This window comes from Pomacea canaliculata, linkage group LG13 (genome assembly GCF_003073045.1).
Source record: "Pomacea canaliculata isolate SZHN2017 linkage group LG13, ASM307304v1, whole genome shotgun sequence".
NCBI classification, from domain to species: domain Eukaryota; kingdom Metazoa; phylum Mollusca; class Gastropoda; order Architaenioglossa; family Ampullariidae; genus Pomacea; species Pomacea canaliculata.
In genome coordinates, this window is record NC_037602.1 from 366,770 (window position 1) to 470,972 (window position 104,203).

Consider the following 104,203-nt stretch of genomic DNA (forward strand, 5'->3'; position numbering starts at 1 on the left):
CGGTCGCTGACACATGAAGCGTGACGACATCTCAACATGGCGCAGCCGCCCTCGCACGTGCAGCAGCAAATTGATGAAATGAGCCTTAATTAACCACTTCTCCTGCACAGGTCGCTGGACTCGCACTGGCGGCGCTGACCCTCGGCACACAGCGACTGTCAAACCCTCTGATCGCCGCCGTCCGCCTCGTCTCATCCTCAGTCACGCAGATCGGTGATCAGCATCGACCGTAGTTTCCCTTCACCAGGACAACGGCGACGTGAGCGCTGAAACAGACAGACAGACATGCAGACACACAGACCAACACACGTGAAGTAGACAGCCGTTCATTAATTCATCCAGATACAATCTGTCTTTCTTTCTCTCTCCGTGCGTGCGTGCGTGTGTGTTGATGGGTGTGTTTGTGTAGGTATATGTGTGTGTACGTGTCTATGTGTGTCTGTGCGTCTGTCTGTGTGTGTGTCTGTGTGTGTGTCTGTGTGTGTACGTGTCTATGTGTGTCTGTGTGTCTGTGTGTGTATGTGTCTCTGTGTGTGTCTGTCTGTCTGTGTGTGTCTGTGTGTTTCTGTGTGTATGCGTGTGTCTGTCTGTGCGTGTGTGTAAATATTGCGTCAGGGTGAGTTGGATTTACGACTGCCTGCTGATGGAGGAAAGAGCTGAGAGGGTGAGAGGGTGCAGACAGAAGGGAGGGGTACAAGAGAGGAAGGATGGAAAGGTTTTAGCTCATCCTTCCCTTCCCCCTTCCCGAGGATGTGAGGGATGGCACGTTGCGGGGGTCCTTGCAGCTGAAGCAGCACGTGGTCACGTGGTGTGTGTCGTGGGGCCGCTCATAGCTTCTTCACGCGCCATCTCTCGTGCGTCTTGACTTCTGAAAGCTTTTCTGATTTCCAAATTCTAATTAACTCATTAATCGCCACAACCCATAACTGTCGCGTTGCCAGTCTCCTGGGGTGGGCGGCGGTGGCGGGGCGACCCCACAGTTAATCACTCCATTTGCTGCGCGGGCTTGATCGCTCTCAAGGGAGACCACTGACCCGGCGTCGGAAGCGGCTTCAGATTGTTCCGGTGTAGAAATCCCGCCGCTCGCCTCCCTGACATCACTGCCGGCCGGCATTATGGGTAAAATGGTGGGCGACCCACGTCTGGCTCTCTCTCTCAGACAACATCCCATGGCGATGCCTGCTACCTACAAACCGTTACACTACCGTTGTCATTGCTTCTCAAGCTCAAAACATTTGTTGACAACCTGCTGACGTACTCGGCAGACGGGGGCAGCTGTGACGTCACTGCTACACCTGGAGTGACTGTCACGACAACGTGCAGCTTGTGACGAAAGAGTGTTACAAGTTTACAACTGGAGGTCCATCACCACACACTGGTGTTGCCGAAGCTGCCGTCGCTGCTGTTGGTGACACAACTTCGGGTAGAAGGAGACGCCTGTCAATCAAAAGGACCCAAGCCCGTTGACGCCCCCACCCCACCCCCACTCCATACCCTACAAAGCCAACCGTATCGACACAAAAGATCTGGGGAGTCGGCCATCATCGGCTATCTGATGATCCACCCGGCACCCGCTTTTACTGCGCGGCGGGAGCTGGACGTGCACGCGACACACGCTAACGGGTGGCCGCACGTGCGCTGCAGTGGGGTGCGAGCAGTACTGTTTGGAGGCGGACACCACCCGGGGTCGCGCACGTAAGAGATAAACACGAGTACAGCATGCACACCATGTAGCGAAACAAGAGGCGACTAACGGCAGGTAATTATGGCGCAGCGTGACGTGGCACACCCTCAATGGCGGCACCGCCGAGAGATGTCGAGGTCTGTCGACCCCAAGCCATTAGGTCCACAACAATCACACATCGCGCGCCTCCCATCAGTGTACGAACTGTCGGGTGGCTTGGCAGGAGTGGAGCGAGCACCTGCAATGCCTGAGTAGCCAGACTACGAGGTGACATAAAGTGAGGTGGCACAGTGACATGTCATGTGACTTTGGACTTTCAGTGTGAAACATGACATAGTCACTTTATAGTTTATGTTACTGTTACTCGCTGCTATAGTCACTGCTGCTCGTTAACAGACCGCTGATGATGACCCCTACTTTACATTTTCCCCCAACCCACGCAGTTCCCACAGAAACCCCACAGCCACACTCAGTCCCCGCAGGAAGTCGAAAGCCTGTCAAAGTAATAAACAGTAAACAGGGTGTTACACAGCATTGTGTGGTGTATCTCGGGTAACAAACAGTAAACAGGGTGTTACACAGCATTGTGTGGTGTATCTCGGGTAATAAACAGTAAACAAGGTGTTACACAGCATTGTGTGGTGTATCTCGGGTAATAAACAGTAAACAGGGTGTTACATAGCACTGTGTGGTGTATCTCGGGTAACAAGTGACTGGTGGTGTGGCGGTTACAAGTTCTCCTCCCACTTCTTACAACAACACATCCCACACCCTCAGCGCCAGTGTCGTTTTCTACAACAAAAGGTTTTGAACCCTTTGGTCAGCGTAGGAAGGTCGGCGTTGGAAAGGTGGACACTAGTGCTGTAGGCCTGCTTGTAGTGCTGCTTGTAGTGCTGCTTCTAGTGCTCTAGGCCTGCTTGTAGTGCTCCAGGCCTGCTTGTAGTGCTGTAGGCCTGCTTCTAGTGCTGCTTGTAATGCTCCATGGCTGCTTCTAGTGCTGCTTGTAGTGCTGCTTGTAGTGCTGTAGGCCTGCTTCTAGTGCTGCTTGTAGTGCTGCTTGTAGTGCTCCAGGCCTGTTGGACTTTCATCACGGGCCACCAGAAGGAGGCGATGACTTTTGCCCAAATTTAAATAGGTTTAGTGACGAGAGCAAAATATCAGACCTGTGTTCTAGAAGCAGCAATCAATCCACAGATGAGTATTTGAATTCCGACATCCTGCCTCCACTTTGGAGTGTGTAGCTGTGAACTAATGATGCTTGAAAGCAAATAAAATGTTATCCACGTGTCGCATACTTGGCTGGCTGTAAACAAATCAACAAAGAAATGGTCCCAGTAAAACATTACAGTTGTACATCTCGGTGACGTGTACAAAAGATGCAGGAGCTGCTACTACAACCGATGGCTTCTGTCATCCGTGTCCATCCATACTGCGCAGTAGGACTTCGAAAACCGATTGAGTGTTTGTCTGTCTGATTAACGGGTACCTGCCAATGTCGCTTCAGCGAAATAATTGCAGTTTCCCAGCTTTGAAAAAAAAAAAAACGGTTTTGGGATCAGCACTGAACATGGGGTTGTGTCCTGTGCTTTGTCATCCACACTGTCGTCCTCCTTGATCACGAGGAGTAGTAGAGATGAGAGCAACGAGTATCACGTGTTGTTATGTGTTATTTGTTACATGTTATGTGTTGTGTGTTATGTGTTACATGTTATGTGTTGTGTGTTATGTGTTATTTGTTACATGTTATCTGTTTGTGTGTTATGTGTTATGTTTACATGTTATGTGTTGTGTGTTATGTGTTATTTGTTACATGTTATGTGTTGTGTGTTATGTGTTACATGTTATGTGTTGTGTGTTACATGTTATGTGTTATGTTGTGTGTTACATGTTATGTGTTGTATGTTATTTGTTAATGTAGATGTTGTGCAATTCGTTTCTGCAGCGTCTCTCACAGGTCCGTTGCGATCCGGGTACCAGGTCGGGTTTACTGTACCACCCTGTTTTCTTGACACCCATTTGCTCGGCCCCATAATGTTGCGAGGGTCGGCAGTAATGATGTCTGTGTACCCTGTAATAACTCAGTGTGTAGATGCTGGCGAGTGAGCAAAAGCGGGTAGTCGATATTACGGGTGGTCGATATTACGGGTGGTCGATATTTAGCTTTTCTACCGACGTTAGCTTAGCCTGGGGACATCTCGCTCGTTCTAATACCGAGATTGGGATTACGAGAGGGCCAAGGGCTGAAGATTTACAGGAAGTGTTGGCATGGAAATCTGGTACAGTGCTAATGGCGAGTAGTGGAGTACAAGGGGTGAGTAGCGAGTAAGTGAGTGACGAGGTGAGTAGTGGAGGTGAGTGACGGGGTGAGTAGTGGAGTACAGTGAGTGACGGAGTGAGGGGAGTACTAGTGGTGAGTAGTGCGCGAGACAGAGTAGCATGTGACTGAAGTCGTCTCGAGGACTCACTGGTCACTGTTGCTGTGGTTACAGGCCGGTGGTACTTTTAGACCTGTTGAGGAGGAGCTGTTGTTTTTTCTTATCTGTCATGAGAATGGTGTGGTGAGGATGCTGTCTTGTTTTGTGAGAGGGTGAGATGTCTGGGTCTGGGTCAGCAGTGAGTTGCAGGTTGTCAGGTGTGCGAGCAGTTGATCTCGTCTACCTGTCTAGCTCTTGCTTTCTTCACAATGAGTTTCTTCTTTCCCGCACCTCCTGACAGCTTTAATAGCGACGGCCATGGACTCTTTGACAAGTCCTTGACATCTGTAGTAGACTGGGTCACAAGGACAAGACAAGACAAGGACAAGGGCTTGTGTGTCACGGGGCTAACATGTTTGTACAGGAGAGTCACAGACCCTCCTGGAACTTCTTCTAAAAAGCAGCTCAAACGGCGAAAAGGTGATACTTGGGTGTCACATCACCTTTGTGCCAAGATGACCATTGCACAGGTGTGGCTACAGGGTATTGCAGGCTAGAGGATACTGCAGGCTACAGGATACTGCAGGCTACAGATTGCAGGCTACAGGGTACGGTCCGTCACAACAGCCTGCAGGTTAAATTAACCTTTGTGGTGGCTGTACACGGCATCGCACACAGGTTTCCCCTGGTCGCCACTATCAAGCGAGCAAAGTCCCCGATTTATTTATTTATTGTTGCGACACGCGAGTTCCGGTATTTACGCACACACGCGGCGGCCGTGCACGTGCAGTACACGTGGGGTGGTTACCTGGGTACACAGCCTACCCGCGGCCTGAGGGCCAGAGCACAACATGTTTGGAAGCCTGACACCTGCTCGTAGAAACACGCTGACAAACTGCTTGTCATCACCTGGGACTCGTGTGCACAAGTTGCAAGGACGATGTGAAAGTGGTTTACTGTTCCAAGTTTTCTTCAGCTCGGAGCGGTTGTAACGTGGTTCAAACAGTTTTAGAAGTGCGAGTGAGCTTATCACAACCATCGTCGACAATGAAAGGCCAACTAAAGACTAGGATGACATGAAACGATGATATTTTGTTTCAGCCCTTGCACTTCAACAAGACGCCATCACCACAAACACTGAACAACGACGACCACTGATGACGACACATGTCCGCTGTCGTTGCAGACTCTTTGAATGTTTGTCGGTTAATGACTGACCCCGGGTCGAGTCTTAGCGATGGTCGAGTTAGCCTGGTGTGTTGGTCTGTTTACACGCTGCACCACTCACATCGCCACCACACTTACTGTCCTCACCACAGCCACCACACCTGCACTTTTACTTGCTGGTGGTGAGTGGGGTGAGGTGGGTATCACTGTGTGTCAGCAGTCTTTTCTGTGGCTGCTCATCCACCAGCCGCCATGTTTGCGTTGTCACGTGCAGATGACAGCTAAACTTTGGCCCAAACACCTTTAGGCTACTTAAAACGACTAGGAAAATAAAGTGTGTTGTGAAAAGGTGTTTGACGTGTAGTGATGACAGTGGACACAGATGATCTGTCACTGTCACGATGTGTAGTGATGACAGTGTGACACAGATGTCTGTCACTGTCACGATGTGTAGTGATGACAGTGTGACACAGATGATCTGTCACTGTCACGATGTGTAGTGATGACAGTGCCATGGAAGTCTACAGATGACGGTGTGAGTGTGTGCTACTCGTGTGCGGACGTTTCGCCGCATTATGTCAGAGAGAGAGAGAGAGCTTACTTACTTCTCAAAGAATGAAAGTAACTACTAGATTACACAATAATTCTTTATTTCAAACAAATTTTACACACAGACTTCACAGACAGTTCACTTTGATTGTCACAGATTATGCGCAACAGCTTTGAAAAAAACATTGATACAATGGCGAGAGAAATGTGTGAGCTAACGGTTCACATGAGAGGATGTGAGAGAGAGTTCACTGATGACATTGATACAATGGCGAGAGAAATGTGTCAGCTAAGGGGCGTCACACACTTGACTTCGGCTAAAGGTCCGTGTGAAATGCCGAAATGAAGTGCCCCGCGCCGAAACGTCCGACTCCGAAACGTCCGGCGGCGAAACGTCCGTGTACCGTGCTACTAGATGTTGTATTGTCGTCACCTCACCAGTCGCCTCGCATCAGGAAAATGAGATCGATGGTGCTCTTGCCTGATCGATCACGTGACTTCTTTCATGGTCTGTCTGTCAGGGAGGTCTGTCACTCGATACAATGGCGGGTGTGATGTTCGCTTGCAATACCTACAGACAGCAGGGACTATTTTCTGTACAATGAGCGCAATGTTTGTGACACGGACAACAGACTCTTCCCTACAGGAAGAACGGAATTTTCAAACAAGCAGTATGGACTATTTTCTACAAGAAAAATAGAGTTTTCTATTGGGAAATATTAAAATTGTTTATAAACATACAAGAAAGAAGAAGAGAGGACTATTTTCTTCAGAAATAATAGACTGTTTGCTGCAGACAGGAAGAACTATTAGTTACAGAGAGAAAGAGTTATTTCTTATTAGAGAGTTGACTACTTCCTACAGGAAGAAACGACCACTTCTAATAAAAAAAAAAAAAAAAAAAACACACAAAAAAAACCAACCAAACAAACAAAAAAACAGACTATTGCTTACAACAAGGGACTATTTCCTGGGAAAAACATCTTTTTACTGAGAGAACGGGAGTCTGTACAGTCTGTTGGAGCAGTCTGTATGAATAGTCTGTAGTCCAGGTATTTACTAAGCTTGTAAGTAGTTGTCACAAGGTATTTAGGAAAGAGGGTACGTAGCTCGTTGTCGCGGTTTATGATGTGGAGCTCTAGCCAAGTGTTTAGTAGTCAAACAGGGGTCGTGACCTCGAGGTCTCAATGAAGCTAATTAACCTTGTTTTCTAACCACAAGCCGTGTGGTAGTTGAAGTAACAACGTGTGACCTGACTTGTGGTCATCAGTTGAGTGTAGCCAGGTAAGTGGATGTTTGTAATCAGACAACTGAATGTTGTCACCACTACAGATGTAGAATACTGTGACAGCCATGACGCTTTGACTCCGGCACAGGTAGACCTTTTGTCCCGCTAACCACTCGCATGACAATAGTACACACTCTCGCCCCACCCCTCACCCCTACCCGTCCTCCTGTATCCTCTCTCTCTAACAATCCTTCACAGCCTCCGTGTGCAGGCCGCGCCAGACAAAGTAGCTTTTTAGACGCCATTGACAGGCCGGTCTATGGTGGTTTAGCACCTGACGGCCTGATAAAGAGCTCACCTGTAATAAGTCAGGTGCCACAAGTCCGCTCCCTTCTTATTGCCGCCGCCGCTGGGGCCCGTCGCCAGTATCAGGGACCTTAATCCAATTTCACCGCTCTTCCTCTCCTCCCAACAGCCTCTCCGCTTCCTCATCCGCCTTTCGTTTTGGGGGCCGGGGCAGAAAGGAGAGGGGCCGGGGGAGTTTCCGGTGGCGGGCGTTTTGTGTCAGCAATAAACCCGTCGTCACTTCCGCAATCAGCCCCAGCGAGGGCTCAATGGGCCAACACGAGCTTTGAGGCGGCCTGTCCCGCGCCTGGATGAGGATAATAAACACACAGTTAATTAGAAACCATCACTGACTGTTAATAACAAAGTCGCCCAACCGGCTATCGACACAATCCTGCCGGCTTTCGGGCAAAAAAGAGAGGGAAAACGGGTGGGAAGGGGGGGGGATAAGACGAAGAGTTGTGCAGGCTGCACGTGCAGGAGGTGATGGCGCGGGGAAAGCCTGACCTTGGTGACCTCATCATTTACACGACATCTACTCAAATAGTTGTCAATACTATCGGCCCTCTGCTCACACTCACAGGTAATCGTGCGCACACACAGCGGCTCGTGTTCTACCCACAGGAACTGTGACATGACAGGAATTCCCCTTGTAGCACATGACAGGACATGACATGACATGACATGACAGGACAGGACATGACATGACAGGAATTCCCCAGCATGGATCTTAAGTGTTCCATGACATGACAGGACAGGACATGACATGACATGACAGGACAGGACAGGACATACATAATGACATGACATGACATGACAGGACATGACAGGACATGACATGACAGGAATTCCCCAGCATGGATCTTAAGTGTTCCATGACATGACAGGACTTCCCCATGACATGACATGACAGGACAGGACAGGACAGGACATGACATGACAGGATTTCCCCAACATGGATCTTAACTATGATACCATGAAATCCTTACTGACTTCAAGTATGACATCCATCATGGACTGTTGGCATTGTGACATAACACGGGGGAACCCAACCTACAGCCCGAGGGCCTCATCCTGTCGCTCATTTTAACCTGACACAACATAATTTCATGTTTAACCTCACGAGCCTGGCAGACCCGCCATGTTGTGGCCCGCGAGATGTTGCGTCATGTCCAGTGCGGCCCTCGGGCGAGTAAAGGTTGGACACCACTGACATGACAGTACTTGTCTAGCATGGAATGCGGGCATTGACATGACATGAATTTTCCAGCACTCACTTCTGGTATGCCCCTGTATCCCTGTACCCACGTACCCCCTGTACCCCTGTATCTCTGTACCCACTTACCCCTGTATCCATGTACGCCTATATCCCTGTACCCACGCAGGGCCGCCGAGAGCCAGCCCGGGCCCCGGGACAGACGACCTTCCGGGCCCTTGTACTTGTAATCGTAAATTATTTTCCCAGTATATAATGTAAAAAAAATCACTGACAAGACGGGCCCCTTGACACCGCGGCCCGGGTACACCAGACCCCCCTGTCCCCCCTCTCGTCAGCCTACCCACGTACCCCTGTATCCATGTACGCCTATATCCCTGGACCCCTTGTACCCCTCTTTTATCATTGGACAAGGCTATTCCGTTCTACTGATGACAAGATTTTTCCGTCTTACTGACAAAGTTGTGTTATCGCTAATCTGCTCGACATCACCATCGCATTGCACGACATCAGCGACATCGCCCTCAGCGTTATGTCACGTGATGCGTGGCTGAAGGTCCTCAGACTAATTTCTTGTTACTCTCGTTGTTTCTACCTGCGACTTGCCCTGCACGAAGGTGGTGTTGTTCAATGAAGAAGGTGATTGGCAATCACTAGAGTTTGACGATGAGAGGTCACGCACACTGACCAGCAGCTTGTTGACAAACTGACCAACACGTTGCCTACAGATTGACCAATGCTTTAGGTGTTGCCATGGTGACAATGGCATGTTGGTAGTGGTGACCGCTAGTCCTGTCTCATTCTGCTAACTCCTCCCTTGTATCTGTCGTGGTCTTGGTGCACTATTGGAGTGGTCTGACCCTTGACCCTCTGACAACCCCTAGTCCGTCGCTGTTTAAAATCTCATGGCCTTATCGTTTAGTAACATCTCGCCATCTTGTTTTGTAGTCTCACTGCATTCTCGCTTTGTAACGTGTCATCACTGTGTTGGTCTGTAGTCTCATACCTTGTCTCCGTCAAGTCTCACGTCCTTCTCGCTCAGTGAGATTTCATTGTCTGTCGCTTAGTGAACTCTTATCTTATCTCTTTCTACAATCTCATAGTCTGTTCACTCTTTAAGGACTCAAAGACATGTTTGTAAAATCACACAGCTTTGTCCTCTGTAAAATCTCACAGCCTTGTCTGTAAAATCTCTTAGTCTTGTCGCTCTGTAAATCCCAGTGTCCTGTCTTTGTAAAACTCACAGTCTTATCTCTGTAAAACTCACAGCCTTATCTCTGTAAAACTCACAGCCTTGTCTCTGTAAAACCCAATGTCTTCTCTCTCTGTAAAATCAAAAAGCCTTCTCTCTAAATTCCGGTGTTTTGTCTCTCTGGAAAAGGGCGTAGACTTGTCACTGGTTAAATTCTCATGTCTCCCAGTAAAATCTCATAATCTTCTCGCTCTGTAAAATCTCACAGCCTTATGTCTCTCTGTAAATCTCCTAATCTTCTCGCTCTGTAAATCTCATAGTCTTGTCTCTGTAAAATTTTACAGCCCTGTCACTCAGTAAAATTTGATAGCCTCGTCTATAAAAATCTCGTAGTCTTCTCGCTCTGTAAAATCTCATGTCTTGTTTATCTGTAAATCTCACAGCCTCGTCTCCGTAAATCCAGTGTCTTCTCGCTCTGGAAAATCAAAAAGGCTTCTCTCTCGAAAATTCCGGTGTTTTGTCTCTCTGTAAAATCTGATAGCCTTGTCTCTGTAAATCCCAGTGTCTTCTCGCTCTGTAAAATCCCACAGCTTTATGTCTCTCTGTAAATCTCATAGTCTGTAAATCCCATAGTCTTGTCTCTCTGTAAATCTGTGTCCTGTCTCCCTCTTTCAGTTGAGCATGGAGTATCATCATTTCTTGATAACGGAACATCCGAATAGTTAAACAAATAGTAATAGACTAAGAGAAGTTACAAATCCAAACAACAGACAAACCAACTGCAAGCTTCAAACGTACGAAATACGTCAGCAGCAGCTTTGACCTCCACTAACCCCGGCTCTGCTTACTTTCCTGTCTCCGCCATTTGTTTCTCCTTCTAACGACGTCCACAAGTCTGTTCGCGCCACTCGTTCCCCGCCATTGCTGCTGCCTGCACCCACCGACGACACGAGTGTCTCATCTCTCATCTCTGTTGTCTTCATCGCACAACGTGAGGACAGGGTTCATGGGCGGATGATGCAGCGCGTGCGGCGTGACGAGCTGTGACGTGCGCTGTGCCTGCATTGGTCAGCGGACTACCACACCTCGCCCGCCACTGGCTCGCCCTCCTGTCACTCCAGCGCTGCACGCCCCGCCATTGGCTGCGGCCTCGCGGCTCCCTGGCTTTTGTGGGTAGGCGTGGCTGCCGGGGAGAGGTGGCAGGGCAGGTGGGTGGGGAATGCGCTTGACCATATCATTTGCATACTTGAGGAGCTTCTCCTCCTCGTCAAGGCCTCCTCGTGCGCCAGGCGTGCAGCCAATGGGCGAGCAGCAGGCGCGTGCGGAGAGCGTGGGCAAGTTGACAAGCGTGAAAATTGCCGTCTGATAATTGGCAAGTCTGATTTTGGCCGGGCCATTCCTTGCAGGCTGATTAGGGCGGCGCGCGCTGGAGGCTGCAGGGCGATGAACGGCGAGGATTCACATTTCGCCAACATGCAGGACGATGGGCTGGTCAGCCAGGGCCAGGCGGCCTCTCAAGGTAAGTGCATGTCCACCCCGTGTGTGTGTGGTGGCTCTGGCTGGGCCACTCTCCAGGCCTCTGACCACTTGCTTGCCAGTCGCCTCACCCTCCCCTTGGCGCCGCTGGCAGCATGACAACTTCATCCATTTTCATTAGAGCAGCAGCCCGGGCCAACTTACCGCCAATTTTGCTCGTTTGCGGGGAATTATCACCCCTGGTGCTGATAGGGCCGGCGGCTGATTTAATTCATTTACCTCTTTTGCGACCTGCCGCCCGTTCGCGCCCACCGCTCTGGCCCGGGTGGCCCCGACATCTCTCCTCATGACCGGCCTGTCGTCACGACTGTCACTCTTCATCCTGCAGCCACGTGGCCCCCACCCCCTGACACCTTCATCCACCCACCCCTCGTCCATAGACACCTGTGTCGTCGTCCTCCCCACTACCTCCCACTCACCTCCTTCCTGGCTGCTGGGGGTCAGTGGCGTCAGCGGCCGGCCACCTGCACAAGGTGTGAGGGGTCCTGCACACAAGGCGACAAGTGCTGATGTGTCGCCCGTCACCGATACTGTCCCGTCATCGTCCAGCGCCGTCCCGTTGTCGCCATCTTTGGTGTCTGGGGTCGGGTCTGGGGTCCGGCTTCTGTCAACGAAGACATGGCTGGCTTTTGATCCGTCAGCGCTGACTGGCTGTAGACCTGTCTTCTGAAAACCAAAGCTTCTGTCCGTCAACTGTCTTGTGTTCCAAAAGCTTTCCACGACACAGGCTGACACTCGCGACACAGGCTGACACTCGCGACACAGCACTTTGCTATCATCAGGTGTCACCAGGTGTCCTGTCACAAACCTGTCCTGTTTGTCGCTGTCCTGGCTGTTGCTGGCCGTAACTGAACTCAAACGTCACCGATGTTGTTGTCGGTGTTAACGATGTTAATGATAAGTTGCGGCGGCGTTACACATGTTGCTACGGGTAGATATGGATGTTTAAGGCAGTCAGTGGTAGGTTAAAAAAAACAACAACAACAACAAACAAACAAAAGCCGAAAGGAGAGAAAGCTAAAGAGAAAAGCTCAAGTGTAGAGTAGCAAGTGCCCGGTGGTTGGTGGCCAGCCAGTGGGTCAGTTAGTTGCTGGTAGATGATGGGGAGCCGAGGAAGAGAATCCTCTACCTGTCTCACAGACCGCGCACCTGATATTTGGGTTTCTTTTCAAACAGGTGTCTGTGACTAGATGCTGACCTGCTAGTGATGCTGTCTATTGCCACCTGTCTCTGAATGCACACGTGACCAGCTCACAGCGGCTGGAAGGTCCTCGTGACGGTTGTCAAGGTTCTGCCAACATCTTTCTGTCCGTTGCTTTTGTCTTCTTTCGTTTGTTTCTGGTGTTTTCAACTGCCGTGTACTTTGAACATCCAGGTGGCAAGTTTACCTCCTACTCGCTATGCTGGTCTGTCGGTGTGTTAGTATATCGGTATACTGATATATTAGTGGGTTAATATATCGTATATCGGTGTGTTAATATATCGGTATGTTGATATGTTGATATATGAGTGGGTTAATATATCGTATATCGGTATGTTAATATATCGGTAGTTGGTATGTTGATGTACTGATATGTTGATATATTAGTGGGTTAATATATCGTATATCGGTGTGTTAATATATCGGTATGTTGATATGTTGATGTATTCGTAGCTTAATATCTCGGCATATCGGTGTGCTAATATATCGGTAGTTGGTATGTTGGTCGTCTTCACGTGCGGACGTATTTCCGGCATCTTTCTCATGGTCTTTCTTCTGACAAACTGCTTTGGTCTGTGAGGTAGTGTACGCGCGTGCGTTTGTATGACGACGGACGGACGGACGGACGGACGGACGGCCGGTGGAAGCAGTGGGAGGGGCAGTCAATGAACAGTGGAAGCAAGAGACAAAACTTTGCGCGGCTCGTGGTGTCAGTCGCTAGTCTCTGTCACACACTTTGCTGTGAATCCTGGCTATATCTTGGCAAAAGGGATGTGGAGTGTTTGTGACTCGCGATGTCTCACGTGTAAAGAGACTGGAAGTTTGTGTTGTGCCGACAAGTCAGCGCATTATCTACAGTCGGTGTGGTATTCACAATTAATATTTACATCAGCAACATCTGCAAGTCATGTTGAGCATGTAGCAACATGAAAAAGGCAATATATATACACACACACAGATGGACTTGAGTGCGCGCACCCTTTGTCCCACTAATTACTGTTGACAGAAATGTGAAACATTTAAATAGTTTATTATTGTACATGTCGAGAAAGTCCGTATACACTTTTTCTTTTTTTTCTTTTTTAAAAAAAATATAGAATTTATAATTGAATGTGTCGGGAACTGTTTAGTTTTGTTTAGCGAGGATTTGAACTGTCTGCGAGCCTCGCTTTCAGCAGATGGCATTGTATCCACCATCACTAACCGACTCCTGTAACTGAAATGCTCGCGTTCACAGCCCGAGGCCAAAATGATTTTTACAAACTTAAATAAACACAGAGATAAATTCAAAGCAAAGAAAGAAAGCTCAGCAGTAGGTTTTGTTTACATAAGTAACTTCTGTTAATATTCTTGTCTCCTCTCCATTTTTACCACCAACAAAAATTCAACCACAGCTTACTTATTTACTTTCTAAATTAATCCAAAATACGAATCTGGAAACAAGAAAAAAGATCAACAGTGTTTTCTAAAATTCACAGACTGTCAGCATAAAAATGTATAAATGATTTAGGAAAAAATATGTACCGTTCTACAAAAGTTTATATTTTTATAAATAATGTGACATAATATTCTCGAAAATCACATAAAAAATATTGAACTGTTTTTTTTTTTTATTATTATTTCACACAATTCATTTTCTTAAAAAAAGGGAAGCAACATAATGGATGACTTCTTTGTTTCTTCATAAACACAGCACTGACACTGCAGTTTTAAATGTTTGTGATTTTACTGTAAAGACAACATTCACAGTAAATAAGATCACACTAGAAAATAAACAAAACTTGAAAGTGAGAGTTTGAAATGATTTGTAATTAATGCACATCATTAACACATTCTATTCCCACCATGTCCAGGAGTGTGTGGGTGGATGACAGATGACAGGCTTTGTTCAAGTCACCCACTCGCAGCACCATCCATCATTTTGTGATTAATGTCGGATTTCTGCTGACGAAAAATTCATTTCTGCGCGTCTCGCAACAAAAATGTAATTTTCAAAGTTTATAAAATGTGGAAAGAACCGAGCACACGTGTAGCTGGCAAAACGGGGAGGAGAGGATAAATAGGATGGACTGAAGCTACATAGGACCAAGACTACAGCTGTTAATAAGCGGGGAATGCTCATTCATATATTTTTTTATTTTATTTAAAGAAATCTTAATATTGACACTCACTGTGGCCTTGTGCGATGCTCTGAACTCTTTATAACGAATAGCAATTTCTTCATTCATAATTCTTTCAAATCTCTGTCAGCCAAACCTCCTTTGTCATCCAGTTGTATTTTTGTTGTGCAACAGATCACTACTGTGTGTGTGTGTTTGTGTGAGTGTTGAGTGAGTGTGTGTGAGTGTGTGTGTGTGAGTGTGTGTGAGTGTGTTTGTGTGAGTGTGTGTGTTTGTGTGTGAGTGTGTGTGTTTGTGTGTGAGTGTGTGTGTGTGTTTGTGTGAGTGTGTGTGTGTGTGAGAGAGAGAGTGTGTGTGAGTATGTTTGTGTGAGTGTGTGTGTGTGAGTATCTTGTGTGAGTGTGTGTGAGTGTGTGTGTGTGTGAGTGTGTGAGTGTGTGTGAGTGGTTTGTGGAGCTAGTACACATCCGTTCTGTACGAATCGTCCCTACACACTTGGCTACATGTTTTTATCTGAATTATGAAAGTATTGTTTATCATAGAAAATGCTGTTGGTACAAGGTACAAATGCGCATCTTGATTTGAGACAAAAAAAAAAAAATAATCTTCATTGTGGGAAGAAACTCACGGTTACGAATTTACACAATTTAATCATATACGCACACACGCACGCACGCGCACACGCGCACGCATAGCCGGGTGTGCAGTCCTCCCGAGGAGAGAAAGGTGCGATTGCTTGCAGTGGAATGTCAGGTAGGTGTACGCACTGTGCACGTGATGTCACACATCTGAGTTGTTACAACACAAGAACAGTAATCTGCAAATAGCAGTTCGCGCTCGGCAAGTGTGACGAACACATCAAACACAGGGTACAAGCCACGCCTCCCCACCCTCAACCCCCACAGCGCGTGCTGACGTGGGTGGACTTACACCTGCCTGTGGTGCTGGTGTTGTGTAAATGTTTAAAATGATGGAGATGTTGTAATCGTATGAAACCTGGATACATACTACCTACATGTATTCCTGGACAGTCCACTCGGTGTCCTTTCTGTCCTCGCAGGGCGCACTTTTACTGGTGAAAATATACAGTTCTTGTACTTAATAATAATAATAATAATAATAATAATAATAATAATAATAATAATAATAATAATAATAATAATAATAATAATAATAATAATAAATAATAATTTTTTCACAGATCACAATTGAAACGATTGCTCTGAGAGTAAAAGATTGAAAGTAATCATTGAATACTGAACAATTACAGTTAAGAGAAACAAAGCAAGGACAAGAGCTAACCCATGGATAAATAAAAGAACGAGCAAACAGAATCCACAAGACATCATCGAACAACTACAATCAGATATAGAGCCAGACAGCAACAAGCAGGAACAGTTCATCCGGGTACATAAAATGAAAACAAAAATGAGGCGGCGAGCTGTGAGTGTTGCAAGTGAGTTGAGGATGTCACGTGTCGACAGGTGGAGCTTCACGTCATCGGCCCACACCTGCCGGCAATAGTAAGATAGTAAGATAGTAGGATAGTAAGATAGTAAGATAGTAGGATAGTAGGATAGATAGTAGGATAGTAGGAAGATAGTAGGATAGTAAGATAGTAAGATAGTAGGATAGTAAGATAGTAGGATAGTAAGATAGTAGGATAGTAAGCAGCCCGCGGCTTGAAACTTGAAGCTTGAAATCTATTCTAGACCTCAGTACCCGAGTTTGTTTCTGTTGGTGGGTAGTGTTAGGAGGGATGTTAGAATAAGTGCGACAGTGCGGGCAGCGACAGCAGACGGAAGCCAGCCTCTCGCCATGTCCGTCAGTGAAGTGTTTACAGCAACAGGGTGGTCAAGATGGCGAGGCCGACACAAACAATGCGAGCAGCACGATTCTGACTTGTCTGAAGTCTGGTGGACTTATCAGCAGGTGATTCCACCCGAATGGCGCTTTATACAGATGACGTCACGATTTAGCCACGCAAGGGCTTCTGGGAATGCAACGCGGACAAATATATTCCTGACATGTACTACACCAGCGTTTGCAGCAAATGCGTTGCTGTGTAGTTTATTGTTCAAAAAACAAACAAACCGTGAACGTGTAAAAATGCGGTTTTTATTTTTTATTTTTCACTTTGTTTACTATGAAGCAGAACAGCACTTGTAACCTATAATATTAATTACTATACAGATTTATTTACAATACTTTTCTGTCATATGCCCCTGAATGAATTGATAGGTTGACCATCAGTTTAACACCAAAAATTCTGTTCAGTCTGTTTTTGGTAAAAATACTCCCATATTTCTGTCTTTGACCAATCTATGTGGTACATTAGCATTTCATTTGCTTTTAAATACATAAGCTACTCTGAAAATTTAACAAACAGCATCCAACAAAATCCATTTGGGAGGCAACACAACTGAGGCTTAGGGGGATAGTTCTACTGAGAAGCATGAACTTTTTCAGTCTTTCATTAAAGCGTTCTACATGAATTCGTGCCTTGGTTACCCTCCTTGTATCCATCTCCTGTTCTGCAGACAGGCTAGCTCGCTTACCTAGAAATGCAGGGATTTTTATAGTAGCCGGTCTCGACAAAAGCAAATTCTACACTTTAAACCCTTTGTCCACAAGCAAAACATCTTGTTCAATGTGTTGTAGAATGCCACATTTGTCAAATATATCAACAAAACAAGCAGCACCTTTAGGGGGGGACTACAATCAGTCCTTTCATTGTGGTATGGTGCTTGTAAGAGGAATACACATTGCCTTGCTACCCATAATCCTGGGTGTCCTACAAAAGAATTGTGTGCAGTCTACAAAGTATCTGACATTTGTAAACTGTCTAAACACTCTTGGCAAAGATGTTTTATCTATATCCTTTGTTGGGAACATAGGGACATTCATAGACTTCAAGTGTAGGAACATAAACTGATAGAAATTCGCTCTCAAACGATTTAGATGTGTCAAACATGTAGGCAATCATTTTCAGTGAAAGTCCTTTTCGCAGCCTCAGAAGTGTAATGAACAGTTCCTCTTTTGGGGTAAAACGCCTAGAATGCCCTAGATGGACCAGTTTTCTTCTCATTTGTCCCGTTGATAATGTGCAGGTTGGTCGCCATGTTGAACTGGAGCCTCCCAGTTTTTTTTTTTTTTTTTTTTTTTAAATAACCCACCTTTTGAGATTCTCTCTATTAAATAAAAAAGTAAGAGACAGTTATTAGCGCATTTAAATTCTAAACTGCACGAATTCTTACTACTTAGAATCGAATGTGCGTTCTTTCCCCCCGCCCATGTACTCGCATAAAGAAAAAGTACGCAGCCGTAAATAAAGGTAGCGCTTATGCACAGCAAAAAGCTCACCGACGTAAACATAGATGCACAGCGGGACTTTTATGTCATCCCTTTCTGTAACAAATATGCATCATCGACATCAAACATCGGTGAATACCGCTCATGCAAAATGCTGTGGCCTTGCTGCGCCACCGTGCCACCTCTTTTTGTTTTTTACCTTTGCTTATGTCCTTGTTACTTTTCTTTCGCTCTTTTGTACTGTGTCTACTTCTGTCCACATGTGTCATACCTAGTTTTGCTTTTTGACACCAAATGCATTGTTCTTTTTTACAGTTAATAGTCAGACCAAGAGTAGAGAGACTGTTAGCAATAAAATGGTTATAATATGACAACTGTATTTCTGCCTAGAAACAAAAATTAAAAAATGACAAGCATCTAAGATTTGCTCAGTAAATTGTCAGGGACTGGCGTAACCTACAGAAAGAAGAAAAGATGTATTTAGGCTAACTATATTAGACAAAAAATATTCAATATATTCCTACAAAGATACACACTTTGACCCTAAACAAGAAAAGGTATATTAGAATCTGAATGGGGGTACACCTGCCTTTTGCATCCAACAATACCTCATCTAGAGGTGTTGGAATTTTATATTTAAAAATAATTTTGAATTTAAAGTAAATAAAGTGCTATAAAAGATGAAAAAGGAGATTATATTTTGACGCAATGATAGAGAACTATGGGAGAGAACCTATTATTAGTCAACATTTATGGACCAAATAAAGATAAACCTTTTATGTGAAACTAGAACACTTAATTCAAGATACGCAGATTAGTAAAGTATTAATAGGGGGTGATTGGAATCTAGTTATGGACCCTAACATAGATTACCATAATTACAAACATAAAAATAGAAGTTAAAGTGTTAACCTCAGTGTACTGTTAACCCTCAGTGTACGGTTAACCCTCAGTGTACTGCTAACCTCAGTGTACTGTTAACGTCAGTGTACGGTTAACCCTCAGTGTACTTGCCGATGACACTACATTAGTTCCACAGGTGCAGTTGGCCATCTCTTGCAATTACAAAATGCACCTGGCTTCACATGTTTACCCAAGATTCTGAGAACACAGGCCTCCTTCACACATTTACTGCAGATTCCGCAAAGAGCAGAAGAGAAAAAGCCTCCATCATGTACATCATCTGTACTCATGCCCTCCCCATCACCACCACACCTGTCAGCGAGAGGCAGTCTGTGGCGATACACATTCCCTGCAGCATCACGAGGTATCCTCCGTGGAGGAAATCTCGACCTCATGACTGTTGAGGACCCCGCCACCTGGTGTTCTTACTGCTAGAACTCGGCTATTTGTCAGTTGTTGTTGTTGTTGTTGTTGTTGTTGTTGTTGTTGTTATTATTATTATTATTATTCTTGTGTGTGTTTTCCATTTTAGTAAATATGCTTTAAGGCCGCCTTTAGTGGTGTGGAAAACCACTATATAAACATAGTAGTAGTAGTAGTAGTAGTAGTAGTAGTAGTAGTGATATGTTGTATGAAATCTCGGTAATCTAACCCTAGGGATCGTAGCCCTTAAAGGGATCTCAAGGCTTGTGATAAGGCTCTGGCGACGGTCAAACGTTTCAAACTATATTTAGTAACAGTTACAGAGCACGAGAGCGACACATGAGAAATAAATGATTCGTTTCTCACTTAATTACACTTATTAACACTATGTCGGTTGCCGATGTTTATAAACATTGAACAAATCCAGTGACATCGACCTTTGTGTCCTTCCGCCGAGTAACCACGATAGCTTCACGAGATAGTCAAGCAGAGGAGTCTCTTGTGACGTCAGTCTCCTTATGACGTCAGTCTCCTTGTGACGTCACACGCACATGAAGTGTCTGAGGTCATTGCGAAGGTTTGACGTCATTTTACTCTATGACGCACTCTGTGTGTCAGGCTCTGTCTGTCGGAAACTGATGACAAGACAATTTTAATCTTTTCCATCTTTTCGTGGCAGTCGTCTGCAGCACATTCTCGAGGGCGTGGTTGTCACTATGGAAAACCACACGTCCATAGGGTCACGTGACGGAGAACGAGACTTCGTGGAAGCAAAAAAAGAGTGCCGTGTAGTTTCTCTTATTAAACACAACATTCTACTAAAAACTTCAACGTTGTCCACATGAACACACCTATAAATAGACGAGATTCAAATGTATCCTACTCTGTACGCCATTCTAAGCAGTTTTAGTTTGTCTTTACAATCCCTGAAATCTTCTTTGCCTACTTCAAAGATGGCTGATGTATCGTCTGTTTGTAAGTCGCATAAAGTCTGAGTACAACATTTCTATTGATATGCTGTATATAGTCTATACTCTATAGTATTGCTCTGCCCTAAAGTCTAGTCAGTCTATTCTCTATGTGTTGTCACGTGACGTGTCGCTAAGCTGTTGGCTATTTCGAGGCTGTTGTCACGTGGTGTCTGATGGATGCTGTCGCAGGTTACAAACATCACCAACACAGCGATGTGGTCAGCAAGGTGAAGGACGAGGCCCACGGTGACCTGAAGGAGATGTCGGTGGGCGGGGGACTGCAGGCAGGGGGCGGTGCAGGGGGTCAGGATGGGGGGATAGCACGTGAAACAGAAACGTCATCGCACGCGCTTCACCCCTGCGCAGCTGAACGAACTGGAGAGAAGCTTCGCCAAAACCCACTACCCGGACATCTTCATGAGGGAAGAACTGGCTCTCCGCATCGGCCTCACCGAGTCACGTGTGCAGGTCAGTGACCTTCACCTCCCATCTTTGTGTCAGCAGCTCTCATCATCGCACATCTTGTACTTGTGTAGTGCTCTTTGTCTGTCCACCCCTAGAACATCTTGTAGCTGCACTAACATCACTAGTTGTAAGCAGTCAGACATTTCCTCCTTCCTTTAGCCTCAGCCTTGTCGCACGTGCAATTGTTGATGTTGTTGGCAGTCGCCATTCATTTGTTCACAAGGTGTCAAAGTATTGAGATGATACAGGTGTGGTTGTAGTGGACTAGCAAGGTGTGATGTTAGTGGACTAGACAAATGTTTAGCGGACTAGACAAATGTTATGTTAGTGGACTAGACAAATGTTATGTTAGCGGACTAGACAAATGTTATGTTAGTGGACTAGACAAATGTTATGTTAGCGGACTAGACAAATGTTATGTTAGTGGACTGCAGAAATGTTTAGCAGACTAGACAAATGCTATGTTCGCGGACTAGACAATGTGACGTTAGAAGACTAAAGAGCTGTAATGTTAGTTTGACTAAAGGGATGTGAAAGTAGACTAGACAGATGTGAAAGTAGTTGGATTAGAGAGATCTGATGATAGTTCAACTAGAAGATGTGACGTTTAGTGGACTAGAGAAGTGTGATGTTACTGGACTAACGAGGTGTGATGATAGTGGACTAGACAGGTGTGATTGTAGTCGGCGTCGCAGCTGTTGGAGAGAAGCTGTCTACGTGTAGTGCCTGACATAGACATTCTAACTTTTACTGTTTATGTCTTGTGTATAGGCTACACCTGTCTTAATGTCATATGTTTGTGCTGTACTGATGTCAGGTCTTTGTACTGTACTGATGTCATGTCCTTGTGCTGTATTGATGTCATGTCCTTGTAGTGATGTCATGTCTTTGTACTGTATTGATGTCATGTCCTTGTAGTGATGTCATGTCTTTGTACTGTAGTGATGTCATGTCTTTATACTGTAGTGATGTCATGTCTTTATACTCTACTGATATAATGTCTTTGTACTGTAGTGATGTCATGTCTTTGTACTGTAGTGATGTCAGGTCTTTGTACTGTAGTGATGTCATTTCTTTGTACTGTAGTGATGTCATGTCTTTGTACTGTAGTGATGTCAGGTCTTTGTACTGTAGTGATGTCATTTCTTTGTACTGTAGTGATGTCATGTCTTTGTACTGTAGTGATGTCATGTCTTTATACTGTAGTGATGTCATGTCTTTATACTGTAGTGATGTCATGTCCTTGTAGTGATGTCATGTCTTTGTACTGTATTGATGTCATGTCTTTATACTGTAGTGATGTCAGGTCTTTGTACTGTAGTGATGTCATGTCTTTGTACTGTAGTGATGTCATGTCTTTGTACTGTAGTGATGTCATGTCTTTATACTGTAGTGATGTCATGTCTTTGTACTGTAGTGATGTCTTTTCTTTGTACTGTAGTGATGTCAGGTCTTTGTACTGTAGTGATGTCATGTCTTTGTACTGTAGTGATGTCATGTCTTTGTACTGTAGTGATGTCATGTCTTTATACTGTAGTGATGTCATGTCTTTGTACTGTAGTGATGTCTTTTCTTTGTACTGTAGTGATGTCAGGTCTTTGTACTGTAGTGATGTCAGGTCTTTGTACTGTAGTGATGTCATGTCCTTGTACTGATGTGTAAATGTCACATCTTGTGCTGCTGTACTGCTGTCAAATCTGTACACTGCTGTGTATGTTATTGCCGTTATTGCTGTACTCATGTCATGTAGTGTAGACACTGGCGTTGTCACTGTGCACGTGCAGGATGTGTGGTGACAGTATTTGCTGTCCACTGACAGCTGCAGCATCATGTCTGTGTGGAGGAACACCAAGCTCTCAGTCGCCGTGTGCACGTGTCTCACCTTTAGTCTCTACTCGGTTCACTTTTCAGTGACATTCTTTCTGCGCTTCCTTCTAACAGCTGTCCGCTTCCATGGAAGTCACAAAAATTACTTAAATACAAATTTCGACTGAAACCGTATTCACAATGACAAAGTTCTGTTCTTGACACTGACTACAGGAGCACAACACGAGTTCTCACTCAGTCATACACTGGTGTACAGAAGAGCATCATTCAAATTCATTTTACAAAATGTCACACAATTCACAGAAAATCAGTTTTCCAGTTTACAAGCAACGTATAAAATAAACAAGGAAAGTTCCAAACATATTTGAGTCTTGCATTTACAGACGACAGACTGTGTAAACAAAGAAAATACGAGAAACTGGCATTGTTAACATCACAAGACATTGTGTAGCAGTTGTAACATAGACAGTTCAAATGATATATAACTATCTATATCTATATACATACAAAAGCCTCTCAAACTTCATTATCAATGTCTAATGACTTCAAAGTTTGGCACGCACAGTTTTTTTGCAGAACATTGTTTGCAAGAATGATGTTCTCTTTTTATTCTGCTCATCTAAGCGAAGCCCCAACACAACATCCCAGCTACAGGTCTGTGAGCCTACAGTGGACTGGCACTGGGTCTTGAGGCTAAACTATAGCTAGTAGTCAGGTAGTGCGAGTTACAGGTAGTAGTAGTCAGTTAGTGCAAGCTAGCAGTCAGTTAGTGCGAGTTAGTTGTCAGTGAGCAGCTAGTTGACAGTTAGTGCTCAGCTAGTAGTAGTCAGTTAGTGCTCAGCTAATAGTGCTCAGCTAGCAGTCAGTTAGTGCGAGTTAGTAGTCAGTGCTTAGCTAATAGTGCTCAGCTAGCAGTCAGTTAGTGCTCAGCTAGTAGTAGTCAGGTAGTGCGAGTTACAGGTAGTAGTAGTCAGTTAGTGCGAGTTAGTTGTCAGTCAGTGCTCAGCTAATAGTTAGTGCTCATTTAGCAGACAGTTAGTGTAAGTTAGTAGTCAGTTTGTAGTCAGTGCAAGTTAGTGCTGTCTACAGTGAACTACCACGTTTAAAAAGCCGGGATCAGCTCATAAATTAAAGTAAGAACAGGACCTGACTATTTAACCTGAAGACCATTTAAAGTGCAACTCACGAAGGTGTTTAAAATATTGAAACGTGACCTTTGCTCTTACAGTCGTCTTAGTGTTGGCTGACTAAAGATAAATACATTGTGAAACAGTAACACTATGTAGCAGGACCCCACACACACACTTTATCTACATGTGTCTAATATTGGAGATGAACACAGCCTTCAGAGGCCAACAGGTGGACAAGGAATTGTATAAATAAAGAGAGAGACAGAGACAGAGCACTAGTGACAACCATTGTTGTTGTACTGAGACACCGTGTGCTACACACAAGCTCAGTGCTAACTGCCTGCTAGGTGTGTAACTGTCTTGATGTGCAGCAGGCATTGACAACACATTGTCATCAGCATAGACATGAGCAGCTGCACACAGCAACACAACACGATGTACAACCACACAATATGTGTACAACCCCACAACATGATACACTAACACAGTATGATGTACAACCACACAACATGATACACTACACAATATGTGTACAACCCCACAACATGATACACTAACACAGTATGATGTACAACCACACAATATGTGTACAAGCACACAACACGATGTACACTAACACAGTATCATGTACAACCACACAACAGGATGTACAACCACACAACATGATACACTACACAGCATGATGTACAACCACACAATATGTGTACAACCACACAACATGATGTACACTAACACAGTATGATGTACAACCACACAACACTATGCACAACCACACAACATGATACACTACACAGCACGATGTACAACCACACAATATGTGTACAACCCCACAACATAATGCACAACCACACAATATGTGTACAAGCACACAACAACATGTACAACCACACTGTCAATATTCAGACTACCACAACCTATGACAAGGTGGAGCCCCAGCCACTGTGAGTCACCTGTGACATGACGAGGTGCAGGGTGGACCACCCGTCACTAAGCCATCAAAGCCTGTCGTTGGTGTAGATGACAAGAGGCCAACTGTTGGTGTCTGGCACTGAGCTGTGGGAGTCCGATTGGGACGAGCAGGAGAGAGAGGAAGAAAGTGTGAGAGAGAATGAGAGCGAGCGAGCTGCACGAGGCAGGAGGAGTGAGGGAGGCTGGGACATTAATTTCTGCAGCATATTGGCCATAATTGACAGTCAGTTTTTGTCACTGCCGCCATCAGGCGCGGCGCTGGGTTATGACAGATATTAGTCGCTACTTAGACACAGCCGCCGGCCTCACCTTTGATGACAGTTCCGAGGTACAGCTTTCAAAAGACGAGCAAAAATTGGAGAAAACAATCCGTGTCGTTTGCTGAGCGGAAGTCCGGTTGTCAAGGGGACGACGGGTGGCGCTGAGTGTCACCGGCAACATGTCTGTCGATGACGCTGTGCACGGTGAGAGACAGACATCCAGCCTGCAGGCCACACACACCTGGCACTGTGATGACGAGGGCTTCTGACTGTCATCACAGACATCCCCACACACTTCGTCCTCGTCGTCAACATGTCAACAACACTGCGGGTAGCCAGGGGTCAAGATGCCAGCCCAGCGATAGACGGAGGATGTTGGAAGCTCGATGTCCACAACCTGACTAGATGAAAAGTCGACATCGGCGATGTGTGATGGCGCCGTGCAGCCTTGTGTGCCTGTGTGTGGCTTTTACAGTAGACCTGTACACTGGAACTGTACAGTAGACCTGTACAATAAACATCTACAATAGACATGTACAATAGACCTTACAGTAGACCTGTACAATAAACATCTACAATAGACATGTACAATAGACCTTACAGTAGACCTGTACAATAAACATCTACAATAGATATGTACAGTAGACCTTACAGTAGACATGTACAATAAACATCTACAATAGACATGTACAGTAGACCTTACAGTAGACCTGTACAATAAACATCTACAATAGATATGTACAGTAGACCTTACAGTAGACCTGTACAATAAACATCTACAATAGATATGTACAGTAGACCTTACAGTAGACATGTACAATAAACATCTACAATAGACATGTACAGTAGACCTTACAGTAGACCTGTACAATAAACATCTACAATAGATATGTACAGTAGACCTTACAGTAGACCTGTACAATAAACATCTACAATAGATATGTACAGTAGACCTTACAGTAGACATGTACAATAAACATCTACAATAGACATGTACAGTAGACCTTACAGTAGACCTGTACAATAAACATCTACAATAGATATGTACAGTAGACCTTACAGCAGACCTGTACAATAAACATCTACAATAGATATGTACAGTAGACCTTACAGTAGACATGTACAATAAACATCTACAATAGATATGTACAGTAGACCTTACAGCAGACCTTACAATAAACATGTACAGCAGACCTGTACACTGGAACTGTACAGTAGACTTACAATAAACATCTACAATAAACATGTACAGTAGACCTGTACAGTAAACCTGCACAATAAACATGTACAGTAGACTTACAATAAACATCTACAATAAACATGTACAGTAGACCTGTACAGCAGGGTTCGCTTGCAAACAGTCAAGGTGCGGACAACGTAAAACTCAACTAACCAGTGGTCAAGCCTCACTTTGGACAACAGCGCTTTGCCAAGGCCGCCTGGCAACTGTTCCGCAAACCGTTTGTTTTGTTTGTTTGTGCTGCTGTCACACAGCCAGCGTCTGGCAAACTGTACAACAGCAGGTGATGACACAGTTCATGCATGCTGAGCTGCTCGTGTGTGTGTGTGCTTCTGTGTATGTCTGTGTGTGTGTGTGTTTGTCTGTATGTGTTTCTGTGTGTTTGTGTCTGTGTGTTTGTGTGTTTCTGTCTGTGTGTCTGTGTTTTTGTGTGTTCACGTGTCTGTTTGTGTCTGTATGTTTGTGTGTGTGTGTTTGTGGGTGTGTTTGTGTGTGTGTTTATGTCTGTGTGTTTGTGTGTGTGTGCTTTTGTGTGTGTTTGTGTGTGTTTTTCTGTCTGTGTGTGTTCACGTGTGTGTGTGTTTGTGTGTGTGTGTTCACGTGTGTGTGTGTGTGTTTGTGTGTGTGTTCGCACCTTAACAGGCTAAGGGTTAGGGTTACAGGCATCAAGTTATTCACTCAACTACAGACACTGTCGTGGTCACGTGGTCAACACACCGTGGAGCTGAAGGTTTATTTGCAGGTAATGTACACACACACACACCTGTGCTGCACTCTGTTGACCTCCCTCGTGTGCATGACGCCTCCTGCAGACTGACCGCGATGACGTACACGACGTGGACTGGAAGCCACCCGCATATTGACTGCGGTTACGATGGCGTCAGTACCGGGTGGACTGCAGCCTGATGCTGTGAGGACGCCAACGCACCCTGGTGAATAAGTCTGTGGTGGTGTTACAGCCAGTGGACCACAGGCGCCTCTACAGGGCTGTGGTCCCCCACCCACCGCCGTCAGCCTGCGCGTCAGTCACGCAGGAGATGACCACAAGGGAGGTAAGCGAGACGTCAGGGCGAGAGGGGAAGTAAGGGTCTAGCGAGAGAGAAATGAGACGCCCTCTACAGCCAGCAGCCAGGAAAGGGCCGCAACTCGTTCCGTCACGCGATTGTGGCGCGATTATTTGCATGACAATTAGCGGGCGGGCGCGGGCTGGCGGCGCCAGATGAGGCGTTGACGCCCTGGTAATGAAAGAGTTAAACGGGGCGTCCGCCCAGCCCCCACCCACAGGCCGCCAGAGACCGTTTCTCCGGCAGCAGGCGCCTGCCCCGCCATGATTACCCGCCCCTAACCCGCTGGCCTCTTTGCGTGCAAGGGAGGTAAGGCGGCCCCCGTGTGCCGGGAGTGCACGTCCTCCAGGGAAAGCCTGTGGCAGGCGGCACGGACTGGCTGAGACTGGCTGAGACTGGCAGAGACTGGCTGGCACTGGCTGACACTGGCGGGAAAGTGGAGCTTAAACAACTGGTCCCACCGGCCGCGGTCCGTCCCGCTCTCCTCCTTGTGGCCGACACGACGGACAACTGACTTGGACAGCCGCTAATTGTTAGTCACACACACTGCCTGACATCTATTAATTGCTAAGACATAATTAAGACTTAATAAAACTTAGCACCTCCACATGGGCTCAGCTGGTCCGTGAGTGATGGTCGATGGCGACAACTCCACAGACTCAGCGGCTGGCAAAGCTCCACTCAGGCCTGGGGAGCAGTGGTCAGCATGTCCTGCATGTAACCGTCAGTTCACTCTTTCACCTTCAGCCACTTCCTCTTCTGTCGATCATGGCGTCCACCCTACTCCAAGGTGAATCAGATGACTGTCACGACCGTTGCGAGGTGTTGCCGGTGTCCTAGGATGGGGGTCACGTGCTCCCTATCAAGTCATGGCTTGTACTCGCTGTGGCAGGCAGGGAGGAGCCTGCCACCTGGTGTCCACTGCCTGTGTTGTCCTCTCTGTTTCTCCACCCAATGTCATGTCTCGCCAGAAGGACCTTTGCACTCTGGATGTGTTTGTTCACAAGGTGTGATGGTATTGAGATGATAACCCTGCCACATCATGTCCGACTGCTGCTATCATGCGAATGGCTGCCACTTGTTTGGGATCCGTGGTTTGCAAATGTAAGCTGTTCTCTACCTCAGTCTCTACTTCACTCGTACATTCCTTGCCATCAGCATGACCTGGCTTTGTCAGTGCCGGTCTCCATTCTGTCTTCTCACTGTCCGTCTCTTGGTCAAATCTTGTCATGCGTGTACTCCTTGCACTCCCACATTGCATGCCATAGAGCACTTAGAGTATTTGCTTTGTCTTCCCGTCATGCTCCAGTGACAGCTGTGACGTGTTTAACATCAGGTTACTTTCCTTCACTCAGGCTGCCTACAGCTGTCTCACCCTCCGTGGATAACAGCATCGCACCCCAGCTGCTTTGAGCAAGGTGGGAACCATCCTGTAAACGCCCCCCTAACCTCTTTGTGTCCAAGATTCTAAAAAAGCTAATGGACACTCGTGAGGTGTGTGTATGTAATTATATACTAGTCAGAGATGTATAGATAGATGATTACACACCCGTGTATAGATAGATGATTACACACCCGTGTATAGATATCTGATTACATCCCCGAGAAGGCGTTGGGCTCGTTCAGGACCAACATCGAATTTTGTGGATCTTCACTTCTTCTCCGGAGAGAGCTTAACGTGAAACGAGCTCAGCAAATGGGAAAGTCATTCGAGAACTGAAGTGACTAAAATGTTTTGAAAACTTAAAAAAAAAATAATATGCAGCTGTGCGACTGTCATCCTCGACTGAGTCAGTCTTCCAGACACCGACAGCCAGAAGTTCACAGAAGTGTTTGTGTACCTGTAGATGCTCACCTGTTGTGAAGGTGGTAACCATAGTGACATGTAGGTGGTACCTGTCCACACAGGACTGGTCTCTGGCTGTCTGGCACAGTCCCTCTGGTGTGAAGCTTGTAACCATAGTGACATGTAGTGACATGTACCTGTCCACACAGGACTGGTCTCTCGTGGTCTGGCACTGTCCACAGTCCGTCTGGTGTGAAGCCCGTTGTCGTCTGCTGCGCACGGTGACGGCAAGAGATACTCAGGTCAGATGCAGGACATCGACCAGATTTTGAGATAAAGTGGAAGTTTTGTAAACTTAAGTAATGAGTTTGGTAGAATATTGAGACGACATATGTAGAAACATGTATTGTAGACAGAAGAGGGTGGATTTCATTATTGTGTACGCGACGAGAAGCCGATACAACAGGTCAAGAGGTCAACAGCTACAGTTTAACCATGCTGGTCATGAATGCTCCATGGTCTGGTAATGTTTACCACAACATAAACCTCTGATTATGGTATTGAGAAGTCAACATTGTGGTGGCTGTTAAACATGAACAAATTGCTGGACCTCGTGACTTTGGCTGAGTTTGTGTTTGATTGAATCCACCATGATGGCAGCTGTGGAAAACACTAACAGCTGATCCTGGACTCTGACAGGCTGGTGCTGGAACCACAAGTGCACTGAGAAGCAAGTGAAATATTTGATAATGCGTGCTGACGGAATGTTCCAACATTCATTTTCTTTCTGATTGTCTACTGTCGTTTTTTGCCGATGTCCAAACTAGAACCGAGTACTTACCGAGGCGTGTGTGTGTGTGTGTTTGTGTGGGAGTTGTGTTACCAGGTGTAGGGACACGTGGCAATAATAGTTGTTAATTTTTCTTTCAGATAAACATTTGATAGACCAAGTCTGTAAGAAAGCGATTGCTAACTGTAAGTCTTCAGATGTCTATCGAGTTTGTGACTGTAGACAGAAGTTTTCTCTGCTAATTTTTATTATTTGTTTTTATTATTTCAGTGCATACAAATGCACAGTCCGGTGGCAAATTGTGTGCTGATGAAGTGTGGGGTGAATATTATTGTCTTTGCGAGCTCAATTTTAGGTTAGAAAAATTATTATCAAGGATCATGTTAGTGGGATTTGTGACATATACAATATTCTTATGTTTTAAAAAATATCTGTTGCCTGTTTTCTTGGGATAAGAACTTCACTCTCAGATGCAGTTTCTGGACAAATACTGTGAATTGACGGGGACAGCAAGGAAAAATGGAGGGCAACCTCTGGTCAGTTGATGAGATGCTCGCTTCCACGGCTGTCTTGTGAAGCTTGTCATATCATGATTCGCACTGCTGCTGACAAATGTTTCGAAACACGAATTCAATACAGTGGAACCTCGGTTAGCGAACGCCTCGGATAGCGAATATTTCGGTTAACGAACAAAAATTTCGGATAACGAACAGCCACGTGAACCACACGTGACCGACCAGCGTGTCATCATTCGCGCTGGAGACACAGATACGATCGGTCGTTCCTTATCTATGCGCATCCTTCTTATTTAGTGATTGTTGTGCTTTATTTTAATAAGATAATCCTCAATAATGGCTCCAAAGAAGATTAAGAGTAATTAATAGTAGTGAGGTAATGACAAGGAAGCGGCCAACAAATGAATTAAAAAAGGAAATGATTTCAAAGTATGAAGGTGGCATGCGTCTGTCGGATATGTGATGTCGTATTACCGAAGAGTTTTATAAAAAAGTCAGAAGGAACAGACACTGGACAGGTTTTGTCCTTTAACCTCAAAGCTACAGAAAAGGGAAGTCACCCCCGATTTTATAATGTCACGTGCTCATGGAGGGGGGAATCAGTAATTCCACCCCTTCCTCCCCACACCTCCATCCACCCACGCCGTAAAAACGGCAAGTTTTCTGATGTTTAACTGCTTTCGTTAATGTTTTTATGTTTATTTAACTCCATTTATGTTGCATTATAACTGTTCTCATTAAAACAAATACCTATATAGCCTGCAACTTTCAAATATTAGCGAGTCAACAGAGGCTGGGAACCAATTAAATCTATGTCCTTTATTTCTTATGGAAAAAAATGTTTCGGATAACGAACAGCTTTCCAGAACGGATTAAGTTCGTTAACCGAGGTTACACTGTACACAGAAATGGTGTATCTAACACTTGGATATACGACAAAGGACATTGCTATTGACATCAGAGATGCACTTTTGCAAATACTCAAACAGAAAGCTTACTGAGTGGAAGAACAAGAGGGAAAACTTGAGATGTTGGCTATATGTGGTATTGAGAGTGAACGCCAGAGTCCAAGACAGCATCAAACTAAATGGAGAAGAGATTGAGGCAGTTGACAGGTTCACCTATCTTGGGTCCAAAATGTCAAACACCGGGGATGTGGAGGTGGAGATTCGAGCCCGACTGGCAAAAGCCAGCCAGGCCTTCGCCTCACTCAGGAGCACATGGAAGGCAACAAACATCAGCCAGAAGATCAAGCTGAGAATCTTCAAGTCAACTGTGATCAGCACCATCCTTTACGGATCAGAATCTTGGAAGATGACCAAAACCATCAGAAACAAGCTTGACGTCTTCCTCAGGCGCACACTTAACATCTTTTGGCCAAACACCATCACCAACGAAGAACTCCACCGAAGAACTGAAACCGAGTCCATCACCACGCAGGTTCAACGAAGGCGTTGGCGATGGATTGGACATGTGCTCCGCCAGCAGACAGCAGACCTCTCCACAGTCGCCCTACGATGGACTCCAGACGGCCGAAGAAGACGAGGCCGCCCAACGGAAACCTGGAGAAGAACAGTGGAAAGGGAGATGAAGGGAAAGGGCTGGACATGGGGTCACCTGGAGAGAATTTCAGTTGATCGACATCGGTGGCGGACTCTGATAGAGAAGAGGGATAGATAGATAGACCTGCCGCAGTCAACCCTATGTCCACATTATACACATTATACACAAGATACACAAGATACACAACCCTGTTGCACACAACGTACACAACCGACACGTGGCCATCATACACACACCAACACATGCACGGCAGCCATGCTTACATGTGACGTCCATTACCTACACGCAGACCTTGGCAGGTGCGTGGCCAACGTTCACACTAAGGGAGACGATCCACTGCTGGCCTTCAGTCAGTGAGTGACAAAGGGGAGGCAATGCCCGCGAGTGGTCTCCTCTCGAGCCGCCAACAATTTCTAGCGACCAGTAGGGTGTTAATGACGTCATCAGTCATGCCGTCTCAGACTGCTGGCTCGCGCTGTGCCGTCACTTCCGGTGTGGTGCTGACGCCCAGCGTGTGCACAGCTTGGCTCGTTCATCTCGCAGTCAGCCGCGCGAGCGCACGTAGGGAGGGGGGGGAGATGGACTGGTCACGTGTCTCCTCACCCTTCACAATGACATACGGGTTGAGGTGGAAGGATGTGGAGGAGAAGGTAACAATTTTCACTATGGCTGCGTCAGTATTTCTGCGTCAGCTGACCGGTGGACAGTAAGAGGTCGCCAAGTAAAGAAGTTGAATGTAAAACTTGCTTTCGTCAGGAGTCGTTGTCCCTCCTTCCCTCAGGAACTCACGTGACGACACGCGTCTTGCTGTCACCATACTTGTCTCTCGTGTGTGACTCCACCTCACAGTTCAGTCCGGTCACGTCACAGTTCAGTCCGGTCACGTCACAGTTCAGTCCGGTCACGTCACAGTCAGTCCGGTCACGTCACAGTTCAGTCCGGTCACGTCACAGTTCAGTCCGGTCACGTCACAGTTCAGTCCGGTCACGTCACATCCCACATTACAATCCGGTCACCACACAGGACACTCCGGTCACCTCATAGAACAGCCTGACGACTCCACACTCCACTGTATGCAGGATGAACCACTCACAAAACAAAGTACAGTACCTTCGTTAACCGAGAAGCTTGTTGTGGTACTAACAGTCGATTGTTCTTGTCTCATCATCATCATCATCATCATCATCATCCAGTTTTTACAAATGTGAATTTTTCTGTTGACTAGGCAACACAGTGGACTTGTTTATGTTGCTGTTGTTGTCCAATAACAAGATCTCCCGTTGTGGCGATGTCAACACAAGGCGTGACTGGGTCAGGGAAATACTGAGACAGCAAACAGCGGGTAATGTAGCGGGTAATGTAGCGGGTAATGTAACGGGTAATGTAACGGGTAATGTAGCGGGTAATGTAACGGGTAATGTAGCGGGTAATGTAGTGGTAGCCAGTCTGTCAGGCTGTCCGTCTCGCGGTCACATGGTCACACAGGGTCACCGCCATAAACAAGCTCCCCCCTCCAGCCTCAAAATACCTCCAACTGTGTACTACCCCTCCTCGTTATCACACCCCCCCCCACCCACGCCTGCTGCCGTCTATCGTCGTCGTTGTAGCTGACGAGGAATGGCGTGGGGGGGGGGGGTGGGTCTGCAGAACAGTTGGGGAGGGGGAATACGGGTGACGACAAGGGCCATCCCTTGTGGGGAAAGACAATCAGGGTGTCACGCAAGCCGCCCATACACCACTCGCCCCCCCCCCCGTCACTCCCCCTACACCCAGTGGTGCACACACCGACAGCAACATCCCCTCCCCCCACAGTGTGCTAGTGCACGTGTACACACACTGTTGTCTACAGGACAGTATGTACGCGTGTGTGCGTGGCTGCGGTCACTAGTGTATCAGGATGTTTGACCGCAGACGCCGGAGTCTTTGCTGAGACACGCACGTGCACACCACGAGACGAGGGGACAGCATTCCCAGCAAACTCCCCCTCCCCCTCAAACAACGGCACGCGCTGACAGCCTGGGGGGAAACAAATACCACGGGCATCACCATCCCCCAGCACCGGAAAACAGACCACCTCATCAAAAAAATCCTTCAATACTAAACTCAAAACAAAAATGAGAGAGAGAGAAGAGAGAAAAAAACGCAAGCAAATAAAAAGTCGGAAACGACAGGTAGGAGAGAGAGAGGGAGAAGATACACCATCACTGTCTTCACTGAACTCACCGTCGGCTGCCTTCTACACAGCATCACACGTACAGACACCAGGTGTGTAGTAGGGTACAGGAGCACGTGACACAGGGACAGGGTACAGTAGCACGTGACACAGTGACAGGATACAGTAGCACGTACATGTGACAGGATACAGTAGCACGTGACACAGTGACAGGATACAGTAGCACGTGACACAGGGACAGGATACAGTAGCACGTGACACAGTGACAGGATACAGTAGCACGTGACACAGTGACAGGATACAGTAGCACGTGACACAGTGACAGGATACAGTAGCACGTGACACAGGGACAGGATACAGTAGCATGTGACACAGGGACAGGATACAGTAGCACGTGACACACTGACAGGATACAGTAGCACGTGACACAGGGACAGGATACAGTAGCACGTGACACACTGACAGGATACAGTAGCACGTGACACAGGGACATTGTACAGTAGCACGTGACACAGGGACAGGATACAGTAGCACGTGACACACTGACAGGATACAGTAGCACGTGACACAGGGACAGGATACAGTAGCACGTGACACACTGACAGGATACAGTAGCACGTGACACAGGGACAGGGTACAGTAGCACGTGACACAGGGACAGGATACAGTAGCACGTGACACAGGGACAGGGTTACAGTAGCACGTGACACAGGGGCAGGATACAGTAGCACGTGACACAGGGACAGGATACAGTAGCATGTGACACAGTGACATGATACAGTAGCACGTGACACAGGGACAGGTAACTCAAGCACAAAGACACGACAAGCAGACATGACTGTAGTCCGCGGTCTGTCCGGTCCCATGGCGTGAAGACAGGAGCAGCTGCAGGTCAGACACGAGTCGTCAGATGCAATGTTTACTGTCTCAGGTCGTCATCAGTCATCGTTGCTGTCCTTGTTGCTACATCAATGAACTGATGACACTGACAGAAAGGTCAGCGCGGCGCTCAGCTGGGGCCTGAGTTCATTGTTTACTGAGTGCTGATGACATCCTGCTCACAGTGGTACTCCTGCTGTAGTGGGTCTGCAACATCCACTTCCTGTGTCGTGGGTCAGCAACATCCACTTCCTGTGTCGTGTCGTCTGACCCTTGTGGTTAACCATGACTCATATTATACAGGTGAGTGGGTTGGTAAACAAGTTGAAGTCGTTAATATGTGCAGCCACCCGGCTATCATGTCGAGTGTTCACTGGTTGTCTTTACGCCACCTGGTGAGGACTTTGCCTCTAGAGGTCGCTTTGGTGCCGGACATACCCTGAGGGTAGCGTGGACAGGTAATGAGCGCAGCTGAGCTCATTGTGTGGATGTTTGATTCACAAGTGTCCACGTGTCCTTATCGCTCGGAAATGTTGGGGCTGAGGGCAGATAACTGTGTCGTCAAAACAGTTCAGTCGGTTGCTATGGAAACTGTAATGTAAGGAGCACCCTGATACACGAGGGCATAGTGACTGTGGACACCAGGTGTTGTACACTGATTACTGTGTCAGGTGTGCTGTAGACTGGCTGACAGACTTCCGGTGCCACGTCAGCCATTTGCACTGTCAGCCGATGAAATGTTATTGAGTTGACATTGTGATCACCAGGTTGCTATGGTTACTACATGACGACTGCACTGTACTCACAGTTTTGTGGGGGAAATCAAGGGGCTGCCAATGTCAAACACTTCTTGAGAGAATTCAAGTTACGGTTGAGAGATTGTGTCCACAATGGCGTCAAGAAAATGTACGTCCCGGGTTCTTTCCCTTTAATTTCTGTATGTATATAAATAAATATGTATATAAATATTCCACAATACACAGTAGCTTTCTGGGAAATATCAAACCTATTGGAATTTTGTAGAGATTGATAGAGATAGAGAGAAAGAATGAGGAAGAGTACAGGTGACGAAGTGAGTTGAAGGAAGCGAGAGCAAGCTAAGATGGGGGCTGATGACGTCATGTGCTGGACACAGGGTCAGTAGGGGACAGGGTGTTATCCTGTTCAGGGAATGTCAATCACTCCTGAACAGTCTTCACGACCTCCACTGCCAGACCTTGTGCACAGTTCTCCTCTTATTTCCTCTTTCCCTCCCTCTCTCAGTCTCTCTCTTCCCCAACCTGTTGTCTGTCTCTCTGTGTGACTTTCTTTTGATCTCTTGATGCGATGGAAAGCGAACCTGTCCTCCTGCACTGTGGTCTGGTGAGCAAAGAGCCAGTGGGCGGTGGTGAGTGGCTGGTGAGTGGCTGGACTGGCTGGCGACTGGCTGGGGACCTGCAGGCTGTCGCCAGTGTGCGGATACTTACCGGACTTTATTGCTGCAGGCGTGGAGTAGCCTCCCCTGCGGGTCTGGCGTAATGGCGAGCACAAAGCCGCCAGAAGAATGTCTTGGCTGGATGGCAGCCCCGGGGGGTGGCAAGAAGCGGGTAGCTTAACGTTTCCCTTGGCCGGTCGTTAAACGTTGTCGGCCAATTACATACAAACTGTGTATCGATCTCACACATCCTCCGCACCACCCCCCAGCTCCCCTCTCCACCACCTCCCCCGGCTCCCGAGATCGAAGTGGGTCTGTGTAGTAATAAGTTTCTTCTGTCTTCTGTTTCTATTGCAAACGTCCCTGGGAGACAGCGTACTGAATACAAAAGCTTCAACTTAATGTTTTTGCTTCAAACGGTCGTCTAATGGCCAAAAAGGGAGTTAATTCCACGCTGTCCTCACAATCACACTGCGGACAGGAGGAGTGTTTGCCCGCGGAGTTGCGTCCCTTGATGATGATGGCACTTAGAGCCGCGTATTGGCAATAAGATGGAGATGTGCAGGGTTTTGTCTGACTGACGATCGTGAAATGGAAAGATGTAAATCTTGATAGTTTTATTATCGCAGTCCGGGCAGCAAGCATCCTCCACCTGACATGACCGTGGCACACGCTGGTCGGCTCTGTGATTGGCGCCATGCAGGAGTCCAGCCAGCGAACAGTCCGGCCACGTGGGTCACAGGCCGCCCACCCGGGGCTGCGATGCCTGCTGATGGTCGCGAGAACGAAAGTTTCTTGATAGACTCAACCGATTGCAACAAAGTTAAACTCAGCCGCCCTTCAGTTTGTTTGTGTGTGTGCGTGCGTGCGTGCGTGCGTGCGTGCGTGTGTGTGTGTGTGTATGTGTGTGTGTGTGTGTGTGTGTGTGTGTGCGCGTGTGCGTGTGTGTGTGTGTGTGTGTGCGCGTGCGTGCGTGCGTGCGTGTTTTCATTTAGTTGTTTTTCTCAGCCTTTTTTGTTGAGGTGGATGTTGGCTGCCTTGTACTGTGAGACGACTCCGGTGAGCTGTAGTCTGTCATGTCTGTGCCGTGCTGTGGGGAAGCTGAGTGATGCACGTGTTAATGTTGTCGCTGATAACATAAAGCCCACGGAATCATGATACCACCCACCCTAACAGCAGAACCCTTTCAGGGTGGCGGAGGTACGGGCCACTTACACCACTCGGGTGGTGCGGGCCGCCTGCTGATGTCGGCGATCATGCGGGTCACGGGGCCGCCAGTCGTGTCCGCACCAAGTGTTGAGGCACCTGAGTGAGGCACGTGCTCACCGCCATGTCCAGCAGCCTCCACACCCTGCACTTGTGTATTTGATGTCTGCTGCACAGATATAGCATCTCACAGCATCACACAGATAGGCATACTTCACATACCCACACTGTAGCAACACATGTACTCAGGTACACAACACATAAACACAGGTATACAAACACATAAACGTAGGTATACAAACACATATACACAGGTATACAAACACATAAACACAGGTATACAAAGACATAAACACAGGTATACAAAGACATAAACACAGGTATACAAACACATAGACACAGGTATACAAACACATACACTCAGCTATACCAACAATGCGCACAGGTCAAGAACACACACTTATACGAGCACACAGGTACACAAACACATGAAGAGAGACACACGAACACATGGCTAGGTACAGGAACACACAGGTAGACAAACACACCTGGGATCAGGGATTAAAGCGAAGAATGTGACCTAAACTATTTCAAGAAGATTGCATGTACACAGCGGTTTTCACATTTCTGACACCTCGCCTTCACACTTCACACCTTCCTGAGCGTAAGAGGTGAGGACGAGAGTTGTAGTCGGTGGACATCTGAACTACGTGAATGTGTGAAAGTTACATGTTGCTGTGTAATGTTACTGTGTACGTGTTACTATGTAATGCTACATGTTACTATGTACGTGTTACTATGTACGTGTTATTATGTACGTGTTACTGTGTACATACTACTGTGTACATTTTACTGTGTAATGTTAATGTGTGTACATACTACTGTGTACGTGTTACTGTGTACGTATTACTGTGTAATTTTAATGTGTACGTGTTAATGTGTGCGTGTTACTGTGCACATGTTACTCTGTGTGTTACTGTGTAATGTTACTGTGTACATGTTACTGTGTTACCTTTCCTTATTTGCTGGTATTATCTTCTGATATTTATTATCTGCTGGCATTATGTTTATTGTTGCTTGATTAGTGAGTGTCTATGAACAGTTAGTTGTGATACAACGGTGTGTTGTAACGGTTTCTGTGACGTTGAGTGTCACGTGCCTGTCACTTCCGGTGTACTCTGTTCTTGTACCGAGAGATGGCGCCAGGAGCAAATGGATGCAAGGTTAGTTTGGCTTTAGGTGGGACGGCGATCCGAGTTCTGTTGTGTCTTCAGGTCTGATAGCGACCAAGGTTTTTCTTCTGTCTTCAGGTCTGGTTCCAGAACCGCCGCGCCAAGTGGAAGAAGAGGAAGAAGGCGACGAACGTTTTCCGCTCGCCGGGGGCACTTCTGCCCTCCACAGGGTTGTCCCCCTTCATGGGGTCCATGGGCGTGGGGGACACCTTCTGCGCCTTCCCGCCGTCCCCCGCCGACCCCTCGCGCTGGCCAGGCATGACGCAGATCGCGTCACAGATGAACCATGGCAACGTCAACCCTCTGACCTTGGCAGGCTCCCTGCCGCGCCAGAACCTGTCACAGTCGCTGACGGCGCAGGGAATGGCAGGAATGACGTCACTGGCAGGCGCCGGAAACTCGGGCATGACCTTTGGCAACGGGCTGGGAGGTCTGGGAGGCATTAACGTTAACAGTCTCAACACCGCCCCCGCCCACGCCAGTCCTCCGGCCACCTACACCAGCGTCACCTACCACAACACGATGACTGCCTCCTGCTCCTCCCCCCTGGGGGGCAGTTCCCCTTCCCCCACCCTCCCGGTCTCGGCAGCCGCGGGCTCCCTGCAGTGCTCGGGGCTGGGACCGGACATGGAGGACGCGTGGAGGGGGTCCAGCATCGCCGCCCTCAGGCGCAAGGCCATGGAGCACTCCGTCAACCTGTCCGGCTACAGGTGAACGCCCAGGTCACCCCGCCACTGGCAGGTGATCAGGAACTGTCTTTAAGCGGATATTTTGTGGCTTGTAGCGGGTGGACTGGTGCCTGCAAACCCAGAATACGGGTGCACACACCTGGCTAACGTTGAAGACAAAAACAAAAGCTTGACCTCCCCGGGTCAGGAAAGGCGATCATGTCAGTCACGTGACATGTCTGGGTGGAGTACGGGTCATCCAGTACTTTCAGACGTCAGGTACCCGAACACTCGCGCTTCTGCTTCTCAACACCACGCGGCACATGGCGGACGGTGCGGTGCTGAAGGCTGAGGACTTGTCACATCTTTCTCATCCTGCGCATCCGGCAACCACAACAGTGCACTTTAGCCACCCGCCACCCGCTACCCGCTCAAGGCACTTCTTTCTTTTTTTTTTTTTTTTTTTTTTTGTGTGTGTCCTACCACCTACTTTGTTCCTGTGTCCTCCCGCAGAAAATACATACCATACTTATAGTATAAGTCATACTACAAACATTATAAGTCACACCTACACACACTGCAAAGTCATAGCTACACACTAGCAGTCATACGTACACACACGATGATCATACCTACACACACACTGTCAGTCATACCTACAGTTTATTCCACAGTGAGAGACATCCACGTGAGCACAACATACATTTAAATTATAAACACTGTTAGTTGTGTGTAAACAATTAACATTTAACAGTTGATGATGTCAGGGTGCACCGCTGTCAACAAAGAGGAAGGTAGAGTGAGACAGAGGAATAGTGAGGTAGAGAGATAAGGTAATAAGCCCAGTGACTTGTAGTGATAGAGTGAGGTAAGAGAATAGTGAGATAGAGAGAGAAGATGATGAATACAGTGACGTAGTGATAGAGTGAGGTAGAGAAAGTAAGGACTCAAGTGAGTGAGAGTGAGGCAGAGAGACAGAGCGGGGTAGAGGGATAGAATGAGCAAAACCGTTTTCGCGAAAGTTCAGCTGTAAGTTTAAGTTCTTACAACAGGTCTCTGAATCACAAGTGTCCTGTCACACAGTGCACAAAGGTTACCAGTGTCATGTCAGTGCACAAAGGTTACCAGTGTCCTGTCACACAGTGCACAAAGGCTACCAGTGTCATGTCAGTGCACAAAGGTTACCAGTATCCTGTCATACAGTGTACAAAGGTTACCAGTATCCTGTCATACAGTGTACAAAGGTTACCAGTGTCCTGTCACACATTCTACAAAGGTTACCAAGTGTGGAGGACCAGACTAATGTTTTTCTGTGCAGCTGGAGTTGGTTAGATGGAGAGTGCGGCTGAGGTGTACATCACAATGGGTCAGATGGAGAGTGGGTCAAAAGAAGTGTAGAGGTGACATTAGGGGTGTACACGAGGGGTAGGTTACACTAGGGGTAGAGTATACTGGGTGTACTGGTCAGAGAAAGGACCTTGTCATTATTACTATTATTCCCTATTTTTAGCGACGTATTCGATGTTGTCTACTTTCGGTAGAGATGGTCACAATGAAGACAATCAGTCAATCACACGAAGGTCGTTCAGTTCATTTCTGATTCACACAAGGGGAACTCCCCTCCCTCCCCCCTAACTCCTCCCGTTAGTCTGTTTGCACTGAGCGCTTGTTCTGAAGTGAACGTTGACAGGTGGACACGCCTCGTCACTCACCTGGCACTGCACTTCGTTAGGTCACAGGTCACACCTGGCGTCACCTCAGTCCTCCCTGAAATAAGCGTGTAGTTGATGGACCTTGAACTTGGCCCTTGTACAGGTGTCAAGCCTCGTGTGTTTGTGTGCTGTAGTATGTTGTAGATGTGAAGTGTGTTTCCAACATCTGCAGCCTACCTTGGTCGTCGTCGTCGTTTTGATTTTCAGAGCATAGTCTGATCTCGCGGTGTCCTCGTGCAGTAGACAACAGTCAGTCAGACTACAGTTGATGTTTAGAAACAGGAGCAAACATTGCGCAGTAGTTGGTCCAACTTGTGTTATTATTGCATCTTTTGAATAATGTAAGCATAATGATGTATTATGATGAAGATCATGTAAGCGCATAATACTGTATCATGATGACAATGTTGGCCGTGCCCCCCTGTCTCACCCCTCCCCACCCCAAATATCCTCGCCACCGGCGTTTGATTTTCTTTTGAGAGATACGGTTCTTCATTAAAGATACTACCTTGTGTTGTGGGCTTTGTAAATGAAATGATGACTGCAGAGAACAGTGAAAGCATTCTGAATGTCATTTCTTAATGATGTGTATACACGGGAGCAGATCACTCCAGGTGACCCGTTGTCTTCAACTGAAAAGCACTTTGACCCCCAATGTATAGAAGATCTCACAATCCACCCCAAGTCTCGGGGTGTCAGTGAAGAACAAACGACAGGCAAATCCTCGCAGCCTGCAACTGTCTTCAACATAAAACACGAAGCAAGGAAGGAAAATGTCACACAGTGGATGAGTAATACACGTATCGAGATTTATTTTCCTCAAACTTCACGTCGTTCTTTCCACACCAGTAGAAGGGACGAATAAAGCTTCATGGGTGGCTGATGGGCAGCGGTCTAGGAGAACCAAGAAGAACTGATAAGGCTACAGACGGGGCTACACACTGGGGCTACACAGGGGGCTACACACGGGGCTACAGACGGGGCTACACAGGGGGCTACACACGGGGGCTACAGACGGGGGCTACACACTGGGGCTACACAGGGGGCTACACACGGGGCTACAGACGGGGCTATACAGGGGGCTACACACGGGGCTACAGACGGGGCTACACAGGGGGCTACACACGGGGCTACAGACGGGGGCTACACACGGGCTACACAGGGGGCTACACACGGGGCTACAGACGGGGGCTACACACGGGGGCTACACATGGGGCTACAGACGGGGCTACAGACGGGGGCTGCAGTGTCTTGACATATTGCCCGACATGGAGCACACAAAGCTCGCAGTGTCTACACATAAACATCATAAGCTATGGAATTGTAAACAATATAAACAGGTTCTAAAACTCTCCCAGTCCTCAACCTACTCTCTACAACAGCAATGACGGGTGGATGTGTGTCAGTGACACTTTGACTTTGGCTGTGAAGAAGTCAGCTCACCACGTGACACATTTATCTACAGATAATTAATGTTATAATTAACCCTCAGTAAATCTCCTCCCTTGGGCAATCCGTCTTGTCTGGTCTCACAGGCGAAACCCTGATGTCACGTGTACAGCCTGCACTTGTGCTACCTTCTGACAGTTGTTTGTTGACATTCAGTAAGACACACCTGTGTCAGGCTCTGTCTGTGGCAAGTCACAGGCTCACCTGTGTGACTTCTGACTGGCCAAGTGACCTGACAACTGCCAGTGAGGTCAGGTTAAAGGGCGATCGAATTCTAGTGGTAAAGAATCACATATCTGTCAAATTTCTAAAATTTATTTTTTTAAAAATCTGTATTTTCCCCTTTAATAAAGTAAGCGTTGGTCCCATCTACTATTAGACCAACATCAGACACACTGTCACTGAGCACACTACACAGACACAGTCCATGAACACACTACACTGACAGACACACTACACTGACAGACACACTACACAGACAGACACAGTCACTGAACACACTACACAGACAGACACAGTCACTGAACACACTACACAGACAGACAGTCAATGAACACACTACACAGACAGACACACTAAACAGACAGACACACCACACAGACAGACACACTACACAGACAGACACACTACACAGACAGACAGTCAATGAACACACTACATGTATCAACATTCCCACAGTACAGACAGAAGGGCTTGTGCCTGTGGCACGCACGTGATCTTCTCAAGACTTCACTAGGTCAGGAAAGTGTTGGTCTGTCTGTCAATATTCCTGGCAGTCACAGACAGTCTGGCACCAGACAGACCTTTGCTGAACAAAGCTGCAGGTTGTGCAGGAGGTCTGCTGTTGTTGTCACCCAAACTCATCTATCTCACTGAACATAAGGCCGGAGGGAATTATTGAATCACTCCTGTTCTCCATTTTGCAAAGGCCTTTCTTGTCAAAGATTAAATCTCTAACAGAAAACGGGACAAAAAACCAGACAGACCGATAAACAGTGAAGCAGACAGACAGACAGACAGACAGACAGACAGACAGACAGACAGACAGACAGACAGACAGACAGACAGACAGACAGACAGACAGACAGACAACAGTTTATACGCAGATACACGTAGCAAGAAGAGACAAGGGGACAGAATAGGACAAGGGGAGAGCACTAAAGATTAGACACAAACATTTGGAGACAAAGACAACTTTGGCAGACGTGTGTTGTTTGTTTGTGCTGACTCATTGTGTACAGTGGCTGGAGCCTGGCTGGAGCCTGGCTGGCTTTGTACGAAGTGGATGTGACACTGGTCCTGACATGACCATAGTCTGGCATCGGGATGTCCTCCCACGTGTTTACCTCTTCGTCATAAACTGTGAATGTTGCGGCTGTTTGTTTTCTTGAGCTGCCTGAGTTCTTTGATTTTAAGCTGTGGAAGTAGGTGGCTGTGCGCGTGCTGTTGTTCCATGCCGGTGTGTATGTGAGTGGTCAGATGGGCAAGTGGTGTTCAGCAAGTTGTGTAACAGTGCATACAGTCTGTCCTGTCGGCTTACAGAGGTGCGACAGACAGACAGACAGACAGACGTACAGACAGACAGACAGACAATCATACACAGTCGTCAGACGCCAGGTACATCATCCATACACCAGCTTCATAAATGATACATGAACATGGTGGTCATCAATTATATATGAATGGCATAACACGCGAGAACCACACTGAGCTACTCTACAAGTGACCCTGACCTTGCTAAGGTGACACTGACTGACGACATGTTGTCATCCAACATCATCGCTTCCAAAATACACTCGGCAAACGTCTGTGACGGTGACACAGTGTCACTACAATACAGTGGGCTACCTGCATGTCACACCCACAGTTTGTCACACCAGTGTGTCCTGTCGGCGTCGTGCTTCTGTCAAATGACGAGTGACGTGACACAGCGCGTAACGCGAGTGACGTGACAGCGTGTAACGTGACCAACATGACACAAGGTGCTCCATAAACAACGTGGAACATCGTGTAACATGCTGTCACCGAGCCTTTCAAGCCTCACCCAGTGTATGACGGTGTGTGTCACAATACGTGACTGACATTCCACGGTTAATTGTTGTACACCAAGTGACCAACTTACTGACAACAACATAAACATCTTGCGCAGGTCCATGAAACTCGCTACATGTGGCAGGTGCCGTGATGTCTGCTTCACCTTCCAAAGAGTTTACTACATTATCGGCTACAAGTGTAGCAGGATCGGCACTGACACTGACACAAGTACTAGTGTGCGCTGCTGTGTCATATGTCACGTATGCTACATCACACCATGTAACTAAATCATTAGCCACGCAACAGAAATAATCATCAATCACTAAATATAATCACCAATTACACGAAGTTTCCGGATCACCAGATCACCAGATTCACCAGTTCACCAGATCATGCATTTGTGTACATCTGGACTTGTGGGCCACGTGTCACGATTGTGGGCAGAACTAAACACTAACTCAGTGCATCTCGATTGTCTGTCACGTGGCTGACCACAAGATGACAGATGTCAGCAAGTGCAGCTCTCTGCCTGACAATGCAAAGATAGCTTGTTGTAGAATGTAGATGAGCAGTTGTGAGTGAGCAGCACAGTAATGTCTGACTGACATATAAACATTACCCGAATTACTAAACATTATCTGAATTACTAAACAGTATCTGAATTACTAAACATTATCTGAATTACTAAACACGTGTTAATAACCATAGAAACATTACTGCACGAGTAGTTAAACATTTGTAAGCTCTGCACGGACTAACTAAACATTCTGTAACAGCTAGAAAATAGTTTCGCAATATTTATTTCTGAGCGTCACCAGTCCTGACGGGCGGCCGACCAGGTAAACGCATCAACAAACAACACAACAACAACCGCTATACATGGCAACAACTGCGACAGAAATGGAGTTAGTTCAATAACCACATCACGGCCTCCACAACGACACCAACACCACAGTCCATGTTCACCAGCACACGACACCGTCGTCTGTCCAGTCACCTGACGCCAGTCGTCGACGTTGTTTCAACGTAGGTGACGTCAGCTATCTGACCAGCACGTAGCGAACACGTGACAATACGAGAAAACATTGGACGTTGCTTTGCTCATATTGAAAGAAGACATGAAGAAATATTGTTGCAGGGGAAGAAAGCGAACCACAAGCCTTCACGTGACGTAGTGAATCACATGGAGGAAACACTTCCCTCCCTCTTTTTGTCTTCATTACCTCCTCCACCCTAGACACTCCCAGCAGCTACAAGTGAGTGCAACTCATTCCCCCTACAGACAGCCGCTACATCGCCCTCCACAAGGCGGCGGAGGGAGGGTTTGTCGGGGGCCACTCTATAGGGTGTTGTTACTCAGCAGGAGAGGGTACAACACCATGTTGCCCGAGTCCCAACCCAGAAGCTCGTTTTTTCTGGGGTCGTAGGCCAGCTGCGCCGTGTTGCCGTAGGGGTTGGTGAAGGCGATTTTCACGTTCTTCGCCTCATCGGTGTAGGCGTCAAAGGCGAAGCTGATGGAGGTCCGCTGGCGGTTGGCGTGGCGCACGACATACAGCGTCCCGCACACCATGAAGGCGTTGCCACGAAAGTTCAAGGGCAGACGAAGCGTCCATTTCTTGAGGACGTTGAGGCTGTCGGGGTCCAGCTTGGCCAAGAACACCACGTCCTCGTCCCAGTCTTCTGGGGGTTTCGGGCGGTAGTTGCGATTGTTGCCGTTGTCGTTGTCCCCCATGGAGGTGTCGCTATGTGAGGCCGTGGGGCGAAGGTTGGCGTACAAGACCCACAGACCGGTCTGGTCCACGGCAAAATCCACGAGACCCTCAACATCCTGGTACAGGCGCTCGCCGCCGGACAGCTGGGCTTCCCGGTGGTGCAGCTGGTGCACAGCCACGGGAGCACGCATGCGCAGGTCGTAGCGGACGATCTTCCAGGTGTCGGCCCAGTGGTAGTACAGGGAGTCGCGGAAGATGACGTGGCCCGTACCCATGTAGGGCATGCGCTCGTCCAGCTCGTACAGTGTGCGCGTGTCGTTCTGGGTCAAGGCCGCTTCGTCGTCGAACTCGTAGAGTCGCGTGCCCCTGCTGCCGTGGGTCACCCACAGTCGCGTGTCTCTTTGCCCGCTCAGGGGCGAAAGGTCTCGTAGCCACGCCCCCTGGTGGGTGGAGGAGCCCGACTTGAAGTAGGGTTTGCCTATCATCTGTACGGAGCATACTGAACAGACCAGCCAACAAACGGTTACTGTGAGAACAACAGGAAGACAACAAGTGCAGCCCTTACTCCCGCCTCCTGTTGCACGTACACCTCAACTGATTACATACACAGTTTGACATAAATCTTTTAATATATTTTATACTTATGAAACACAAACACGTTTGTTACAGACAGTTTGAGTTACAATTTCAACTCGTACAGTCAGGGCTTCTGCTAAGGCTGAATTCTTCAGATTTTTAAGGGGTCCCTGTTCTTCGCCCAAATTTGAAGGGGACCCCATTGACGAAAGTTGAAGGGGTCATCCGAACTTTCAATGCGTACTGTACGCAATTTTTTGCATAAGCAGAAGCCCTGCGGTACAAATAAGTTAAAAGTCCAATGCGCCCCGACACGCACATCACTGGGAAGGGGGGGGGGGTATTGGTGTTTTACGCCGTGTCAGCAACTATGGCTATATCACGGCAAGCAGCCAGCCCTGTAAACATGTCACGTGCAGAGAAAGAACAGCGTGCCCGAGACGAGAGCTGAACCCAGGACAGCCAATCTTCAGTGCATTGGTGACAGACGCTAACCGTAACGCCACCGGCCGCCTACATCACTGGGAAGGGAGCAGTCGTCGTTCAGTGTGGAACACTTCAAGGGAGGCTACAACAACTAGACTTGGTGAGCTAGGGAAGGCATGTGTTACTTCCCTTTATTACGAAAAAAACATTTTGTTTGTTTGCTTTTTTTTCTCTCTCTCCCTCTCACGATGAGACTGTATGTTACTTAAAGACACACAAGCTCAACTTTATAGTTCAGGACATGCAGCTGTGCCTCGGACAGTTAGTGAGGTATGGCTGAGTGTCAGCCACAGAACATGGACAGCATCACAGACATGACAGCGAACAGCCACATGTAGTGGCAAGCGATGTAGTAGCAGGTTAGTCACAAGATGTCAGTGACAAGTAGTGTTACACAAGATGTCAGTGACAAGTAGTGTTACACAAGATGTCAGTGACAAGCAGTGTTACATCAGATGTCAGTGACAAGCAAGTTACTCCAAGATGTCAGTGACAAGCAGTGCTATATCAGATGTCAGTGACAAGTAGTGTTACACAAGATGTCAGTAACAAGCAGCGCTATACCAGATGTCAGTCCCAAATGGTGTTTTAGTAGTGTCAGATGTCAGTGACGAGCAGTGTTAGATCAAGATGTTCGTGATGACCAATGGTCTACCAAGATATTTAGTGACAAGCAAGTTACTCCAAGATGTTAGTGACAAGCATCATGACAGCAAGAAAGTTAGTGCCAAGCAGTGTTATACCAAGACACATGCATGTGGAGGGCAGGCCAAGGTTCAGCAGTACAAGACACGGGTCAGCAGCAGCCCCGTGACGGGGGCGAGCAGGGAGGTGGCAGCACTAGCGAGCAGTGCAGGTGAGGTGCTGGACAGTCGCCTTGCACCTGCAAAATACCAGTGACCACAGTTTGCTGCAGGTTCGCCCAGTTTCACAAAGACAAACTCAGATTCCTAGAAATAAAGTGCCCCCGAAAAAGAGCAATGCACGCTGGGATATATAAATATATACTTAGGTTCCTAGAACTATTCTGGGCCATGAAAAGAGGAAATGTACTCTGAGAGATATACAATATATTTATTTAATTACAGAACTATAACATAGCCTGACAAGGGGAAATGTGGAATATATAATGTCCTGAGCCATGCAAATGTTAGAATTAATGAATGCAAGGCATTTTTGAAGTCAGTACATTGAAAGCATTTTTAAACAATAAATATTAGAAACATTTCTAAAAGCACCTCATTTTGTCTTTTTATACTCACTGGTTATTTATGAAATATCATAGCGTCTAAAAATACCATCAAATGAACAATAACAGATTTACTTTCACGTTTTCTGGTTTGGGCTTTCCCATTGGAATACTTTAAAGTAAAATTTATTATAGAAAGTGGAACTCTGAAAAAATACAAGTAGGTTTTAATGATTTTATGAGAGAAATCAGAAATGGCTTTGCGATAGAAGCAGGACTACAACACTGCTTGTTGATACTCCACAGTGAAAAAAAACAGACAAAAGGGATTTGAATATGAACGACTCCAGACAAAAATAAATAAATAAATAAATAATAAACTACACAAGGTCAGAAGTCATCAAAGTTTCAAACTCTCTCAAATCTAGTGTGTGGTGTAGACCCGTGACACCAGATAGCAGCACAGAACTTTTTTAACGTTTACATGACCTTGGAGGTAGCGGGAGCGACTAGTGCACCCGCTTCACCCAGCTCCACCCTGGCCAAGAGAAATGGTGGCACTGCCTTGTGGACGTCACTGAGAAGACCTCAGGTAAGGGAGAAAACCCTGACAGAAAAGGGGATGTTAGCATGACATCAGGGCGCTTTCCCCGCCGGCCATGGCACTGCAGCTCCCCCACCCCATGGCATTACTGGCCAGGGGTAGCACCAGTGTTGGCGAGCAGGCGACCTGCCGGGTGGACGGGTGTCGGCTGTGGTGGGACTTGGAGAGAAGATGGGCGACACCAAGAACCCAGCGACAGGACACGATGACGCCGTGCAGCACAGACCACACCACAGTAGTGTCAGCAGCTTTCACATTTGGCAACGACTGCGTGTCATTGTCACTGTGACTCCATGTCCGCGTCACCCATGGCCACGACCTAATGTGAGTCTACGAATCAGTCCTCGTGTGACAGTGTTGACAGTGCTGCAGCGCCCAGCGTCTCCGGACAGTTGTCGTCGTTACCTAGAGTGGTAGACAGTAACATGCGATATACGTCACATGCAAAGGTTAGAGGACAGTGACAGCGTGGCAGTGTGCGTGTCATGTCAGCGACATGACAGGTCCATGTGGATGGCAGCAACATAATGACGTGTGCTGTGCATGCCTTTGTAATGCCACTGCCAGTCGTGACGTCACACCTTACCAGCTTCACGCGGTGGCAACGTCGGTGCAGGTGTTCTGGTTGTTGTTGACGCAGTCGTGGTGGTAGTTATAGTAGTAGTGGGTGTGGTGGTTGTCTCTGGGGGCGTGACGTACACAAACCAGTGACATCATTACACATCAGCTAACGATCTTACAAACATGAACTAAAGCACTAAAGCTACGAAATCAACTAAAAGATGTTGCAAAAATGATTTCACGAACATGAACAAACAAAAAGCTGCAACGGTCAACAGAAAGTAATGAAGAATACAATCAGATTTAATACAAAGGTAATTAAGCTGACTATACATATATAGTGTCTACTGCATCATAGCATTAAGGCTTAGCCCGTCACCTACATCAATAAGCTTTTACATTCTTTTAAATTACAGCTTTAAATAGCCGTCTGACCCTAACCTATGACCTCTGGCAAAGCAAATAGTTTGGGGTCAGTGCTACAATGTTTACTCAAACACGACACAGGGTAGCTGCCATGGTACCACGTGTTTACCTGCGCTTTCGTTTTGTTTTTGTTTGTTTATTTTGTCCCAGACACGTTGTTGTTGGTATTTGTGTGTTGATTGCCGTACATTGTTACAGGTACCTGTGATTCTTGTGTTGTAGATCGTTAGAGAGACAAGAGCCGAGTGTATTTGTATGTTGATTGTGTAGATTGCTAGAGAGCTTGTGTATTTGTATTTTGTGTTGATCGTTAGAGAGCCTGTATATTTGTATGTTGGTTGTTGTACGTCAGCAAGCTGTTTGAACATGTTTATGGCAGCTGGCAGTAATATCAGCTCGTTGCATCCCACCAGGCTCCGTGTACAGGTGATGACACACCCCAGAGGAAGTGTGACAGGTGGGTTGGATGGAGTGAACTGTCACAGGAAGACAGCAGTGGCAGGTGAACTGTCTGTGTGGCCTGTCAACGTCCAGCAGAAGACAAAGACGACGGCAACTCGTGGACGAACAGGTGGCACCAGACAAGAAACTTATTAGCAATTAGCAGTCACCTGTATGAGACAGTGGTAGTCGCACACACACATGATGGACAGACAATAAGACATGAAAGGACAAAAGAACGAAGGTATGAAATGAGTGCAAATGCCAGGTGTCTAGTGGACAAGACAGACAGAGGACCTTACCTAGGGTCGTGGGGGCTGTGGTAGATGCAGGCTGCCTGGTGTCAACACACAGAGCTGCAAAAAAGTGAGTTTACACAGAACTTTAGCCCCCATCAGTACCACAGAGCCCAGACCCCACCAGCCAGCTAGGCGAAGGGACATCGCATAAAATATAGATAAACAAGTAAAACCATCATCATTATCATCATCATCCTTCTCTAGCTATATCTGAGTTGCTTCACTTGGAGGCACATAACTGGAGCTACAAACGGTTTGCACAACTTTGTCAGTATGACATTAAGTTTGATAAATACTTTTGTGTCTCTTTCCGTTCGTTATTGCACATAATCATGACAGTGTCTCAGTACATAATCATGACACTATGTCAGTACATAATCCTAACATTATGTTAGCACATTATGGAGTCAGCGCTGATATCACGCTAGGAAGGCAGAAGTCAGGAGTGACAGATGGAATGAGGATGTCACTCACTGGGGCAGTGTCCCATGTCACCCTTCTCTCCCTTCTGTCCCGCTGGTCCGACTGGCCCTGAGTACATGGTGACAAAACGAGGCTTTGTTAGTACAGCACGACTGACACAGTGACACAGTGACACACTGACACAACAGGGGCTTCACGGGGCGACATGACCTTTCTGCCCAAGGGAGGCAACACGTCCCAATATTGACGAATGTCGTCGTACAAGTTACTGTCCTTGTCTGTGTGTGTGTGTGTGTGTGTGATACGTTGTAAGTTATTGTGACATAAATAAGTAATGTATACCAGTTGCTAGCCCTGTGTATTGTGTCTAAATGTATCATAACCACTCAGTATGTAACACGACTTTACAAGAATAGAAACATATTGTAGGCAGCAATGTTCAGGCATTGAACATCCTAAGGACGAGGCGGGTCACGTGAGGTCCTGCTGCAGGGTTGTAATAAGGTCAAATGTCCTTCTCACAGGTCAAGTCGACAGTCTTACGGTCCAGATGCACTGGACAATTTACAATAAGATGCACTGTGAATAATGACCCTCAAGGCCAGGTCAAAGGTCAGAAGTCAGTGAAATAGTCGTGTGCCTGCTGCAGCATTGTCGGAACTCATCAGTTACTGACAGCTAGTGTTGTTTTTAAACTTACAGATCAAACAAAGAGAAACATGAAGCCACAGTCTTCTGTGGACATCATAGTCAGTCACATATGTATCAGCAAGTCGAGTAATAATAACATTTGTAAAGGGCTGAAGCACCATGTTAACAATACAAACATTCTTACTTCAGAGACGAAGAACCCATTACACCTTAAGCTTCAGATTTTACAAAGTATTGCAAAAGATAATCACAATTCTTGTAAACCCTTTTCTTAGTCCACATGCTTTTGACACTGTTCAGCAGCATTGTAATGCACGATTATATTTTACAGGGGCATGATGCTGGTCATATCATAAAGCTCAGTGCATGAAGGCATGCAGGTGTGACCGTTACACTCAGGTGCTCAGCAGTTACGTGAAGACAAAGCAGCGGACAAAAGGACCGGTCAAGGGGAGGGAAGGAGGTGTATGGGCAGCCAAGAGCATGTGGACGAAGTGGCTTCACGAGCGACAATATTCGTGTCAACACTCGACACATTTCGTGTCCACAGAGATATGGTACGACCTCTGTTCTTTGTCCACGCCTTACCCGACAACCCCTTATCTCCTTTGTACCCCTTTAGCCCCGGTACCCCGGGAACCCCAGCCGTGCCCCGAGGTCCGGGTGGGCCGGGTGGGCCCTCTTCGCCGCGTCTACCTCGTTTTCCATCCTCGCCGTTCACTCCGTTGAAGCCCCGTTCTCCTGGAACAAAGTGTACATCACTAGCCAAGTGCTCAAAGTGTACGTCACTAGTCAAGTGTACAAAGTGTACGTCACTAGTCGCCTACACAAAATGTACATCACTAGCCAAGTGCTCAAAGTGTACATCACTAGCCAAGTGCTCAAAGTGTACATCACTAGCCAAGTGCTCAAAGTGTACGTCACTAGTCAAGTGTACAAAGTGTACGTCACTAGTCGCCTACACAAAATGTACATCACTAGCCAAGTGCTCAAAGTGTACATCACTAGCCAAGTGCTCAAAGTGTACATCACTAGTCGCCTACACAAAGTGTACATCACTAGTCACCTACACAAAAGAGCTAAAAAATCTCTCCCTTTTTCTCTCTATCTCTCTCACACAGCCACACGCGCTCGCACATACACAGAGATGGAATTTGACTTTTATATTCAGGAATGATCGTTAACACTAAGATAATGTTTAAGACAGCAGGTGACCTTTGACACACAGATGAACTTCAAGGCACAGATTCACACACGCACGCACACAGCGTATGAAATCACCTTACCTGTAGGTCCCTGTGGGCCAGGCTCACCTGCAATAGAAAAAACTTATGACACTCTGCACTTGACAGGACACATTTGTTTCAACAACACAACAACGACGACGACGACGACAACGACGATCGTTAGAAGATGTTGGAGAGCCAGAGTTTCACTTGTTTGAGTTTGGTGTAAATATTGTAGACAATAATTATCCGAAACCCTCGGTAGTGAGATGTCTACGAGATAAGATACAGCTGTCTGAATGATCGATGTGAGTGGTGAACGTCAGGGCCTCACACTCAGTGTCCCAAACAAAATGTACACAGCAGTAAACATAAACATGTACGTCAGCAGTAAACATAAACATACACCTCAGCAGTAAACATAAACATGTACCTCAGCAGTAAACATAAACATGTACGTCAGCAGTAAACATAAACATGTACCTCAGCAGTAAACATAAACATACACCTCAGCAGTAAACATAAACATGTACGTCAGCAGTAAGCAAAGAGAACACAAGTTGTACAGTGCAAATACAAATCGCCTCAAGATGACACGTGGACAGAGCTGTCAGGTGTCGCTGTTCGTGGACTGATTGCTCCTTCCATCACTCTGTCCTTTACGGAAGATGGCGAAAGATGGTGTGAAGTGCGGAGTTCTTTTCATGTTATTTGTGTTTGTTTCAATGCTTGTCAACGTGTTCGTTCAGCAGTCAACCACGCAGAGCCAACGACCAAAGCCCGCAGGTGATTATCCCAAACTGCGCTACCTGAGACAGGTGACTAGACTGTGACTGCAAGAGGAAGCAGGTAAGTCTGGAAACAATAGAAATGGGAGACAATCCCACCCTGTGGGCAAAACCCTTTACACTTCGCTACACAGAAAGCCGATTACCTCCCTTTGTTCTCTCCATCACCGCTGGTGGCAGCGGCGGCTGGTAATAACGGTACCTGACGACAGCTGGTCGACAACTAACGGTACCTGCTGACAGCTGGAGAGATTGCAGTCCAGGAGTATGACGACTGACATACAAGCAACAACAACAAGATTTATCTCCAGATAAGCAACACCGCCTATACACACACCAAACGACATTTATGTTGGTGTTTACTTGTGTGTTGTCTCGTCACTTGGGTTGTTTGTATGCTAGCAGTAGTTTGTTTGTTGTTTGTTGTTTGTATGCTAGCAGTAGTTTGTTTGTTGTTTGTTGTTTGTAGGCTAGCAGTAGTGTGTTTGTTGTTTGTTGTTTGTATGCTAGCAGTAGTTTGTTTGATGTTGTGTTGACGGCGGTGTTTACCTTGTTTATATTTTGACCGCTGGCCGCCGTCTGTTGCTCTTGTCTGTTGGCGGGGCTGTTGTAGTAGACGTGGTGCTGACTGAGCATTTTATGTCATGGATGTGTCGTGACATTGTACAATGTGTCGTGACACTGTACAGTGTGTGTCGTACTGTGTCGTGACATTGTACAATGTGTGGTGACACTGTAGTCTGTGTGTCGTACTGTGTCGTGACATTGTACAATGTGTCGTGACACTGTAGAGTGTGTGTCGTACTGTGTCGTGACATCGTACAATGTGTCGTGACACTGTAGTGTGTGTGTTGTGTCATGTACATGTGTGTGTGTGTCGTGTGTACAATGTGTGGTGACACTGTAGTGTGTGTGTCGTACTGTGTCGTGACATCGTACAATGTGTCGTGACACTGTACAGTGTGTGTCGTACTGTGTCGTGACATCGTACAATGTGTCGTGACACTGTAGAGTGTGTGTCGTACTGTGTCGTGACATCGTACAATGTGTCGTGACACTGTAGAGTGTGTGTCGTACTGTGTCGTGACATCGTACAATGTGTCGTGACTAGCTGTTTCCATTATTTTCTCAGATGTCACCACAGCTCACACTAACATTGTAGTAGTAGTCAAGCCTTCTTGATGTCGCTACTGTCTGATGTTTACTGTCGTCTACCTCTGTCAACGCGTGACCACCACAACCACAACATCAAAGACACGGCTGTGACGATGACAGGAGAGGGAGGGTCGCCGTCTGTCATCGACGTGAGCTCAAAAGAACAAAAGCGATGGAGAAAGTGGAAATACAAGGAAGGGGAGAGAACACGCCACGATAATAGCAAAACTCATTTATCTCCCGTGAAACAAAACTTCAGCACATGGTCATCAGAGGGCGCTCTGCTTAACCTGTGCTTTCGTAACCTGTCTTCTTCAAACCCACGTAATTAGTCGATCGCAGCGACACCGGGGGGCAAGGGGAGACAACATCAGCACGCCCATCGAGACAACACGACATCAAAAGCATCATCAAGGTAAAACATAAGACAGCGACTGACGACACAACGGCAAAGCTCGCCTTTGACGCCCGGGAACCCAATCAGTCCTCTCATTCCCTTCTCTCCAGGCTCACCTGTGTCACCTTTGTCACCTGCACACACATCACCGTCAGGTAAGACAACATGTCGGTAGTCTCGTGTACAAGTCACCACCACGATCACCTGTGTGTCCTTTGACACCTGCATATGCAAATCGTCGTCAGGTCATGTCAGTCGTTATCTGATGTGCAGGTCAGGACCAAGGAGGCCACCTGTTGACATCCGTCATGTCAGGGTGACGTCACGTGCATGGGGTGCACTGACTGCCAGGTACCCAGCCTGATATTGCACTTTGTCAGTCTGTATCCGGACAAGTCATTGCACTTGAAGCATTGGAAGCTAGAAGTGCTGCAGGACGCGGTGAGGTTACTTCTACAGAATAAACATGCTGAGGCGTCACGTGGTCTGTCAGTAGAACCACAGCGTTGACATCTACACCTGTGGCAGTTACAGGACACCCAGGGTATCAATCTTCAAGTGACACCAACAGAAGACTCTATCTGGTGGTGCATTGCAGTGACCTTCCTCCTGGAGCGTGCTTACAAAATGGCGACGTCCCTCAGTGACGTCAACTAGCAGGAAGTGACGCACAGCCCTCGTCAGATTTTCTCAACCATAGCAATTATTTATCTCAGATTATTTTTAGCAAGAGGAATAACAGTTGATTAACCTTCAATAACAAGCTACCAAAGCCCTTGAAAGTTGCCGTCGTATCTCACTGCAGTTGCTTGTGGGTGCTTGTGACAGAGAGAGGAAATAAGGACAGAGAGAGGAAATAAGGACAGAGAGAGGAAATAAGGGCAGAGAGGTGAAATAAGGACAGAGAGGTGAAATAAGGACAGAGAGGAAATAAGATGAAATAAGGACAGAGAGGTGAAATAAGGACAGAGAGAGGAAATAAGGACAGAGAGGTGAAATAAGGGAAATAAGATAAAATAAGGACAGAGAGAGGAAATAAGGACAGAGAGAGGAAATAAGGACAGAGAGGTGAAATAAGGACAGAGAGGTGAAATAAGGACAGAGAGAGGAAATAAGGACAGTGAGATGAAATAAGGACAGAGAGAGGAAATAATGACAGTGAGGTGAAATAAGGACAGAGAGGTGAAATAAGGACAGTGAGGTGAAATAAGGACAGAGAGGTGAAATAAGGGAAATGAGATGAAATAAGGACAGAGAGAGGAAATAAGGACAGTGAGGTGAAATTAAGGACAGAGAGGTGAAATAAGGACAGTGAGGTGAAATAAGGGCAGGGTGGATAAACTTGATGACGGGAGGCAGCACAACTGTCCACTGACTTCTCCCATCACAAACAGAGATTTTCACTCGTGATGTCCACCAGGCCGCCCACACAAAGCTGATCCCCCGTCTTCTGTCTCAAAGGACATTCCCTCCGCCCATAATTTATGCATTTATTTTAATTTCATGGACTTGTTCGCTAGCGGAGTACTGCATTCGTTAAGCTGTAAATCAGAGAGCATGACACTTTATTTTCACCTTTCCACGCGTTATACATTTGTTTCCCTATCGTCTTCGCGGTTTGTTGAATTTCTCCATATCATGATTATTATTGTTGTGGCTATAGAAGTAAGCTTGATGAGATGATGATAATCACTATTATTAACATTGTCTAGAAGCAGACATTCTGTGGAACATGGTGCTCTGATGCTCTGCCTTGAGTTTCTAGTTTTTCTTTAATGGGACTACTTAATTGTCTGTCACATCACACTCGTCACTTGGATGGGAGAGTGTCAGGTGATGACCTGTCTGTCCTGTCTACACACTGACCCTCCATGTTGGATCTGTTGACTCCATGTCAAGACAGACGATGACAAGACTGAGTGCAATGCTGATGACAGTTGGCCGACTACAAGCTTACCCTTCATGCCGTCTATACCAGGCACACCGGGCCGGCCCTCGGGGCCTGGGGGGCCCATATTCCCTCGTTCGCCGGGTGCACCCTTCTCGCCTTGGTCTCCTAGCAACACAAAAATAAATAAATAAGCGGCGCCATTGTTAGAGCACTTTTGACATGTTTGCACACATGCACCCCACCCGACATTCTGTCTCTCAAAGACAAACAACTCACGAGGCGACAGCAACTCGCGCCTTTCAAACTCACTTCACCCTTTGACCCCGCCCTCCTCTGATGAACGCTGCTGCTGTGTGTGAGTGCGCGCACACAGAGAAATAAATACACACACACACAAATAAACACACACACAAACACACACAAACAAATAAATTCATAATAAACTCGCAGAAAAGATAAATTGAAGAAATGAAGACTGCCAGAGACAGTTTGAGGAGCTAAGGACAGACAGATAAGGACGACAGAAGGATGAGAAAAGGAAAGACAACTCAGTGAGAGAGAGACCGACAGTGAGTGACATAAGCATAAAGAGATGGACAGACGGACCACAAAGGAGACTAACAGTGCCGGTAGCTGGGGGCTACTTACTACCCATAGTCAGCAAGATATCACGTGGTCCGTGACCTACCTTTATGACCTGGAGGGCCCCGGATGTGCTCCATGCTGCCAAGGTTCTGAGCCACAAGGTCCGGGTCCGGAGCCTCGCCCTTCTCTCCCTGAGGACCCGGCATTCCAGGAGCCCCTGATAGAAGGAGTGAGGTGAGAGTGATGGATGTTGTTACAGACCTCCGCCATTTGCCTCAGTGGCATTATGGTCCCCCTCCTCACATCTTTGAGTATTTATCATCCACATGTCGCAACACAAGTCCTAGCAAGCATTACTTTGTTATGTTTCAGGAACAGACTACATTACTTACATTACTTACATTATTTACCTGCCACTCAACTCAGACCGAGGGCGCTACCGACATCTGGGGTACAGGGTGCTTGTGTCGTTGACATCTACAGCTCTGATGATGTCTTGGATACAGTGGACCTCCCTCCAGTCAAAGAACTCACCATCCTTGCAACTAACGCTACTGTGGAGCTGGGTGGAAGTATTTGTGACTCACCACACCCGGTATTTAGTGCTGTAGTGCTCAAATACCCGGTATTTAGTGCTGTAGTGCTCAAATACCCGGTATTTAGTGCTGGTGCCAGTCAGCAACTCTGTGATGTCCTTCACAAGGCAAAGTACAGCTGTCCTCGCCAGCCTCCTCACATCCTCACCTGAGCTTTTGTCCACCTTTGACTTCTGATAGATCAACGTTTGTCTACACAGTAGTCAGTCACTGACCTTCATCTTACAATGTGTGACCTGACTTGCTGACCTCTCTACTGATGTAACACACTACCAACTACCCTGGTGGTGGCAGTACAGCTATGGTTCATCAAGATTTCAAACGCGGTTTATGCAAAAATAAACAAAAACATATTTATAGCTCTTGTTAGAATATTTCTTGGCATACCCGAATGTCCTTTGTCTCCCTTGGGTCCTGGCTCCCCGGGTGGACCTGCAAACGTGGCACATGCAAGGTGACGTCAGCAGAGTGACAGGAGGAGGGATGGAGGGGGAGTGGCCAGCATCCACCCATGACCCGTGACCCCTGATGGCCTGAGTTTCTAGCTAATCATTGGCTTGTCTGTGACCCTGGGTGTGTACACGAGTGTCACTGACAGTTAGACTGTGTCGCCTGATACCGTGGTGTGTGTACAGTCTGTGTATAGTGTACAGACAGTCTACAGTGTATAGTGTGTATAGTGTACCGTGTATAGTGTACAGACAGTGTATAGTGTACAGTCTGTGTATAGTGTACCGTCTACAGTATGCAGTGTATAATGTATAGTGTACAGTCTCTTTAGTATACAGACAGTGTATAGTGTGCAGTCTACAGTGTATAGTGTGTAGTGTACAGTCTGTGTTTAGTGTACAATGTATAGTGTACCGTCTACAGTGTTTAGTATACAATGTATAGTGTAAGTCTATAGTGTTTAGTGTACAAACAATATACAGTGTGTAGTGTACAATGTACAGATAGTTTACGGATTGTATAGCTACTGTAAGCATGTTGTACAATAGTTTGTGAGCAATGTCCAGTACAGTACACATAATGTACATAACGTGTACAGTCTACTCTGCAGTGTGTTGTACTGCGGTGGGTGGCAGACGGTGTTGCTGCTGTTGTAGTGTTGTTATACAGTGTTTATTATACATTTTGTGAGCATTGGTGTGTTCCGTATAGATTGTATAAGAACGGCAGTGTGTAGTGTGTAGTGTATAGTGTGTAGTGTAGCAAACATGGTGTTGCAGCTGTAGTGGAGGTGGCTGTACACTACGCGTCAGATATCGTCGATGTACTGTGGTGTAGTTTGCGTCGGTAGTAGAGTTGTTGTGTTGTACAGTAGCTTGTAGTGAGTGTAGTCTTATAGCTGTGGTGTACTGCAGGCTACACAGTGTAGTTTAGTGTACTGTAGCACTTTAGTGTAGTTCTGTAGCAGCTTTGGTGCGTCGTAGAAGCTATAGCAGTGTAGTGCAGTTGGTTGTGTAAGAATCATAGTGATAGTGTTGTGATAGTGTAGTCACTGACGTCATAGTGTCGTCACAGTGTAGTGATAGTGTAGCCAGTGTAGTCATTGCGTAGTCAAAGTGCAGTGTAGTCATTGTCATTGTGTAGTCAGTGTAGTCACAGTGTAGTTATAGTGGGGGGGGGAGGACAAGATAGATAGATCAAGATAGATACTGAGGACACAAGACTGTGAACACTGTTCACTATCAGCATGGAGTCCGTCTGTGTGTCTGTGTCATGACAACATGACACTGAGGGAGTGTGTGTCACTGTCCAGTGCCCGTGACTGTAGTGGCTACACAGTGACGTAGCTGTTTATTGACAGTTATGCAAGTAAACAAAGCTTAGTGACGTGTCACAAGACAACAAAGCTGGAAGGCACGATACCTGCTTACTTACCGAGTCATCTCCCTTCTGTGCATCAGTCGCTGTCCTGTTTCCCTCTCTGCACTAAAGGTGTCGCTAATGTCCTCAGCACTCAACCGTCACTGTGCACAGGGTGGGGGGTGGGGAGGGGCGGGTACAGGGTGGGGGTGGGTGGGGTCAGTGGTGCTGAACGTGCACAAGGTTAGCGGCCTCCTAATGGAGTGCCAGTGCCTCAGTGTCACACTACCGTTGTCTGTCACCTGTCAGTCTTGACTATGGTCACGTGACTGTTGTTGTCTGTTGTCTGTGCCAACACGTGACGCAGGTATGTAACAGCGCGACTTCAGTGTCAGAAGTCTGCCCGTTGTGACATGTCATGTCAGTCTTGTCATAGAGTTTGTTGTGGATTAGGTTAGGAGATGACATGCCATATGTCACGTGTCTTGCAATAACTGCGTGCATAAGCTGTGACGTGACATTTGCACACTGTATTGCCAGCACGTGGAGTCACGTGATCTATGTCACACGGCACTGTGTCACTCATGTTCAAAGCAACATTGCAACTGGTGTGAATAAATCATGCAAAACTGTTATGATCCTCACAGTACTCAGCCGTTATTTAATTATAATACTCAGTTGTTTACTTATCTTGTTTGAGTGTTATTTAATTATAATATTAATTTGTTTAATTATCATGTTTGAGCGTTATTTAATTATAATGTTCATCACGTGTTTCAGTATAGTGTTCAGCCGCGGAACTACCAGAGACCCGCTTATTTCAGCTGTTAGATTGCATACAATACTCAGGTGTTTACTCTAGTCACGTGGTCTTATCATGACGTAGATGACACACTCTACATGCCCAACACATACAATGACAGACAATGGCGGTGCCAGCTAGATGTTCTCCTGCTGCCGCCAGTCCTACAAATGTTGCTCCATGCTTTAACTAGGTTTTGTGCTGGGGACACATCAAGCAGGTAACCACGCCCTCAGTCAGTCAATCAATCAATCAATCAATCAATCAATCAATCAATCAGCAGACATGCACTTCTGTGTGCGAGTTATCTTTCTTCATGATGAGGCCCAGTGTTCTTAGCGGCTAAGTCTCGGTCTTGCTGTCTACCTGGTCCCGGCTACCATTGCTCCCTGGATATCTCTGTCTCTCTGTCTCTCTCTCTGTCTCTCCTCTCACCTGGACCTTCTTGTCCTAGTCTTACGCTGTCCTCACAGCCATCATCACACAGAAGGTCACGGGTAGGAGTCTCGTGCTAGTCTCGTGCCAGTCTCGTGCCTACGTCATTACTGCTACACGCGGGCTCGTGGTGCATGCCGGGACAAGGAGGTTACATTCATGCGCGTGTGTAGCAAGTAAAGGGTCTGATAGCCAGCGGAACTCACCCTGCTTTCCTTCCGCCGCACAGTACAGTTGTGCATCCCGGCAATAGCCCTGCAAAGCTGCTTTCTGTGGAGAAAAAGGACAGGATGAGTGAATAAACATTAGAGACAGGGAAGGGACCATGACACGCTACAAACAAGGGTCAGAGTGACAGCAGGGTGACAGAGTGACAGCTGTGTACAGCCACTGTCTACATTGTGGCACACCATTGTCCTGTACATGACAGGGTCGGTGGCTTGTCCACACCATGGATGTGCCATTGGCTGTTTGTAGTGTTGTGTACATCATTACAATTTACAACTCTCGTCTCTCATACATGCGAGCTACTTTGAACTACTATACACTATAGCTACAGCTCTGTACTATACACTACAGCTCTAAAGATGCTCACGAAGTTTAAAACTGTTATTATAGGCGTTCCTAACATTCATTATATTTTCATAATTTTCTCAATACTTGAACACTCCTCGCATGTGGCCATCGACGAACGTCCTGATATATTTTTAATCAGAAAACTTCCTTCAAGCTGTCACATCGCCATGGAAACGCAAATAAAAATGTTGGGAGAAATAACCAGCAGTTGCCTCCTGCAGTCAGGCCAGTGTGTGGTGGTCGGGAGATTTTGCCCAAGAAGCCTATCAATCCTTTATGGATTTAGAGCCACACAGACACTCAGTGTTTACAGACACATACAAGACCTATCTCAAACAAAGATTACTCTTCCCGAGAGAAGTTTACATTGTAAGCCAGATTGTATTTGATGTTTGCATATTCATCAGCATAAACTCCACAAAAGTTTCAGGCGCCAGTAAGCCTCAGCACTCACAGGGAGGGTGGCTGGTGAAACAACCATGGCAAAACACAATTACAAAGGATTTGTACCCAGCTTTTAGCTACTAGTGGTGAGGCAGGATCAGTGAATGCTTGGGTGACAATCCGCCAGAGCATGTGACAAACTTGTCTGACGGCTTAGGACAGTGTTTAGGGCGTGAGTTGTCCATCAGCATTTGTGGCAGTGGACTGGCTACATGAGGGATTCACACAGCAACTACAGTCTGTATCAACACTACCAGCTAGACACTACCACTAAAACCTGTAACAAACCAGTTTGCTGTTGTTACAAGACAGTAGGTAGCAGTCTGAGAGACCATGCTGTAGTGGTGGAAACAGCAACAACTGAGTGTACACTACTACAGACACTTCACACGGCGCTCAGTAGTGTGGTGCACATATTATATACATCACCAGAGTATATACAGTCACCTTTATAAATGCTGCCTAGTGTCCAAACATACAATATAAACACAATGATTGTAGTGTCACAACATCAAGTGCTGCCACACAGCTACATACAAACATACAATATAAACACACAATTGTAGTGTCACAACATCAAGTGCTGTCACACAGCTGGATACAAACATACAATATAAACAGACAATTGTAGTGTCACAACATCAAGTGCTGTCACACATGCTACATACAAACATACAATATAAACACATAATTGTAGTGTCACAACATCAAGTGCTGTAACACTCCTACATACAAACTGTTTCAGCTCCAAAACAGGAAATGCTGTCACACTGTGTGTAAGGTAGGTGTATAAATATCTAATATAGTATGTCTAATATAATATGTCTATGTCTAATAGTACCCTATAATAAACTGTAAGATAGTTGTCTGTCTAAAACAGTATGTCTAATAGACTATGTCTAATATTATTACTGTGTAATATGCTGTGTAAGGTATACTACCCCACTGTCTGTGTAAGGTGGTTGTAGCTGCACTACTGTCAGTTTGCTACACTGTGAAAGTCCATCAAATGCTGCCACAGGTATTTAGTCAGACATTGCCAGACTGACAGGAGTACCTGTATAAACAGTCACTGATTTCAGTTCCAGGATGTGCAGGATGGTTCCAATGATTTGTGAATGACAGCACGACATGTCCTGTGGTGGTAACTACATGATGCCTGACTGTCTCGTGCATCTCACTGGTAGCCACATTATTTTATACAGGACACCTGAACAAGAGGTGACAGACACCAGGGTGACAGGCTCACCGACCAACAAGTGTCAGACATTATGTACACACCAACAGACTGTCAGCCTCCTCAGGATGCATGTGAGGGAGGGCGACATGTCTGACAAACAAACAGAGTAAACAAACAGAGCCACACCACGTGACTGTGTGCCACAACATAAACATTATTGTGAGGGTTACAAACTGTTTTACAAGACGACATGGTCCACACTCTGTGGGGCTAACTACATACACTGACAATTGACAAACACACACTGACAATTGACAAACATACATCGACAATTGACAAACATACATCGACAATTGACAAGCATACATCGACCATGTGTTTGCTGACTAAGACACCCACGAACCTTACTAAAGTCCCTCCACAGTGTCTGTTGTAATCCGTTTCCATAGCAACTGAGAGGCAGTGGCTCCAACTCAGAGAATACATCCTCAGTGGTACTTGTGCAAAGATGTTTATATTGGTACACATACACAGACACATGTACACGTGCATACACACACACAATGATATCACAGTGAACAGACGTGACAAGCATTCAGCCTGCACTCACTGTGACACTCACGGTCTGTATAGCTCACCCGCGAGTTTAGTGCTCTACTGACACTTGCTCACTGCTCTACTGACACACTAGACTACTGTCACTGACACACTAGACTACTGTCACTGACACACTAGACTACTGACACGTGGTCACTGACATAGGCACAGAAAACACCGCACGACACCTGCAGACACAATCTGACACAGACACTGTCAGTCTGTCACACAGTGACACATGTCACCACTTGGCTGTGACGTCACAATGTCCAGTCGTTGGCCTGTGTGTTGACAAAACAAGCTTTCTTCCTCTCTTCCTGTCTTTCATAACCTCCAACCCTTTAGTTGTAGACAGGACGTGAGACAACGTGAGACAACGTGGCTACTGAGAACAACGTTGACGACTACAGCAAGTGTCCGGACTTGAGAACAGACAACAGCATCACAGTGCACATGAAGCAGGAGGCAAACACTGGACACAAAGATCTTACCATGTCCTGGGACCGCTGGCAGCGTGCAAAAGAATGTGAGAGACAATTTACTTGTTAAAACAAAACACAAACATTTAACAACTTCGGCAAACGAAAAAGAAAGAAAGAATGCGACAGGGCGAGAGAGAGAGACAAGGGGGAGAGAAGAGGGGGAGGGGTGAGGCCGAGTGGTGAGGAGGGTAGGAGTGGCCATCATATCATGCACGCCTTCGATTTTCTTGCTGCGGATGCTACAAAAGAAAGACCGAAAGAGAAAAGGAAGGAAGAAGAAAGAAAGAAAAGTGAAATGAAATGAGGAGAATGGAAAGAAAGAAAGATTGAAGGTACAAGAGAAGAGTGAAAAATGACAATAAATACAAACAACAGTTTGTACACAACCCCATCATCTCACACCTGCAGACAAACAGACGGCAGCAGCGGACAGAAAACGTACAAACCAACTCTCTCCTTCACTTCCCGCAAAGCTTTGTAACTTTTATTTCTTCTGTACGAGAGACAGGGAGGGAGGGGGACAGGGGGAAGAGGGGGACTGGGTCCGTTGCTGAGTTGCCTGCCCCTGCCTGTCGTGCGTGCATGTAACGGGATCGGTGAGAGCAGCTTTGTCGCGATCTCATCACCATTGTGCCAAACATCTGGCAGGTAATCAGACTCCTCCTCCTCCCCCCGTGGTGTGATTAGTGCAGTAAGGACGATAACTGCCACGAAACGGACACCACACACCCTGCACCCGTATCTCCATCGCCGTGTGGCGGCCGCCATCTCAGCCTGGTTATCAGGTCACGTGGCCACAATCTGTGTGCTGGTAATTAACTCACTCACAGGCCCCACACCTACACGTGTTCCGCATGAGGGCGACTGCAAGATGATGTTCCTCCCGCATTTTACCTACAAACAACCCTCAGTGTACACGTATGTAAGACCATACAACCCTCAGTGTACGTATGTAGGAGTCAAACTGTACAACCCTCAGTGTACACGTATGTAAGACCATACAACCCTCAGTGTACGTATGTAGGAGTCAGACTGTACAACCCTCGTACATTTGTACATTTGTGACACACGTCGCTGTTAGTCCCACAAAGACAGGCCAATACTCGGACCAACATGTCCAGGAACAGAATCTGCCAGGAAATGGCGAGACTCTCATCAACCCTCAAAACTAAAATTCAGCTTCAACAGCGACAGTCGGCACTGGACTGACCCCCATTCAGGGACACCCCTAGTCCCAGCTGTACACCCCTAGCCCCAGCTGTACACCCCTAGCCCCAGCTGTACACCCCTAGCCCCAGCTGTACACCCCTAGCCCCAGCTGTACACCTAGCCCCAGCTGTACACCCTAGCCCAGCTGTACACCCCTAGCCCCAGCTGTACACCCCTAGCCCCAGCTGTACACCCCTAGCCCCAGCTGTACACCCCTAGCCACAGCTGTACACCCCTAGCCACAGCTGTACAGCCCTAGCCCCAGCTGTACACCCTAGCCACAGCTGTACACCCTAGCCACAGCTGTACAGCCCTAGCCCAGCTGTACACCCCTAGCCACAGCTGTACAGCCCTAGCCCCAGCTGTACACCCCTAGCCACAGCTGTACAGCCCTAGCCCCAGCTATACACCCCTAGCCACAGCTGTACAGCCCCTAGCCCCAGCAGTACACAACATGGAGAAGACAACATGGACTCCTGGGTCGAGCTAAAGCCGCTCGTCTTCATTGTAGCCTCAAAGTGATACAGTAGAATATGTGTACCGGAAGCTGCAGAACACGTGACTGCTGACGACACGACTAGCCAGGAAGGGGGTGCTCCAGGAGGGTTCTAGAAGCAGAAGGGAGGAGACAGTTGGTGTGACGTGTCAGACTCAGGGCACTGCCAGCTTATCACACCTGTCAGCGGAAGTTGGGGGGAGGGCAGCAGTCTGTGACAGGTGTTACGCCAGGTGTCGCTCAGTACAGGTACATGGCGGGGTCAGAGAGTGCATCACACACTGTCAGCAGCAGCAGCGGCCATAATCACGTGCAGCACGCACCGCAGCCGCCGGCAGTGTTTCGGGTTAGTTTTTCTTGCGCAGCGACTTTCAGGGTGTCGGCAACAGTGGGCAACAGTGGGCAATAGTGGGCAATAATGGGCAATAATGGGCAACAGTGGGCAATAGTCGGCAACAGTGGGCAACAGTGGGCAACAGTGGGCAACAGTGGGCAACAAATTAAAAAAAAAAACCAGATGCGTACAGTCTAGTTTATTCTGTTCAAATAAAGTTCATCAAGGAATTATTAGACGAAAAGACATTTTGTTTCATGAAACAACCGGAGGACACTGTGTCCGCTGCGACTGTAGATGTCGTCTGCTACTGGCAGCCATTCAGCAACAGCTGTCAACACAAACATTACTCGCTTGCAGATGACGCGGGACATTAACTCAAATTAAAAAGTTTACAAAATCGCAAAAGCGAGCGACGATCCTCGTGAAGTGTGATTTATTCACTCTGACTAAAAGTAGTTTCTTCCAGTCAGTAAAAGACGAAATTATTTTCATTAGCGAAAAAAACTCCCGACCGCCATCATGTCGGCTGCTCTGTGAATGTGTGATTGTGTGTGATTGTGTGTGTGTGTGTGTGTGTGATTGTGTGTGTGATTCTGTGTGTGATTGTGTGTGTGATTGTGTGTGTGATTGTGTCTGATTGTGTGTGTTTGTGTGCGATTGTGTGTGATTGTGTGTGTGATTGTGTGTGTGATTGTGTGTGTGATTGTGTCTGATTGTGTGTGTTTGTGTGTGATTGTGTGTGTGATTTTGTGTGTGTGATTGTGTGTGTGTGTTTGTGTGTTTGTGTGTGTGATTCTGTGTGTGATTGTCTGATTGTGTGTGTGATTCTGTGTGTGATTGTGTGTGTGTTTGTGTGTGAACAGTTTTCTTAGTTTATCTACGTTGCGTGTGAAAGTATTTTTTAAAGTTAATGGTGTAATCGTCTTAGCTGTGACTACGTGATACTGTAAGTAGCTTGCTACGGCTGTATCACACATCACACATCTCATATATCTTATGTTAACGGTTGTGTTACAGATCAGTCAGGACACGTGACGCACCGCCGCCATGTTTTGCTTACAGAGAAAAAAACGAAAGAGAGAAAGTGCAGGCAATAACACAAATGTTGCCTCAAATGTTTTTAAAAAAGTTTCCGTTGCCGTCTGAAGGCTGCAGCCACAGAGTCGGTGTGTTGTGATCGCTCCTCAGTGTGTGTAAACTACGTCCTTACACCGGGTCCACTACGTAGTCTGTGTTCCACCTGTGCCTGCAGTCTGTGTAAACTACGTCATGTCTATGTAAACTACGTCATGTCTGTGTAAACTACGTCATGTCTATGTAAACTACGTCATGTCTGTGTAAACTACGTCTTGTGCGTGTAAACTACGTCATGTCTATGTAAACTACGTCTTGTGCGTGTAAACTACGTCTTGCGTGTGTAAACTACGTCATGTCTGTGTAAACTACGTCCTCCACCTCTGTCATCACGTAGTCCTGCCTGTGCAGTGGGCGGGCGGCACAAGCTGGAGACGCGGTGGACACGGTCGATACAAGAGTCAGTCAAGCGGAAAGGGAGGCGATGGAGGCGGGTGTCTTTAGAGGGTTGGCGGCGGAGATCACTCCAATGGACATCCGCCGCTTGACAGAGTCTCATCTGATCGCTCTTTAAGTGCTTTCCTTGCGGCCGCCGCCAGAAGACGTGCGGGTGGCAGAAGGAAGAAAGTCAAACTTTACTCAAGCATTTATCTACTGTCGTCAGCTTGGCTTCACTTCAATGAGTCTCTGGGCGTCTGCTGCACTTTTCTTGAAGACGATGTGAGACTAGTTTACTCTCTCTCCGTTTATCTCTCCTGAGTTCTCCGTCGCTCTTTCTCTCTCTCTCTCTCACTGCCCATTTCTTTTTCATTCTTTCTCCGTTATTTCTGTCTCTCCTTCGTTGTCTCTCGTTGCCTACTTGATTCTCTCTCCTCTTTCTGTTGGTGTCGCCTGTGTCAGCTGTTGCTCCAGACATTCACAGCTGTGTTGACACTGCACTTTGACCTTTCATTCCGGCAGCTGCTGGGCAATGCTGTCCTGCAACACTTGTACAGCACCGACAGTGTCATCAGCAGCAGTTGTCGTCAGATGTTTGTTTGTTGTTTATGCCGTGCCAGCACCTAGAGCTATATATATCACGGCAATGTCGTAAGGTGAAGCTGCCGATTGTCCTTTGTGCTTTGGTGACAACGAGACAGAGACGAGGCTATTGAGGCACGTGACTTTGACCTCCGGCCTTGTCCCGCGGTGGGTGAGGCAGGTGAGGGAGCTGTGACACACCGTCACGTGGCCAACATGAGGGGAGACAGAGATACCGACAGACCCACCTACCCAGCAATGAGGTCAGGGTGCTGCAGGCTGTCACGTGACTCAGCCTCACGCTGCACTCAATTGAGTCAAGCCGCCAGACTCGTGGTCGTTGTCTCGGCGGTAATGGTGATGGGGTGGTGGTGGTGGTTGGTGGCGCACCATAACGGCATTACGACACTAACGGAGGTGACGTCACAGTCCAGGAGAGAAGGAGAGCGGCTCCTGCGCGTGCGTGACGCTCTGCCGAATGACGCGCAAGTATGACGTCATCCATCATCTCATTACGTCACACACACAGAAACACACACGCACACAGACACACTCACACACCCACACACAGACCAGAAGAGAGAGGGACTGTGTGACGACCACAGGACGGACCAGCGGAGAGAGTGAGTGAGGAAGGAAGACAAAGATGTTTATTGAGGTGCCGGGCAGCAGCACGCGATGCATAAATTCGCTTTCTCGCAGACAGGGGGCGCGCGCTCACAGCGCCTTCGATCGTGGCGATGTCAGAGACGGTGGGCGACGACAGCAGTGACGCCTGGCGCCCAGTCTCCGCTCGCCGCCACCTCTCATCTTCTCTCCTCACATCAACATGGCCGCCTCTTCCTCCTTTCATTTCTTCCCTCATTTCTCTTCTCGCAGCTCAGTAAAACTGTGCACGTGTGTCAAACTAATGACACAAGACACATTTCCGTCTCATGACACCCGCCCTTCATCAAACATGGCTTCCTGTTGCTCCAGACACCGCTCGACACCCTGTAGGGTACATCCGGGGTACCCGGGAGGGTAGCGGAGTCCGCGGCGGTCAGAGGAGGAACTGACTTACGGAGGTCAAAGACTGGAGGGTCAGACTGACTGACACGTACACAGATACATGTCACTGTCATGTCACTGTCACAATCCCAACTTTCGCAACTGAAAGTGAGCATGCGCACGACTCGTCACATGACGTCACTTCCGTAAGACAACGTCTCGCAGGTCGGACAGAAATCTTGTCCATCGTCACTTCTCGCATCGTCACACGATCTGCGGACAGCCACGTGTTGCGAGCTTCTCTGTCAACATTGAGTTCATCTTGTTGTTGTCTTGGCTAGCCATCGTTAAACTGGGGTTGGCCGTGCGTCTCAGCAGGTCACTGAGTTCAACTCACGATGTCAACTGTCCCACAGCACCCGCCAACGGTCGTCTCACAGCGTGTTATCGTCCTTAACTTTCACACGTTCATCGTCCTCACAGAAATAAACCGTCTGAGAGCAGACTGCATCGTTTGCAATGTGTTGTCATGACATGTCAGTGTGATCACATGACATCACGTATTGTCATGACATGTCAGTGTGATCACATGACATCATGTATTGTCATGACATGTCAGTGTGATCACATGACATCACGTATTGTCATGACATGTCAGTGTGATCACATGACATCACGTATTGTCATGACATGTCAGTGTGATCACGTGATATCAGGTTTTGTTCACCGATATGTTGTCCTGTCATGTCAGTGGAATGTCGTCTTACGGCGGATTACATCGTGACACTCTAGACAGGTAGGGCAAAGTTCACATCCTGTTAAGTTCGCACGAGATCGCCATTCGTCTCAAAACTCTCCTTAGTTCTCTTCTATCTTGTCTGCGCATGCGTGTCTCTTGCTGACCGGCGCATGCGCACTTTGAAGTTGCGACTGGCTGTGTCGTGCGAACGTACAGATCGTGACAGACAAACAAGTGACGGCATGGAACTAGGGGAAAGAACTCGGGGCTACAGCGTGACACTTAGGCAGGCGGCGATGACGTGGGGCGACAACCTCGTGACTCCAAGCGCCCTCTACTTGTGACGATGTTCGTGATGACGACACCGACAATCATGAGGAAGAGTTCGTCCATCTCTGCAGTGTACATCGAGGATGACGAGCCAGCTGCACGACCTGCAGAGTTGCCTGTGACGTAACACACCGTGCGCAAGACCCACGTGACATGACACACCACGTGACGTACACGACAAACAATACAAACACCAACTCACAGCCAGACTCGTGATGATGTAAAAAGGAATTCTAGACCCTGACCCCATGACCCCTTGACCCAGTTTTAAAAACGCAGCTGAACGTTTTGGGTTGCAGAGTCAAAAAAGACGTCACGGACGGCCAGCCTGCCGGTAACAGTGACGCACACCTCGAGACCGCGCGGGAAGTGCTGAGATGTACTCAGGGGCCACAACCACTATCTGCTATTTCTCTCGGGGAAGCCAGCGGGTCCGCGCAGGCGCAGAGCGTCTATGTTTTAATTGCACGAGAGGATGGTGGGGGAGGGGTGTCAGCGTAGGGTGGGGGAGGTAAGAGTGTCAAGATCGATAGACTGCTTACCTCCCCTCCCATCCCCCCCCCCCAAGGCTCTAATTGTGATTCCTCAGTCACCCCCCCCACCCCTGCCACCCTGCTGCTGTTGTGATGGAGAGTTGTCTTTCTTGTGCTGTGGGTGGCGCGTGAGTGGAGCTCGAGAAAGAGGAAGGTGGGGATACGATCATCGCAATCATCATCATCTAGTCGTGGTCGTCGTCGTCGTCGTCGGGGAAAGAAGGACAAACTGTTCATCGCTCATCTACAAGAAACTTCCGTCAACTTGTGTCACGTGACCTGTAAAAAAAGAACTACTGTCCGCCGGCAGAGCCACCTGCCCACCCACCCACCTGAGCACCTGTCCTGCCTACCTGCCACACAAGGCTGGCGACACTGGCGAGTGTCAGGCGGACGCTCGATACCTGCGCACCTTTGTAATCGCCTTTGTAGCGGTGTAGTGAGGACGGCGGCGACGACACCACGTAGTCAGGTGGTCAGCAGTGCGCACGGCGCGCCACCTGATTACCTGGGAGGGAGCGCGTGAGCTGTGTGCACCTAATTGCCAGCGGATTGCGCAGTCGCTCAGACGCTCCACAAAAATCAAAAGGACTCAGTAACCGCCTTCACACGACAGGCACTAACTAACTCTCTCTCGCCTCCTTCCCTCCCATCAGGTGGGGGACGGTTGGTAAGGGGAGTGGGGGTGGGGTGGTAGTCAGCGGGGAGACAACTCACAGGACAGACACCTAGTTCACGTGACCTCCAGCCATGTTCTGACATCAAACCACCCACAATGTCTCACACCCAAAGTCACTGGTTGTCCCACCAAACCGTTACAGACGCCCCCTCCCCTCAGCCACTGCGCATGTCTCTCTGTCAGCTGTTGCGGGTGGTGGTGAGGGGGTGGGGGGAACAGGTAGGAAACCAAACAAACTCAGTCTCCAGCCATCGCAAGACACGAACACCGCAAGTCACCGAGGACGAGGGACCTACGCTCACCTCACCTGCCTCCTGCACCAGACTCACCTGGCACGTGACCAGGGGGTGGGGGGATGAACGGACAACGGTCACCGTCGTGGTGGCTGGTCTTGTCGTCACGTGGTCTGGGGACAGGGCACGTGGTCCGTCATGCCGTCATTCTTATTTTTAACTACATGATACAGAAACGTTGAGATTTGTCTACAGTCAGTCTACATCACGAACTTGTATCACTGCACTGCTGGCAGGCGACTTTGTCCAGTTAACTGCTAAAACGAGGCACGAGCTTCCGGTTTATTCACATTCTATGTCACGGCTCGCCAAGACCAACAGCGGAGAACTACGCAAGAGGCTAAGCGTTGGTCTCGGCAGACAGACAGCAGTCCACCTACAGACGTCTATGGTCTACGTAGCCTGTGTAGCCTGTGTACAGCTTCACTCAGTGGGATAGTAGCCTGTAGTGAGTCTAGTGTGTGTAGGCTCTATAGTCTATACTCTATAGCACGTATCGACACTCGTAGCTTGAATAGAGCGCAGCCTGTAGGTTTGCAATGAACACAGGGAGACAGACAGGAAGGCAGACAGGAGAGAGAGAGGGAGAGACAAACAAATAAGGGGGCGCCGTGAGACAAGAGACACTGAGACAACGTGCATGATGTTTGAGGGCGTGACAGACACAGAGGGCGTTACAAGCAAGTACAGTGTTATCCCATAATAGTATCTCCGTGCGTCACGTGCTCAGTATGATACAAAGCAGACGAGGGCAGACTTTACGTCTCGGCCTGTCTAGCCTGGCTAGCCCTGACCTAGCTTAGTGTCTTAGTCTAGTGTGTCTAGTGCGTGTGTGTGTGTCTAGTGTGCGTGTGTCTAGTGTGCGTGCAGTCTCAATACAGTCGTCAGCATAATCTGTCTGTCCGCCTGCCCGTCTGTCTCTCAGTCTCACTGTTTGTCTGTCCGTCAGGTGAAAGTTCAGAAGGTGAGTGGGGAAGACAGGCTGACAAGTACAACCACAGCACCAGTAGATGTCTGCTGTGCACGAGTCGGCGCGTGTGTGTGTACGTGTGTGTGTATATATATATACGTCTGTGTGTATGTCTGTGCGTACGTGTGCGTACGTGTGTGCACGCGTGTTGTGGACTGTGGACCTTACAGATGAGGTCGCCATCGACACGACAGAGGCAGCCAGGCGTGATGGCGCGAGTGGACCGGCGTCTGGCCAAGGGCTGGCCTGTGTGTGTGTTTGTGCTAGGGAGGGAGGCACGTGACGTCACAGGCCGGACGTGACACAACGTGACGTGACATGCTGTACGTGACACATTGTGACGTGACAGACCGGACGTGAGGCTGGTCCAGGACGAGTTGTGAAACTGGCTGATGTTGCTAATCCCTCTGTCACGTGACATCGCCTGGCAGGCCCCACTGACGTCGCGATGTTCATGTCACGTGTCAAAGTGTCTGTCACTGACATGTCCAGTGACTGCATGGCCGTAATGGAGAGTGACTGAAGGATAAGGTTACGCTTCATTTGGCCTTCCTTCTTTCTCTGGTGTGAACCCCGTCACTGCACTGCTGTGACCAGCCATTCTGTTTTCTTCTACCGACATCACTGATGAAGATGTAACTCTGGTGTGCTCTCAGTACCAGTTACATCCCCTGATCCCCCCCCTCTGCCTTGCAGCCAGAGTAGTGGGACCTGCCGGAGTGAGTGGTTCAACAGTAACTGCACAATACCTTGCTACTGTCGTCAATGACCTCACGGGTTGAGCAAAGTGTAAACATGAGTAATTATAGCAAGCCATCCTCTCTGCCTCATCCCACTAAGTTCGTCCTTCTCTCTATCTCTCATCCCTCTATCTCAGTTCATCCTCTGTCGTGACATGCTAGGAGGCCTTCTTTGCTCTCACAACTGCGAGAAGCCCCCCACAGACTCAGCCCGGCTCTCAAGCGAAGCAAGTGTGGTTGTCACGGATGTAGAGATGGTCACGAGCTGAGCTTCCATTTTGTTCTCGGACAACGCACGATCTGAATCACTAGAGTTAGGGTTAGGGGACTGTTTCCAGCAGCTGTCAGTGTCAGTGTCAGGCAGCTGTCAGTGTCAGTGTCAGTGTCAGACAACTGTCAGTGTCAGGCTGTCCAGCAGCTGTCAGTGTCAGTGTCAGGCAGCTGTCAGTGTCAGTGTCAGGCAGCTGTCAGTGTCGGTGTCAGGCAGCTGTCAGTGTCAGTGTCAGGCAGCTGTCAGTGTCAGTGTCAGGCAGCTGTCAGTGTCAGTGTCAGGCAGCTGTCAGTGTCAGTGTCAGGTTAAGAAGGTTTCAAAGCGTTGTGTCTGTGTGTACGTCTACGTGTACGTGTGCCACTGCGAGTCACGAGGCCGTGTGACATGTCAAGATGGTGTTTCTGTGTTGTGCTCGGCTGTAGTTGACACAGTTGTTGTTGGTTGGTACAGAGATGTGTGAAGTAATGTTTCACAATCAATATTTGCTTCTCTCTTTAATGGAAATGCCCCCTGCAATCATCTTAATTTGAAAAGATTTGCAGCCTCCAAAAAATGAATAAAATAAAAAAAGACGGGAAAGGGATCCGTGTCATTTTTAAGAGATTCTTTCGGCTTTCTCTTCTTTTCCTTTGTGTGTGTGTGTTTTGTGTGTGTGTGTTTGTGTGTTTTGTGTGTGTTTTGTGTGTTTGTGTGTTGTTTGTGTGTTGTTTGTGTGTTGTTTGTGCGCTGTGTGTACGTGTTGTGTGTTCATGCCCGAGTAAACCCTTCTCAACCTCTGTCTGTCAGAAGGTTGCTCAGGCCTTCAAGTTCGTTGTCAGTGCTCGCGATGGCATGGGTGAAGCAGTTGTAGCTGATGGATGCACCGCCGACAGACAGGAAGTGTGGCGCTGACGACTTTTCTCCAAGAAACTTTAGCAGCAGGCGACAGGGCGTTGAGTGGAGGACACCCTGGTCTGTTCCACAGTTGACTGCTGACCACAGCCGAGCTGCACGAGCTCTGGAGCAAGTCGTCCATCACTTGGGCATTGATTGGTCTCGTGACTGTTGTGGTTGTCGTGGTTGTTGTGGTTGTCTTGGTTGTTGTGTTTCAAACTGCTCCTTCACATTCTCGCCGGTCTGGCCATTGCTGCTGTGCTTAGTCAAGTGGCCTCCGGGTCCTTGAAGATGTTCGCCTCCTGGAGTGTTTCACCTTCTCACCGACACGACTGCAACCTGCAGCTGTCTGCATGATAAACAGTTGTTGTGATGAAGGTGATGAGAGTGCTGAGGTCTGTGTGTGTCTGTGTGTGTCTATGTGTGTGCTTCTACATGTCTGTGTGTCTGTGTGTCTATGTGTCTATGTGTCTGTCTAGGTGTGTCTGTGTGTGTTTCTGTTTCCTTGTCGTCTCCTTGCTACTTTGCTCATCGTTTCTCTTCACTCTTCCCTATTCCGCTTTCTCTCTCTTGTAGAGATCTCGTTTTTCCTGTTTCTCTTCTTGCTGTCTCTGGTGTGATGATGATGATGACGATGATGATGATGATGATGATGATGATGATGATGTAATAACATCCGTGGCCGTGCGACTGAGGGTGAGTGGCAAGCAGGATTCAATAACTAGGTGTTCAGCAAAATATTGTCTTCGCCTCATTAGGCAGCCAAGCGTGCCGCCTGGCGGAGCGGTGTGCAAAAACCTCTTATCTCCCCTACAACGTTCATCTGAGTGCGTCGGGCCCTCCCCCGGCAGACGGCGCCATGATGAGATGCCTGGCCGCCAGGGGGCGCTGTCGTCAGTTACACACTTTTTCACCTGTAGGACGAGCTGGCTATTGATCTGATTAAAGCCTCGTCCTCGGTTTTCAGCCTCACCGCCTTTTCTTCATCTCCACCGGCGGCCGCTGTGGGCGCTGATGTCGCTGCCCGCGAGCCTGACAATAACCGCCCCCTAGCGGCGTAATGTTCCGCCATGAAAACATGGCTATTTGCCGCTCATAAGGCCAGCCCCAGTCTCTCCGCCAGATGGCCTTGCATCAACTCATCGTTTCATCACACAAGTTATCACCTGATAGACTTTCATCGCACACGTCGCACAAATATCATCAAATAACACTTTCATCAACAATGACACAAAAAATACATCAACCGGCTTAGTGTCATCACTACAAACAGGAAATGACAACAAGGACACAAGGGGGGCACCGGGGGAGAGAGTTTACAAGGCTCAGGGAGGAGCAAGATGACGATGACAAGGACTGGTGCAGATAACAATGACAGACTTCATGGAGAGACTGGCACAGACACCAGTGACACGTGGCATGAGGGTTAGTTATTTCCTGTAGAGAGACAGAGACAGTGTACGTGTGTTCATAAGGTAGTGACGTCTGTAACGGACAGCGAATGGCACTGGTGAAAATGTTTGACACGTGTAAACAGACAGCAAGTGGACACTTGACACATAAATCAGACACTGGAACGCTGGTTGCTGCCATAGTCAAATGTTTGTGTGTCAAGTGCTGTGACACATGGTGAGCTAGTGTCAAGTGTGGTGTCAATCCCATGACACATGCCAGGGTTGCCCTCCAGTCCTGTAGGACTTGCCAAAGGTAGCTCCACGTGCTATGAGGCGTGACCAGCGCTGCTATGACGGTTTTGCCTGAATCTTAAGACCCTCGACAGCAGGGGAATGTCTGGCAGCAGGGGAATGTCTGGCAGCAGGGGAATGTCTGCAAACATTTGGCCAAGACCTGCCAACGTCTGTGAGAATGTGGGGGCGAACGTTCGGAACATCGGAATGTTGGTCACAGTCTCAATTGTTTGTCAATACTTTGCCAACACAACGAGACTTGTTTGTATCCACAGTTGAGCTTCTCGGCAGTTTCATCGTTTTGTATTTACCTCAGTGCTATGTAGGTGCTTGTGGTAGTGTGTAGACATAGACATGATAGACTATGACACGCACAGAACTGCAAACATGTAGACAGACGTGTAGACAGACATGCAGACTGTAAATGGGTAGGAAGTGTAGACAGGTAGACAACTACAACAGCTGTGCACATGCCCACAGGCAGACTGAGACAGGCCTACTGGGGAGACAGAGACACGAGCGACCCACGGACTGACAGACGGACGGACAGAGTGAGAAGCAGACGTCAAGGAGCCAATGGGCGGGGCAGACCTGTGATGACAGACATCTCTCGCCAGACCCTGGCTTACACTGTGAAAAAAGGAGGAAAGAAAGAGAAAAAACACAAGATCACTCGCTCAGCTGACACTGTACAACTGACAGTTGATTTATTTGCAATCGTCAACAAGGGAACGACCGCCAACAAAAGATGGACGAAAGCGAGTGGAGCGCTGTGGCCACTGCTCCCCTGGGTGCGCGGAATGAGATGACAACAGGCGGAGGGTGCTAGCGGCCATCTTTTTGCACGGCCAACGAGCCACGAGGGGGATGGTGTGTGTGTCGGGGGGGAGGCTGCAGCTCGTGGTAGGACTGGAGCTTGCAGGAGGCCAGCAGGCAAGAAACTCCAGGTTTCAGGCACAAGAGCAGTTGCCGAGCGCAGTTTCCGCTTGATTTCTCCTGAAGGAGAGGGCGTCATGTTTGACGACTTGACACCTCCCCCCCCCCTACGTCCCCATCGCCAGCCAAACTCAATATGTGGGCGGCCTGGAGTCCAACACCGTTTTTAGTCACTCACAATGCGTTGTAGCCACCGAACACAAGAAGAAAGAGAAATCTTGAATCTCAAATCATCGAGTAAAAAATTGTTTTCGCCTCCATCACCTCCAGGCATCACCATATGTGACGTCATTTCCGATGTAGTTGTCACGAGCTCCAAGATGTGGATGTCACGTGGTCACGTCTTTCATACTTCAAGAAACGCTACGTCTTCTAGAGTCTTCTATACGTGCAACGTGTCTTCCATGCAAGTACAAGTAGCAAAAAGTCTGCTGATTCTCACGGTCTACCAACAGAATCTCCGAGTGCTGCCGTGTCTGTCCCATGTAGCCAAATACTTCTGTCTGTTTGGGGGACAGAGCGCTTGGCATCAGCAAAAGGCAAAACCTACCTACCACACCCCCACCCGACCCATGAGGTATGGTACCTGAGCAATCGGCATTGCCCTCGACACGATGCAACCCTGGGCCACGTGACCATACAACTCCTCCTTTGGCCGCTACCTTGGGTGGGCTTGGGACAGGAAGACTTGCTGTTAGCATGGTAGGTGTGAAGGTTTATGACACATCATGACACAGCTCGTGATATAGTTCACGACACAGCTCACGACAGCTCAAGTACTTTAAAAGCAGTGTGGGAAGCTGTAGTGCAGCGGTTCTCAACCTTTTACTTGTGACGCCCCCCTGACGAACAAAAGTACGTCCGCGCGCCCCCCTTACAAACCCTGTCAATGTAGCTAATTTCACTGATACCGGTATAAGAAACTTTAAAAAAAGGACCATCTTCGCGCCCCCCTTGTAAGCACGTCGCGCCCCCCAGCCCCAGGGGGGTGCGCCCCACAGGTGTAGAACCGCTGCTGTATTGGTTTCAGCCTGTTACATTACTCTGATGTTACACGGGGTCTTTGTACTGCGATCCTCTTCTGAATGTCGGTGTGCCCAGAGTGTCCGACAGATGTCATCCAAAATGTCGGAACGCCCACAGCTGCCCTCGTTTGTTTGGAGAGAAAAGCACTCGCTTCCCATGAGCTCCTGTAGATGCCCCTGAGGTGGCCAGTCTCCTCTCGTTCCCCCTGAAACAGACTGTAACAGCAAGCCGCACCTCCCGTTATCGCTGCCTATGTGAGAAGATCGTCTGTCATGGCCGCCCTCTGTGGGTCAGGGGAGGCTACAAACAACCGGCAGTAACGGACATCTCACAGTGTGTGGAGAATGCCATTTGTCTTCTCCTGAATCCTGTTCCCGATCCTGCTTATCAGCCCCGGAATTCTCTGAGCAGGTGTAATGATACAGTAGGTGCAATCTGTCAAGCTGGTGAGCTGCAGGTCACGTGGTGTGGACTACAGGGAGGAGCCTGGCCAAGGCCGTGTATGATGCGGCTAACTTGTCACGTGATATATCTACTTTATCATGGCAGGCGACGGCTGCAACATTTCTCAGTCGTGAACAAGAGATTGTGATGCAGTCGATAGGGTTGCCAGAAGCCCTGACACACTGATTGCAGGGTATCCAGACTCCCCCTGTCCACCCCGCGCTGCGGTGCTGCTGGCCCACCCTGTCCTGTCCTGTCCTGTCCTGTCCATGGCAGAAACCTTGTCACTCGGTAGGTGTGGGTAAAATCTACCTTTGGTCTTTATCTCCCGTGTTTAACCAGCCACAGTGATGCAGGACATGTCCTGGCTCAGTGTACACACCATGGAGCACCGTGTCTGTGACCTGCCGAGTGCCATGGCATAGTCCACAGGTTGTACGTGCTGATTGATGTGTCACAGGCTGTCATCTCATTGTGTAGCGTGATCATGGCTTACCGTCAGCTTCATGTACATCTGTGTCACATGTCTGTAAAGTAGTCCTGCTCAACTGATATTGTGTAAGTAGTTCCTGTCTGTAGATAGCCACTAATAGCTACTAATAGCCACTAGCTCTGTATGTCGCCATCAGCGCCATGTGGCTGTCGCGTGTGGGTCAGGTGGCCTACTCGTGGCTGAGTTCTTCAGCCGTGTGTCAGCCGTGTGTCAGCCGTGTGTCAGCCGTGTGTCAGCCATGTCTCAGGTCGCACGACACGCAGTGGTTGGCACGGGCTTCCATGACAGGGTTGTGGTGAGACCGCTGGTGCCCGACACGTGCCCTGCAAGTCCTCGTGAAGTCACGTGGCAACAAGAAGACTAAGCGTCACGAGGAGTGGTTTACTGGTTTACTGCATGTTTTTTGTTATTTGTCTTTGTGTTACTAGGAGTAACCTGTACGAGCAGGTCTGCTGACAAACACCATCACCACGGCGGAAGCGAATGTTGATACAAGTAGTGTAGGTACTCAGTGTACACATGCAGTACACACAGAATGTACACACAGAATGTATACATGTAGTGTACACAGAGAATGTACATGTAGTGTACACACAGAATGTATACATGTAGTGTACACAGTGAATGTACTCATGTAGTGTACAAATGTAGTGTACACAGAGAATTACACATGCAGTGTACACAGATAATGTACACATTAATGCACACAGAGAAGATACACATATAATTTACTCACACACATGCCATGTACCCAGACTATGTCGGCAAGACATGTACACGTGTACCCTACAAGGTCTGCTTGTGGAGACAAAGGACTGAAGTGAGAGGACAGCAAGCTGTGTCCTACACACGACACATTGTGTGAAACTCGCAGCTGGCAGTCTACAACACACTAGCTCCGTTATTTACAAACAGTTTGCTACGAACCCTCCGTCTTCGCCAATTTCAGTTTGTAACATTTGCTATGATGATATACTTGCTGAGTGTATTCTCACGTGTTAGTCATTATTTACAACTTACACACTCACATTCACACACTGTTAGTTCCCAAAGACAGCAGACTTCCATCCTGCAGGAGACCTCCAGCTCTTGAGGCACAGTGAGAGTTTCCCTCTTATGTCCTTGAACTTGGTGGCTGTAGGGGCGTGTCAATATCTCTGCTCGCTGATTGGCTGTCGTCTTGAGGGCCTCAAGCTGCCCTTGCTTGTGTCTGTGCGCATGACAGTGCTTGAACGACTGTACCATGATGATAGTACCATGATTGTACCACGATAGTGCCATGATAGTGCCATGATAGTGCCAAGCAGCACAATGGAGTTATCCACTCGAAGGTTCAGATGAAATATCTTGGAATGAGTCAATGACGCACGAGCACTTCACAGTGGGAACACCTACTGAGACTTACAGGGCAAACTAAAACTTTGTACTTAGTTCAATGGCGTACAATTCAAAACTAAATGTAGTAGGCATTTGCAATTAAATAAATTCTGCATTCACTTTGTCATATGACGACTGTCAGCGCGGACACCTGACTTATGCCTAGTGACCACACTTCCTTGGCGTACAGAGTAGGATACATTGAATCTCGTCTATTTAGGTGCAAAAACGTTGAAGGTTTTTAGTAGAATGTTGTGTTTAATAACAGAAATTACACGGGACACTTTTTTTGCTTCCTCGAAGTCTCGTTCTCCGTCACGTGACCCTATGACGTGTGGTTTCCATAGTGACAACCATGCCTCGAGAATGTGCTGCAGACGACTGCCACGAAAAGATGGAAAAGATTAAAAATTGTCTTGTCATCAGTTTCAGACAGACAGAGCCTGACAAGCCTGACACACAGAGTGCGTCATAGAGTAAATGACGTCAAACCTTCGCAATGATCTCAGACACTTCCTGTGTGTGTGACGTCATAAGGAGACTGACGTCACAAGGAGACTGACGTCACAAGGAGACTCGTCTGCTTGACCATCTCAGGAAGCTATCGTGGTTACACGGCGGAAGGACACAAAGGTCGATGTCACTGGATTTGTTCAATGTTTATAAACATCGACAACCGACATAGTGCTAATAAGTGTAATTAAGTGAGAAACGAATCCTTTATTTCTTCTGTGTAGCTCTCGTGCTCTGTCATTGTTACTAAATATAGTTTGACACGTTTGACCGTCGCCACAGCCTTATCACCAGCCTTGAGTAACCCTTTAACAAAGACAAGAGACGGACCAGAAGGCCGCACTGGTCATAGGAAGAGGTAGGATGGCGTAAAGCCGACACAATACAACACAGGACAGTATAACACAATACTAGACAACAGAGACATACAGAACAAAGACACGAAAGACCATGGAAAGAAAACAGATAAGTAAACACTTTGCTATTTTGTTTGTATACAATGAACAGACAAGTAGACAAACAGCTTTTGTCTTTCCGTAGGTGGAAGAGACTGATAATTGTATTTTGAAATTGTGGACAAGAGGACATGATCAGTGATTCTTCAGACCCCAGAATCAATCAGTCGTTTTCCCGGTGAAACTGACGTCAGCAGTTCGATCTCTAGCTTCTAGCGGCGGCGTACAGTTTCCATTCTAACCATGTTATTCACAGCCAACGAGGATTCATCTACACACAACCTTCCTCCACAGCTTCTCGAGGGTGAGAGTGTGAGCACACCGTATTTCCAGTCTACTTCTATTTCCGTTCTTTGTAATACCTCCGTCTCCAAAGAGATTGGCCATTTCAGTTCCGTCAGCCTCTGCGGGTTCCAGAATGTCCGGGGCTGTGCCATCGACTGGCGGCTGTGCCAGGCCCGCTCCGTGTCGTCAGGACAAGCTGCTGGCGGCTGCGGCACAGCGCGAGCCGTTGTTGCTGTTTCTGCTGGCTTCTCCGTGTGATCGGTCTTTATTGATGGATGCACACGAGGGGGGATAATTTGCCCATTACAGGCAAGGGGCAGTTAATCACCAGGAAAAGCAAGACTCTCTTGAGAGGCGGGCAGGCCGATTGAAAGATGACGGGTGTAAGGAGAGACCAGGGCGGTAGAAAAAGTAAAGGCAACGCCAGTTTGCGGAAGGGTCATGATTAGAAAGCCAGGGAAAAAAAAAACCCAAGAAAGTCAGTGTTTGAATAAGGCCAAGAAAAATGGAGGGGTGGCATATGCCAAGCAGGCTTCCAAAGATGAGAGGATAACTCTATGATGAACACCACTTGGCGGCCGCTGTGGGATGTAAAGGGAGGCAATCGCCCGTGTTGATTTCTTTTTTACCTCCCTTGTTTGCGCACGGTCAGTTTGCTCAATAGGTTCCTACTGCACCACAAGCAGCGCCATCACTCGCCAAGCAGTTAGCTGCCCCTGCCCCTGCCCCTCTTTGTGTCCCCTGGTCTGCCATGACCTCCACCTCCTTCACCACTTGGCGGAGCACGTCAGGGGCCGTAAGTAGGACTCCACACAGTCACACGTCTCACGTGATCAAGCAAAAGCTGATAGAGTTATCCGACTTGACAGCCAATAGAGAATAGTGGGCTGATCACATTAGGAAAGTTTGCTGCATGAGAGATAACAACGATGTAGCAAGGCGCAGCGAGTAGGTGCATCGTGGTGAGTACAGCTCATCACTAACAGCCAACATGATTAGCTTCACCTTCTTCACCCCGTGGTACTGCGTGTCGCCTGGTGACAACAACAGTCTTAATTACAGTCTTAATTACAGTCTTAATTACACCTTAGTCACCCCGCGTGCAGGTTCATGAGCTGTACAGACCGATAGTCGAGTGATTATCTCAGCGACAGAGTTCAACACAGATAGGGCACGTGCACAGAAACCTCATACACAGAGAAAGACAAGACAGGATAAGACAGGATAACAGACACAGAGAGAAGACAGGATAACAGACAGAGAGAGAGGATAAGACAGGATAACACACACAGAGAGAAGACAGGATAACAGGCACAGAGAGAAGACAGGATAACAGACAGAGAGAAGACAGGATAACACACGCAGAGAGAAGACAGGATAACAGGCACAGAGGAAAGACATACACAGTAAGAGAGAGAGATAGTGGGGAAGAAAGATAAGGATAAAGAGACTAAATGAAATAAAAAGAAGAGCAAGTGAAATGAGATTGAGAGGACAAGAAAGAAAGAAGACGTGTTGAGGGAAAGAGAGAGAATGAAAGAAAAAGTAAATGTGTGCTGATGATACGGCATATAACTTAATATCGCTAATGCACCGGAAGTTGCCGATGAAGTAATGTCAGCAGGACTCCCGAGGGACTCCACATTACTTGAGGCTGTAGGAGGGACAGTAGGAGGGACAAGGCTGCCCTCCATGTTCACACGTGTACAGTTGACAGGATTTCCTCAGCTCAGACTCCCGCTGCAATCAATAGTCGTCTGTACTCCACGTATTTATTTACAGCAGCTTACCCTCAACCTCGCGGTAACCCTGGGTACATCCTGTATCGGGTACCTCGTGTGTGCACCTCATCCAGCCTCACCTTTCCATTCATATTTCAAGGGTCACAAAGGTCAATGACGGACGACAAGACACCGCCTTCTCCTTGTATTTGTTGTAACTCACTTTTATACTCACTGTGGAGTTAGTGGCTCACCTGTGTCAGTGTGTACAGGTAGATTAGTATACAAAGCACGAGAGCTATAATTCAAGTGCCACAACCCATGGTTTGTGTTACAAAGTTCTGGCTACAAGTGTTAGTATTACAGTTTGTGCCACAAATGGCGTCCGTTCGCACCTGGTGTAGGTGTTGACCAAGCTATAAGTCTGCCATAAGTTAAACCTACACTTGTAACAACATGTCCCAGGTCACGTGCAATGTCGTGTCTACAATATGTCGAGGACTCCTAACCCTGACACAAGACAGGGAGACAGTAAGACGATGGCTGCCACCAGGACGTGTGACGCTTGATTGGTCAGACTACAGCCAATGAGAAAGCTGGGATTAAAGGTTAAGTAGGATTATCTGTAGACATCTACAGTTTGTTACATACAATGGATGCCACACAACACACCTCTGATGGTCTGAGAACCGCGCTGAGAAAGGGATTCGGATGTTGATGTTTTGTGATGGACGGATGTCGTCAAATATTGTACACGAGCACTGTCATCTCAGATGAGTCATCGCTCAAACACTCACAGACACCAGTAGGCACCTAAATGAGCCATTGACAGTCAATGAGTCCTTTTATTCATTTTGTCCACACAGCCTCTTCCGTCGTGCATCCAGTCTCATTGTGTTTGTCCGTCAGATGCTGATGACACGCACTTGTCCTTTCTTCACCCTCCGTCTGTCTCACTCTGTCTTCACACCAGACAAGCCTTGTCAGTGATGTCAAATGGAGACTACACTCTACAGTGTGTCCTGGTAGAGACTAGACCCTACACTCTACAGTGTGTCAAGTGTCCTGGTAGAAACTACACTCTACAGTGTGTCAAGTGTCCTAGTAGAGGGAGAGAAGGAGACCACCCATGCCTGTAGTGTAGGTTAGTGTGGACACCGCGGTTTGTTGTCACCCAGCATGGAGGTCGCCTGATGGCAGCAACAGAGAGAAGAATGTTGTCGTTGTGTACAAACAACCAGAGATGCGAGTGCTGCTCTCAGTACCCATGACACGCGCTGCAGGTCATCGACAGGTGAGCCCCCAAAAATGTCGATTGTGACTTGCAGGTGGCGACACCAATGAATAGGACACAGTCTACACACATACATACCTTGTCCCCAGGTCCTGAGACGAATGTGAAGGAGACAGGTATACTGTACCCTGAAGTAGTGAAGGAGACAGGGTATACTGTACCCTGAGGTAGTGAAGGAGACAGGGTATACTGTACCCTGAGGTAGTGAAGGACACATGGTATACTGTACCCTGGAGGAGGTGTATACTGCAGCCTGTAGGTGGGACTGACCACCCTGTCGGGTATTGAAGGGACTGAGGGGGACGCCACCCTTTCCACCTTCCACCCGCATGTGCGCTGCCCACCTCAAACGCCAGGAGGAGCCACAATAGGTTTTTGTGGTGGAAGGGCTGCAGCGCCAGATTTCGTTTCCGATGGCTTGCAGGCCAAAGAATTAGCGATAAAAGTGCTATCAAAGACAGGAGGACTTCAGAAGTGGTCTCCGCTCCTCACACAATCAATATTTCATTCAGCGGGGCTCTCTGCCTATGAGTGCCTGGCGCTGGGCCCTGTCGTTCTTTTTGCTTCTTCCTTCTCTCCTGTCTTTCTTACGTGGCTCCCGTGCATCGAGCTGTATTTGGTCACGTGGTACAAACACGAGTAGGGGCTGGCTGTGGGTCACGGGGGTGTGAGCTGACAAGAGGCAGGTGAGGTTTGGTCAAGTGACTGCGAGTTGAGTGGAGTTGAGTGCAAGTGTCGCCATGAGCGGCTTGCAACACTTGATGTTGTGTGAGGACGAGATGTTTACAAGCGGCCATGATCACCAACAGCAAACAACCTCTTTCTTTGTCACGTGGTTTCTATCTGTTCAAGCCTCGCCTTCAAACGTGGGTAGATCGATGAAAGTCATCGAGAGAAATTAGGTGGCGCTATCAGCAGACCACACGTTGCCTGACGGAATGTGGAGGTAACAGGTAATGTCATCTTGCACCTGCTCCACTTCCCTTGACGACGGTTGTTTACACCTTTCTCCACTTCCCTTGACGACGGTTGCTTACACCTGCTGACCGCTAGCCACTGCGCAGTTGCTGCCAGCCTCCCCTCTGACGTCATGGATGACGCCGCCTGCCGTTTGCCGAAGAGCCCAGAGCTCAGGTGCGGAAGTGCGACTGTTATGGCAGCTGGAGGGTTAGTGGAGGGCCAGGATGGGAGGACCACTGCGACGTCAGCACCGAGCCTCGCTTTGTTGTCTAACTGTCGTCTGCCCTCAGTAACTCATCCTTCTCTCCCCCGTCGCCAGCGTTGGCGACACGTTCACCGGCTTACTTGATGCAACCGCTACAACCGCTAACACTGGAAGCGATGAGTCCCCCCCAGCGATAACATGTCTGTGATACTGTAGTTGACACGACGACAACTACTTTGTCACCTCACCTTGCACACCACTTCACATGTTTATATATATATATATGTCAGGATCCTACAAAATCAGTGTTACACAATAATATCACATGTTAAATCTCAACACGGAAATGATTTGTAAGAGTTCAAAGTTCAGTGAAGCCCATGAATAATAAATCCACTTGTGAAATACAGTTAAAATGTAAGACATAATGGCAGCTATTAACAATCTCATTAACAATCGACTTTATTCAACTTGTCCTTCCATTTCTATGAATAATTAAAGTTGTAAGCACGCGTGCTAGCATCTCGACACAGAACTAGTTCAGCAGAAGAAGATTTACAACATTTCCCTGTGATTGTAAGTGTAATTTATCTGTGATGCTCCCCGGAGTCTGTCCAGTAAGAAGCTGAGGACCTCGGGTCGATGTGGGAGCAAAAGTTAACAACAGTGAGCCAGCCTCTCTGTGGATGAAGACCTGATTAATCTGCACAAGAGGAGGTAAGAAAATGATGGCTAAACTACACAATCTCATTTTCCCAAATAGCGAGGAAAGGAGTTTCTAGTCCAATATGGCGAGAAAATTCCGATACCTAAGCTCGTTTTCACATGATCGAGACTCGGTCATCAGCGATCCCTTTGGGGAAATTGTTTTTTTTTTCCCAGAACGACGCAAAGAAAATGTAAAAAACTAATTAAATAGGTCTTGATCAGGGAATCCGGCATCTACAGCAACAATAAGAAGGGGACTGGATAATAAAGACACACTCAGACGCTGGGTAGACGACCTGTGGGCGGAGCGGTGCTGTGGGTGAGATTCACATTTCACGTGGTACCCTGAGACTAAAAGGTCTTGCCATGTCTCGTGTGATGCCCACTTCACACGTAGCCCTGTAACTGAGGCTCTGGTGTGTTTCGTGTGGCCAGGCCCGGGGAGGAGGCAGCCACAACGGCAGTGGTGCTGTCGCAGTATTGACGGGGATGGTGGAGGGAGAAGGCCAAGTTCTTTGGCAGCGAGAGGAGAAAGATTCGCCCCTCAAGATCGCATTAAGACTAAATGGATTTTCAACTGTGGCTAAACTGCCAGGACTGTGGCCACCCCTCCCAGCACAGGCTGACACGTGGGCTAAAATACAGTGTTGCTGGGGGCCGGCCTCCTGGCCAATGTCTCCCCCACAGAGCTGGTCTGACACACTAAGGCGCCGTGAGGTGTCGCACACGCACCCACACGTCACCCCTCACTTCAGCTCTTCCCCCTCCCAGTGCTAGCAGCACACTACCCAACTCTACAGCACTTCCACCCGGCTTAAGGGGGACAGATAATGTGGAAAATATCATCTAAACATGTCTTGGCACCAGGAATCAATGGGCGGCCACAAGCACAGGTCTGGTGGTGCTCCAGAATAGTTGTATTTACTGCAGGCGAGTAGCATTTCAATAAAACATCTACTACACCTGGGGCATGACGTCATCACTTCAGGTGTGTTTGTGTTTTACAGCGTGTTCGGCTTTGCTTAGTAGTTTTATCTGACAGTGCATCTGTCGTGAACAGAGTGACAGAACCATTCAACAGATGGCGGACAAGCAGACAAATAAAAGTGGGTGAGACAGAGGGAGGGTGAGGGAATAGTGAGGTATGTATGACAGACATACAAACAGACAAACAGATCAGTAGACAGAGATACAGGGGTAGATAGAGGCGGAGTATAGGTGAAAGGCAGAGAGACAGACAGATCACTTCACAGACACACTGACAAACAAATCAGTTGACAGACATGCAGGCTGGAAGACAGGGACACAAACATAGATCATGGTTCACTTTGATGTTTGAGTCACCAGTTCACTACTAGTCACTACACAGACAGACAGACAGACAGACAGACAGACAGACAGACAGACAGACAGACAGACAGACATGCAGGCTAGAAGACGGACACAAACGTGAACAGATGAGATGTGAACACAGGACCAAAGATCTTCACTGCCGAGGTGACAGGCGCTATGCAGGTGAGCCAGCAGGCTGCTCAACTCTCGGGATATGTGAGGAAGAAGCGAGAGAGAATAGAGAGAAAGAAAGAACCCACAGACTAACAGAAGGCAGCTCATGGACGAGAGCAGATGACAGACGTGCGCGTGCTCAACTGTGTGATGACTATGCCGACAAAATTCAAAAGACAATTTTTTGGAATAAAAAAAAAAGAAGAGCGAAGTCAGAGATAAAGACAGACTGCAGACTCCAGGACAGACCGACACTACGACACGTTGGTACTTACGGGTATCCTAGAGAAGGAACTCATCCACACCCAGTCTTCCTGCTCCCCCAGGACGCTACCTTGAGGCGAGACTTCTCTTTTCGTCCTTGATTCTCTTGTGTCCAGTTCGTCACCTGGGAGACGTCCTTCACCTTTGAGTGACTGGCGTATGACCTCCAGTTTCTGCAGCAGGTCAGAAAGATTCTCCCCCTGAGCGTCAGCACTGGCATCGCTGGCTGCCTGGAACTGAGGGGTCAGAAGGTCGCGCAGACGCTGGGAGAGGTCGTCATGACAACCGGAGGGAGTGGGGAACTTGCCGCCCGTCACTTTGCTGCTGACGAGGGCACTGTGCATGGCGTCCAGACGACATGACGTCAGCCAGATGGTGGCCGCCAGCGCCGAGGACAGCGCCCCCACCAGCGCGTACAGCACGTAGATGTGCGTCATTACTGTACGTGGCGACGCCACCGTGACGTCAGGGTGTGAGGGGGCGAACTTGACGTCACGCATTGACCTCAGTGTGGAAGGATGTGTCACGTGACTGTCTTCACCGACGCCCATTGCCTTGCGAGTTGTCTCCCCAGCGCTCGGCTCCATCTTGCTGACACACTCGCCGTAACGGCCCAGCGCCGGGGCTCAGTGTCGGGGGTCAGTGTCGGGGGCTCAGAGCTGGGTTAGTGTCGGGGTCAGTGTTGTGGCTCAGTGTCGGGGGCTCAGATCTGGGGTCAGTGTCGTGGCTCAGTGTCGGGGGTCAGTGTTGGGGCTCAGAGCTGGGGCTGTGTCGGGGCTCAGTGTCGGGGGCTCAGTGTCGGGGGCTCAGAGCTAGGGTTCACTGGCAGGGCTCAGTGCCAGGGCTCAGTGATGTGAAGATTTGTGTGACGAAGCTGTCACAAAGGGTTTGTGGCTGAGACTGACGGGTGTCCGTGTTTCTGTGGGTGCAGGCGGCTGTCTGTCGGGGTCACGTGGTGTGTCTGTCCTCAGGGTTCCTGGCTGTACAGTCGCTCTGCTCACAGAGGGTTCCTCTCTCGTTCCTGCGACTGTTGCGGTGACTGTCAGGGCAGTTCACTCAACCTGTAAAACACGCGGTTTACAATAACATGGTGTCAACATGATACAACAGACGTTACACAGGCTGGGTGGTGTGTGTATGGGGGGGGGCCGCACAGTCTACACTCACGACAGGTGGCGTGTGAGTCGTTGCCGTGAAGATGAGTAATTCTCTTTATGAGTAAAATTCTGTGTGTATTTTATGGTCACTGCTACATGAGGGGCCTTTACTTGTGTCTGCTAGCCACTTGTCCAGTTTGAATAATCGGACAGTCTTCAGCAATCGTTCATGCAAATGTGTTTTTAGTCGTTTGTACAAACACTACCTCCTTCCTGTCTTTATCAAAAAATGCTTTTAGTAAACATTTGACAACTGCCGGCTGTTGTCTACAAGTGTGTTGTGTAATGTTTCACTTCGTCGGCCACGTGTCCATGTCTGACAGTCTTTGGTGCTACTGTGGCCTGTGTCCCTAAAAACAAGTCATCGCCCTCGCCAGCTTCATCCCTGAAGACAACAACCGCATCTACGGTGCAGTACAGGCAGGCGAACACAAATAATTTTCTGCTCCTGAGGTCGTGGAGGTCTCCGGACACCTGCAGTTCACTCAGCTACTGAAGTAGACTACTGAGTGACTACTGGTGGTGAGCCTGAGCCTGTCTGTAGCCCCGTGAGCCTGAGCCTGGCCAGGTGAGATGTACACTAGTACACTAGTACACTAGTACAACATTAATACAACTCGTCATTCGCTTTGCTCTCTACCCGACTTTGCTTACATCGGTCACGTGTGTGACTGGGAGTGTCAAGTAGTACACACACACTACAACAAAGGTAACAACCGGATGTTTCTCGGAGTCTGTGAAGCACTACACACATAGATATATAGATATATATACAACAAAAATGTAACAAACAAATGTTGTCTGTCTTACTTCTACTGTGTTTACATGAGTCATCTAACAAAATTCGTTTCTTTTTTTTTCTACTGTTTAGACATCTATTAAAGTTTAACAGGAAACTATTATTATTTGTCTCTGCACACTATTTACACGTGTCAAAGTGAGGAACTTTGTTTGTATTTATATCTTGTCTATAGTGTGATCAGTGTAAACACATGACGAACTGTGTCTGTCTCGGTGTGTTGTGCTCGTCAAGCTCAGACACCAACAACTTGCCTGTGACTGTCTACGGTAATTCGACAAAACAACAGCAAATTACCTGCATGACCTGTGTTCAGGTAGGGTACGCACACCAGATCCAGCTACCAAATGTCCACTCTATCCCGGGTGTGCTGCTGACGACACCAACACTCATTAGGAGTTAGGAGCGCAGCGCCCTCTGTCAGCGGAGAGTAGTTTCGATCTCCTATGTTCAAGAGCTCTCGGCTCGTCCCGGCATTCCGCCCTCGCACACACAATCTTGCCACTGAGGCTGAAGGCACCCCGGGTGTGACTAGCTACCCGTCCGCTGCAACTTCCGTCTGTCGGGTTACGGGTGGCTGCAGCCAGCGAGTTCCAGCAAACAGCCTGCCGCGGGCAAAGGGTGGCAGTCAACTCTACTTGTCGTTATTCGGGTGGAACCAAGGATGACTCGGCAGCAGTCGCCACGTCAACTACAAAGAAAATGAAGAAGGAGAAAAGTCTGGAGGAAAAGTTGCGGCCGAACCCATGTGACCCTGGCCCTAAGCATCTGGTTCAAAAACTTGCAAAAAGGCGATGGTGTGGTCTCGCCTGTCACCACCACCAGCTCCGTGTGTCCCATGCACTTGCCTTTGTGTCGGCATCGAGAGTGGCGCCCCCATCCCCCGCATCTCCCTCGCTCCGCAACTGGTGCCGCCTGCCGCCCGCCCGTCACGTGACCATGCGCGCTCGCCACACACCAGCGGAAAGAAGACTCGGGGATGGAAGGGTGTTGGTGGGTGGGGCAGGGGGGTGGTGGAGGTGCAAGCAGTGCGGCTTACTCTCAGACAGCACCCCCAGCCCCCCTCTCCCCCTGTCCCCCCCCCACCCCAGCACCTCCGTTGTCCGCCAGACGGCGAGGCCGCGCGCTGCTGAGCTGGTGTGGATCCCGGGCCTGGCTCCCACCATTGGGTCCGTCACGTCATGGCGCAGGCCGGCCTCACGGACGGCCACGGTGTTCACGTGATGCTCACAGCCGCACAAACCTCAAAGACTTTCATAAAGAAATCAATTAGCACTGCCAGGCCACGAGACGCGGCCCCCTGGTTAATGGCAGAGAAATTAGTGCCACCGACACCCGCCTGATGCTGCCTGCCACGTGCCCCGCAAACATTCTCGCCACTCCTCTCTATTTGTCATTTGCATTACAGTAATTTACAGTAATTCACAGTAGTTTACAGTAATTCACAGTAATTCACAGTAGTTTACAGTAATTCTAATGCTTTACAGTCTTTCACGTCAACCTTTGTGTAAGCTGTTCAGCCTTTCTTAAACCTGAGCGTGTGGGCTAAGATGCTGATGAGGCTAGTGTGGTTAGTGTTATAACTTAGTTAGTGTTGGTGTTCGTGTTAGTGTTCGTGTTAGTGTTAGTGCTAGTGTCAGTGGTGTCTGTCACTAGTCATGACACTCCCAGGACACATCAGGGGTCAAGGCGGCCTGTGTTTAACACTAAACTAACCTGACCCCACTGCTTGTGTACTAAAGACAATTCTTGTAATAGCCTTCCAACGCTGTGTTCACACACATTCACTGTTCACACAGCAGCTGACCAGCCAGTCGTGAGGGCGGAGGGCACAGGAGAGGGAGGGGGAGGATAAGCTGTTGACTGCAGGATTCTCTTTGCTGACCTCAAACAAACAAACAAACAAACAAACAAACACTCAGGAAGAAAGGTCTGTCCAAGCCCAAGTCATCGTGTGACAGATGTTAGTCATGAAAGAAGACATGTTATTGTAGGGGGAGGGGGAGCATCGCAGACTACAACTGTGACGGGGAGGGGGGACTCTGGCGGCCAACAGCCAAGACATTCAAGGGAGGTAAGTGGCGCCTCACAAGGTGTTAGCTGTGACTACTGTCACCTGCCGACGTCTCTCGGCATAAAAATGACACAGGTACTAGAGATGAATGACACACACTGTGGTCTAGTGTCACTAAGACACATGTCTGCTGACACGAGCAGACGTCACCACAGACTCATGTCTGCAGGAAACATTGTCACCAAAGTCAACAGCAGTCAGTGGCAGTGACAGCCACAGTGACAGTGACAGTGAAGATATTAAAGTGTTTGACCTCATTGTAGTGACGGTGACGTTTGTCTCTCATGTCGGTGACGTGCTGCCTTGCCGTTAGTGACGTGTTGATGGGATGGCGTCGGCAACTGCCGCTGTGGTGTTTGGTGTCTGGCCAATGGCATCACGTGTGTCTGTGACGTGTCGTCACATCACTTGTTTGCTGTGATAGTGTCAGAGACACCTAACTGGCTGTGTCAATAGTGACAAGTTGCCGACACCAGATGGCGCTGCGTGAAGCAGCTGAGAGACGGAGGTATTGGCACGCTTCTGTCGAATTTCAGGCCTCGCGGTCGTCGTCTGGTGCTGGTCTCTGGAGTCTCTACCCCACCCACCCCAGCCCTCCATGAAACGACCAGCGTGAGGAACTCACTTCTTCGCCTCCTCTCCCCACCCACTGAGCCACCACGCAGCCCACCTTTCTCCCTTCAACAAAGTCCGTCTCGTGACGTGGAGCTTTGTCATCATGCACTCCACGCACCATGCGTGTGGACACATTCTGTCAGTGCCACGCCGTCTGTAGGTTTATGACATGACAAACGGTGTGACGTCACAGCTTGGCACTACAATAATGTATGTGTCAGAGAGTGAGGGGGGACACAAGGGGCACACAACTCAGCAGACACTGACACACGAGGTGAGCGTCTCGCCATGACACGTGAGCACAAACTATTGTTGTTTACTGTTGTTTACTGTTGTCAAACATGTAGTCGACGCTGTAAACTACTTCACCTGACAACTGACGACCTGTGGGTGACACCAACGATTGTGGAGGCTGTGGGAGGCTGCCGGAAGTTGACGGTTACAGACGACAGTGACAACTTGTACGACGGTAACCACAGTGGGACACAACTGTAAGTCGTGATGCTGGTGACAGTGGATGTGTCAGTGACTTGCCTGTCAGTGACTTGCCTGTCACATCTTGAACGATGTGTGGCTGGTGTTTGACGATGTCACCGCTGTACGAGCTGTTTATATGACGTGTGCGACGTGTGTGTGACGTGTATGGTGTTTGACCTGTCTATATGATCGGTGTGTGACGTGTATGGTGTTTAGGGTGTGTATGACTGGTGTGTGTGTGACCTGTTTATATGACGTGTGTGTGACGTGTATGTGACGTGTATGGTGTTTAGGGTGTGTATGACTGGTGTGTGTGTGACCTGTTTATATGACGTGTGTGTGACGTGTATGGTGTTTAGGGTGTGTATGACTGGTGTGTGTGTTTGACCTGTCTATATGACTGGTGTGCGTCACGTGCGTACCCGTGCGCGGACGTGTACAGGCCCTCCAGTGGCAAACTAATGGGAGGGTGGTGACGGCGTGATGAGGTGGTCAGTGGCTGGCCAAGCTATTATCCTGCTCATTATTCATTTAGTGAGTAGCCGCCATCTTGTGCCAGCGGCGGCTAACTCAGCCAAGGGAGAGAATTAGTAGGAAAGGCAGGACACCTTGGCCGCCACACCCGAGAGAAAGTAGAGGGCGGGCAAGACGAGAGTTCAGGCCACTGCCACCCAGTGTCGCGGCAAAGCTGAGTGGCGAGGGCTCAAAGATGACAGTGGTGACGACACTGCCCAGGTGACATGGCAGCCATCAAGACACCTTCACTCAGCGACCATAGACAACACGTAGTCACTCACATCTACTCACTGCTACAAGACTTGAGAGCCCCCTGGGTGCACGTGCTAACAACGTCCGCTGGGTGACAACAAGTGGTAACCATGACTACTGGTGACAGGAAGTGGTGGCGCTGACAACTGTCATGGAGTGAAGCAGTAGATAAAACTTTTAAAGGGAAGTGAGACAGAATCAGCAGCTTGGCCTGTGTGTGTGTGGTGTGGCAGGAATGCAGAGTTCCCACTTAACACCAGTGACAGTCTACTGAGTGACAGTGACAGTGACAGTGACAGTGACAGTACTGACAGAGAAAGGTTGTGTGACATGTCTGTCTTTAACTAACTACAACTGTCGTCTGCAGGGACTCCCTTCACGAAGCCCTCAGTACCTTTGATGACAAACTATGAATCTTACTTTCTGGAAGCTTGTTGACGTGCAGGTCCTAGCGACACCTGGCGGTGGGGGCTGACGGCGACTCACTCACACGGTGTTGGTGACCCCAGCGCCACGCTGCGCACCCAGAGCGAGGGAGGAAACCCAATAACAAAGAAGAAGAAGCACGCGAGTGTAAAACAGACGGCCTCGCAGACTCACACGCAGAATCTACTTTTAGTTTAGCGAAACGGAAATTCAAACATCATTACGTCCCTTTGTGGGCGTCCCTGTCACGTGATGCCCAGAAACTCCGATGGCGCAGAGGGAGCATCAAGAAGTCCGCGCGCCATTGATTGCGAGAAGTGACTACAATTTCATTACACGGGAGATGGGCAGGGGTTCCCCAGCCCTCACCCTCACACCTCCTCTCCCCATTCCCCGAGTCCAGGTGTCCACCCTTGTGCCCTCCCCCACCAGCCCCCTCCCACCTCCCTCACCTCTCTCAGCAAGGGGCTCCGTTAGGACCCTAGACCCTGAAGGGAGTAAAGGTTTGCTAGGGACTCAGTGAGGAGGGGGGAGGGGCTGTGAGGACCTTGGGCCCTGAAGGAAGGGAGGTGGGAGGGGCTGCCAGCCCCTAGTCCCGTAGGGCCGCCATTATCCACGAATCGTTGCAAAACTTGTGGATGTGTCGACACGTTGGTCAGACAGGGTGAGGGTCAGACAGGGTGAGGGTGATGGCTGGTGACGAGTAATTGTCAGTTTGTTTCCAGACGAAACCAATTTTTTTCTGGTGATTTTATTTTGTTCTCGCCCACCATTTCTTGAGTCGGTGCCTGACTGGTGCACACTTACAAGCACCACGCTGTATGTCATCGCAAGTGTCTCCGGAACTGCCAGGTGGCGCGCGTGTCTGCTATGACAACCATATCGTCCGCACGACGCAGAGTGGACTTGTGAGTGAGTATACTGTGTAGTGAGTATACTGTGAAGTGAGTATACTGTGTAGTGAGTATACTGTGTAGTGAGTATACTGTGAGTGAGTATACTGTGAGTGAGTATACTGTGAGTGAGTATACTGTGAGTGAGTATATTGTGAAGTGAGTATACTGTGTATAATGTGAGTAAGTATATTGTGTAGTGAGAGTAGACTATGAGTATACTGTGATTCTAGAGTAGACTATGTGAGTGAGTACACTGTGTGGAGGGTGTGTATCTGTGGAGGGTGGATGGAGTCTGGGTGCTTGACGTGAGATCCCTGGTCCTTAGCGTGACGCTGTGCAGACCACGCGGCGAGGGTGAGCAGCCATCACAGGGAGGGCCTCGCCCCTTTTCCCTGGGTAAACAATCCAATCGCTAGAAAATCACCTTCGATTGCTTTACTGGGCCAGTGTGTCGTCTTCCTCCCCATGTGTCCAACTCTGTTTTCTTTTCCCCATGTCTTCGGGTCGCCTGTAATTATCCGTTGTACAAAAACATGCTTCCTCCACCAGGTCCATCCTCGCCAGTCCTCTCTCTCTCTAAAGGCAACCACGACGAAGTCTCTCTCTCTCCTTAAAGGCCGACCACAGTGTAGTTTCCTCTTAGCAAATGGCGGACGTCCTCAGATTATTCTGTAATAAATGACAAAGCACAAACTTGATTCTACTCAATAAATAGCCTCCCTAGAGATGGTTTCTGCCTTTTCATTTATTCATTCACCTTTGACCCGTGCCATCTGACCCAGGGTTGTGCCGGCCGTCAGTACCCGACCCTAGAGGGCAACAAGGGGCAGACACAAACGGTGTCAAGGCCGAACTCGTAGGTCTGTTGGGCTCGTCTGTGGTGGTGATGACAGGGTTGTGAATAAAGCCAGCGAGACACTTCTTCACTCTCGCCATTCACGTCTTCCTCCATCCAACCTTCACATGTAAATCACATTACAAATACAACAGTACAGTGACACAAACTGTGTGTCTTGTGTACACCAGTGTCAGTACCTGTGTACAGCAGTGTCAGTACTTGTGTACTCCAGTGTCAGTACTTATGTACAGCAGTGTCAGTACTTGTGTACTCCAATGTCAGCACTTGTGTACAACAGTGTCAGTACTTGTGTACTCCAATGTCAGCACTTGTGTACAACAGTGTCAGTACTTGTGTACTCCAATGTCAGCACTTGTGTACAACAGTGTCAGTACTTGTGTACTCCAGTGTCAGTACTTATGTACAGCAGTGTCAGTACTTGTGTACTCCAGTGTCAGTATTTGTATACAACAGTGTCAGTACCTGTGTACTCCAGTGTCAGTACTTGTGTACTCCAGTGTCAGTACTTATGTACTCCAGTGTCAGTACTTGTGTACAACAGTGTCAGTACTTGTGTACTCCAGTGTCAGTACTTATGTACTCCAGTGTCAGTACTTATGTACTCCAGTGTCAGTACTTGTGTACAACAGTGTCAGTACTTGTGTACTCCAGTGTCAGCACTTGTGTACAACAGTGTCAGTACTTGTGTACTCCAGTGTCAGCACTTGTGTACAACAGTGTCAGTACTTGTGTACTCCAGTGTCAGTACTTATGTACAGCAGTGTCAGTACTTGTGTACTCCAGTGTCAGTATTTGTATACAACATTGTCAGTACCTGTGTACTCCAGTGTCAGTACTTGTGTACTCCAGTGTCAGTACTTGTGTACTCCAGTGTCAGTACTTATGTACAGCAGTGTCAGTACTTGTGTACTCGAGTGTCAGTACTTGTGTACAGCAGTGTCAGTACTTGTGTACTCCAGTGTCAGCACTTGTGTACACCAGTGTCAGTACTTGTGTACACAAGTGTCAGTACTTATGTACTCCAGTGTCAGCACTTGTGTACTCCAGTGTCAGCACTTGTGTACTCCAGTGTCAGCACTTGTCAGCACTTGTGTACAGCTGTGTCAGTACTTATGTACTCCAGTGTCAGCACTTGTGTACTCCAGTGTCAGTACTTGTGTACACCAGTGTCAGCACTTGTGTACAGCTGTGTCAGTACTTATGTACTCCAGTGACAGTACTTGTGTACTCCAGTGTCAGTACTTGTGTACACCAGTGTCAGTACTTGTGTATACCAGTGTCAGTACTTATGTACATTAGTGTCAGTATTTGTGTACTCCAGTGTCAGTACTTGTGTACAGCAGTGTCAGTACTTGTGTACAGCAGTGTCAGTACTTATGTACTCCAGTGTCAGTACTTATGTACTCCAGTGTCAGTACTTGTGTACAGCAGTGTCTGTCTTGTGTACACCATTGTATACAAAAGTTTGTTTGTTGTGTACCAAATGTACAGCAATCACTATTTGAAAAGATTGAACAGCTCAATCAGTCCGCAGTACCAGTGTTTGATTTCCTTCACAAGTTTCTAGAAACAACGGACTGCCCAGAAAATGTTTGAATGAAATGGAAGCCACGTGGCGGTAAAAGTTTAACTTTTTCTATTTTATGTAAGGATCTGGGTCTCTCGGATGATGACATCACAATAAACAAGTTCGACGTTTAGTTTGAACAAAACCTTGACAGAGCTGCAACTATTTGGTTCGCTCGCAGTCAGCAGCTCAGGCGGCTGAGTCTGTAAACAGTTGCCAGCTGATAAGAAAGAACACCATGCGAGAGACGAGATTTGAACCCGGTCCAGTCAGTCCTCACTGTGTTGGTGACATCCACTAGCCGCTGGCATCACGTGGTGGCTTGGCAGTGGACGTGTCGTCACGTGTCTTCAAGTGTCTTCCTGTTTGCTCCTCAAAGTAATCACCTCCCACAAGGTCTTCCTTCATTACTTTCCATTATTCACGCATCACAGCTCGCGAGCCTGGCTTTATCTTGTTCTTGCTGTGCGGAGTGAGAGAAGTGAGCAGAGAAAACCGGTATAAAATGGCGCCACTAGATGGCACTGCAGCCACGTGTGCAAGAGAGGGAGAAAATTAATAACCTGCAACTTGGTCACAGGGAGGGGAGGAGGCTGGTGCCAGGCCCCGGGCCGCCCTGCAGGGACTCGGCTCCTCCTCAGCATCTTCGTCCACACGTTCGGGGCATCATCCAGACCCTGGGCTTGATTACAAACTGCATGATAGCAGCGACACAGCACACTGTCACACAGCACCGTGTCACACAGCACAGTGTCACACACACTGTCACACACACCACAGTGTCACACAGCACACTGTCACAAACAGTCACACAACACAGTGTCACACACACTGTCACACACACCACAGTGTCACACAGCACACTGACAGCAACTGCTGGAGGTGAGGAGTCAGCTGCAGACCTTGTATCAGAAGGGGGTTAATGAGGTGAAGTGGAGGCTGAGGCTTGTTACTTGTTGTAGCGGGTGTCTGTCAGGCTGGCAGTCACGTGATGTACTTGGAACTCAGCCTTGTGTAGGGAACTAGCGACAGATGCTCAGAATACTGTCAGTGTGTCACATAATGGTGTCAGTGTGTCACAGACAAGTGTGTAGCCTGTAGCACCAGTACAACACCAGTTCGACTGTCACGATGTCACGATGTCACATTGTACACCACAACTCTCTGTCACTCTCTGACCGTCTGACAATATCAACACTTGAGCAAGACACTCACTGCTGCATGTCATGTCACAACTCTAATTACGGCGCCACTTGTTCTCTCAAAGCCAATACCTGCCACCTTGGAGGCAGTCGTCCCAGTGTGATTAAGTGCCAGGTGTGATCAAGTGCCAGTGTGATCAAGTGCCAGGTGTGATCAAGTGCCAGGTGTGATCAAGTCCCAGTGTGATCAAGTCCCAGTGTGATCAATGCCTGTCCTGCTGCACCAGAAGCTCACACCTGACAGTACCTACGACACCTTGTCTCAGTCCTTGTCAATATTCTATTTATAATGTGAACTGCACTAGCAAACGGAGGAGGCAGTGGATGTCTTCACTCACAGCTGACGGGAGGAAAATGTCAGGATGCACAGTAGCTTTACTTGTTTTGTTTAACTAAGACAATGGGAGGAAAAGGTCACAGCACACAGGTAGATTCAGCTTCCACGGGCCATACAGGTGTGTTTACCTGTCACTGCTCGCTCACACACCTTTGTTGACCTTACAAATGACATGCAGGACAGAGAGCATGAAAGTGGAGACGAGGGGCACTCCACACTTCACACTCCACACTCCACATACTTTGCTCGCAGCTACCTGCAGGTCTCCTGTGTTGTTTGCATCACGGAGTCAGCAGCTGCCATGTTTTTATCTCAAGGCTTCAGTCTGTCTAGGGTTACCCTCCTGCTTCACTCACCTTCACTCTGTCCACGCCAATAAACGCACGGTGAGCTTTGGGAATATTTAGGAATGTTCCAGGAAAGCGAAAATCCCCAACAATTCCCCTAACACCTTGACAAGCGAAGCTAGTGTGTGTGTGTGGGGGGGGGGTAGGAGGAGAGGAAAGCACTCATACACAGTCTGGGTTCACCATCAAAATGCAGTTTACAGCTGGGAGAGCTCGCCTTTAAAAATGCAGTAGAGTCTGGGGAGTGCACCATTAAAAATACAGCGCACAACCTACAGGAGTGCAGCACTGGAACACTGCACAGCCTGGGAGTGTCTGTCAACATGCAGTACACGGCCTGGGGAGTGCGCCTTTAACCCTGGGTACACAGCCTGGGGAGTGCGCCTTTAACCCTGGGTACACGGCCTGGTGTGATGGCGCCTTGAACATGGAGTACAGGAGTCCTGGAGAAGCTGTCCTGCTGACCATCTTGTTCTTGGCGAGACACTGATTCTGCCACTTACAACAAACATCTCGTGTAGCTAACCTTTTAATACCGTCATGCGCACAAAGACAGCTAATCTCTGACGTCATGCGCACAAAGCTGATCTCTGACGTCATGCACACAAAGACAGCTGATCTCTGACGTCATGCACACAAAGACAGCTGATCTCTGACGTCATGCGCACAAAGACAGCTGATCTCTGACGTCATGCGCACAAAGACAGCTGATCTCTGACGTCATGCGCACAAAGACAGCTGATCTCTGACGTCATGCGCACAAAGACAGCTGATCTCTGACGTGGCGCTCAGCAAGAGAAGGAGGCGCTAGCCAGACTTATTTGTGTTCAGGAGGCTCGGGAGGTAATCTGGGGCCCGGGAGGGTGAGGCACGTGCCTGTCAGCTGCAGTCAGTTGTGTAAACTCCTCGTTTGGCCTCCTCCACGTCGACACCTCCCTGCCCGCCAGCTTAGGGCCGTGTAATGGCCATGGCCAATTTACCTCGCCACTTTATTTGATAAATGCACCTGCATTTGCTGGCCACAATCGTGTCGTCTGGCCTGTAATTGGGGAGAGATTCCCTCACTGGCAGTCGCCGCACGCGGGAACACGCCCTGTGGTGGCGCCCCCTACACCGGGGTGGCTGTCTGCGAATAATGGCGCGAGCGTGGCGGCAACGAGGCTTTAGAGCGGATCAATCACCATCACCCTCTTCACGCGAAATGCATGCTGGGTCCGCCTCTCGGTGAAACTCGGACAACGCCGTAAGTCCACGCTCGGGACAGGGAGGGGGAGGCTGCACACCCACAAACAAACGGAAAGACTCGAGACTTCATTACACCCTGGACGCGCGGCAAAACGTGGGTCAAAGTTCACAGCTCATCACTTTCGGGTGGGTGATAAGCGATGTACAGCTGAAGAGTGTCGGGATTGCAAGGACCTTGTTTGCTTTTAAAAGCTTAGGATGGGAAGCCCCTGTCGGAGCGCGGTGCATGATGGGACATCGATCTCTCCCGCCACAAGCAGCAGTGGAGACAACTGTGTGAGTCCTGTCACATCCGCTCCGCCTTCCTAAGGACCTCCTTGCCTCCGCTGTACCGGAGTCTGCGTCACGTGACTCAACTGTGTGAGAGAAAAAGTTTGTGGTTTGTGTCAGGTGAGCCGCCATCAATGTATCACATCACTGTCACCATCGACACACAGAGACGTGGTGTCATCGCTGGCACTGTGTGTTCACTGACAAGTGTCTGTGTCACAACTGTTTGTCGTCAGTGAACTGAGTGTGTCATAGTCACGAACTGTGTCATGACAGGCAGTCGTGTCATCATATCACTAGCGCACAGCTGTCTCTGTCACTCATCGTCATCGTGTCTGTCATTAGTTACAAGTGTCGATGTCTACATCCAGAGGTGACTGTCTATACTCTATACTCTACACCTCTATACACCTCTCTATACACCTATACACACAACGGCTGAAGTAATAAAGGTCATCATTAAAAGGTCATCTAAACATCTTTCCACCACAACCGACAACATCAACAAAACAACACAACATGTAGACAATGGCAGCAGGCGAATGTTGTGTCTATCGCTGCTTAGCTAAACTGTATTGCAAGTATTCGTCTCCATGGTAACGAGGACTATGAGAGAGACCAGATGATGGATTATAATGAAAGAAGGAACATGTTACTTCTTGTGACCTGTGACCTGCCAGGAAATAGACGCACAGACATGTATATGAGATATATATATAGATATATATCTGTGACTAGGATGTTCAGACAGATATATGTGACTAGGATGTTCAGGTTGTTCAGATATCTGTGACACGATGTTCAGGACAGATAGCTGTGACAGGATGTTCAGGTTGTTCAGATAGCTGTGACAGGATGCTCAGACAGATATCTGTGACAGGATGTTCAGGTTGTTCAGACAGATATCTGTGACAGGATGTTCAGGCTGTTCAGATATCTGTAACAGGATGTTCAGACACTAGGTGTCTCTGTACCCACAAGGCGCCGACCGACTCGCTCGGTCAAAAAGTCGCAGGACGTGGATGGATGGTCTCCTTGTTGCGTGTGTCGTCTGCAGTCCTTGTGACATTTGTTTTCTTGCTGTGGAGTTGGTATTGAGCACACAGCGTTTTGTTCCTCCTAAGTGTTTTTCTTTCAGATGAGAGATTTGCGCCTCTAAGCGAAGCTTAGCTTCTTTTTTGTCATTTTGTTTCTTCCATTTCCTATTCAAAGTGAACTTTTTTAAACTACGTCGCACACTTTCAAAATTGTTTTGTTTTTGTTTTCTGTTTGTTTTTGTGCTGTGCGTATTCCCACCTAATTTTGCTTTCTTGTACTCAGTCCCTTGTTTCCATGAGACCCTGGCTGTGTCTCGACACCACTGACAGTTCTCAGCACCACCGGCATCTTGACACATGCACAGCCTGACAAACATGCCACAGCAGCAGACAAAATAAAACACAGAAAGCTGCATAACATCTCAGATCAGCAGACCCAAAACTCGATTCTTGTTTTGAAAACCAAATGAAGGTAAAGAAGAATCACAGGAGGACACGCCCCTGCACAGTGGGCCTCGCTTCAAGTGGATGAGGACTCAGGCCACCACCAGGGCAACAAGGGAGGCAAACCAGTCGAAACTCAAGAAAGACAACAGTGCCGACGGAAGGAAAGGAAAGACATTTCAGGTGAAAGACTGACAAGTAAAGAAAGAACAGACAGAGCTGCACAGACTGACAGATGAAGGAACAACGAGTGGCATCAGCAGGACGACATGTCGCTGTGTCAGTG

General features: G+C 48.1%; 2 protein-coding genes across 11 annotated transcripts; one reads left to right on the plus strand and one right to left on the minus strand.

Annotated features, from left to right (window-relative positions):
- The first annotated feature begins 20,243 nt into the window (after positions 1–20,243).
- Positions 20,244–41,666, plus strand: LOC112554322 (homeobox protein orthopedia-like). Its single transcript, XM_025222059.1, has 3 exons — positions 20,244–20,252; positions 20,583–20,729; positions 38,853–41,666. Exons 1-3 carry the CDS (start codon positions 20,244–20,246, stop codon positions 39,486–39,488), a joined length of 792 nt encoding a protein of 263 aa, XP_025077844.1. The 3' UTR covers positions 39,489–41,666.
- A 2,596-nt stretch (positions 41,667–44,262) lies between these two features.
- Positions 44,263–92,258, minus strand: LOC112553675 (gliomedin-like). 10 transcript variants are annotated; one of them, XM_025221049.1, is made up of 15 exons: positions 91,651–92,258; positions 90,074–90,458; positions 89,409–90,037; positions 64,978–64,992; positions 61,896–61,959; positions 59,031–59,075; positions 58,151–58,264; positions 57,529–57,627; positions 55,634–55,705; positions 53,292–53,318; positions 52,594–52,746; positions 51,406–51,462; positions 50,935–50,988; positions 49,791–49,886; positions 44,263–46,848 (listed from the first exon to the last, which is right to left on the minus strand). In XM_025221049.1, exons 3-15 carry the CDS (start codon positions 89,982–89,984, stop codon positions 45,977–45,979), a joined length of 2,244 nt encoding a protein of 747 aa, XP_025076834.1. In that variant the 5' UTR covers positions 89,985–90,037; positions 90,074–90,458; positions 91,651–92,258; the 3' UTR covers positions 44,263–45,976. The 10 variants fall into 10 exon arrangements, with proteins under 10 accessions (XP_025076834.1, XP_025076841.1, XP_025076840.1 ...); XM_025221056.1 differs by having other exon boundaries at positions 52,702–52,743; positions 91,651–92,256; XM_025221055.1 differs by having other exon boundaries at positions 52,702–52,746; positions 91,651–92,256.
- Positions 92,259–104,203: the final 11,945 nt, after the last annotated feature.

Coding starts and splice junctions, on each gene's coding strand:
- LOC112554322 (XM_025222059.1), top strand. Junction 20,730..38,852: donor TCACCGAGTCACGTGTGCAG/GTCAGTGACCTT, acceptor TTCTGTCTTCAG/GTCTGGTTCCAGAACCGCCG.
- LOC112553675 (XM_025221049.1), bottom strand. CDS start 89,984: ATGGAGCCGAGCGCTGGGGAGACAACTCGCAAGGCAATGGGCGTCGGT. Junction 58,265..59,030: donor GGGAGACAAAGGACATTCGG/GTATGCCAAGAA, acceptor TCCTTCTATCAG/GGGCTCCTGGAATGCCGGGT. Junction 49,887..50,934: donor CACAGCCCCCACGACCCTAG/GTAAGGTCCTCT, acceptor TCACGCCCCCAG/AGACAACCACCACACCCACT.